We start from the raw sequence: 144179 nt of genomic DNA on the forward strand, positions 1-144179 counted from the left end.
CAACTGCAGCGATAGGACGCTGTCAACACGCGGAGTGATATGCCAGGAAATAACAGTTAGAAATAAAAAGGTCGAGCTGAGGCAGATAAAGAAGACAAGTCCAAATAAAACTAAATAAAGAAAAAAAGAGTCCTTTATCAGCGCTTCTTATCTCGGAGCACTTACGCGAGCTAGTCCCGATGTAAACTACGCTGCGACAATGCCCAATAAGGAAACGGAGGGCTAGCCGACTCGAAACACCGTGGATCCCTCCACCTCTGAGAGAACCTTCCGTTATCTCTGCAGGGCCGTTACGTTAGCCTTGACGCCCACACGAGATAAAGCGAACTACAAATGTCGCGCACACGAAATCACATCGAAGTAGGTGGTCTAAATTTCCGGAGCCCTTTACTACGGCGTCTCTCATAATCAAATGGTGGTTTTGGGACGTTAAACCCCACAAATCAATCAATCAATCACATCGAAGTGACGCCGAACGCACCACTCATGCATGCGCGGGACACGGCTTCGATAGGGGTTGGGAGAACTTTTTGTCACGTAGGAATATCGCGACCTTCGTTGCGCACACTTGTTTCAAATCTGTGCTACGCCGTGTGATAGGTCGCCGACGCAACGCGAACGTATGACGTCAGCACCAACGGCGCAGCATCAAGGACAAAAGATATCGACATGAAAAAAAAAAAAAAAAAACTGCACGCGCGTAAGCAGCGAATCCTCCTGGCTTGCTGATAAGATCCACACTGCGTGTTGGCACACGAACAATGGGTAGACATGGCGATGCTGTGTCGCCTGCTCGCCGTGTGCGGTATCGTCTGTTTAGCGGCAGCTGAAGCTAGAATGGACTTCCAAACCCGTAAGTTCTGGCTGACCCTGCCCGCTGAATCTATATTCGTGCATGGGACCTCATTTTAGCCGTATTCCGATAGGTTTCTGGCGCATAAGGCGACGCAGTACGTCAGTGGTGCTAATTCGACGCGTATCGATTCAAAAAGGCGTTGATACCGTGTGTGGCTGACAATATGGACAGGCTTTGTTATCGAATGCACTAAACAAGTCTAATTAGTGTGACATACATTCAAGAAGGCAATCGAGCTTTTGAACGTATATAATTCACGCGACGCGATGTATCCACTTAGAATAACATTTGATTGATTGATTGATTGATTGATTGATTGATTGATTGATATGTGGGGTTTAACGTCCCAAAACCACCACATGATTATGAGAGACGCCGTAGTGAAGGGCTCCGAAAATTTCGACCTCCTGGGGTTCTTTAACGTCCACCCTAATCTGAGCACACGGGCCTACAGCATTTTCGCCTCCACTTAGAATAACAGAGTAGCTCCACAAAATAACAGGTAGCAGCCGAAACATTGCAAATACTGGTGGCGTACGTGTCTTTGTGCGATATAGAGCCTCTCGCGGCAGACAAATGGTCCAAGTATGAAAGGGTTAACGAACCGCTGTTTACAACCCATATATGTTTGATCATTGAAATAGCTAATCTAGCTTTCTCCTGCTATATAGCCCCGTCGACTTTCGACGCCGTCCGTAATCAAGAGGGAAAAAAACAATTAAAAACGATTGTCGATTCGTCGGGAAATGACTCCGCTACACGTCAACTTTCGATGACTTTACGCTGAAAACGTTCGGGAAAGTTAGTGAAGGTAGATGTGCGCTGCCTAGGTGACAGCTCATCCAGACCTATTGATGTAAGGCAATGTCGCCCAGGGCCTCCTAAACACTACTATAATGAATGAGGCCATGACGTCACCCATATTTTCGCGTCTAATTACACTGCACTCGTGTAGATGCAAGCTTAATTAGCTGGACGCACTGCAAACCTAGTAGTCACGTTGAGGCGAATACTATAGGGGTGTGCGAATGATGAATGTTAGAACCAAATCTAATTCGAGTCGAATAATGACGACGTCCGAATGCAATGCGAATACAAATCATATCTTTCGAATACTAAGGAAACCTTTTAAAAGCAGCCCTATAGGGCTGCTTTTACCAGTCTGTATACAGACTGGTAAGCTGACAATTTTTGAAACAGCAAAACATGTTTATAACATGTTCACACAAATATTCACAAGCTTTAACGAAGGACCATTATGGTCACCTCCAAATGACACAAAAAAGAACACACAACTATTTAAACTGACGCAACCTATATAATGCACAGCGGCAACTAGAGCCTCGTTTGAAGTTTGTTATAACAGTATGCCGGCTGAAATACAAAAGATATTACAGCATTCAAAGCGGTACTTTGTCAACACCTTTAATATATATACATATATGTATGTACATATGTATGTATGTATGTATGTATGTATGTATGTATGTATGTATGTATGTATGTATGTATGTATGTATGTATGTATGTATGTATGTATGTATGTATGTATGTGTGTGTGTGTGTGTGTATGTATGTGTGTATGTATGTATGTATGTATGTATGTATGTGTGTGTGTGTGTGTGTGTGTATGTATGTATGTATGTATGTATGTATGTATGTATGTATGTATGACTTGGGGGAGACAGTGCACGTCGCGGTATTGAATGCCGGCTGCGGCTGCTGCGTTTCCGGTGGAGGCGAAAATGTTGTAGGCCCGTGGGCTTACATTTAGGTGCACGTTAAGGAATCCCAAGTGGTCTCGAAATTCCTTCCTGGAGCCCTCCACCACGGCGTCTCTCATAATCATACGACGATTTCAGGATGTTAAACCCCGCATATAAATCAATGGCGAAGACAGCAGATTGATCCCACTGTCGCTTCGGCGACACTAGAGTTGTAAGCAAAAACGCATTCATCGTTGCGAAACCAAAAGAAATCACTGATGGCCGAGTCTGGGAAATACGCTAGATGGGGCCCCACTTCGTAGCCCAGTTCGACCAACTTGGCAGCGGCGACGGCGCAAAGTGAGCTGGCGCGTTGTCATGGCGAAAGTGCACCGTTTTCTCGGTGACCGTGTGTCTCGCGATTCGGCGTCGAATCGGTCCAGTAATTCAGCGTGGTAGGATCCTGTCATCGTTTAGCCCTTCTCAAGATAGTCGACGAAAATAAAATCCCTGAGAAGCCCAGAAAATGGTGGCCATCGGCTTTCCCGTCCGATGCGACAGTCTCCGCCTTCTTCGGAGCAGGTTCTCCTGGTGCAGTCTACTGTTTCGACTATTTTTTTTTTGGTCTCTGGACTGTACCAGTGGATTCATGTGTTTCGTTGACGGTCAAAAAAAAAATTCCGCCATATCCACGAAGTGAATGATGATGAGTGGGCGAAGCTCCGGAGGTAAACCTGGTAAACCATGAATCCTATGTACATTTTGCCCACTCGATTTTATTACATCGCTCCCCCTAGCGTACGTCGCCGCACTAAATCGAACGATTGCCTTCAACCAATGACACGCGCCATATGTGACATCATTCCTATTTTATAAGATCTCGCGTCTTTCATCAACTACAAGTACCGCTTTCTAGTTTATAACATCTTGCATCTTTTCATCATCAGCTACAAGTACCACCATCTACTAAACACTACAAGAACTAAACGAGAGGTGGCTACATACAGAAGACGGTACCGCCATCTAGTGAACACTACAAGAACTAAACTAGAGGTGGCTACATACAGGCTACAGGGGACGCACAGCCCACGCCCTAAGGAGCTTCGCCCCTAAAAAAGAACGACACAGGAACTCCATCATATTACGCTTAAACAGTCTCCGACACTGTTCTGATGTGGTCTCATGGATGCACTCGTTGTCTGCAGTGAGCAAACACGGCATACATCGCGCAGACAGCCCGCTCGTGCCAAATATTTCATGCAGGATATGACTCCACATGGTCTCTTGAGATGCCTATGTGCTGTCGCAGCTATCTCGTGCACCTACAGTCGGCAGCCTGCAAGTACGAGGTCGTACAGTTTCGCCACGCTATCTGCCGTGGTAGCTGTTTGCGGGGGGCGAGGCTCATCAAAAACCTACTTCCAGCCGCGTTTTTAATCTCGTTGAATCAATTTCAGAAGGTTGACATCGAATGAGAGGACTCACCGTGGACGGCATCCAGTCGCTCTTAAGATTGCACTGCGCGGTTTCCCTTCCAAAAAAACAAGAATCGAATAATCGACCAATGATTGCTCTCTTTTAATTGTTTAACGGACACAAGAAAATCGTCTGCTTCCTCGGGCAGCCAAAACAGAACCACGAGGCCGATTCGTCCGTATCTTTGTAAGCGTCCCTTCAAGAGAGCGTACTCAACATCAGTATATGTCTCATGCGATAACGTAGCGCTCTCACAGGGAGGCCAAGTACTTATCGGACCACCCCCGTAACCACCTCGCTCTATCTTAACGTTTCCTTCGTGGTGTTAAGATTGACGTCGCCTCTAACATCATGAACGAATACCACTGAAGACATCCTATTTTACAAAGAGAACTGGCTGTTGAAGTCGGTGTAGTATATTTGCTCCCTTTCTAACATCAAAGATAAAACAACGAAATTGACGTTGAAATGTATGGTGGTTCATTCGCACCTCACATACTGCAACTTAGCTTGAGGCACATGTGACAAGACTGATCCATGCACAAAAAAATATCGCAATGCAACAGAAAGCATTAAAACTTTTAGCAAGAAGACCAGATAGCCATAGCAATTTATTTTCTGCTTTACATGTATTATGCTTCAGTGAATGCTGCAAACTTAAATTGATGGGTCTTATTTATAACCACATAAAACAAGATTTTGCTTCATTCAGCAATATGTACCTAACTCGGGACATCAGATCTATATTATGGCACGCAATCCCTTGACCTTCAAATAGTAGACATATGTAACAGTTTTTCTTCTGTTGTTGAGTTATCACAGATAAGCAGATCTTTATATTATTTTAAAAAGAAAGTAAGATTGCTCTTTGATCTGCAGGATGAAGCGCTTTTTTTCTCGATGTGTATGTACGTGCATTTGTATTTTACCACTTCCAATATCTACTTTTGTTCTCTAATTGTTCTATACTGCGTTTCAAGTGTATAGTTGCATATATTGTCTGCTCTATATAGATTTGGATATTGAATTCTTTATGGTGATGTTTTTGAATTGTGCTGCACTGATATTTTCGCTTACCTCACCGCTGTCCTTGTTTTGTTTTGTTCACGTGCCGGCATATAGGCCTAGTCAGGACAACTTACGTCTGTTCCCTTTTGCCTGATCTCGGTGGCATGCAACTGTAGCAGGCCAGAATGAAGATTATTATTACTATTATTATTATTACTTGTTTCAACTGCGCAGTATACATGAGCGACACCTGTCGCACAAACGGTCGGGAGCCGATGCGGTTTAAACTTTCAAACACGGGCAACCAGTCCGTGCTCACGGTCCGGTCCCAGCGCGACGACTCCACCCCGTGGTGGGACATTTGGGGAAGCTGCACGTCCACTCTGCTAGTGACCAGTCCACGAAAATCGCGGATCACAATGACCATCGAGGAACTGGACATGTACTCCGACCCAAAGGAGAACTACTGCATCGATTTCCTTGATGTACGTGGCTTTGCCGCCATTTTCTCTTCTTCGAGAAGGTTGGTCACCACACGACACGATACTGTGTTCTTTACAGAGTAGGCTTAGCAAGACGAATACGAAGTTTTCTTTCTGGCGTATAATATGGTTTATGAGTCATGAAGACGCAAGAACTCGTTTAACAGAAGCCGTCGCTTAACAACTGGAGTTATGTTTCTCACAGTGATTATTTAGAATGGTCTTCTGGCGCCAGCCCCTATAGCAAGAACAACAATTGAATTTTCTATTGGTCCACTATAATATTGCTGAACGCTCTAAAATGAATGCAGTTGGTTATATAAGCTGTATAGTAATTATATTGAAACCTTTGGGTACTTATAGCCGCCACTTATTAGCATTTTATTGAACCAATAGAAGTGGTGTTGGTCAACATGGTCGAAAATTTCTATATGAGCCTCTGATATGTACCTACCGATTTGATTATTTTGTACAAGCGAATAGTTTAGAAAAAAACTGGTCTTGACATGGGTGTAAATGTCTTTACCAGTCCTCTAATTACCTCCAAGGTTCGGTATCTGGACTCCCTTGTGAGTCGGTTCTGCGGGTCCCTGGACGACACCTACCCAAGGACGTTCGCTTCAGTAGGCAACAAGCTGTACCTCAGGTGGAACTTTTACACAGCCTCAACTAGCACGAGGGGATTTACCATTCTACTCACGGCCTTCACAGAACCAGGTATGCAATGCACACATGCGGTTGGCAGCGTTGCCCTGGTGTGTTCTTGCAGTACGCGCGTGGCTGTTTAAGAGAACGCTTACATAAATGCGAGGGCTCATATTCCGGGGGGGTTTACATCATTGTACAACTTGTGGCTTTGAAAATGCACTTCATGACCATCAAATTTCTATTCTCAATGCACACCTCAGGATCCCCCTTACCCTGGACACTGCCAAGCCACCCACGGCTAGGCATGGAAGGGGGTGTATAAAACACCAATACGAAAGATATAGATGTAGACAGCACAAGCGCTTGTGCTCTTCACGTCTCTTTCTTTAGTATCCATGTCTTATGCACTACCCATTCGAAGTGCACGTTTATCAGCCTGGCGAACTTGCGGCACATATCAGCTATATTCGGTTATGCAAAGAGTCAGGCAAATGTCGCCATATTCAGATTTGTGCTATGTATGGCACATATCCGTATATAGCATTGCAGATATGTGCCGTATATGGCCCGGTAGGCCCAATTCCTGATATGGCTCAAAAGACTATAGTTAGTTGGCCTAGCTGGAACTTGCCTAAATAGATATTTCAGCCCCGAATACACATATACAAAGAACAAAGAAATTGCCCGTCCTGTCACTGTTTTTTTTTTCGCTCTGTGTATGTGCTATTTCGCGGTATAAATATATGATTAACACGATATGACTAGGTCATTGTATGAATGCACGCCACACATGGCTTTATAACCCAAATTTTACATAAAGCTGTGCAGTTGGAACTCGATTTAACGTAGCGATGGGAGATCTCTAATTATTTCGTTAAAATTTGAATTTCGTAAAGTAGAAAAAGGGATGTTTTTGTCCTTTAAAATATGAAATTATTACGTAGCGGCACCCTAAAGCTCCCACATCAATGTTGCTGTTGTAAACCTATGCGTGTGAGCCTGAGCTCTCGCGACCCTTATATTATATATATATTGGGCCACTGCACACCAAAACTATCATTCTAATTCCATTTCAGTGAGCGGTAAAAACTGCACCCCTGCCGATTCTGCAAGCGACGCTCAGTTCCTCTGTGCTAACGGTCGCTGCATCGATGCCAGGTGGCGCTGCGACAAGCACAACAATTGCGGCGACGCATCGGACGAAAAAGGTTGCAGAGGTGAGCCTGCGGCATCGTGAACGTTCACTATCCCCAAGAATGCGGAATCGCGATGCTACGTGCGCGACTGGAGAGCTGCATTCCACGTTGACCCTGAAATTTCCTCAGATAACGCGCTTAATCTCGTGACCGCGCACTCGTTTCCACACGGTTTCGTTCAGAAATTTTGGTGTCAACGTGCGCCGAATGAGGAACATAACGACGACGGCGAAAATCGGCCGGTATAATCTATACACACAAAATGAAGGTCTATACATAAACGAGTTCAAAATGGCGAAATTGTTGATATCACTCGGAATTTCACTTTACACAACTTCATGAGAACGTGTACCATCATGAACTTTCGATCTCAATATTCAAAAGCGTTACTCGTGATTTCAACATAACCAAGTTTCAGTGCTGCCCCACAGGAAGATTAATTGAGATGATAAATCATGAATGATGTTTGACATGATGTGCTCCAATCTAATCTTCTCTTTTGTTTCAGACGAAGACAGTTTCCTGGTGATCCTGAGCATCTGCGTATGCACCTTAGTAGTCATCGTTTCAGGCATCACGGCCACAGTGATTTGGATGAGGTTTAACAAGCCTCGCAGTCAAGGCGCTGCCCTCACAAGCGTGCAGACAGCCTACAGCATCCCCATTAACTCGGACAGCTCACACACAATTCGGCCATACAGTCATCAACGGTGTAACACGGGCACGGCAGTATTGAGGTCATCCGGCAATTGCCACTAGGTCATGTAATGGGCAACGTACGACATCGTGCAGGGGTGGATCCGGCCAATCATTTCAAGGGGGGCGGTCGCCTAAAGTAACACCGAAGAGGGAGGTCGAGGTCATGACTGTTTTTACTAGCAGAGAAACCCCTTGGCAGCATACTGTCAACGTGTGCTCACAGTGATTGCACTTACTTGTCATAACAGGTGATTGGAAATGGACTGCGATACCGTCTTGCGTCGCAGAATTATGCGAGCCACACGCAGAGTTTGTCGCAAGCACGAGACCCAAGCCTAGTTTTTTTAGCAAACGGTAGGGCTTGTACGTGTATTTTTGTGTGCCACTAGTCGACTTGGAGGAGCTACTTGAATACTCGAAGCAAGCGCTCAATATAAACTGTTCTACCAGCGCATAGGGAAGACTTGCAAGATGCGAACGTAGACAATTTCGTTGTGCTATTTATGGTCTAGGACACCAGAAATTACGTAGTGCAACTTTTCTTTGCTTTGGTTGTGCCAGATGGCTGCCAAAAAGATGTCGGTGCGAACAGCCATGTGGTCATGGCTTCTAACTTTTCAATACAGTTCTAGGGTTTAATGTGCCAAAATCACGTGTACGAGGCACAGAATCTACAAATTCTTGGCCACAAGGCTTCGATGTGGACATAAACCAAAGGCATATAAGTGTTTTTGCAGAAAGGTATCTTGAAGGGCCAGTTTATCCATCCAGTTCTTGTGCTGTTCCCCTCGGCAAGCGTTTTTGCATTTGTCAAAGGGATCGATTTATATGTGGAGTTTGAAGTCCCAAAATCGCCATATGATTACAAGAGATGTCGTAGTGGAGGGCTCTGGAAATTTTGAGCACCTGGGGTTCTTTAGGGTGCACCCATATCTGAGCATACGGGCCTAGAGCATTTTGGCCTCCATCGAAAGCTGGCTGTCGAGTGTGTTGTACCGTGTACTGGCGCGACGTGCCGTCTCGACGATATAAAGCAGGGGCCCTACGACACCTAGGAGTCTTAATGTGATAGTACGAGAGCTCACGCTCGACGAAAAACCTGTCTCGGTTAAAACTGAAGTCCCGGCTTTTCACATCTATTCCAGAAAAAAACTGCGCCGAGTCGGGTTTGGTGGCCCAATTAGTTTGAACAGCCACCACAGTCGGGATTCGATCCCGCGACTTGCAAGTCAGCAGCCAAGTACCTTAGCCACTAGACAACAGCGGTGGGGCTATTTGTCAATGGGAGATGAGGCCCTGCCCAGGAGGCAACAGGCGTGAACGACAGTAAACAAGAAAAACACGGACGACTTCGAAAAAAGAACTCAGTAATATATTTTTATTCCGGCGCGACGCGACGTGCCACTTTCAATATCAATAAATAATAAAACCATCGTCAATCTCTCAACGCATGAACTGCAGCCACTATACAGATATTTCGTGCGTGGTGTGTACCCATGCACAAGATAGCAAAAAATGCATGTACACAACTACAGTCTCGTGTACAATATTCTGGGTGCCGAGGTTTTGTGAACGCAATGAAAACAAACCTCTGAAACCGGCGCCACACAATCTTTACACAGGGAAAAAGTCTCTCTTCCCCTTTGCCAAATGGTAAAACTGTATATATGCACCTGTAAGACCCAAAAACCCTGGGCCCAGTTTTTTACGCAGAAACACGACTACAGAATCTTCATCCGGCTCCGTTCTGTTGAATGAAGGCAACATACACTAAACCAGTGGTAAACACAAAAGAACTCTGAGTAGTGTCAATACAAATAAAGAACATCTTACAATCAAACTGCCTTCAGATCTAGTGGTAACTATTATGGGTGCAACGTTGCCTTCATGTTGCTTCAATTTCAAGGTTGTGCCGAAGCGCAGGCTGCTAGGGAAAACATCTTACAACAAAACTGGCTTCAGCTCTAGGCACTATGTTGTACGACAATGTTCAGGGTGGAAATAAAGATTATCACAGGGCTCTTCTTATAGCACAGCCTAATGTTAATTATCTCGGCATGCTTTCATGAAAAAAAAGCACTTTTTTTCTTCGCACCAAAGGTGCCACCTACACATAGGTTGCACAGAATGGCTAAAAAGTTCTTGTGACAATTGATCCACTGCTTTATGAAAGAACAAAAAAAAAAGCGACAGTTTAAACATCCAAATGTACTAACAAAAAAGGCTACTGCATGATGGCTACCCTCTTACATCTGCTCAAGACTTTCCTCCTCCATGACAAACACCTCATTACTCCCTCGCAAAATTGATAGAGACTGCTGTATTGCAGCAACCCGCTAAAGCCCCTATGATGTCTTTGCTAGGCGCTAACCTGCTGCCATACCAGTTACTTGGACAACGAATCAGGGCTCTACAATCACACCATTTGAAATATTACACTAAACCATCAACAATATCAGGGCTGAACCACACCTGTGACCTGCTGCCTCAATCATCAACACACTATCCAAGCAGCGGGCAATGGGACTTGCAATAAGACTTGAATATAGTGTTGACAGGGTTCAAACGAATTCCCCGCGTTAGACAGGGAATCGTTTCAACTCTCGTTCTTCGTAAGCGGTGCTCAAATGCACATTTTGTGTACTACTGTTCACACATTTTGTTCACTGCCATGCATCGTTTGCGATAAGAGCAAGTAGAACACCAACCATATCGACTGGAAAAGATGGTGTCTTTTGCCTATCAAGGCAAGAAGCCTGTATCAAGGAACGCACGGTGGCTTTCCTTTTCTGTAGAAAAATGGTGGTAATGTCTCTTCAGATGAGAAAAAAATCAATACTTTTTGTTGGGCACTGAACTGTACTCATGCTTCATTTTGAACTAAGCATGTAAGTAACCAGAGCCCACCCAGATTCGACAAAGTTGATTACGAAATGACAACATTTTTTTTTTGCAGCTTTAGTACACAAACAGTTCGTCTGTTTATTCTTTAGAACCACTGACACATGAACCTTATCAAAGCAAGGATTTACCATAGTTTAAAGTCCCTAATCTGCTCAAAGAGGACAGTGTGGAGCCAGCCTGGAGTAATGCAATTAGCTCTATAGGAGTACCTATACATCACTAGTATGCACTGTGAGGCATGAGAAGTTTGCCGCAAGGCACATCAAATCAGGCATTAGCAAGAACGAGCACACCCCGATCATTTCTCACGCACACTATAGCTACTCCACAAATGCTTCTAATCAAGGCAATGTGGGAATATCTATCAGAGCGAAAGCTAACGTCGGTTGTGTTTTCGGAAAGCTAGTCACATTACCACAAAAATGGCTCTTTGAAAAGACTCCCCATTTCGACTACCTGCTGTATCACATTCATGAAAGTCTATTTCACAACCACTTCTCATTAACAAAAATCTAGACTAGTTAATGCGTTAGCATGACACCTAAGCAAGACTTGTGCCTTGACTGTTTCACCAAATGGTGAAATTGGCAGTGGTGAACACACAATGCGAATCCGCTAGTGATCACGGCAATGCTGCCAATCTCACAAGCCCCCTCGGAAGTTTTACTGCCCTTGAATATTAGGTGACCCCAAGAGCAAAGCTATTCGGAGCTAAGGCTGTGGCTGCGTTCGTGTAGAGTCAAGTCAACATATGGCTGGACAGACTGAAAATGATCATTGGCAACTAGGTACTGTGTCTAAATCCAATTATTGAAACAAAAACAAAGTCAGGCAAAGAAACTACTGGGCAGCAAGCAAAGCACGATTCCCATACATCAACAACAAAAGGGTAGTCCACAAGACTGACACCACTTTTGCTGTGCAGGCATCTAAAATTAAGTTGTAGACTAGACAGCCCAGTGGGATGGTAGTCTACAGAGCCTGCACTGAGATGACCGGATATTACGTCTTCCGCCGCAACAGATTATTCAGCGAAAAGGTAGGCTACTATCTTGCTGCAAAAACACCGGGCACAATACCATGAACGAAAACGGCAGCAGCCAGTATTATTCAAAACCCGCCTGTATCGGTCAGTATTGAAACAAGTCTGGGATGAACTACCCTGCTCATTAATAAAAACATGCAGTTTAAATGACCAAAGAAAAAAGCTGGAGTCTGATTTGGTATGTAAAATCGTTCATAGAACGTTTGCCGAAATTTATTGCATGACTTTTGCCGAGAGCTGCACATCACAGAAATGGCTCATTTTGTGAAGCTATACTTTCAATGCAAGGCTTTCGCATCAGGGCCATTCATGCCAGGACAATGACGTGAAGACCGCCGCGCATCAAAACCGTCACGTCAAGGCCATGCACTGAAACAGAGACTAATAAACAAGCAACACGAAAGTTTTATAACTACACTATCGTTACATTGCAGCTGCAAAAAATAACACACCTGGAACTAGAAACAAAAAAAGCAAATTACAGTAAAATGTTACATTTATGTCACAAAAGCAAGACATGTTCTTATTTTTGCAATTGTGAGCCCGACTAGACATTTCATAAGCCATCGCAAAGAAGTGATAAATGCAAAATAAAAACCAAACTGAAATAAGAGACTTAATTGTGATGACAAGCGTAGTGTGTTCATAAAAATATTGTGCCATATACATATAGCTTAGGGCTTTACACGAGCAGAAGTCACACGCACTAAAGAACATTGCTGTAATGTGCAGCCAATTAAGGCCACTGAAATTCCGAAATCCCACTGGTTCACACCATTAAAAAATCTAAGAGGCGAGCCATGAAAGCTTGAGTATTTGCATGGCATTTTGTTGCAACTGATGCGGATACTTGTCGGCACCTAAGCACACCGGGGCTTGTTTGAAAGTGGTCGTGCAGTGCAATAATGCTACAGAGACTCAATATCACATTGAAAGTTCACTGATCGAGAGACCCCAGCCTTTTGGGATACCCCAAGATAATCTTTATAGCATATTCATATTTTAGGTAGGAAATAATACCTGCAAGTAAAAGACATGAAAAAGCAATTAAAATTGACTTTTCAGCGAGTAACTGCATTTCAACATTCAACTCAAATATTACGCACACATAGGAGGGCTGTGCTATGGAACTAAAATGAAATGTCATTTTTGAGTAAGTTCAAAATGATCAGTGTCACTATGTCATGCACCAGATTAAATGTTTTACCGGTGCTTCAGGACTTTAGCATGATTATTCAACAGCTGACAAAAACAAAACGCAAGAAATTTTAAAACAATACTAACGAAAAACAAAACAAAACAATCCCCAGTGTTACAGGTTAAGTGGAATACTGCGCTCGTAGGGGCCAAATTAGTCCAGACTACACAGCACATCACTCTGCAATACAATAATGCCAACAAATTTTGATGTGGCCTTTTAAAGTCAGTTAAATATTCTCAGACAACTGCCGTGAAACTAATTACTCTCTTGAGCAAAAAATGAATAACGTTTGAGAAAGACAACTGCGCAAAAGGGGAGGCGAAATTTCACTTGACTTGGAAATACCAAAATTTGATTGACATTCAATATGCTGAGCATGCTGCAGTGTATAGAGTTTCTGTATTTGTGTGGACTGTTGCGGCGCAATTCAGTGAACTTTATTTACTTTTGGTGTACAAATGTTTTCGAAAACACTTAAAAAAAATTTGAACTTAATTGGTTTCCTAGGCATCTTGATAAGCTTTCTACAAGTAAACTGTACTCCACACTGTAATTTATTCACAGCCATTCATTGACATCCATGATAAACCTTGAATTTGGGCAATTTTTATAAGAAAAAGTGTTGAGTCACTGTTGAGATCTAAAATCTGAAGCCAGTTTTCTGTACCTGAGATGTGGTAAAGGTGGGAGTGGGTATGGGTTGGCACAGGTGTTGGTGCTGCCACTTTTCTTTAAAGAAAAAAAAAAGCCGGCGCCAACGATGAGTCCAGTGGAGCAGCTAGAGCGACGTATAAAAAAAAAAACTTTAAAAATAGTAAAGTGGTTCAGAGCTGCTGAAGAAGTGGCTGAAGATAGTCTCCCTCTTTCTAAACTGCAGTTTTAAAAAAAAGTTTGGGAGGCAAAAAGGTAGGAGGCACGTAAAATTCAAACTTGTTTTTGGTGCGTTCTGGGTCATTTTCCCCTAGGCGCTTCCTTTGACACAAAAGAGATGTAGACACAGTTTGTGCACCGGGACACAGCACGTCTCTATTGTTGATGGAGAGAGAAAATGTTGGGGTTCGATCTGGAGCCGGCAGGACGAATTCCCGTCACTGTCTTCACCACCGCGGAGCAAATGCACTCCTCCCGCTACCGGTATATAGTCAAGTCACTCTGTTTATCACTAGTGTCCTTTTTGAAGAAGAAGAAAAAAACACTAGACAGTAGTGTCGCGATCCTGGGTGGCCTGAAAATGAAAGAATGAGAGGAATGGTTACAGCAGAAAACGACTGCAACGAAAAGCATAGCAGCAAACAGCATAACAGCTGCTGGGAGAAAAGCACAACAGCTATTTGAAACTACAGTGGGCTCCCATTAAACAAAACTCTGTTAACTGGAAAAGCCGCAAAAACCAAACTATCTAGGCATATTTGGTTGGTCTCCTATATATTAAGCGATAAAAAGTTTTGGGTAATCAGAACATTTTTCGTAGCTTACATCGGCTAAATGAAACTAAAACGCGCAAAATCCATGAACGGCAAAAGTGGCAACGGCAGTCTAGCAACCTTAAAACAAATGCCAAAGCTAGCCTAGCCAAGCCAATCCAGCGATCAGCCTCGAGGAACTTATAGCTGAAGTTTAAGGTGAGGACCTGTGCTCAAGTGGTAATGAGATGCGTGAAGCAGAGCACATTTCAGTGGCTGACAGTGCAGCGAAAGATGCTGTCATCCTGTTGCAGCACTACTTTGAACATAATGGTGGCACAGAGTTCCTGTCCAGACTTTGAACAATGCACTCCTACCGTGCGAGAAAGTGCTTGAACAAGGCCAAGCGAATTGTTATCACCTCCTTTTTTCCGAATTGGCAATATCAGAAACATTTGTTTTTTCTAATCGACTATAGTAGTATTGTGTAGTTCTAAATGTTTCTGTTCAGCCAGCCACAGCTGGTGCTTTTGAAATAAAGTCATATTTCATTCATTTTGTGGGCTTTACTTAAATGAAACTTCTCAAAAATAAATTTTCTTTCCCCTTCAAGTTCTGTTTTATAGGAGTCCCCTGTAGTACAGCATACAGCATTGCGGAAATGCGCCATGTGTCTCAATGCGCAAGCTTGCTTGCACATGCTTGACATTCTTAAAGGGCCAGTTAACAGACTTTTCTTTTAAACTTCCCAAACAAGCTCCGGCATCTTTTCTACGCCAGACCAACCTCCTTCCTCGCGCAGTGACGTCAACTCGGCGATCGGCGATGTTGACTTCATTACTGTTTTGTTGAGACCTGGTTTAGACAAATCGTCGAGTTGTCTGCTGCGTCACGTCGCCGATCCTAGAGTTGATGTCACTGCGCATGGAAGGAGGTTGGTCACACGTAGAAAAGATGCGTGAGCTTGTTTGGGGGAGTGTAAGAAAACGTCAGAGCCTGTTGACTAGCCCTTTGAAGGTGTTCTGTTGCATGCGCTTGAGGCCACACAGTGTTGACAGCCTCTGATCTTAGAGGCTCAGAGCGATTTGCACATAGCATTTCATAATTATGGAAGTGCCGTAGTGCTTTACAGAGTTTCAATGAAACATCTGTGAGTCGCAGTGAAACATTTTAACATGCACGCACAGAGGGACGGAGAGAACTGCATACCTGCCAAGTTCCAGGATTCTGAATCCGGGAGACTCGCAAATAGGGGTGGAGAGGGGGGTCAGTCCGCACGCTGAATTATTTCCCCCCCATTTTTCGGCACCAAAAAAAAAAAAAAAACATTGCGCAAAAACAAAGGGGGGGGGGGGGGGGGGTGTTCCCAATCGCAAGCGCCAACATTTGCGTTGCGGTCTTATGACGGTTTGAAGTGGCCGAACACACGAAGTAGGTTTCCCACTAAGGTGAAAGCCTCAAAGGGAGAGCGAAAATATTCCCGAAATTTCGCATCATAAAAACTAGCAAATTCTATTTCCGTCAAAACAACTTGCATGTGTCTTCCTGTGACACATGTAAACGGACAGGACGGCGGAGCTGGCAGCCGCGAAGCGCGGGTCAAAGCTTTGGCTTTGCTTGCTACTACATTCTTTGGACAGGAAGGCCAAAACGCTTGTAGCCTTTTTTTTTAGCTCTTTACTGCTTTTAATTTACCGCTGCATTATCCACGTGCCGTCGGAGCTCGTAGATCGCTATCGCGTCGCCGCGACTGAGTTTGTGCGCGGAGGTCACAGCATGACAGCAGTTCAGTTCTCAATTTACTTGCGTTGGCTGCGCATGTGCTTTCAAAACTAAGTCGTTTCATGCTATCTATGATCGCATTTTCCGCGGTCTTGCCCACAGAGTTTGCGGAAAGCAGCGTTGCTTTGACTAGTCGAGCGTTGGACACGTGCAAACTTTTGGAGTTCTGTCGGTAACATCATCGTCATACATGATCGTGTCAAGACCGACCGTGGTTTCGTCCACAGTGGTGTGGCAACAACCACATGCACTGTAGAAGACAGTGAGCGAGATGGTCGCACACATACTTCTGAAGCTTTGAGCACACTGCTCTCAATTTACCATCGTTCAATGGTTTTGGTACTACTGTTCATATCACACGCCGTGATTACGAAGTGTTCAGAGCATTAGAATTTTGGCCTAATGAACACAGTAATTTTTGGCAGTTGCACATCACTGAGACTACGTTTAGATGAGTGCCTCCTAAATTAGTTTTTTTTTTAATAATATGTGGTGAGTTCGCACAAAGTCTGGAGTGAACTGACCTAAATTTTTGTCAATGCGGCCAGATCACGCGCAGAAATTTCAATTTCCGAGAGACTTTTCATGACAACCATATAAATGGAAGAAACTGTAAACATCCGGGAGTCTCACAGACAATCCGGGAGACTTGGCAGGTATGGGAAGTGGTAATGTAAAACTCTAAATTTAGACCACCTAGGAGGGTTCTTTAACATGCACCTAAATTTACGTAGTCACAGACTCAACATTTCGGAACTGTGAGAGCAAATAAAAAGCTGAGTATTCCAGTTGTTCCAATATAGAGCTTTGAATTTACAATTGCCAAGCTGTTTTAAAAAGCGCTAGCAACACACAGTGTGCAGCTACACGAAATACGGCAATAAATCGCTGAGGCATGGAGTTTTCCCAGACCTACTGGCCTTAACACTTTCGATGCCGAATGTACACGGGCCTCAAGCATATTCGTGCAGCGCCACAGCCGGGATCAAACCCGCATCTTTCGGGTAAGTAGCCGAGCACCGCAACTACCCAGTCGCTATGGCAACAAGACTGAATTGGCAGTCCCACTCACTGTACGCTCAGTCCAGGTCGATAGGCACAGAGTTAAGGCTGGGCTTGGTGTCCGAGGACAGCGCTCCACTGTCGTTGGGTGGGCTGCCCATGTAGATCTTGAGGGCACGCTCTTTCCTCGGGGACGGAACGGCCTTGGCATTCTTGGCAGCCCTGCAGAAGAATGTGCAACGCTCGCGGAGCTGCTTCAAGAGTTGCACGGCCTCAGGGAGACAGAACTTATGTTCTTGTGTCTCCTAAACACCCTCCGATGTTTTTGCAACAAAGTAAACGTGAGCATTGAGTTTAGAATGCTATCATGACCAACAGTGCCAAATAAGAAAGCACTACATGCAAGAAACACACACACACACAATAACAAAAACTCAGCCGTAAACTTTTCTCCGGGCCTTTCAGTATCCCCACTGTTGATCGTGACATCAGTTAGCAGTGTTACTAGATGCTGCCGAGCAAACAAGCAAATACTCATCACAAATACAACATAATGAGCTTTCCCACGCTTGAAGACATTTTAATGATGATTAAGAAATGTCACTCAAATACAAAGGAGAGTTTAAAAAACAACTAATTGTTTTGTACAGAAAAATTAAGAGACTATGAACGAAAGCACATACTTTTTAATGTCTACAGATTAGTCTCCATTCGGTTGAAGAAACACTTGCCTGCACGTGGTCAATGTTAGCTGCCAATTTCCCCAACATACGTTTGACTTCAACACTCAACCGTGGGTGTGTTTCTACTGGGGAAGGGGGGGTAGGGGCAATATCTACGCCATACACTAAGTCAGATGATGGTGGAGGGGGGGAGGGAGTGGGGGGTTCTGCGAGGAACCTTCGCTCTACTTGGTGGAGAGCACTGCACATGCATGCACACTTAAACCTGGGTTCAACGAAATTGACAAGCTCTCGGAAAAATTTGTTAGAAGATTTCCTTATAGCTAGGTTCAGTACGAAAATTCGGAAAATAAACTCTGAATTTAAACAAAAGTGGAACTCGAGGCAGAGCTGCCCCAAAACACTTACTTAACATTAAAAAAAAAACTGCGTCCTTACTGCAATAGTAATTATAGGTACACTTTTGGCGGGTCTTCGCAGTCGCCGCCATACCTGCGCATCGCAACTTTTACGAGTGGGTAAAAGCGCAACAGCGCTGCTGAAGCAGAGATCAAACGAGCCGGCCCATCTCTATTGCCTGGAGGGCGCATAAGATAACACCTCCCTGCATGTTCGAACTGCCGTTGAATGCTCGAACAGAAGGGAAACCATCAGTTTTAAAAAAACAGAGTGGGGGGGGGAGGGGGAGGGGGGGGTCACTCAAGTATTAACGATGAACTTCGATTTTAAGGGCACCGACACGCTATTTCGCAAAGTATCAGTGTGTTTTCAACATGAAGAGGCTGTATAACAAGACTGGTTTGGAAGGAAGACTGTGTCAAAGAATGGTTCTAAGGGGGGAGGGGAGGGCACATTCGTGCATGTGCCTGTGGTGGCAAGAACGGCGGCAACGCTGGCTCATGGGCGCAGGCCCGCCTGTCCACCACCTGCACACCTGCCTCCAATGACGAATGCTCGCTCACGCCTGGGAGTAGCCGAAGCCACAAGCGTTGTGCGCGACGCCGCCGAGCGGGACTCCGCTTGAGATTCATGCTTCTGCCAAAATGACAAGATCTGGGGCAAAATTCCTAGATTGTCCACGAGAGAAATTCATTATATTAAGGATGTCTCCCACAGTCACATTGCTACATAGAGGTCGTAAGTACATGTGCTTCTATGGAGCCACGGCGGAAAATGTAAAAACTTCGTTATATCAAGAAAATAACTATATGGAGGTTCGTAATAAACAGCTGTACACTCAACTGCTCAAATCTATCGCTCAAATCTAACACGCTATTAGTGAGCTGCAAATGCACACTGGAGAATGTAGTCACTAAAATAACTATGTTCACTGCAAAAATGCAAATAAACGCAAATCTACTTATCGTAAGCGGAAATGGCAATTCTGATGATAGGATCTGGTCACGTCAGTAGCAGAAAGAACCCATTTGTGTGAATATACAGCGTTGCTACGAGACCACTTGAAGATGAGCAAAAAAAAACACGCACCTGACGTTCTCTCGACTGGAGATTTCTTGCTTCTCCTCTTCAGTCAGCTCCTTCAGTTCTTCTGTCCGGTCACTGCACAGAGTGTGAATGTGTCACTGGTAGAATCAAACAGTGCACGGACAATGAAAAACACGATAATTTTATTCCAAGGTTCGGTGTCTCAAAATCACGATACATTGAGGAACACTCATGCGGGGCCCCAGATTGCCTTCGCCACCAAGAGTTCTCTAACCCTTCGTGGTCCAAAACCTTTACCCACCTTAGATCCTTTTTGGCCTGAAGCTACAGAAATGAAAGACCGAGTAAAAGAAGTTTGCTTACGATTAGTCGAGTTCGCAAAACGGAATAACTTACGGATCTTGAATATCTTCTTCAGAAAACAGGCTAATCGTAAGGGGACGTGGCAAAGTCCTAATGGCAAAGTTAAAAATAAAATAGACTTCATTCTGTGTGCACACCCAGGAATTGTACACGATGCAAGATCTGATGCAGTGACCATAGAATGGCAAGAGCTCGTATTCACCTAGATATTAAAAAAGCAAAGACAAACTGATACGCAAGAAGCCAATTAATGAACTAGCGGTGAGAGCGAAAGTACAGGAATTCGAAATTTCACTTCAGAATAGATTCGCGGCTCTATACGAGGTAACTGATGGTGTTGACACAAGGAAAGATAATCTCGATGATATGAATTCGAAGGAAGCATGCAAAATATTCGTATCATCCCGAATTTGTGCGGACCGACGACGATAAGTGTGTTTTAATGTCCGAAAACTACCATATGAGAGACGCCGTAGTGGAGGGCTCCGGAAATTTCTACCACCTGGGGTTGTTTATCGTGCATCCAAATCTGAGCACACGGGCCTACAGAATTTTCGCCTCCATTGGAAATGCAGCCGCCGCAGCCAAGATTTGATCCCACGACGTGCGAATTTGTGTGAACCAAAAAAAAAAAAAAAAGATTATGAAGATGAACAAGAACTTTATTTGGGCAACAACTTCTTGTTAAAAAAAAAAAAAGTCCATGATGATCTTTTGAGCATTCCTGCTTTCCTGGTCTCTTAAGTGCCACGGCTTCCTTACTCGTGCTGCTGGTGCTTAGCTCTTTCGTTACCGTGCGAGAATGGTTGTTATTCGTATGTCTTGGGAAGATCATTTTTGCCAGTTTGAAAAGTACTCCAGCACGCATTGCAGCATTCGTAATTCTGCAGAATGAAATACTCTTTCTAAAAAATATAGGCAACAAAAATATTTTAGAATGAATAAAAATGTGAAAAGGGTGAAATTTTTAGTCACCAGCTGGCAAACAGTAGAATAAAAAACACTATATATGCAAAAATATACAAAACAAAGAAAATTTAGAATATAAATTTTGTAGATAAAAGACCCAGGAACAATATAAATAATGTTGTACAAAATGTTTCTCTTCACATAGACGAAACCAGAACCGTGGTGCTGCTTTATTGCTCATGCCATGCAGTGAAGCATTGCATGGTTTTTTTTTGTGAGACAAGTGTACTCGTACACTTTTCTCAGTAAATTCTCATTGCCTTGCGATAAGAGTCTCTAGGTATCCCAATATATATGGAAACCCATGATGTGAATAATCCCTCCATAAATGAGATGTCCAATGAACTTCGCTATTTCATTTAGCGTCGCCTCTTTCTCCATGACCCCACCTCCCTCCGCATAGATTGGCGCTCCAATATATGCATCCAAGCATATTCCTTTGCATCTTTGTGCATATCATAATGAAAAAAGGAGAATATCGCCGCACTTCCAAAATGTTTCGCACTGCTTTAAAGTCAAGGCCAAGATGTGCTCCGGGGGCCTTCTTGCCGTTAGGAGAAGCTCTGAAGTCAGCGCCACCACACCACACCCTAGCGAAGTGAGGACCACGCACGTAACCTGAGTAACTATAAGATTATGCACAAAGGTCAGAAGCTAAATGCACTTGCGGCGGAGGAGATAACTTGATGTAAACAAAACAAACCCATGAACGGCTACGGATGTCTCACGCTGACGCAAAACATCGTCCCCATAAAACTTTAAGCCGAGGTGCTGCTGTCCACGAAATCTCAGCTCGTTCTCACTTAATTCAGGTGGGGTGGCAAGACAGTTTCAAGCAGTGCATGTGAATTGCAGTGCTAGTGCCCACCCATGCGCTCATTACGACCGCATAATAGGAGCGACTCGTGACACTAGATGTGACCCTGTGTTTGATATAACGATACAAGCAGAACCAAAGTAGCTGGAAACTGGCTGTGAGAGCCACCTGCACATTTTATACATGCGGCGGACCTTGAGAAATTTTTTTGTAGAATTAATTTTCCCTGACTTCTAGAAACAGCTCTCTATTCATTAGCTGGCATAAATTTCCGACAATTATTACTCAGTTCAATCAAATTGCGAAGCTAACACATCAATTCGATATTTGGCTTGCAGAGTTTTTTTCTCATGGCAAAAACTTTGATGTTACTGTGGCATAACCACGAGAGGCACGCACTTCCGTCAAGTTCGCCAACCTAGTGAATTTTTCCAACTACACACGCCCATTGGTTCGCGCAAAAGTCTAAAAATATTGCCATGTTGCCCAAGTCGGTAAATTAAAAGAAATTTTTGAAAGTTGAGTGGCTGAACAAACTACTAAAAAGCGCTAGGTGCACGAGAAATAAATTTAACATGCCAAATCGATCCACGAAAAGAGTCGATCACCGGTGATCAATTTGAATAGGCGTGGTAACGAAAGAGTTGAGGAGCATTCACACTTGGCATCAAACAGAGCAAAAGTGGCAGAACTTACTGAAAGTTCACTCGCTTTTCCACTTAAGTGGTAAAGAAAACGCGTCGCGAAGTCTGCACACACACACACACAAAAAAAAAATCAGCCCTGAAAAATTCACACAAAAGAATTCAAGCGAAAATGCCAGAGCCGCTGAAAACCACGTCCGCGCTCGTCCAAAATATTCACCTTCGTTCTGCCCCTCATATACCACCGCCGCCACCTTTGCGGCTTGAGAATTCATTCCATCTTGCCAGTTTCCTGAGCATTGAAATATTTTACCTGTAAAAACGTTGTTTCGGGACATACAACAAAAGAAACGACACAAGTGGACGCGTTGGTAACAGATTCAGCAGGCAACGCAAAAGCAAAACACGTTAGGGGATGCCGACTAGCTGCTGCAGCACCCTTCTACTTGTGTTTGGCTCTCAATGAAGGCGTCCTTGTCAAGCCTGTGAGGTTTGTCGTTCTGCACAGGTAGTTCGTGATTGCGCCGACACTAGCCACCGCTGATACCTTTGCCGCCATGTTGACGTTGTGGTTGGTTGTTTACATAACGCGGTTCGAGAGCTAGTGCAGCGGTGTAGCCAAAGCCGTGAAGCAAAAAAGCTATCTGTATCGCGTGACAGAAAAATTGGTCCACTGAAAAATGGCAAAAAAATTGTGTTAGAAACACTGATCACCTTAAATACGAAGCGTCTCTTGATGGGAAGGGTACCAGAATTTCAGAAGAACGCCAACATCGTCTTAATCCATAAAAAAGGAGAAGTCAAGTTTCCTTTTTTCCATAATCACTTCGAACTCAAGAGTGACTATTTGCACAAGCCTACAATAACAAGACGAGGCACTCAAAGGAAGTGACAGGACCGAGCCTAAAAGGTGCACCAGCGTGTGTGTGTGCCCCCATACTTACCGGTAGAGCACCACCAGGCCGTCCTCGCTTATGAACAGTGGCCAAGCGGTGAGGGAGGGTGCATTGTGCTGCCAATCCATTTCCGTGTGCACAGTCAACGACGACACCAGACATGGGAACTGACCGGGGCACTGCATTCCACCAACGCAGAAAGAATCTGTGTAAGCAAAGCTCTCACATTGCAGTGCATTACGCCGGTTTGGATGCACACCTTAGTGTATCCTACCACGCCGGTGCAAGTGCACGTCTCAGTGCATCACACCGGTGCAAAGTGAACATTTCGGTGTATCAGACTGTTGCGAGTGCAGTCAATTACGTGCCTGCATAGCTTTTAGCGTTCTCGCCAGCACGAAAGGAGAGAAAAGGCCCTTTAAACGTGCAACCGCACTTGATGAATTCTAAAAGTTTTTGGGACAGTCGATTCAAGAACCTATGAGCTCCTTCAATAAAGCCATTCCACACGATTACTTAGGAGAGAGTTGGAGAGCCCCTTTAAAGCCTCCAGCACTACCCTCAGCACGACCCCCTCAGCTACTATGATAATGACACAATATCTACAATTACAGCAGTGAAGGTTTCAATGGCTTAGTTTTCTGAAGAACCGCTCGCCAAGGCAAGAGAACACTGCGACAAGCACAATCACAACAGCTCTCACGGATGCCATAAAATGTGCATCAATTTCGCTTCCTTGTTTCGTGGCATCCGATACTCAGGCACTCACCTTAGCGACTTCAATGACTGATGGGTCCAGGCCACTCAGCTTAGACAGCTGCAAGCAAGTTTCAAGCACAGACGAATAAGAACCAAAAGAAAGAAAAAAATTATATGACAAACACAAAGAGATTAACAAGAAATCAAGAAAAGAGATCAAATTAAAGCGGCAAAGCTTATTTTCAATAGGTGTGAAATTGGTGGCAAAAGCTAATCAAAAGCACACCTTTGATAAGTAAGCCTTATCACATAAAGAAATTGATTTTCTTCAGCATGTCTGCACGCGTGATGTTGATGGCACACTGTCATGACAATGTTTGGCCAGGTTTTTTTTTAAAATTTTTCTTGTTTTTACTTTTTCTGTTGTGCACTGTGCAAGTATATACTACACGCTCATGTCAAATGAAGCTTGTTCTAAGTCAGCGTTGCTGTCTTGTGTCCTTCCACTGGTCCTCTGTCTTTCTGCACCAATTTTATAATTGAAGTACACTGAAACCTTGATATAACGCACCTAGATACAGCATAGACCGCTTATAACGTAAGTCGCAGGAGTCGCAAATATCCGCACTACAGTGCAGTCCACTTATAACGATACCACATATAACGATATATTGGTTATAACGATGGGTCGACTTAACAGTCTCATTTTATGCATTGGGGCTATGGGGAAAAAAACCATATATAACGATATGTTATCCACCGCATATCGGATACAACGATGAAAAGTTTGCCGTGGACGGCATGTTTCATTCAGAATAATCGTAACATTTAGATTGATAAGTTCTTCTGAAACGAACTATGCCGAGACAAGACGAAAAGTTAGCGTAGGCGAGTACGTATCTGCCGCCACTGCAGGACAGCGCCGGCAGCGCGTCCCGGCCGTTCAAAAAGCCGAGGAGAGCATCGCGAGTTGGCGCGACGCGCTACAGATGGCGCCAGCTGTGTCACGTTTTGCGCCTCGCCGCGCGTCGACCGCGGAGAGGCTGAGAGAATTAAAAAAAAAAAAAAAAAAAAAAAGGCGAAAAGCAAAGTGCCGCGCTCCGCGGCTCCCCGCCTTCTACAACGGCAAGCTACTCGTAGATTGCCGAACGAACGCGGGAAAGAGAGAGAAAATAAAAAAAGCGAAAAGCAAAGCGGCGCGGCGACATCGGGGCGGGGCCTCGTTGGCATTCCGGCTGTGTACCTCTGGCTGTGCTTTCTTCCTCCCACTGCTCCCACCCCGCCGTCTGTCAGTCTCTCTTCCTCAGGGAACCCGTGATGCGTTCTTCGGAGTAAGAAATAAAGTCTTGTTTTTGACATCCTACTATCTACAATATTTATTAATTGGTGAAAATAGCGAAATGAAGCCTGGAGCTACAAAAGGTACGTCCGGCGACGATTTTTTGGCAGCAGTCCAGATATAACGATCACCGGTTATAACGATCATATTTTTAGGTTTTCTCGATATCGTTATAAGTGGACTGCACTGTATAACCAAAGCAACCTTTTCGAAGGGCAGAAGTTGCGGGAAAATGTGTTGAGCATGCAGCTTCGTGTGTACAAAAATTGAGCATGCGATACAAGTGTTGCTCACAGCCATTCAAATTTCTGAATGTTAAAGAAATAATATTACCGCTTAACGAACCACGCCACCAATGAAATGAACGCAGAAGGGGGAGGAGATCATGTCTAACAAAAGAAAGCAACATCGCGGAAATTAGCCGACAATTTCTCAGACAACCTCGACTATGCGCATACTCAGATTTGAAATTTGACGCCTTGAAGTATGTACGCGCGATGCGGGCGCACACCTTATTTCAAGACATCACAATCGAATCGTGAACCACCACTAAAAAGCTACATGTGCCACCTTCGTTTTCATTAACAATATGGATATGTAACCTTTCCATTTAAGTGCAGCCACCGCAACGAGTTTCTTCGATTCCGCCGTACCAAACCGCAACTTAACGCGACCGTTTCCGAAGGAAACCAACGCTGATTAAGCCTAACTTGCCGTTCGGTATGCAGTCCCGGAAACTGTCTAAGACATGAGATCGGGCGTCGAAAAGATTGCACTCGAGTACTGAACCATGAGCAACGTGCGTGATTCGAAGTTTGCGTTTACGACTGGGAGATCGACGACGAAAGCCGACCAAGCTTATGTGAGACCGCGCACTGGCAGCAAAGGCGAAAGCTCGCATGATAAAGTTGTAAAAGCTTTGAAATTCATGGAACGGGTAGCCAACGCGATATCTTTAGCAGGTTCGATAACGATGCCGCTTTTCCAGACAGGAAACTTAAGCGCAGTTAATAAGAAAGGGATCCCACGTGCAGTGTTGAGCCACGCAGCCAGCAGCGCGCGGGCAGAGCCACGCTAGTACGCCGCATTGGTGCTGGTGCAACGGCTTCCTGGGCAACCACCCTCCTACATTACTCTGAGCGCACGCAACGTGCAGTCCTTTTTTTTTTTGTTCCTCCCCCCCCCCTCGCTTCTCTCTTCATTCGCTCACTCCGTGTCCCCACCTCTTCCTTAACGACCTCGTTGCTCGCTCCCCAGCGGCGCACCCAGCGCCCTCCTTTCAAATGTACATTCGCTACTGCGTTTGTCACAACGATTTTCCGGCAACCACATTATAACCATTCTTTCACTTCGAGGGACTGCACAATAATCGGTATGCATATACATGGGGTTCTGTGGGAGGTTAAACGGGATTCGAAAAAGACTCATTGTAACCAGTCCTCCACCGTATAACAAAATATCGGTTGGTCATAATGAAGTAAATAAAGAATAATATTGAAATAGGCAGTGTTAAAAATCTACCTTTATAACAAATTTTCAAATATAACGAGCTTCTTTCTGTGTAAGATGAAAATATGTTGTAACGAGTTTTGAGTGCATGTTGTACAACTCGCCGAAGCAACTACTTAGTTGCACGTACCTCATCTTTGAGGGCTCCAAAGGTGCGCTCATTGAGTATCACTTCCTCGAGGGGGTCGAAGGTGAAGGTCGATGGCCGCCAGCGGCGCACAAACAGCACCAGGCTGTTTGCAGACACAACCTTCTCGGGCTCTGCAGTGCGGGGGCACAACAAGGGAAGACGTCAGTTTCGCCAATTTGGCCAAACAAATTTTTTTTCCCTTGGATGATGGCGAAGTTCAAATAGTTGTTCACAGAGTTACTGAATGTCCTTTTGCTGCAACTTGTATACTGTATTTACTCGATTCTAACACTACCACAATTGTAACGCGATGGGTGACATTTCTCTGCGTCCAGGAAGAAATAAAACGGGAATAAAAGAGCTGTGTGCATCACTGCACTTAAATTTCGGTACTACGTAGATAGTAACGTAAGGATTAAATAAAAATATGCACATTACATTATGCATATGCATATTATTAAACACAGTAGCTCTATACAGCAGACTCGTTAAATGGAAACTGAAGGAACCAGGACAACATGTCCCACTTAATGGAGTTCTGTTTACAGAGATTAACAGGGGTGCAGAATACGGGTGCGAAATGAATCATCAGTGCCGGCAGTTCCGTTTAAGCAGCAGTTCCATTTAGTGAGACACCTACATAGCTAACCATGATTAAACCAACTATAGTTCACTGTAGTTATAGTTTCTAAACATAGTTAAACCCTGTAACATAAAACACGATACTAGCTGCATTACCCCCCAGCAAAATGCGAAACCCACGTATGAGGAATTGTCTGCACATGTCTCAAACCGATAAAACGTTATTTCAACGCACTCAATAGTCTATTGCAACAAAATTCATATAATTATTTCGTGTGTGTTATAGTAACTAATCCTAATTAAGTTGTAATTAAGTATAGACATCCTGATGCCATTGAAGCTCTATTTTGGCATAAGATCAAATCTCGGGCTAAAAATATAGTGCAAATTCATTTTCGGTTACGTCCATTTTGAGGTAATAAAAATTGTATTTTTCACATAGTTTGAAGAAAGTGGGCACATCGAACAACTTGCCAAACAAGGTAGCAACTTCAGCAAAGTGATCCTATGCCGCATAACACCCTAAAATGCAGTTAAATGAAGACAAATTTATGATTTAGGAGATTTAACTCATCTAAAGCTCGCTATACTTAACTTTTTCGTAGCGCCTAGCTGATACAAATGGCAAAAAAAACTGGTGTACACAGTTGTGTAGAAAGAGTCTGAAAGGGTGAAAACCCTGTTGTGCATGACTTTAGTCACAACCAAACAGAACAGCCTTTTTAGACTTATTAAAGATGAAGATTTACACTAAAGATCTTTTGAAGATTAACAAAATAAAGGGGAAAACAACAACAAAAGAGCAGTGAGCTCACCTGAGAGGAGCTCTAGAAATACTTTGTGCGAGAGGAACATCGAGGCATCGCTGTCCAATCGGTCCGAATCGAGGAACACTGCACCAGGGTTGCCCGAGATCTTTTTCCTGAGTCGACACCTGTACAGAAGCAGGCAGGCGTGATGCTTCTCACGACGTCAGTCCAGCACGTTTCAACATTTCCTCAAAGCAGATTTAGGGCTAACTAACATACAGCAGACATTAGATTCAAACTGACAATTGAAACTCTCAGTTAATTTAAAAATTTTTTGGGTTGGTATGCTATGTTTTTAATCTATATTAATGTATTTTAATTCAATCTGCCCCCAATGCACTTTTCAGATGTGGCTCTTTAATCGTGGCCACAGAACCTCAGTCTCAATCGGCTAAGAAGTCCAACAGTGAAGCAATCCCCCACCTATTCAAGGGAATGTCTTGGCCACAGCGCTCGCGGACCTTGTGAAGAATTTCTTGCTTGATCTGCAGTACCGTCGTGCCTTGCGTGAAGATCCAATCCAGTAGAAACTTGCTTGGCTACGTGTGCAAAAGGAGGGAGAATCAAGAAAAATAAATAGATGAGCAACATATCAAAGTGAAAAAAAAAAGGAAGTCTCAGCTTTGCCACAAAGTTGAAACAATGAATGCGACAGCAACAAATTGAAATTTCATGCGAAGAATGGCAAGCAGATCGAAACGTGCCCCCGTTGCTCATGTACATGACACATGAAACGTACTCGCAAGTACAAATGAACGTGAGTAAGTGTCTGGGTTGTCACTTCGCTGTGTATGAAAAGCACACCATTACGGCAAACTGAGACAGTGCAGTGAGTGCAGTGACCTTTGTGCGCCCGGTAACTACAACAGAATCGTTAAAGTGAAAGCTCAAGGCGTACGATTTTCCCCACCACAAGATAAGCGTGCACACCCGTGAGCGTTTACCCCCCCCTCCCCTTCCTCTGCGGGGCAAAGAAAGCGGGGAAGATGAATGCATAAGCACATGTCGCAGCGTTGTGACGACCTGGCGACACGCGCTCACTGTGCCATCTTGTCGGTAATGCTGAAAGCACGATAGCTCCCCCAAGATCGCCATCGCCAATAGTAAGTAATAGATATAAATAGCTTGCCATTTCAACATTGAAAGAGGTGCTCCTTCGTGGCTCAGTGGCTGACGCCACGCACTCACAAACAAGAGGTCGGGCGTTCAATTTCGCGTAGTTTTTTCTAGTTGATTTTTTTCTTGTGTTTTCATATGTTTAGATATATAATACGATGAATGACTACGTGACCAAAGTCAATGCTGACACCAGCGGCGAAATCCAGCCAAGAGTGTCCATATAATTGCTATCGCAATAAAAGATAATTGTTATCACAATAAAATAAATGCCTTAGCCAAATACAATTCGTCGATTCCACACCATGGGAACCACAGGACAATGAAGCTGTAAGTACTGGAGCATAATGTGATTAGTTAGTGAGCCTCACTATGATTTCGAGCCTCATAATAATCTGTCTTTATTCACTGCCTTTTCAGGTCACATGACCTGCATGATAACTACTACGATAACATCTGGTAAAACGTAAAACTAGGATAGCTTTGCTGTAAAAGGCTTCTTGATCATTTACAAATGCCTGAAAGATGGCCAGAAAAGTTAGGTTTCTTGATGTGGAAGAAAACCCACCCCTCACTAACCTCTGGATCGTTTGGCGACAGGAGGTAGATGTCCATGCGGTGCTCACCAGGCTTCAGTGCCCGTCCCAGCTTGATGACAAACTGTGCACAGACGGAAAGCCATAAGGGGACACATTGAAAGCAACTTGAATACCATTCCACGACAGCGAGAATTGCGGGGACTATTTGGTAAGAGTTCTGCCACAGAACGAAACATCACGAAAGGACAAGAGGGCGCCCTATGAGATCGGACAAAGCTTGTCTGTCGGCCAGACGCGAGAACAGAAACCGGACACGGCAGTGCTGTCAATAACTTTGGCGCAGAACAATAACGAAACGAACAAAGGTCCCGATCTCTCCAATGGAACGGATACAAAGGAGTATATTGAAGACTTGGATTGGATAGAAACACAAGTGCTGGGCTTTGTGTCTGCATGCTTTGTGTCTGGCTTACTGCAATCCTATGCCCATAGTTTGCAAAGAATCCACCCCTTGTCCATCCACTGAATGTCATCTAATTGCAACACCACTTAGAATCCACTCAAGATATTACCACAAATAAGTTCTTAAGGGGGGACGTGGCAAGTAAAACTAATTTTTTTATTAATGTACTGTTTGTGATGAAATTTGGTGTGTGTATGTGGATGATTGTGAGGATTCCAAATATGAAAACCGTTTTCAAATACCTCTTGTACTTTTTGAGTTACAAGCATAATTATACTAATTAATGCTCTTCACACTTAAAGAGATAATTATTGCTAAATGAAATTATTTTTTCATATTATTATGTTCCCAAAGCATCAACTTGTGCAAAGAAGCTATTAGTTGATTTTTCTAGTTCTTGTAACCATAAATAAAATTTCCAAAACATGGATGTTGTTTTGCGCACACATCGCAGTAATTATAAAATGTGTTCTAAAAATTTTAAATGATGAGTAAGAAGAGAGATAAAGCTTTATTGCACTGCTAAAGGCCTCCTGAGCCTAGTGCAAAAAACGGAACGACTCTATCAGTCTTTGTTAAAAAATGACAGATGTTCTAGCGAAGGCACATAGGCGAAAATCAAGAGTTGAGAAAACTGACTTTGAAAGTTCACTCTTGTTTGGAAGTTCACAACATGCCTAAAACACTCAGAATCCTCCTGGGCAGTAATCCTGAGATGCTGTGGCCTTGGCCTCTGTAGAGCCAACCCAGTTTTGCGCTTCTTTGTCGTGGAACAATGCGCCTTTTGAGCCCTCTTCACCCTTTTGGCATCCTTTTCGGCTGCTCGCCGCAAAGAGCAGTCTCCTGGATTGAAGCCCAGTTGAGCAGTGATCTCTTGCAGCGCACTCTTGCAGCCACCATTGAAACGGCAGACTGCATCTGCAACTGCACTTTCCACACTTCGAAGGGAGGCGAACTGGCTCTTGGACTGGAGTGACCAAATGAGGCTGTTCATACTCTCCACAGCGTTCTGGGTTTTTCCCTGCGCACACCTTTCAAGGAGCTCTTTGTTCGAGAGGCGCTTGTAGATTGGCAGCAGTGCCACTCGCACGTGAGGGGGCAGTTTATGTTTGTGAGGCGGCAGCGGCTCTCCCTTGGCCAATGCCTGATTGTGCGGGCACCAGGAGTCAGTCCCACTTGGGCACAGGTCGTGGTGTGGATCCTGGTCTGTGGATGTTACATGGTAATAAGTGGCCATGATGGCCCTCTCCATGCCAGGAACATCGTTGGGGTGGCTCTTAATGGCCCAGCCATAATAATTCGTCAACTTCTTTATAAGGCCCTGCGTCAGCCGGCCTTTGCCACCCATGCTCAGTCCTCGGCCTTTGGATTTGTGCTCATCAAGAAGGTTGCGCAAGGAAGTGCCCATTCTTTTTTTCACATGGTTCACACACTCCTGTTTCTTAATCAACATGTAGCCATACACCTTGTCTTGCGTGAGGGCAAGGTACGTACGGCTGTCACCGTCGCAGAGCACATTGATGTATCGAAGCTTGTACTTGGTAAACGATCTTTCAAACATGATCCTCGCTGCTTCTACTTCCATTTGGCCTGCATTAGCATCGGTGTTCTTTTGGCACTGTGGCTTGTGTTTCTCAAGCCACTCCTCATAGTTGTCGTCACCAGGCTTGGGGCCAACAGCACAGCCTTGGCAGTAGTTGGACAGGACACAGTGGTCCAAGACCAAGCCTGTGTACAGCTCGATTACACAGCCCACGCCAATATGACTTCTGTGCCCCCTCGTCATCCACGTGCCGTCGTAAATGACGTCAATGTTGCCTGGCACTCCTCCTAGGTCCTTGTAAATGTCATGCACCTTCTGTGCACTTTCTGCTTCAATGCGGGTGGCAGCTGATGTGGTGGCAGGGTGGCTGTACTTCCTTTGCAGTCTCTGGTAGGACTTGTGGTGCAGTGCTCGATGCGAAATGTCCATCGCAGAAAAAATGTCATTTATGGCAGATTGTTTTCTGCCAACTGACTGCACAGCCCTCAAAGCACGCACGTTTACCTCAAAGGGGTTCGTTTTTTGTTGCCCGGAGCACCTCGGGGACGACCACGCACTGTTCACTATGCCACAATTGTCACAAAAAAGTTCCATCCTCGCCGCGAGTCCAAGGCAGTGCGTAGTCTCGAGGCGTATCGACCCTTCGTCGCACTTGTTGCACTTTACTGACGAAAGCAGACCGTTCAGCATCTTCTTATTTACAATGAAGAATGTGGAGTCCTTACCGCCGTCATTTTCGTCGCAGCCTTCGTTCAGAAGCTCGAGCTTCCGCTTTGAAGCGGACTTCGATGCTACGGCATCCAAAACATCCCGCCTTGTCTGCGCCCGCTGCGCGATTTCTTCACTGCTCGGAATCTGGGCCGAAACTCGCGATAGAATGTTCGACGCGCGCACGCCCGGAGTTGCAACGGCTGCCGACGCGGTGCCACCGCAATCGGGTTCGCGAGAGCGTCCATCACGGTCGACGGCATCCGGCGGTCTGACATACGACGATGTGGCACATTCCACACTCTCGGCCTCACAACAATCAGCGAAGGGTCTGAGTAGAGGCTCCGTGACGCTTGAAGAGCATGCTCCGTCCGGAACTGCGACTGGGACGGCAGCCGCAGTCGTCTGCCCTTTGTTCCAAGCTTTCCGACGCTTGCCGTACTTGTGGACGCTCCGGAACTTTTTTTGCGACAACATAGCACCGCAGTATGAGCAAGCACTCAGAAGAGACCACTGATGTAAACAAAGCTTGGTAAAAAAAGCACGCGAACTATCACAAAAACAGCCAACTGGCAAAAAACGAAGCGCACGCCAGATGATTCTCGACTCGGCGGCCGCAGATGCGCTCGCGCTTCCAAGGTTGCCAAGGTGCGCGGCGCAGCTTTGACCAGTAAGAGGTCGCGCCTGCTACCACGTGACCCGCGCAGCCAATTGCCGTTCTTCGTTTTCGTTTTTTTACTTGCTCCTCGCGCTTTTATTTTCACTCGGCGAAATACGAGACCGCGACCATCGGGAAGCCGGCTTTCTCCTCTTTCCAAAGCTACCAAAATGGCGGCCCACGGTCAACAACTTGGCGCGTTTGTGCGGCGTGAACAACACCGTTTCAGGGGCTTTTTTTTCGCACTTTTCGGCGACTAGCCTCGGCAAAAACACTATTTGCGGGATTTGTAGCGCACGTTTCGCTGTAATATTTTAGAACAAGGAAGTTGAAGGTCTGAAGATTACGAAAAAAAATAAATCAGAAAATCGCATATTTTGACCAAAATCGGCACTTTACTTGCCGCGCACCCCCTTAACGTCCCCACATTCTTCAATTTCAAGCCTGAAAAACAACGCCTGCCTACATTGATGTTCAGCTATAATTGTATTTCTTTCTGTGCTGAAAACATTTTGCAATCGGCTCTTTGCTCCCTCTAATCTCACGACATTTTAAGCCACTATGTCACAGAACGCTTACAAAACACCACCCCATGTCATCTGTTTATGTCACAGAACGCTTAAAAAATATCACCCCACGTGACCCGTTTATTCACGGTCGTGGCATTCTCACCACCTCTGTCGGTGAATGTAAACGTTATATGTCTGGTAGGGTAGGTAAACTGAGGAAAACTATCTTAACTCCAACCAAAGTACATGAAAATGCACTAGAGCCAGAGGTTTTGGAATTGGCTTGGTTTCTTCTGCAGGAGGGACTGTGGCAATGTTGCAGCGACGTTTTGAAGGCTCTCGCACGACAGTTAATAACCCCACACTTTGCCATGTAGCGTAGCCCATGTGCATACATTGGGGGATCAACCATTCCCTCGAAACCTTTCCCCAGTGTTTGCACACGAACTACGCTCCACACCAAACATGGGGTCATTAACTGCCACGCGAGTGCCTTGAAGACGCCGCTGCAACGTTGCCACAGTCCCCCCTGACGAAGAAACCAAGGAGGTTCCGAAGCGCCTGGTTCCATCGCATTTTCACGTACTTTATTTTGGTTGGAGTTGAAATAGCCTTCCTCACTTCTGTCAGTAAATTCTTGCAAGTTAACCACGGTAAGTAAAGAAATTCCAACCTCAGTTGGCTTAACAAAGCGGCAGCGTTTTGAACATTAAGCAACGTAGCGGTAACATTACACAAACAATTGACATCACTAGAAAGTTTGAATTAATGGCTAAAATTTGTCCGTTATGCTACCATACACGTGGAAACAGCAATGGTGGAGTAAAAAAAGGGGGGAGAACTCACTGACAGGCATGGGACAGCATGGCTACAGACAGGCACTCAATTCAGTATTGCACAAGGGCTGATCCCTTTTCAGGCAGACGACCTGGGAAGACAGGCTGCCAAGACCTTGTTTTCTAGGTGATATCACCAAGTTCCCATCCCCGTGGTGCAGCAGAGTGTGGTGTTATTTGCCAAGGCGGGTATATCGTACTGGCAATGAAGGCAACTAGATAAGTGGCACAAGTGCATGGTGATTCCTGTGACATGCATCCTCTCAATTTGGCAGATAAGAGAGTCGAACCTACAATCTTGTTGCACTGCCAGCCTGCAGAACGCAACCAGCACAGCCATCATGCTTCCATTCTTTACACCACTGTATTTGAACAAATGCAAGTTTTCTTTACATCTGTTTTAAGCTCAGTGCTGCGCTAGGAGCAATGCTAGATACCCCACTGCAGCTGTACAATCTAACTTTTGCACACGTTCATGGTTCAATGTGGCGGAATGTCACAAAAACCTTAAAGAGTCTAAATTTGTTAATATTATGAAATGGTCAAAAGAACCAGCAAGGACAGTACCAAACTAGAAGATTTGACCAACTCCCATTTCGAGACACAATGCAACATGTGTGTTTGCTTCAATTTTCCTCACCTTGGTGTCTTCGGCGTACGAGGCGAGGTTGTCCGTCAACTTGGTGCACTCGAACTCCTGGTTGTTGGAGTACACCCGGAACACCTGCCGTGTCGGAGGAGCAAAAGCCGGCACTGTACCAATTCTGACGGACGCATCAGCGCTACGGCTTGTCTGCAGTGGCTTCATGACAAAGTGGCAAATGACTTCGCAAGCTAATACACAAAAAATCAGCCTGCATCAAGTGAGACGCACCAAAAGACAACCTGTGCCAGTCTCTGATGTGTGTGCCTGTGACAGAATGAAACTACATACGGGGCGGCGTCCGTACGCCGTCACCCTGATGCTGTTGTGGAAGACTCCGGAAAGTTCACCCATCTGGTGTTCTTTCTCATGCACTGACAGGGCGACAATCCCACGTGTAGGTGGTTTCTCAGTGAAGCAGCTGCATGCTGCAGTTAAACCCTCCTTTCGGTGGGGTTACATGTGGCAAATTTAATGTTCACGTGTTCATTTTAAATATGTAACATTTCGGTTATCTTAATTTCATTTGGAAGCACATTTGAATATTATAAGATTCACTTGAATATTTGAAGTGCTCAAATATTCAGCCATGCTTTGAAAAAAAAAAAAAAAACTATCTTTAAGGTGAGATGTCAGTTAAGCCATAGAAACTAGCGTGATGACTAACCTTGAAGTGGCTGGAGTCTATGCCGATGTACGGCTCCAGCTCTTTCTTGAGTGCCCCGAATGTGATACGCTTGTCAATGTAGACCCGAAGCTCTGTGCAGAAATATCCGTACCAGTTAATCTTCCAACATGGTATAACTTTATGTTAAACCTAATTTCAGCCAACAAAAATGAAAGCCTCTCTGTAGCTAAACAGAAGCATGACGACATCACTGTAAAAAAACTTTTATGAAACCAAACAATGACCCACATAACAATCTCTACTGTCATGGCAATCGTAGCTCAGCTGCACGACGCACTGACCATGCTCAAGTTCTGCCTCCCAACAACCATAAACGCTTTTCAGTTTGTCAACCAGCCAATGATGCTTCTAGCAGCTGCAGATAATGAGTAAATGCGAAACCACAAAGCGCACAGGCTGCCCATAGACCTGAATGGTGATGTGGATGTTCAAAAAAGGAAAAAAAAATGACCCTTAGAATGCCACAACATTTACTCTTTCAGAATCTGCATGAAACACAAACAATGCCAAGGGCTACCCCAGACTCTTGCTCTTACCTTTTTCTACTCCTCAAAAATGTGCCCTTCTGCTTCCATAAGGGTTAAAAGGATGCATTTAATGCTTCACCCTGTTTTGACTCCACACGAAATGCAGGTGTTGCAAAGGCTTACCCCTGACCCGAGTTATTACACCTTTTTTGACTCCACACGAAATGATCACTAAAATCACGCAGCATTTGTTGGAAGTCTGCACCGCTATGATAATAATCGCGTCTGCATGCATTGCGTTTCTCAAAAATTACATTCCGGCTACCCCCCTGTCAAGAATTCTTGTCACACACTCTCACAGTGCACATGCAGTTCTTGACCTGGAAGTGCTGGGTGTGCAGTGATAGATTATTGTGTCACAAAATACCCAAAATGCACCCTTTCTTTTTAGAATGCACATCCCAACTTTCAATTACTCCCCCGTGACTAAAACATCGGCAATGAAGGCTGCCCCAACTTCAGTGGTCATCCTTTGCAACCCTTCTCATCTAGCATTCAAGGTGGCCGTCTCTACTCATGCCTCCTCCTGCTCGTGCGACACGCGAAGCAACTCTGAAGACTTCATATCTGCAACTAGCACTGGTTGTGTAACCACTTGGCACTTGGGACCACAAGGTGACTCAGGGCGACCGGAGTTAGCACAATATGGTGCAACATCCATGAGTTGCCACACTGAATTGGCATCTGCAAGCAAAGCCATTGGCACGCAAAATAAAGGGGTGGCCCTATTTCTGACCATCTGCATGGTTCAAAGGTTCAAGGCTCGAAAATTTAGCAGCGAGAAAGCGGAAAAGTTGCTTTTCAACCAAAGTGACTAGCTTTGTCACATGACTAAAGTGGGTGCACAAATACTCATCTTCAAAAATCGAAATAGAAAACAAGGAACCGAATAGCGATAACACTGAATCAAACAGTTCAAATAGTTTGAGTGGCAAGGAAACAGTTTGCAAAACGGGTAACATTCCCCACTTGATTTGAAACAAATATTCACAAGCACTAATGTAGAAACATTACTATTTGTTTTAACCAACAAGAATGCCAGAATTATGTAAACTCAAGTTAGCTTGCATACAGCAGAGAGTCGAGCCTGTGAGATAATTTTTAATTGCTGGCTGAAATAAAGCAGTAACTTCAGTATTAAATGCGGTATTTCAACACCTTTGCTCAAGCGACACCAGAGTTTCACACAAAAACAGTTTCATATGGCAATTGATACAGCATTGATGGTCCCATAAATGTTATGGACGCATGCATCTCCGTAATTCAATACCTGAAGTGAGAAATGATACACCCTATTTAGAAGTTTTGTGCCTTTGAATTTTCACATTCATGTACACTATTAAAAGGTATTTTTAACATGCACTGTTCAAGTACTGAACCACCCAATTCCTTATTTAGAATTTTCAGATATTCGCACAGCCTTTGTGACCTGTGCTGGCAACAGGTGTGAACGTGCCTGAAGACACCTAAGATTGGAGCACCATCGGCATCGACAACTTACTGCGGCTGCCGTCCTCTTTGTCCGTGTACGGCCATGCACGAAAGTAGCGCCGCGGCTCTTCTTTAGTGGGTGCCACCTCCACTTGCGACGGCTGCAATAAGAAATGAATTAAGCACGCAGCGTCTCCACAGTGCCCAAGACTTCTCGCACATACACAATTTCAGATGAAAATAGCTCCTTGGTGCTGACATAGACCAATGAATCCTTCGAAAGCAGTCGTTTCAGTTGTTAAGAAAGTGCCAAAGGTAAAAGCTGATGAAAAAACGAACAAATGATGAAACCAAGGCACGCATTTATAGGAGTCATCATTGGTCTCCAATGTAGCTAGTAATTGTGATATAAATGCAAATAAATTAAAATGGATGAAAAAAACATTCCTGCCTGCAGCAAACTTGTTTGTACACCTAGTTTTACTACATTCACATTGCATTTACTACACCATAGTTAAAAAGACTGCATATAATGTTCCCCACATATTCCCTTACTTCAATGTTTGCTGGTTTCATAAGTTTGTGTAACAAAGGAAATGAGCCCTTCTTTTGTTTAAAGGTAAGGGCTGAAAATTCTGGATATGCTATAACGTATAAACTCAGCACCTGCTGCAAGACTGCACCACCCCCTCGCCTTTCTAACGTTCCCTTTGACCTCTTGCGATCCGGAATTACGACAGAGTCTTTCGCCAGCAAATGTCAGCATGGCATGTCCACACGGCAAGTCGCGAAATGAGAAGCGAGGTCTGGGGCGAGGCCGTAGCCATATCTCGCCCGTGCAGTCCCTAGTTGACCGGTGGCAGCTTGGTATAATCTGTATGTTAGAGCGCAAACTGAGGAATTGAACACTAGAAACAAACAAGGATGATGTCATTCTCCTTTGTCTTTGTGTCTAAGACCTGCATTCACAATGCTTCTCGACTTGAAACTCGACCTAAAGAAATTTTTGACACTTTTTGCATTGCCTAAAAGATTCCTCCGAGTCGAGTTTCAAGATGAGGAGCGTTTTTGAATACGGGCCTTGGACACAGACAAACGAGGACGAGTCTCTGATGTCAAAAGTCTGCACTATAGCAATCGTCCTATAGCAACCACTCACCGCCGCGTCGCCGCAGGCGAAGCCAGTGGCCTCTTCAGACACACCGTCGGCAGCAGATGTGGCAGGAGCGGGTGTGGCGACAGACGTGCTGCCGCTAGGTTCAAGCATGCTCCGCTTGATCTGGTCCGTCATCTCTGCAGTGTTGCAGAAGACCAGCCAGTTACACACTCAGAAGTCATTACAGTCAAACACAGTCCTATTGAATCCGCGTATATTGAATTTCCAGGTATATCGAACTCGCAAGTTATCCCCTTGAAATTCCTTTGCAAAAGTATAGCAATTCGCATGTATATATCGAACAGTATTTTTACCCACCTTTCGATATATCGAAGGTCGCGCAAGTTGGAAAGCGCACTTTGGCACTCGCAGTGCCCGGTGACTTCCGCGCGGCACCACGCCTCCGTCAAAACCCGAAACGCTCGAAAAAAAGGTGAGGGGCGAGAAGGCTCTGACTGCACAATCTAACTTGTGAAACGTTCCCCCCCCCCCCCCCCCCCCCCCTGTTTCTCTTTCTCTCTCATGTTTTCTCTGTGTACCCGTCCGCTCGAAGAGAAGGCACGAAGGAGCCCCCGTCCTCCTCCTTTCGCCAACCACAGATCGCGCCCTTGCTGTTGCCCTCACAGGTGGCCATCACCTCGGGACAACTTTGCAGCTTCCACTGTTGCGTTGCCTTCGTACCGCCACACGTGCAGCAATTTCTCTGTGTGCGTGGTGTGCATAGCCACCGCGGACTCCTTGAACTATCGCCTTCTCGTGTAGCTATGGCCAGCGTCAAGAAGCACAAGACCCTTGACTGCAACGAAGTTGAAGGCTATTCAGTGTGTTGAGGCAGGCGAGGCACATTCGACCGTCGCGGACGACTTTGGGATACCACGGAGCACTCTGAGTACCTTGTTGAAGAACAAGGCAGATATCAAGGCAAAGACGATGGAGCAGCGAACGTCGGGAGCCTGTCATGTGAGCGCCTCTTTCCACGAGAGTGTAGAAAAAACCCTATGCCTGGTTTTAAGAAGTGCGCGCTAACAAAATTCTGGTGGATGGCCCGATGCTGATCGCCAAGGCCAAATGGTTTGCCGCTGTATTCGGTGAAACAACTTCGCCCGGAACAGAAGGTGGCTTCACCGATTTAAGCAGTGCTACAGAATCGTTGGCAAAACCAATTCTGGTTAAAGCGAAGTTGTGAGCAGCCAGGACACCCAGCAGTGGATGACAAAAGTGGCTGTAAATCTCCACAAGGTTTTCTCCCACGGAGATCTTCACTGCCTAGCAAGACGTGAAGACGGACACAGTGGTCAACTGCTTCCACAAGGCAAGCTTCAGGACAGCAGAACTTGTGGAAACCTGTGAAGACGACAAGGACAAGCGCATAGACTATGCGTTTCACGAGTTGTCCTGCTTCCCGGCAGCAGTTCCACACGAAGTGTCTGCGGACAACTTCGTTGAAGCGAACTACAATGTCCAGGCCGACAGCTCATGTGACGAGGAGGATCGTCCGGACAAGACGCTGGTTACACGCGTGTACTTCGCCACTGAAGTGGCAGCAGCGTTCGGCATAATTCGCTGTTGTATCAGCCAGATCGAGGGAACAAGACTGTCCCATCTGGACAGCCTTAATAAGATCGAGACTAGCATCTTGAACATTTCCAAAACAAAGAAGCAGGCCAAGATTATAGATGATGCGTGTACGGAATTAGTTGTCATTCTTGAATGCCCCTATTGTAAGTGATGATCGCTACAAGCAAGCTCTCGGGGCCTCTATTTTTTTTATATCAAATTTTTCGTATATCAAACTAATTCGTGATCCCTTTCGAGTTCAATATACCCATGTTCAACTGTATAACAAAGTTGCATATCACACGAAAATAAGTTGTATCCGAAAATTTGCTATGAAATCATATTGTTAACACTGAATCTATTGTAAGATAACAATCGTAGCTCATTATAACAAAGTTACATCTCACACAAAAATAAGCTCACTATATCCGAAAATTCGTTCTAAAGATTTATTACTAACACTATATGCATCACAAGACTAGTTTTCTTTTACTTCGCTATAACCAACATTTCGTTATATCAGGGTTTGAGTTTACTTTTCATCAACTTCATTATAACCACTAAGTCGTTATAACCACATTCGTTGATTGATTGATTTGTCGGGTTTAACGTCCCAAAACCACCATATGATTATGAGAGACGCCGTAGTGGAGGGCTCCGGAAATTTAGACCACCTTGGGTTCTTTAACGTGCACCCAAATCTGAGCACACGGGCCTACAACATTTCCGCCTCCATCAGAAATGCAGCCGCCGCAGCCGGGATTTGAACCCGCGACCTGCGGGTCAGCAGCCGAGTACTTTAGCCACTAGACCACCGCGGCGGGGCAACCACATTCGTTATATCGAAGTTTGATTGTATATGTGGAAACAAAGCTACACTACATGCAGATGATAGAACACTCCCATCGCCAACCCAAACCCTTCCTCTTTGAAGTCTGCACTGCTCAGCTTATGGCAGCAGAAACAGCAACAGCTGGTCCAGCGGGCTCGCAGGTTCGTGCCAGGCGATGGAGCCCCAGACTGGGGGCCCCATCCAATGAAGGCTCTCTGTATATACATTCGCCAATAAAAGCTTATTCTCTCTCTCCGGCTAACACACTGGGCTGTCTGAGAGCGAACTACAATGAAACTTCCCTCCATTTGTTACGAGCAGAAGGCTCAGGTTTCAGTAGAGGCTGTGCGTTACTACATCGGTTCTGGAGATGTTTCTTGCAAGTTATGGCCAAGTGTGACGAAACTATAAGGATGGCGGTTCGGGCTAGTTGGTATGACATGACTATTGTAGCCAGAGATCAGAACGACGACAAACGAACGACGTCGTCGTCTGAAACTATAAGGACTTGCTTAGTTTTCAAAGGTAATTTTATAACCCAAGTTATGGTATGTGAAACTAACAAGCAAGTCAATGTCATGCTGCGATTCTGCTTATAAACATAAAATGCAGGATTCTTGTTCAGGTAGGCTTAGATAATTTTTTTTTTAAATTTTGTTTCACCTATAAATAATTTCAGAATACAGTGATGTACAAATCTACTTCACTTTTGTCACTTGAAGAAAATTTTTTGCCCAGAAAGTCTGCATGAAATCTGTAAAAATTATAAAAAGTGCAAATTTTATTGGAAGAAAACTGTCCATTTGAAAACAGCACACACATATACCAAAACTCGGCAAGTTTTAACGATATTGACAAAGAATGAAAAGTTGTGTATCCTCACTTATCCCAAGTTGCTCGAAAGTTGACAGCATGGACTCTTTGTTTTGTTACAAGACACCATTTTAAAATGCCTTTTCTATGACAAACACTCACCCCAAACAGTCTTTATGCCACTTATTGTTTCAACTATGTCCTCTTCTAACTGCCCACCTGCCAGGACCTAAGGGCCTGCAGTATGTAACAGATAAATAAAAAAAATTCCTCCACTGAGAAGCAAATAAAATATGGTGATGACAGCTAACGTCCTTGCTGTAAGGGAGTAACTTCAGACTAGCTTCAAACAACAGTGGTGCGCAATGAAGCCAGATATTTTTCTAGTAAGCATCTATCTTCCAGAGAAGGTATACGTGGAATCACCCAGAACCCTTTGCCCAGACAAATATTTAAACACTTTTGAAAGTTTGTTAAGTGTTTTACCACCAGATACTCATTAAGCCTAGCCCCTCGGCCTCGATGTGGGGATAATGCAGAGGACATTGGGAGTGGCCTTTTGCCCGGAACTTCCCAAAAATTCAAGATGGTGGCCAAAATGTGGGCGAATTGAGGGGCATAGTTAAAGGGACCGTGGAACGTTTTTTTTCAGCTGGTCAGAAATGTTGCCAATTAGTAGTCGAGAACACGCAAGCCAAACGTAGTACGGCACACAGCCTGATGATGCCGTATGTCTAAATCACTGTACCACTGGCTGATTTGTGCATCCCAAGCTGCACAGTTAGCGAGGCTGCCATGTGCCTACGTGCGAACTTGTGGTCACTCTGAAAGTAAGTGGCGCACCCTGAGAAGAAAAGAAAAAGTGCTCCAAAGGTTATGGCATGTGCGTGGCGCGATTTTTTGCCCCCATGGCACCTTTACCTGCTTAGCTTCGAGCACACTCATCAGGATGAGAGAAGAGCGGAAGCAATTACAGTTAAATCTGAATATAACAAAATTGATAAATTCCCCCAAAAAGTCATTATAGAGGTTTTTGTTATATGCAGTTTCGTACGAAAATTCGGAAAATAAGCTCGCAAATTAAACAAAAGGGGGACTGAAAGCAGAGCCAATCCCAAACACTCATTTTACAGTAAAAAAACTGCGTTATTACTGCAATAGCAATTATATAGACACTTTTGGCGGGTTCTTGCTGTCACCGCCACGTTCCGCAACAAGTCCAAATTTACAACATGCCTCCGTGCATTGTAACTTTCACAAGCAGGTAAAAGCGCGTGAGCGCTGCTGAAGTAGAGATCACATGAGTCGGCCCATCCCTATCGCCTGAGAAGTGCGTAACATTTTTTGTGCGTCAGAACTGCCATCGAATGCTCAAACGGAAAGTAAACCACCTGTCTTAAACAAGCATGAAACAACGTGGGGAGGGGGGGGGGGGGGGAAATCGCTCGAGTAGCAATAATGAACTTGGATTTTAAGGGCAGTCGCGTTCGATCGCTGGCGCGCTTGCTATCTCGACAAGTATCAGTGCGGCGTCAATACGAAGGGACTGTGTGAAAAGAGCAAACGCAATCGTTCCGGTCAAAGCCGAAGGTGCGCAATTCTCCCCACTGAAGAATAAGCGCGCACGCACAAACATCTAACCCCCCTCTCCCTCCTCCGCATCCGCAGGGCAAAGTACGCGTGGGAGACGAGCGCCTGTCGGCACATCTTGACAAGCTGAGCACCGAGCGCGGGCGGTTTTTTTTCCGAGTTCTCATATATATATATATATATATATATATATATATATATATATATATATATATATATATATATATACACTCTATGCATATACGGTGAATGAAGGCAGCGGCGGCAAAAACCCAGCCGAAACTGCCCTTATACATAATTACCGTCGTCGTCAAGGGACACACCATGCGCGCGCAGTGAAACTATGCACGCACGCACGGCGTCGAAAACAAAGAGCGAACGACATGGACACAGACACAGTTACCGTGGAAACTATTCAGTAAAGTGCCCTCCATATGCAGTGAGGCCCCACATATGTGACGCTAACTAAAAGCGTGGCACTGCCAGAACGGAAAAGAATTTTTAATAATTATTTTGGTTTGGAGGGGGAGGAGCACACCCGCGCATGCGACCGTGGCGAGAGAAAGGGGGCAACGCCAGTTGGGCAAGGCCCGCCTCATGCGGACGCAGCCCGCGTGCCGCTTCGCGCTTCGGCGGGGCAGCAGCGGAATATGCATGCTTATACCAAAATGCTGGAATTCCTTATATCAAGGCTGTCTCCTGCAGTTACTTGGTTACATAGAGGTCGTAAAATGCATGTGCCCCTATGAAGCAACGGCGGGAAATAGAAAAACTTCGTTATATGGAGGTTCGCTATAAGCAGGTTCAACTGTATAGCAAACGGGAAATCCCCGTAAATCCACTTGTACTTGACGAATTAAAAATTCCTGCGACAGTCAAATGAAGCAATTTGATGATTAATTTTAGTGTTTGCAAAGCCCCTTTAATTTTTTTTGCGACTGTATATTATCACAAAACTAATACAATCGCAGAGAGAGTGGGAATGTTTGATCAGTAGTTTACAGTATCCTCCCTTGTTTCGCTAAATCTAAATGCAATGTTTAGTTGACAGATGCAAGACTTCAACAGACTCACCCACAGAAGGCACTAATTTGGGCTGCTGCTCCTCGCCACCGTCATATGCGTCGGCAATGTCAGGCGAGTTGTTGCGCGGCGACATGTCGTCACCTACCAAAGTCCGTTCGCTGTCCGTGAGACTAGAGTCCTCAGAGTGGTCACCACCGCGGCACCCTGAAGAGGACGAATCACAGAGGTCGCTGTCATAGCCGTCAGACAGCGCTGTGTTGGCCGTCTGCATCGGTTGCGTAGGCTTCGCCATGGCTGCACGCAGAACAAGAAGCTAGAACTGAGCACTTCAAAAGTAAAAGGCAATGCAACATGAAACGCACAAGCACAAATGCCATTTTTACCACAAAGCTGTCTTAGTCCACACTGCTCCATTTCTGCTCAAACCTCTAGAGAATTAAGATTGAGTGGTGGAAATAAAGAGGCTCGGGTGTGGTTGTTCGAATCTGTGTGCACGTGATTTAGGCTTAGTTCATGACAAGTGGGTGCTCGTCCAGGGTGGCTTCAGGTTCGAGATCAGCAGCGGAAGACATGCCTGGGCTCTAAGGTGTCGTTGAGGAGCTGTTGCTGGGCACCGACGGCTCTGCGATGGAGCCCGAACTAATCGCGGCGGTCGTGCGCGATTGAGTGATAGCGACGTTGTTGCCTACAGCTCCATATATGGGAGCACGGGCTATGACGGCGAACACTGGCGCAGTTTCTCAGGCCACATACGACTGTCTTGGCTCACCGCTACAGACCTCCCCCAAAAAGAAAAGTGAACGGAAAGATAACTCGCCGCCATCATGTAGAGCGCTGGATGCATTTATTCGAAGGTCGCAGGTTCGGTCTCCCCGGCAGTGCCAAGTTACTTTTTTGCCCACTTTACATACCTCACATTTAAATCACACACGCCCCTACAAGAGTCATTCCCTATACTTTCCTTGATTTTCTCGTCTATTAGTTCTAATTATTATTGTGTATTAAAAAAAAAAAAAAAAACTAGCCCTGAAAACTCTTCATCTTGGGTGACATATAGCATGAATCTGGCAAACTTTAGTACAATTAGTAAAACTCGTACAGCATGGGTTACATACAGCCTCTCATTCATAAGATATAGCGGCAGAAATGCACGGCTAATGCAATGTTCAGCAATGAATGCCTGTTACGCTCACCTGTGCCACCCTCATCTTCCACGCTGCCACACCTTTCATCATTCTCGGCGCTGGCAGACATGCGCTGCTTCTCCAGTGACACTGCACGAAGACACAACAGAGCCAACACTGTTCATGCTTATGCAGAGCGTTTTAAGGCCCACTTACTAATTCTAGCAGCAGTTAACATTTTACTTTATTTTCAAAAAAGGTGAAGGATAGTACCGCTACACAAGACATGAAATTGGCCGTTCGCAAATGTTTTCTGAATGTTCGAAACTGTACAAGTAGGTGAAATGCTAAACTACACACACTTCACAACCCATCATACAGGAACACTCCTACAACCACAATATATCCTACACGCAGTATACCCAATGAGAAATATGCCGGGACTAGCGCAAAATGCCGTTAACAGCCAGGAAAATGCCGCATTGAGGAATTTAACAGAGGGGTTATACTGCATAACTTTAAAGCGTCTATTGGGCAATGAAAACAAGTGAAAATTCGTAAACTTTACAGAAAATTCAGGAGGGTAGAAAGGTACGTCTACGGCAGCAGTCCGTCAAGTTTCATTGCGGGATTCAACAACCGCAGCTCGTGACCCACAGAGGGAAATAGGCCACAAATTCGGTTGTTGTAAGAGGAGAACAGAGGGATTAAAATACACTTAAACCTCATTATAACATAGTCACATCTGTCACGAAAATAAGTTCATTATATCTGGCAATTCGTTATGAACAATTATTCATAACACTATTAATGGCAAACCTATTGGTCACTTCATTATAACCAATAATTCATTATACGTAAGTTCGAGTGTATATTTAATGCAAGAGTACACTTAATGTACTTCATTAAAACAGATATTTCGTTCTATCCAGGTTTGTTATATTGAGGTTTGAATGTAGTGAGGTTCGAACGTAATCTGCCCTGAAAGTTCCAGATGAAATCGACCTGCGCAGTATGGGGTAATTGAGCTGCACGAACCTTCCTCTTCTAGTGGCAGCTGGACATAGATGACGATCGTGTTGATGTGCCGATCGAGAATCCCAAAAAACCGAGACTCTCGGAAGGGCAGCTTGGCGTCTTCCTCGCTGAGAAATTCTATGAACACCTGCGTTTCGTGCAAAGTTGGCAATAAATATGTGCGAACAAGCAGCATTTTTGCATAGTTAGCATTCCACAATAAGCTTAGTCTGATGTGTATTCTATTTCAAGCACTTATTCCATATTCTGCTAGCTATTTCATGCCCAAAACATCTAAGAAGTGCATTGTCTCCTGTGCGAATACTTGAAAAATCTTGCAGATTTTTTTCCCCACTTTTGTGAGATTTTGCACCCATGCATTTTGAGATCATAACTGTAGCACTAAAGTAATATGATTGATATAGAGGTTAAATGTCCCAAAACCACCATATGATTATGAGATACGCTGTAGTGGTGGGCTTTGGAAATTTTGACCACCTGGGGTTCTTTGTCGTGCATCCAAATCTGAGCACACGGGCCTACAGCATTTCCGCCTCCATCAGAAATGCAGCCGAGTACCTTAGCCACTAGACCACCGCGAAGCACTAAAGTGATACCAAAAAACAATAATGACAAAGCTGGTATATCAATTAAACCAGTAAATTCTCCAATTAGCAAATGTGCCAAACACTGAAGGTCTGAACAATCGCCCAAAGGTCTGAACAACCGAACGTTAATAGGTATTTCAATTAACTCTTTCAGATGCCACTAATGAAGAACTGTCTGTAAATGTGTCAAATTCCTATGTTACTCAATTGCAACAAGAATAATGAGATAATTGCCGCATTCATGCATGCTATAGTAACTCGTTCTAATTTAGTTGTAGTTACATATATCTTTATCCTGAAGTCTTTGATGCTTACATTTGGCCTAAATAGAACAAAATCTCAGGCTGGGAATATAGTGCAAGTCAAACATGGAAGTGCCTTCAGAAAAGTGGTCATATGTATCAGCACACTACAAAAATGAATTAAATAAAGACAAATTTATTACGCAGAAGGTTCAATTCATTCCAAGTACGATATATCTCCTTTTTTTTCTCGGTCTATACTTGATGCAAATAGCAAGAACGAGTGGTGCACGCAATTGGTACGCAGTGTTTCGAAGAGTCAAGCTGACTCACCGTATTGCTCTTGCCAAAGCCCTCGGACTTCAGCATGCGCCCAGGTGCATTGAGGAGTTCGAGAGCGTTGTGGTAGTTTTCTAGAACCATGCGCATGTTGCTCGAAGGCAGACCCAATTTCTGCACAAAAGCAGATGAACCGGTTGAATGAAGCCAAATGCCGTTGACCCTTTGGTGGGCAGTATTCATGGATTGAGATGTGACACCTATATAGAGTACAGTCGACTCCCGAAAATTCGAGCTTAATTGAAATTTTGATTAATTAGAAGTCAGCAAGTGGTCCCATCAATTTCGCATGCACGCTTGTAGGAAGAAATGCTCAATAATTTGAAGCTAAACGCCCGTAATGTTGGTTAATTAGAAGTTATTTTTTAGTCGAGAGCCTCGAGGCGACTGCAATTTTTCAATAAAATGGGGAATCTGATGTGCCAAGACCGCCAATGCTTTTTTTGAGGGGGGGGGGGGGGTAAAAGAAAGTGGAAACAACTTTGAATTGTAGCAGAATTTCACTTTCAGCAGAATGCAAGTGACAACCTGTAAAATATGTAACGTTTAAAATTTACTATACTTAGAGCATAACCAAAATAACCAGCTTTTAAACTTTAAAAAATTATGAATCAATTTTAGTGTAATGTGTTCATTTAACCTTAAAATGGGGCTTCGCAGAAGTGGATAAGCGTTTGCACGCCTGAGCACCTCTGTATTGCAGTGAAACCACCTGTACAGGGGGATTACATGCAGACTTGTATGCACCGATTCGTTCATTGCGAATACTTCGAAATTTTCAACTATTTAAATTGGAACCAAACCAAATTCAAATGCTACACTATTCGTTCGTGGGTCTTTTGAACAAACAGGGAAAGTTGGCAGGTATGAACGACTGGCATGAGACGACATGTCTCCACATACTATCTGGCTGATAAACGTAATTTTGCTTGTCACGTAAGTGTTCGAGTTAAAATTGAGCAAATCAGACAAAGAAGTTTAAAATTAAGGTGTTACTTTGCCCTAAATTGAGTTTCTATCTATGAGCCATGTACAGCCGCGGCCACGCTTGTGTAGAGCGCTCTAGCAGCCGGTTTTTGCTCTGCGGGCCGAAACCTTGAGGCAGTTTCAAGCTCTGAAGTGGTGTATCAGGAGCGTACATGGTCTAGTTGTCAGGCTGGCCACGTCGGAGCCTGATACTGCCCCAAGGTTTTGCTTCGCATCGGCTGTTCGCGTGCTCTACACGAAGTGGCCACGGCTGTACAGGTATGGTTGAAACATGCAGGCATACACACTGCTAATATAACATTATTAGAGTTACATTAGTGATGTTGCGGTAGTTACGCTGTGCATTACCACCACAAGATCCTATACCTCACGGCAACTCTCTGTGACAATTATTGCACAGTACATAGAGGGGAAAAAAAAAACGTGTTATCTTTTGCATTGTAAGTAAGAAAGCTTATCCCACAAAGGATTTTCATTTTTTGCCAATTCTAGTTTTCCAGCTTTCTGGTGTTTATTTCACATTCTCTTGCACCTCTAAACAATCGCCTGCAAAAAGACTAGTACCTGGTGTTGTAACACATGTGCAGAAGCTCTGCCCACGTAGCTTTCACTGTGCTCCCACAGAAAGTTGCTGGGAGTGTTACGTTAGTTACAGCACTACTTACCGCAAAGGAACAACAAGTGCCTCCCAATCAGCTGTTCACTACAAAATACCGCAGCAGCCATTCCTACGAACACTTGTTCTGAGAGTCCTTGGGTATGTGCACCATTTCTTTCTACTTATACAGTGTGGTGGCTCTGGCTTGCATTCACAAGTGTCATGAATTGTTGGAACACTTGAAGGACGTCTTTCCTCGCCTGTCATAATTTCACAAGTGGACTCTGCCTCCAGTTCGTAAAAATTCCAAATGCAGGCGTATTCAACAAAACAATTTGAAGCACAGGTGTGCATTCTTAAAAAACACTTTTGCTGCCATCTTGAATTTTGCTTTGCAATTGAGCAAGGGTCCCCCCGAACAAATCTTAAGCAGTTATCTTTTACCAAGTTGGGGGGGGGGGCTTTGGGATCTTACGATAAACCTCAATTCTGGTCCAATTGAACAAAAGGTGGTGGTAATCGTTGTGACAAGAGTAGTACAGTATTGAAGATCACGAAAGTGATAACAAAGAGACAGGCCTGAATAAACAAAGATGTCCACAATCAACTACCAAGATCTACTCTGCTTAGTTCAATAAAGAGAAGAAAGAACACCAGCATCCATTTCAAACAATCGAGAGTAGTTCAATACCTATGACATAGCAAAACTGATCAACGAAAACACAAACACGAAGTGACGCTGGTACGAAAAGCAACAGCACAGAGAAACTCACCTGAGCCACCTGAGCCTTGAACTCCTCGACTGTCTGCGTCTTGAGGCCACGGACGATTACCGCCCGCGAGATCTCGTCTGCCTCAATATTTACGACGTGTACTTTGACGGTTGTACCTGAAAAGCCGTGTGGCACCACCAGTCAAAAATAGTGCCACCCACAATCAAAATCGCAAAGTTTCTTTTCAAGTCAAAAGGCTAGATCTGTTGCATTTGTCATGCCAGTTAATATCAATACTGCCCGGGAATAAAAGCTTCAAGGTGTAGGTGACATCCATGCATGCAATTAGGTGTTTAAATATACACACAAACGTCAATACATTTGTTGACGGATTGATCCATTTTCTGGACTCCGAGAATTCGGACTCGTTGGATATTTCGGACTTCACAAATGCACCATAAAGGTTCCCCCATTGCACCAATGCATTTTCACAACCGATTTTCCAAACGAATTCATGTTCCAAAGTTCAATTTTCCGGACTGAATCGCTCGTTTAAAGCTATGCGACTCGATTGTGAAAGCTTCCATGTTGGATTTTTTTTGTTGTCTTCGTCAGGTTTGCCTTGCAGTGGCTAGTTGTGTGCCCTCTCAAGATAGAAAGCGGGCACAATCTCCTGATTTCAGAGGCCATGTATGGTCATCCTTGGCTAGCGAGACTTCTTTTTCAGACAGCCTTATCATCATCATCAATAGGCCAATAGGTTTTCTTTTTCTGGGCGCCTGTTTTTCTAGTTGTCATTACGCACGTGGTCGTGTTGGTGGTGTGCGAAGTGCATGTGAGCTGCCGCGCCCGTCGCATGTTAGCTGTTGTTCGTGGTCGCGCAGTAGAACTTCATGGTCACGCGACTCTGCTAGTGACCCGGAACACGTGGGTTCGGTCACGGCTGCGACGGTAGTGTTTTAATGGTGGCGAAATGCTGTACGCTCACATACTGTCCGGTTTCTGTGCAGGTAAAAGAATCCCAGATAGTATTAAATCCTACGAAACAGGCAAATCATTGCATGCATTTTTTTTGCCATTGACATCAGGTTTTGTTTACTTGGTTCCGTGGAGTCGCCAACTTTGCCGCCCGCAATGGTCGGCGGCAGCAGCGATTGCCAACGCTCTTGCCAACGATGTTACCGCAGCCCAAAGCGAAACAAATTTGCTCGTCCCCAAGAAGAGCATGAAGCATGGCATCATTCGAGATATTTTTTTTAGACTTCTCTAATTCAAATAAACTTCATTTTTACCGCTTGACCACTTTTTCAGACTGTTAAATTTTTTGGGCTACAGTTAAACCTGAATATAATGAAATTAATGAATTCCCGGAAACATTCATTATAAAGGAGATTTTATATGCAGGTTGGGTTCAAAAATCTGGAAATTAAACGTGCAAATTGAACAAAAGGACTGAAGGCAGAGCTAACTCAAAACTTGCAGTAAGACCACTTTGCTTCTCTGAGGACACGGTCCATGAGTCTCAGAAAAATCGCAGGAGCATTGCAAAGACCAAAGGGCATACGAGTGAACTCAAATAACCCTGTGTGAGCGTGACCGGTGCAAGACCGCGTTCACGTCCCACAGAGGGTTATTTGAGTTCACTCGTATGCCCTTTGGTCTTTGCAATGCTCCTGCGACTTTTCAGAGAATCATGGACCGCGTCCTCGGGGAAGCAAAGTGGTCTTACTGCAGACGCCAGGCGCTGGACGAACCGCGAAAAATGACAGCTGAGAGCATCTCATCTAGTAAGCCATCAATTACCTGCCTCTTGGCCTGGCTGACGGTCCTGGGGTTACACTTCAAAGGAAGCGCGTCGCCAGTTTCGACCGAATGGCTCACCAGATCGGTACAGTCGGGTTTATCGGTGAAGAGCTCATCGTAATTGCGTAACAATGCCGACAGACGAGCCTTCTGTGTATCATCTAATTGAGTCGCACAGGCGATCAAAGGATGCGGAGCCTCTTCGTGTCGTGCCGCTCGATCCCAATGGGGATTTTGAGCCGACGAGTGCATAGCGCAGGGGCCTGCCCCCGAAGTTTGCACGTGACACGGTTTCCATGCTTCTACTGCACAGGCAACAGAAAGCGCCGGTGGGCTGATGAACGGCTTTAGCTCGGAAAAAGGTCCGTCGCGATAGCCTCCATTCGCAATGTCCACTACAATACCGGTTTTTAGGAGAAAGTTCCTACCGAGAATCACAGGAACACTGAGCCCTGGAAGATGAACGAAACGTGCGCGTCTCATTCGGCCTCCCCATCTGACAGTCAACCTCGCGGCACCTGCCGACTGGGTCACGCCTTTCGCAAGGTGAATGTCGTTCGGCTGTCCCGCAAGCGCACCGAGCGCTTCTGCAAGTGGGACAACACCTGTTTGCCAAACAACGAAGCGCTTGCGCCCGTGTCCAGCAACGCCGAGAATTTGCGACCGACAATGGTGACCGGAATAAACGGCGCGTGCGCACCAGCAAGACTGCTTGCCCGGTACGCAGAGGGGAGAAGCAAGGGTTCGGCCGCTCGTGCCTTCACGAACGGCCCGCGCTCCCCTTTCCCTGCCTAGCAGGAGGCACAAACGCGGAGCATTCTCTCGCTATGTGCCCTCGTTGACGGCAGCGAAAGCAGCGCACTATATCGCAGTCCCTTTCCCGAGACGGACCAGCTTCGAGCTGCAGGGGTCGGTTCGCTGCGTGATCAAAGAAACCGCTCTGACGACCGTCACCACCGGTGGTGCGCTGAATCGGATTTCATTCCTGCTCGCGCGCGTCAAGTTGCGATGCAGCACCGGCTGCGCGCCTCCCGTACATGTAGGGATCTAAAGTTCGATCGCTTATCTCCCACATGCACCCACCTGTAGCGTTATCCGCAAAGGCAGCTCCGGTGGGCTGTTGCCGCTGAGGAAAGGTCATGGCCCCTCCCCACGCGCAGCGCAGTTCAAGGGCCTCGCTGGCTGGCGGTGGCGGGCGATAGGAACGCGCGGCGAGAATGTCGCATTGGATGCGCTTTGCCTCGACGGCCAATTCCTCCAAATCACGGAAGCGACTGCCGTGCAGGTACGCCGAAAAAGTCTGGTGTGCCTGCCTAATCACCCGTTCGACGCGCTCCTCGTTCGAGGCTCTGGGCTCAGCGATAGAAAAAAAGGTCTTCCATGGCGCGTACGTACTCCTGAAACGACTCATCAGGAGCTTGTGTGCGGAGCTCGCGCCGCATCCTACTCTCGTAGTCAGCGGGTAAGAATTCGTGCAGGAAGGCTGCGCCGAACTCATCGAGGGTTGCTGCTCGGTGGCCGAAAAGCCGATGCAACCTGGCCGCCGTGTCAGTCAGTGCAGCCGGGACGACGACTCCGAGCACTTCCTGGTCGTCTAGACCCATGGCTCTGATAACGTGTGAGGGAGTCCAGGTAATCTCTTGCACTTTGCAGATCGCCATATCCGCTGTAGGTCGTAACGGCCAACATGACAGCGGGATGAGGGCGTTTCGGAACGGCCGAAAGCGTTTGGACTGCCCCCGTGAGTGCCTGAATCATTTGGGCAGCATTTTGCAGTAGCGTCTGTGCGCCCGCTTCAAAGGAAGCTGTCGGTGCATTAGCGGCGCTGTGAGCGATGAAGAACTGTCTCCGAGCTCGATAAGCGGCGCGGTTTCAAAATGGATACCGGCCGTTGCGACATTGGGGAGCGCCTGTTGTTCACAGCCGACTCTTGGGGCAGCTTCACCTGAAATTGCTAGGCCCCTTGCGGCTAGCGGTACAGGCGCATGCTCGAAATGAGCTTAGCTGCTAGGTTGCGTAGCAGCCAGCGAGCAAAATTCGGCAATGGCTGAGGCCGCGGTGCCGATCTGCGCCCCGGAAGCTCCACTGAGAGCAGTTTCGGAGCGCTGTGACATGGAACTGCCATGCATAGCAAAGGGAGCAGTAACGATCCAATTCGCCCACGTGCACTGTTCGGATTGGGCTATGGCCCCGGACCCAAAACAGGCTACCTCTCCAGTGGGAGCTGTTACGTAGCGCCTCGTGTCATCCCGACTGGGGCTTGTGACAAGTGAGGGTGCGCGATTGTGATGCTCAAGGGGGGCACTAGCCCTGTTCTCGAGCAATGCGGTATCTGCTAAAAGCGTCAGCGGACAGAACTCACGCGGAGCAGACAACGCGCGTAAACGCGGCGAGCCTGATTCGAAAAGCAGGCCGACTCAGCTAAGACTAATCAAAGGCTTAATGAGCCTTTGATAACGCGTTGGGCGCCAGTATGGTGACCCCACTACTCACCAAAGCGGATGATAACCGCGGGTTCACATTTAGCGAGCCACAGGGCCGCGACTTAGTCACTCGCGTGTAGCGCACCGCTTTGTGCGCGCTCAACTAATAAGGCGTTTAGCGCAGCGCGGCAAACAGACAGTGTTCCAATACAAAACACACAACACTTGTTGCCTTTGGCGGCATCCTGAACGGCAGTACAACGTCCGCTCCCGGGACGCGGGGAGCAAAGAAAGGCACTCGCACGCGGACGTTCACAATAAGGGCAAACCGCGAGCACGTCGCAGCTGGCAATGGCGAGCTTTGACATGCTGGTCTGGAAATGGTCCCTCGCGGCTATGCTGCGCATTCTCACGATGGCCACTGGGCCTGGTCGAGAATGTTGGGGCAAACCTCGTACGCGTAGGCCTACGGCAAGTGCGGCTCGGTGTGGTATGACCACTTCAAGAACTAGGCACCGCTGTGGGCTTGGCGTACGCTACCGAAGCTAGCACTCAAGTAAACACGCCTGCCAAGGTGCCACAGGCCACCCCAGGCAGGCTACAGTCCGGCGATTCCCAAAAAGGACGCGGACGAAGGAAAACACGTTCTTACCCGGCGCCGACCACAGAAAAGAGAGCGTTCCCTCGGCGCGCACGTAACACGTGCAGCGCACGCACGTGGCGCCATCTATCGCCACGTGCCGTTATCAGAGCAGAAAAAGCAAAAGGGTGTGGTCGTGCGGCGAAATGCCCGCGAAATGGCCGCGGGCGCGCCTCAGATCCCCACAAATTCTTATTTTACAAGAAAAAGCTGCATTATTATTGTGACATCAATTATATGGGCACTCGCGGCGGGTTCTTGCCGTCGCGGCCACGTTCCGTAACAAGTCCAAATTGATAATACATGCCCCCTCGCATCGCAACTTTCAAGGGTGGGTGAGAGAGCGCGAGCGCTGCTGAAGCAAAAATAAAATGAGTCGGCCAATCCCTATCGCCTGAAAAGTGCGTAACATCTCCCGCGTGTTGTTCAAACTGCCGTCGAATGCTCAAACAGAAAGTAAACCACCCGTCTTGAATGAGCATGAAACAACGCGGGGATCGATTGAGTAGCAATAGCGAACTTGGATTTTACGGGTGGTCGTGATCGGTGGCGTGCTTGCTATATCGGCGAGTATTAGTGCGGTTTCAACGTGAAGGGACTGTGTAAAAAGAGCACTTCTCCCTGGAGTGTGTGTATGCTCACAACAGCTGTTTTTTTTTTTGTAGGAGTTATGTGATATTGGATCCAAAAGAGTTGGCTGCCAGCCTTACTCCTTATAACATTATAATTTCTTGCTATCGTGATCATTCTATTGCATTCAACGGCCGCCAGAAGTAATCGGCTAATCGCGAAAGCTACTAACCTGCCTCAATAAATGGCAAGTCTGGGGATGGTTTGAGATTGAATGTGCCTTCCTGAGCAGCCATGGCCCATTTTTTTTCCTGCTTTTTTGCAAACTTATTGGTGGTTGTCCCAGTGCTTACAGAGTGGCCACTGCGCCACCATTTTTGACGCCCTACTTCACTGTCAGTTGTGCTAACCCCAACCCCCTCCCAAAAGCTTCCCCCCAAAAAACTACCGTATTTACTCGCATAATCCTCATACTTTTTTTGCCGGAAAACCGATGAAAAGCTGGGGGGTGCGAGAATTACGCGGGGAAAACGTTCTACGAAAACGTACAGAGCGAAAAAGAAAACGAAGTGGCAGCGAATCGGGATTCTCACACCAGCAACTAACAGCAAGCTTTAAGAAGTACTAATTAAAACTTACCTCAACAATAAAAGCAGAGGTTCAACACAAGACAAGATTTAATTGAGACACAAAAAGTGGAAGCAATTAGTCGAGAATTAGAATACCATATGCAAAGCTTGCGGACGTTGCGGGCGTAGCGGTAGCGTTCGTCGCTCAACAGGAGCCCTCAAAAGGTAAGCGTGGGACGTCAGTATTGGTCTGATGGCTATTTAACAGAATTGTCTGCAGTTTCCTTTTTAAGAAATAAAGTTTACCATCAATCCCAGTTTTAGGCACACGGCAGGCCCAACGCATCTTGGTGGCTTTCAGCAGCCATCAAGTAGCGAACACAAAACTCGTAGACTCCGAAGGGCCTACCAGCAGCCCTGTTGTGGTTCTTTAGTGCATTATCTATCACTTGCAACTTGAAAGCAGCAGTACAGCTTCAGTATCGCCTCATAACTTGACAAGGTTACCGACGCAACATACAAAACACGCTGCAACGCACACTGGCCACTTCGGCTTGGCTTGAGTTGGATTGAATCTCTGTGCAATAGTACACTTGATGCTTAAGAGATGGCACCAGATGACGTACACTATCATCATCAATGGCTGGAAAGAGCAGACGACATTATTACAGCAGTTTTTGGGGGTGCGATAATTACTCGAGGAAAAAAGAAATCGTACTTTTGTTGGGCGATGTGGGGGGTGCGAGAATTGTGCGAGTGTGAGGATTACGCGAGTAAATACGGCAAGACCACGTTCCAATCTCTTAGCAAGAAGTTTTTCACCCATGGTTGGCAAACGAGACAGGCACTTCTTGAAAAACCAAAGCCTGCGTCTGAAATGCTATGCCTATTCCTTGAGGAATGCTTCGTGTTGCTAAGGACAAACAAAGGACAAGATGAGGCAGCTCCTTGCCTAGGTCTTTGCTATTCTGTTTCATTACAGTTTAGCCGCCAAGCCTGCACTGCCCTTGTCACACAAGTTTGTACCAATGTCACCAACAACGATTCCTACTCATCTGGCATATCACTGCTATCAATTGCTCTTGCTTGCAATTCTCAACCCTAGATGACGGTAGCTGTCCGTGCAAAACTACATTTCAGGCCGCTTGCGCATATTAATATTTTCTGAACCAAAATTTCATGGAAAAGGCTATGACTAAAAAAATTCGTTATTTTTCAAGAGTTTAAAGCCAGTTAAAGTGTTAAAGGCTGAGACAGACTGCATGATTTTCTATACGATGCGGCGGTATAGCCGCTGGAATGGTGACATTTAACCACACCCAACTACTGCATCGCATGCCTAGTGTACAGGCAAATATTTGTCAGTGCAGCCAACGACAGTTTGATAGAAGTTTTCGAATAATTCGATATTTCCTACAATATATATTTGAATCAAACGTAATTCAAATACATCATTATTCAATTGAATATTGGAAGTATTTGAATATTTGCACAAGCCTATATTCAACGCACTCCAAAGCACCAAATGCTTTTTTCAGGATACTTGACATCAGTGTTTTTATTTAGCACGACAATTCGATAATGTCCAAAATTCATGTCAGTACTCTAAGTTCAAACTCTCTCCCCTTTCCTCACCTCCTATTTTGTAGGGCTGGAAGGTCTCGTGGGGCTTTCGAATCTCAAGCAGGAGGTCGAACGGGTAGGTGGACTTGACGCCGCCCAGGATCTGGCCCATGGTCTGGTGGGCCACCTCTTCGAGCGAGCACTCTAGTGAGTCCGAGCAGTCGTCGTACATCACCAGGCGACAGCAATCCAGTGGAACCACGTCGGCCAGGTTCATGATCTGAGACAATTTTCAGTAAAAGCTCACCAATTTGACACTTGTTGATAATGAAAATCAGACAGTTAAAGCTGGATATCACAAAATTGACAAATTCCCAGAAAAATTTGTTATAGAGAGGATTTCGCGATATACTGGTTCGATACGAAAATGCGAGAAATAAACGCTCACATTAAACAGACAGAGCTTAAACCAGAGCTAACTCAGAACATCCTTTTAGCAATAAAAAAATGCGTTACCATTGCGACAGCAACTATACACACACTCCCGGCAAGTTTTTGCCGTCGGCGCCATGTTCCTTAATACGTCCAAATTGATAACATCCCCACGCATTGTACCTTTTACCAGCAGGTAAAACCGAGATTAATAAACCAGCAGTCGGAGAACACCAGCAAATACGTGAGCAGGACTATGTCTTTAGTCACGAAGGCAATTGGCTACCGCACTTCCACGTTGCAGCAGACTATGGTCTAAAGCAATTTCCATCGCACATGAAAGAGAATTCTCACCTGGTGCGCTGTCTGCGTCGCCTCAGCAAGCGACGCATCCTTGTGGACCTTTAGCCGCATGTCTTGCATCGTGTGCTTGCGAGGGTGCAGGCAGAACAACTTGATCTGTCGGACAAGCGAAATGTTGGATTGACGATGTGCGTTGTATTAAAGTATTACAAGCTTTGAGAGACTCTTTGAGGACCTTTGATACCCTAATGAGAGCGTAAAGCATGGTTTACAAACACATCTGCATTTGAAAGCCAGCAGGATACAGCAGAAGCTACTCAGACAAACCCTGAACTTTTTTGGTCAGTAGCGCACTTGTTAAACAAAAATTTCCCTGGCCCTTTCAGGGTCTCTTTAAAGGGTCTGCCACACATCGTGAGCTGCTGTTCTCATGTGACTTACGCCCATGTAATGCTGTGACGACACGTCACCGTGACTCGATCCAAGGCACCCAACTTTTGGAATTTTAGCCACTGGTGTTTTTCTTCAGACAAACGACACGAGAACTAAAATTCATGTCGGTAATCCCTCCTTCGCAGTCCACTGTCGGGCCCCTGTTGAGACCGCAGCATACAATCATATCAGGGGTTTTACGTCCCAAAATCATGATATGGTCACGAGAGACGCCGTAGTGTAGGACGCCAGGAATTGACCCTCTGGTGGTCTACAACGTGCACAGAGATCGCACAGTACACTACCAATTCACCTTCATCAAAATGTGACCACCGCAGCCAGGATCAAACTAGTGACCTACGGGTCGGCAGATGAGCACCCTAACCACTGCTCAACATCGGCGGACAATACCACCGCGGTGAAGCGATCTGTATTGGTTACTGCTTGTTAACTTCTGTCGCCAATTCATGCGCATTTTCTTACTGTAGAATGCACCATCTCCAAGTCAGCAAGCCATTTCACTTCAGCTTCGATATTCTTCGTTTCACGCTGGAATGAACAGAACATACCTATGGGTTTCAAACTGCAAAGAGTTTAATTGGGCTTCTAAACATTGCAGCCGGCGTAACGTTCACAGCCAGGAACGCACTCGTACCAGTCAGAATTCCATAGCGCACGGCAACAAGGAGCAAACCAACCTTGCACATGGAACGGTCGAGCTCCTTCTGCTGTCGTTCCCGCTCCTCAGCCTCCTGCATGTTCTCAAGGAGCACCTTCAGATGCTCGGGGAACTGGTCGGGCATCATGGGCACGGCGTTCTGCTCCTTGTCCACCCGACGGTACATGAGCATGTAGGCATTCGTCGAGCTGCATTGCCATGGAGCGCCAACACATCTCTATGAGCCTCGCAAGTTCTGCCCAAATCCACTCTTTTTTTACAGTTAAAGGAAATGACAACCACAAATTTTCTCACATTACACTCGAACCTCGATATAATGATCCCGGATATAACAAAATACCAGTTCCAACGAAGTAAATGAAGAATAACCTTGCAATAGCTGTAGTGTTACGAATATACTTTTATAAAAAAAATGTCGAATGGAACTTATTTGCGTGCACGGTGCTACTACGTTTTGATGAGGTTTGAGCATTCACTAGAGAGAACACTGGCGCTGCGATTGCTCAGCCACCGGAAAATATGCGCAGCACATGAATTTGATTTGCGAGCTGACCGCTTCAAACACACTTATAGTTTTGGTTACTGTCGCGCTTCGGCTGTTGTTTCTCACAAAAGAATAGATTGCTTAAAAAAAGTCAAGATGGTGAAGTGTCGCTGCTGAATGTTCGCTGACCTTCGTCTGGCGACAAAGTGGCTTGCAGGCCACGCGGAGCCACATGAAGTCGAAAGAACGAAGCTTAGAAAATTCCGTGTACACTCACACCTCATTATAAAAAAGTTAAATATTACACGAAAACAAGTTTGCTATAATTAAAAATTCACTACAAAGGTTAATTCCTAACACTACACTCGAAGCCCGTTATAACAATGTTGCATCTTACAAGAAATTAAGTTTGTTATATGCCAAAAATCAGCGTAACTCACTTTTAACACTATTACAAGACTATTTTTCATTTGCTTTGTTATAACTAACATTTCGTTTTGTCCAGGTTCATTATATCAAAGTGCAGGAGTACTACTACCTATCAATCCTATGACGGCTAAAGCTCCCGCTAAAAAAATGACGTGAGAGCACTCCTTGAGCAGCAATATTTCGCATCTCTTGAATTGACTTCCCCCGAGTCAGTAGCGCGCACGATTAAGCCGAGCGCTCCCCAAGAGCGGTGCCTACCTCGCGTAGGAGCTGATGTAGTAGCCGCCGCGACTGGGTCCCCCGCCGTAAGTCTTGCGAATCTCGTCGTACGTCACTCGCGTCACCTGGGCGTCGTTGAAGCAGTACCACTGGTTCTCTGTAAAGGACCTTGCAGACACACGCAGAGGAAACTGAGATGAGCCTTCAGAACCTGACAAAAATTTAACCACACAGATTGGTTAGTTGACAATATTGGCGAAACTGCCTCTTCAAATAACCATGACATGAAGTCGCGATCACTGACGGGGTTGAGAAAAAACAAATTGGGAGGCCCCTTGAATGAACTGAACACAGCTTCGTGCAAAGCAGAGCTTTATGCTGACAGCAGAAAAACTGCAAAATCATGTAAAAAAATGGTGTAATAAAACGTCTTCTATCAAATTATGGCTATGAAGAGTTCAAGCCATGCACAGGACCGCCTTTCATATGTCACTGTACGATGACTTTCCCATGTACTTCCCCTTACGCAATATGTCGAGCAACAAGCACTAGATGCAAGACTTGAATCTAACGCGAATTACTTGAATCTAACGCGCACCTTTTTTCCGGTTAGGCGAGTTCATAAATCGCATGCACGTTAGAATCGAGTACGAAAAAAAAAATGAATACGGTCATTCTATTGCCATCGGCATTTCCAAAATGGCCGCCCCCTACGTGCGTCGGCCATTTCTGCCTGTGTGTTTCCCATGTGCGGCACTTCGTACGTGTGCTGAGGAGTTCGTCATCTGGTAGTGCATTAGCATTGACGGCATGGAAGGGCCGACTCCAAAAACTCGACGAGTGCACCACGATGCCGCTTTTAAAAGAAAAGTCATCGCGTGTGCCGAAACGGACGGAAATCGGGCCGCATCGCGGTCGTTCGGAGTTCCCGAAATGTGCGTGTGGGACTGGCGGAAACAAAAGCAGAATATTGTCGACAGCAAAGATTCACGTAAAGGCTTCAGTGGACCACAGCAGGGTTGGTTTCCGCAAATTGAAGAGCTGCTCGGCGAGTATGAGATTGAGCAGTGAGCGGCACAGCGGCCCGTGAGGACAGAACTGCTCCAAGTGCAGGCTATGCAGTTAGCCTTAGAAAGAGGGCTAATGCCGAGCCAGTTTAAAGCGAGCAGGTGCTGGCTAACTAACTTTATGAAGAGGAAAGGCTTTTCCCTCGGAAGGCGAACGGGCATATGCCAAAAGTTGCCGGAGGAGTACGAAGAAAAGCTTCACAGTTTTCAGAGGTTCGTCCTAAATTTGCGGCTCAACAACGGCTACCTGCTTGGGCTGATTGAGAATGCCGAACAAACGCCTCTTTACTTGGACATGCCTGGCACCACAACTGGCGAGAAGGGGGCGAAGCAAGTTCGCGTGCTGACATCGGGCCACGGTAAAACTAGAGTGACGGCAATGCTCTGTTGCACGCCAGATAGGCACAAGCTTCCCCCATACCTCATATTTAAACGGAAGACGCTCCCGAAAGGAGTCATTTTCCCGAGCGGTGTGATCGTGCGGGCCAATGAGAAAAATGGGTGCGCGTTGCAATCGATGTCTTACTTTTTTTTTTCGTCGTGGAAACCGGGTGCGCATCACAATCGAGGGCGCGGTAGAATCGAGTAAATACGGTATACGACAAATTATTTTTACCATTCAGTCAATATAGTCGCATAGCTTTTAAGACTCCAATATTTTCCACTTCCAAAATTGTTCCTTGACAGCGTGCCCCACTATGTCATAAGCAACTCAAAATCTTTCTTGGTTAACTCAAAGCACTCACTTGATGTAAGCGTAATAGTGGCCGCCACTGGCACTCCCAGAGTGTACCATGATGGAGAAAAGCTCGTACATGTACGGGCCCTGCAAAAAAGACAGTGGCGCACGTGTGGAAAGAACATTACACCATTGGCAACAACAGCACAATGCATTCTTGATAATGTACAAGGTGGATCGAAAGATACGCGAACAGTACGGCGCACTCTTTTCGTCACACTCTCACTGGCGTGGCAATAAAAAGTTACTGATGATCCTTGATAGTATAATGAATGACTAGTGACTTTTTATCACCACTTGAAACTACAGTGGAACTTCGTTTATACCTCCCCCAGTTTCGGGACAACCCGCATTTTACGACGAACCAGTTCGGTCCCAGCAAAATCCCCGTACAAGTAACGAGTAAAAAACCTTGGTTATACAAGGCAGTTTTACGCCGACCCCGCTTCTCCTGACTTTCAGATTCCGTGCGAAAGAAAAAAAAAACCTTTACTCGAACCAAAGGTCCAAATATTTATGAACTTTCGTTCCCCTAGGTTGACAATTAGAAGAGCAGAGACAGGATGTATTCTTAGAATGAAAAATTTATTAGAATGAAAAATTTATTCTGCTGGAAGTTCACGAGCTTCTACATAAGCCTCGATCGCATGCTTATGTTTCCGGGGTCGTTACCTAGTCGAGCTCTATCTCCACAGAGTAACTTCAGCCAGCTGAAAAGCTGATATTTCCACGCTTTTAGTCTGTATAAATTTTTTCTGGTTGAAATACAGCTGATTGCCTGCCTTTGTCACACTCGCAGTCACAGGCTTGCGCACACACAAGGGCGCAGCGCAGCTGTTTTCACCGTGCAAAATTACTTTCACTGGACGTCAACATTGATTATAACAGTGGTGCATCACTAGTTGCCCTGCACGAGCCAACAAATTACGTGCACAGCTCAGATGCGCATAAAGGCATTCTATGCAAACTTGTGGTCTGTCGCTATTGTGTGATAGCAATGACGCTGCGTCTGAGCCATTCAATGGGAGGGTGCTGGCAACACAGTTTCAGTTTCATTCTCACGCACAGGCAATTTTCCAACTGTTTTTCGGTAGAAAGAGGCGCATTGAATTAGATTTTTTTTTAATGTTGAGAACAAAAGTTCGTTTGCACCTACTCAAACTAAGCGTATTGCAGCCATTAACTACCACTGGCAAGAATAATCTACCTTTCTTGCAGAGGCACAAGGTCGTGCCGTGCGGTTATTCAGGTGGTCTGTCCCCGTTTTTTGGGCAAGGCTGGATGTCAATGCCTGTTATCTTAGTTTTTTTCGATTATACAACGCCCGGGTAATACGACCGTTTTGCGTGGTTCCCTGGGGTTTCACTGTAAGAGTGAAACTGCAGAGAATGCAGACGGGGCACGTTCAAGTTTCTTTCCCTCCACATTGTTCAAGTTTCTTTCCCTCCACATTGTACAATCAATAGAACACTGCTTATACATTTCTCACTTATTCCTGATGTCCAGTCCCACAGACATTGCAATGTCTACACATCATTCTCGCAACGTTCTCTCGATACATTGGGAACCGATATGGCATGGGACATGCTGACAGGTCCGGCGATGTGGACTGCCCCAAGACCACTCCGATGCTTGAAAAACAATCGGCTTGAAGATCGACTTAATGAAGTTTTGTGACAAGAAAACTTCACTATCCTTTAAGAGAGTGGATGGCAGGCGGACACATTGCGATGCTTTCTTACATTTACAAAAAACACTTCTATGATTTGTCTGCACAACCTTTCAGGGTGCTTTAAGACGTGTTTTATCAAAAAGCTGGTGAAACTCACAATTGTAACAACCAAAGACAAGTGTGAACGCAACGCCTTCTAAGGAACTGCGGTGTTCCCTCAACTGCGTGCTTCACGTGGGACAGGTGCCAGCTCACCATGTTGACATTCCGCTTCAGGTTGCGAGCGTTGGCCACGGCATCCGCATTGCTGCCGCTCCCGCTGCCCACGTCAATGCCTTCGTCGTCGCTACCCATGTCCTCGCACGGCCCGTTAGCCTGCCGGCTGCTGCTGGGACCAGAGGAGGTCGAGGTCACCGCAGCCTCGTCGTCGAGCGCCGACCCACTGTCCGTCGTGTCGGCGTCGTCACTGGGACTCTCATTCTCGCTCTCCGACCGCACAAACTGGTTGAGGTCCAGAATCTCGGGGAAGGTCACCCTGTCGAATCGTTGGAACACAGGAGGTGCGAGCTCTCAGCCAAACGGCATCCCTTTCACGGCAATCAGTGGAACGCGCGGCACATTAAGCCAACACCCTGCTTCAGAAATTTGTTTTTTTTTTACAGTGAAAGCTGTTACGAGACCCCAGCCACAGCGGATTTTTGTGGCAGTTGTCTGCTGCTCCCCACAGTGTCAACCACAATACCACATAGAACCTATATAAAGGGTCAAGTGGGATTTGAACCCCGGCTCTCGTTGTGGCAGTTGAGCGTCTTACTACAGAGTCAAGCCAGTGCTTGCAACTACTTTGAAAAAAAAAAGAACAAACATGCAAGAAATCTGTCAACAAATGCAATATGATGTGGCAGAAGGAAACAATCACAACCAGGCATCATACTTAGCGTAACGAGTGACTGGTTTAAAGCTTCCAGCCATTACAAAGAGCTAAGTCGTAATTCACTGTCAGCATCAGCCCCAGCATTAACAGAATGCACGTAATACGCCTTATAAAAAAAGGGAAAATGTAAGGGCTCATTCTTCCGAGGTAGACACAATATTATTCATTAGAACTGACACACAGGAAAGCTGAGGGATGCTTGGGGAATATTATTTGTAGCAAATCGTTATGTTTATGTAAACGAAGTAAGTGGACGAAAAGTTATCTTGTCGCTGCCAGGGTAGAGCATCTGACGCATCATTCGAAAGTCGCTGGTTCGGACACTGCCATCATAATTTGCAAGACCTAACATCCTTCATATTTTCCTTGACTTTGTCTGTTAGCTTCAATTACCAATGCCTTACAAATGCATATGTAGTGGGCTGATCACACGTAGTGGGCTGAGTGGGTTGATCAAATTCTAATGTTTTCTTGACTCTGTTAGCAATTACCTTTGTAAATAGCTTGTATACTACAGAGAGCAAGCTGATCAGCCTGAAATTCTTTCGTTCTTGTCATCTCCTTAAGTCCTTGTCATCTTTTTTATGTACTAAGATGATGTTAGCATTCTTTCAAGACTATGGTACGCTTCCTGTCAGGAGACACTTCGTAAAAAGGGTGGCTATTTTTTCTAACACAATCTGTCCTCCATGGTGGCTAGTTTTTCTAACACAATCTGTCCTCCATCTTTCAGCAGATCTGATGTTACTTGATCCACACCAGCAGCTTTGCCTCTTTGCATGCTCTCCAAGGCTTTTCTGACTTATATCATTACTGGTGAGGTGTCACCTGGGTTACTGCTAGTTCTTACAGTATTAAGGTCGTGGTTGTCCCGGCTACTGCACAGATCCCTGTAAAACTCCTACGCTATTTTAACTATCCTATCCATATTGGTAGTTATTTTGCCTTCTTTGTCCCTTAGTGAATGTATCCGATTTCTCCCTATCCAAAGTTTCTTCTTCACTGCTTTGACGCTTCCTCCATTCTTTAGAGCGCGTTCGATTCACTCCATGTCATACCTTCTTACATCGGATACCTTACGCTTATTATTCAACTTCGAAATCTCTGACAGTTCTATTTTGTCTGTTGTACTTGAAACTTTCATGCTTTGACGCTTCTTAATGACATTCTTCGTTTCCAGGGAAAGCTTGCCAGTGTCCTGTCTAACTACCCTGCCTACAACTTTCCCTGTACACTCCGTAATGATACTCGTCAGATTATCATTCATTGTATATACGCTAAGGTTGGTTTCCTCAATAAGAGCAGAGTACCTGTTCTGAAGCGAGACTGAATTCCTTTACTTTCACTCTCAGTGCTAGCTGACTGAATGACTTCTTGCGTATCAGTTTCTGTCGTTCCTTCTTCAAGTCTATGCAAATTCCAGACCGTACCAATCTATGGTCACTGCATCGTACCCTGCCAACCACTTCCACATCCTGCACGATGACTTGGTGTGCACTCATTATAAGGATTATTTTTGTTTTTATTTTCGCCATTAGGGCTCCTCCATGTCCACTTACGGTTTCCTCGTTTTCTGTAGAAGGTATTCAAGATCTGTAAATTATTGCGTTCTGCGAATTCTACTAGTAGCTCTCCTCTGGCATTTCTAGTACCGATGCTATAATCTCCTACAGCCTAGTCTCTGGCCTGCTTTTTTCCTACCTTTGCATTAATGTCTCCCATCAGTATAGTATACTGTGTTTTTACCTTACTCATTGCAGATTCCAAGTTTTCCTAGAAGCTTTCAACTGAAGTGCCATCATGGCAGGATGTAGGCACCTAAGCCTGTACCACCTTCATCTTGTATCTCTTATTCAGTTTAATTACGATACCTACCACCCTTTCATTAATTCTATAGTATTCCTCTATGTTGCCAGCTATGTTTCTGTGAATTAGGAACCCAACTCCCAGTTCTCTCCTGTCAGCCAAGCCTTGATAGCAAAGGACGTGCCCATTCTGTAGCACCGTATAGCCCTCATCTGTCCTCCTAACCTCACTGAGCCCCCTATTATATCCCATTTAACACTCTCTAGCGCCTCGAATAGTACAGCTAGACTTGCCTCACTAGATAAGCTTCTAGCATTTAATGTTGCCAAACTTTTTATAATTATTATTCAAAAACTATATATTGTGTTAGTGTGTTGCACTAAAGGAGCCCACCTTGTCATCTATCTATGGATCTCATGTGGCATGGTCACGCCCTTAAAATGAGCTCAATACAAACCTAAAACACTGCTAGCAATGGTCAAAACCGAGTTAAAGTAAACTAACAAGACCTAAAATAATATAACAGCCATTACAAAGCAATAATTGCCATAATTAGACTAGAATCGCTAAAAATGCTTCGAACACATGCGATTTGATACCTGCATTGCCCAAAAGAGAGCGCTACCATTCCGCAGATTGCACGACTGCTTCTCCCACCTGCATTTCTCCAGATGCTGGCTCACTACATCTGAAGGAGGAAACAACCTGACGAAATTTGCTGCAGACTACACGTATTCCAACTGCAGTAGCAAGCAGTTGATAAAACGCATCAAAACCTAGCACACATGTAGCACACCGAGCTTGTGGTGAATCTCGCCAGATTCTAGTCTTCCTAGGGACACCCTACAAGCTTACGTCAGGAATGAAACATCCAGGACGGCGGGGTAAACAGACCGGTGGTGACATTACGAACAAGAATTGCTGCATGACTGTGCCACGCACTTCGAGTTTCACAGAAGCGGAGGCGCATTTAATTATTTTTCGAGCAGACCCATGTGCAGATTTCAAGTATGCAATGACTAATAAGAATACTACAATATATAGCTCTTGAAATTTCAAACAGTTCAGGTGCCTTGTTAGGCATGGAATTTTTCCATAACTAATAAACACTTAAACCTCAATATAACAAACATGGATATAACGAAATCTGCTATAACCAAGTAAATGAAACAGTCTTGCAGTAGATACAGCGTTGGGAATCACATAATGAATCTGTAAGATGCAACTTTGTTGTAATGAGGTTTGAGTGTACTGACAAAGCAAACATCGTAATATGGTATGAGAAATGCTTGCAGTGAAACAAGCATGGATATTCTAAGGCCACTTGAACAAAAGTACCCGTATGTTGAACCTTTGCGGGCGAGTTGATGTCAAAAGAAGCGACTTTGCTCGCTCATGTTTAACATGCCACAACATTTCTCAAACTAGTTTAAAGCATCCATTTTTGTTTTACACCTGAACGTTTCCTTCCAGGTTATTGTGACCAATTCACTTTATTTCAAATTTAATCTACCTTTCATTTTCTAAGTTCCATTTTTTTTTTTCACCTATACACTAATTATGAAACTTCATCACTTTGCCTACTATTAATACATTAAGTCGCTGCAAAGTCAGGCTTTTACCTGACTAGATGAGTCAATCCACGAATTAGTTGACTTTTTTTTCAGCAACAGTCAACTTCTAGGATTGCACAAAACAAAAAGACTGCGGCGAACTCACTTGTCGTTAAGCTTGATGCGGTGCATGGTGGCGGGGTCGAAGTCAAACCGCTTGAGTTGCAGCGTCAGCAAGTACGGAAAGCGCACAAACTTGAGCCCCTTGTGGGCGTCGCACTTGCGACCGCACCGCTCGCACGAGTACTGGTTGCAGCCGTCCAGGGTCTCGGGGGTGACGAAAGCGCGCAGCGCCTCCTCCACGCTTCCGTACGCCTGGTTCGACCCGAACGGCCGCACCACCAGCGGGATGTCCATGAAGGTGTCCTCGCGGGCGCTCTCAGAACCACACTGGCGAGAATAGACGACCGAAACAGCAAATTAACCTTTCACAGCCTGAAACCTTTGCCCACCTTATATCCATTCCAGTCCATAATTGAATCACAGCTCAAACAAAAGAAGGTTGTATACTCATCTAACGATGGTGCGTAATGCACGAACAAAACATGCGTGAATCAACCACAAAGGAACTCTAGCAGTACCAGACCACAAACTGCTGTGGCTGTGTTGTGTTGTCGGGAGAGGCCCCAACAATGGACAGCAAAGGGTTAAAGGAGCACAGATGCAAAATTTAGATTGAGTTTTACCTGTTGAAGAAGGCAGCTACTGACCTACCCATGATGGCTGGAAACCTCGTTTGCTCGAGTGTGGGACGGGTAATTATTTGGAGATGATTTTATACCGCCCAGTTTCTGTTTGGGTTTCAAAAAGTGTCATGGGAGGTGGGACACCGAGTCGTTTTGCATGTACATAGCTGGCTACAAGAGCACAAGAAACTAGACAACTCTCTTCAATGAAATCTCCCTCGAAGACATTTATGTGTGACCCCTAAATATGCACTGTCGAGGCAAGGGCATCTGAATGTACTTCCGTGCAAGTATGCCCATTTTTTCAGTTGAAAAGGTCTGCTAGAAGAAAGTGCTCGCAAGAATCATGACAGCCAACCTAGGCCTGTGACACAGGTGGCATTTAGTTGCTTACGCGAATGCCAAAGGTCGGCTTCACGTGCAACTTCTCTCGGGCACACGGGTCAGTGCAAGTCTCAGCGTGAGGCCCGAGTAAGCTGAATGATGAATCGCGAATTTAAGATCGTGACTGTTGACACGAAAATTTGCGAACGTCAGGCTGCAGATATAGTTTGTGGCTGATCGGCTACATGCTAATGTCGCAAGGCTGCCTGAACAAACAAGCACACGCAAGCAATCTGCCTTTCACAGAGTTTGGTTTAGGTTACTTGACAAGCTCCATAAAAAAAAAAAAGCCACGTTACGATCCCTGCAATGATTGCTACGACATTCTTTTTCAGACAGTGAGAGATTAGTGGCTCACCTCTAGGCACTTGACATAATCCTTGAGCTTGCCCTCGTAAAGTTGACAGATGAGCTTGGCCTGGTCCGTGTGCTTGAACTTGTGCTCCAACGCGTCAAACATGACCCGGCAGAGCTCTTGCACATCGTGCTGTTGCCAAGCTGTTTGCCCCAGAGATGATGGCAGAAACACGGCAAAGGGAGAAAAATTTTTTTTCCAGCGCCCAAAAGCATAGCAGATGCAAATACTACAAGCTTGGGTGAGTGCCACAATAGTGGCTAAATTTCAGTGGCCGAGTAAAGTGACAAGGTAGCAAGAAACTGCAGTTGTCAATCCCACGTTGTAACACTGATTGAAGGTATCTCTACAGAACAACTTTTTTTTTAGCTTGATTCTTGCCTCGAAAACCGAGATGTAAGCACAAATAGAGGCTTTTACATTTTGTTGTTAGGAAAAACCTAAGGAGGCAGCCCCATTTCCCTGACAAAGGTGAACGAATGTAAGCCTAGACCAGTTTGCAAGTGCTCTTGACTGACATCGTACGTTGGACAGCCTATGACCCTGCCATCGGAGAATGTCACCACGTACACTCAAACCTTTGTAACCAAGTTGCATCCTAATGAAAAGAAGTCCTTATATCCAAGAATCCATTATAAATGTATAATCCTAACACTATGTCTATTACAATTCTTCATTTACTTTGCTATAACAGATATTTCATTATATCCAGGTGTGTTACACAGTGAAATCTCGATACAACGAATTTTAAGCAAGCGCTAAAATAATTCGTTATTCTGAAAAGTCGTCGCGAAAAACAAATACCAGGCGATGATGACATCAATAGGGCTATCTCACACCTAAACAAGGCGGGCAGATAGAGAAATGTGCGAGCCTTCTGATGATTATGATAGTGGCAGGTACAGAGCTGGGCAAATATCTTTACAGGCGAAAGTAACTTTAAAATCACCATTTATTATTTTGAAGTGTTGTGCGAGTATAAGGGGCATGAAATCCGATACGTTATTCTGAAACATTCGGTATTCAGAAATTTTGTAGTAGTTAAACATTCACTTTAAACCAATGGACATCTGGAGGGAGATTTTATGAAGAAATCCTTAACCTGAAATAAATCTTCAATCCGAGGTTTGTTATACCGAGATTTTGACTATATCAAGGCTCGAATGTACGCAAGTGGGACTATTTCTAATCACACAGGCAATCTGCAGCAGAACTTCGATCATCTGGGCGAGTCCTCTCTTGCGTTTTCAGCTGTGTCAAGATTTCTTGCATTCAGTGGTCTGACAAAAGCCAATGAATAAGGCACAGTATCATGAATGGCTCGTGCAAACTACGTGTGGATACAACTTTTGGAAGTCTGCTACATTTCCTCCTGAAAGGCACATGCCCGCAAGTTTACACCAATGCGCACGCACTACAGACATCAGCATGTGTACGGCCAGTGAACCTGCCTTCAGAGAATACTGCCGATAGCAGGAGTGATATTTTCTTCAGCCATGAAAGTGATCAGCTGCTGCACCCCCGTTGTCCCTTAAGGTTGTGTCAGACTGTAGCTGAATTTGTAACCTAATTTGCCATTCTTTCAGTTTTGAAAAACCTCATCGACAACTTTCATTCAAAGGAGCTAAAGCTTACCTTCACTGCTGTCCCATCCAAAACTGGTAGTCAGATCCGTGGTTCCGATCGCAGATTTTGATGATGTCTACAACAGGGAGAGAAAAAAAATCATGCAGACCCTAAACATTGTGCGAACTCGAGCGAGTGGAGCGTTGACGATTCGGCAAGAACGGCTAATTACGATAAGAAACATTGCTGACTTCACTGAAAAATCTGTCACGTAACGGTCATCATCAACCACGATGGCACAATATGCAGAGAAAAGGTAACATTCATTCAGGTCCAACAAAACTTGGCACTTGTGACAATGCGTCCCAAATTGGAGACAACTTAATTTTGTCGTTTCTGCACATTACAGTCTTACCCCTTCATAAGAAACAGTGGCGCAACAAAGGGCGTAAATAAGAGAAACCAGTGTGCCTACATTAAAGTAGCGGGTTGATTAGAAAATGCATGCATGGTACCCTACTTGTAAGAGACACCTGATATGAAAGACGAGAATCTCTCACCCTTGTATGCCTATTATAGAGGGGTTCTACTGCATTGGCAAGAAAGACCACATGCACCGAGCTATAGGTAAATTAAGCATTCTTGTTGCTCAAAGTTTGTATCATTTCTGGTTGAAATTAGGGGTGTGCAAATATCAAATTTTTGGAATACGAATCAAAGACGAATACACAACCTTTGACTACGAATAATCAAGAAATGCGGTTTTTTAAACTGCAATATTTTATTTTACGATATATTTTATTGAATACAGTACATTTGTTAGCTATGCTAGTCCGTTAATGCAAAAAAAAAAGCCACCATCTGTACTTGCTAGAAAGCATACGACTGTGCTAAATAGTGGAGCTGGTGACTGACGTTTTAGATTCAATTCATGTGTTGAACAAATTTTATCCATCTTTTTTTTTATATGATTGCACTTCTTTACAAAAAGAAAAGCTTTTGTACCTGCCATGATTACTAGTGGGTACGAGGCCGATTGTCCGATTCCTGCCATGGTAGCCACATTCCGCTAAGGTGAAATGTAACAGTTAATGCCCGTGTACTTGAATCTAAGCAATTACTAAAGCACCTTAGGTGGTCAATTTATCCGGGTTCCCACACTCACTTATGGCACGTAGGACACCAAATCCTTTCGTTTTCTTTATTGTCACCCCTGTTCTGCCTGGTTGACACACTAAGGCAAATCTGAGTACTTGGGGCATCTCAACTACACAGCTATACTCCTTATATGGCATGCTTTCCTTCCCTTTCTAGGAAACAACACACTCGCCAATTTTCCATCAGGAGTGCTATGTCACGCTGACAGCCGCACAGTCATGACGTGCAGTGATAACGCAAGGAAGGCACGCGAGAGATTATTTTGCGACAGAATAACACCTCGAATATGCCCTTTTAAAGGAGCCACAACTCCCGGTGGAGAAGACACTATTTTGCAGCATAGCGACCGCCTTCGGCGCAGGCTACTGACGGCAGTAAACTAACGTGGCAAAACAGCGAGGTCGCAGCAACCGAGTTAAGGAGGGTCCATTGCAAATGACGTCAAGACCTCTTAATAAAGATCTTGACTGACTGACTGTTACTAGCAAATGGGGAGTTAAAACTGAGATTTTGCGTCGTGCCAGAAATGATGCATGGTGCTGTAATACAGCTACTGCAGCAAAGTCCCTCTTTCAGCACAAATGAACCCAAAGCAGAGTGGCTTTGCTACAATAAAACTTTGCTACCGTAGCTGCATCTCTCACTGCGAGAGACATTTGAAAATACCACATCACAAAGCGTAGGCAAGGAAATCTTTGCTAGGGCAGAATTCTGAATCACACATGTACAGCTTCCGACCCCCTACTCACCTGCAGTAGGAGAAAAAGCTTCTGCAGTTGAAATGGTATGCTCTTGGCTGCATCCTGCTCTGTGCCGTCAAATTCCCACCTGCAAACAGAGCCCAAATGTTGACTGAACACCCCAAACCAAAGCACAATTTGGGAAAGAAAACCAGCATTCTCACTAAAATTCTGGGTTAAAAGAAAAAAAAAACTAGCTTTATCCAAGTTTTTAGGCTTAACACTAAAACTAAGCCTAACAGTTCTGAATTTTAGGCTTAACACTCCTGTTATCTGTGGAAAACTGCTCTTGAAAGCACAATCAACAAAAGGAACCTACAGTGTCTTGACACAAGAGATTACTTTTCTTCGTTCAGCGAACTGGGAGCGCAGAGAAAAACACAAAGGACGAAGCGAGGAACCACACAACACGAGCGCTCGTGTTGTGTGGTTCCTCGCTTCGTCCTTTGTGTTTTTCTCTGCGCTCCCAGTTCGCTGAACGAAGAAAATGAATTACCAACTGGCCCACATTTTGATCCTTTTACAAGAGATTACCAATTTTGAAACAGAAAACATTGTTACTGTTTAACACTGTTACCACCAAAAAACTCAATTTGGGGAAATAAATGCCGAGCATGTTTTGATTTGCAAGTAACAAGAGTGCACGATACCAAGCTAGCGGGAATGCAGCCGTGGCAGTACTAATGCAATGCATTCAGTCAGAGATGATACGCTCAAACATCATTCTAATAAAGTTTCCTTATGCACAAATTAAGTTTGTTATATCTGAAAATTTGCTTTTTGTACATTTTGTACCATAATATCTATTGCAAAGGTTTTTCAATTTTTTTCATTATAACCGATACTTTGTTATATCGATGTTTGAGACATTCGAACTTCGATATCACAAACCCAGATATAACAGAGTCAATTAAAAATTCTCAACAAATATAATGCTAGGAATAAACGCTTAAAGAATTTTCAGATACAACGAACTTATTTTCATGTAAGGTACAACTGTTATAATGAAGTTTTAGTATAATTGCAAAATCTTGCAGATTGCTCAGAGCAACGCCTTCCTTAATTTCATTCAATGCCAGTGCAAATGTGTACTTCTCAGATGGAGCCATCGGTCCACCTTAGTCCATGGAATGGTCGTGATGCGATGCTGCATGAAGGATAGCGCTGCTTGCGTCACACGTGCTTCAAAGTGCTTTCCCCCGAGATACGATAGACGTGTGTCCCTCTCCAATATCATAGGTCTGTCAGATTTTTTTTTTTCCTTCGTGCTCTTCCTTTCTTTGGTGGTTGAAAGCCATGCCGCCGCCATCTCACAGCACTAGTTATGCAGCGGCATAATCGCGACGCATCCCCATTGGCTGCCCGTACGGTGCCATGAACGGCGACACGCCATCTCAAAACGCCGTATCGCTTACGAAGCCAACGTGACCGCTAACATTGCGATAACGAGGAACGCAAGACACCGCCCGAAGGATCTGTACACGACTGAACAAAAAATTACTTTACATTATTCCAGTCGTGTGGCACTGCATAAGGAGCTCTCTTTCCCATGACCACAAAGCCCATGCAAAGGCTAGGCGATGGGCGAATGCAAGAAAGGGCTAGAGAAGAGGGTGGTGAACGGCTGGATCGGGCACATTTGGCTGACATTGATAAAATAGAGGAGGCGCTGCTCAGAGAAATGAGAACAGCACTAATGCTTTTGATACTGGACGCACAGCTGTGTACTAATTTAGAAAGCTTCTCTTCCAGCCCACTGCCATGAGCATTAACGAATTTATTTCATTGAATAGTTACAATGTTTAACTGTTCTTACTTTTTACTAACTCTGTCAAATGACCACTGTTCTACATCAACTCATTTATTATGTTTCTCTAATATGTTGTTATTGATATTAGTCATGCACTTATTTACATTATTTTATTGTACGCTGTGTATATATAGTGCTGTTATGAAGGGCTTTCAGGCCCTCTCAAGCTGTTTGCAACAACTTTTCCCTTGAAGGACCCCGAACAAATTGTAAGAACTATTGGCAATAAAGATTTGATTGATCGATGTACACTCCACCCACATTAAAACAGCATTGCATCTTGTACGAACATAAGTTCTTTTTATCCAAATGTTTGTTATAAAGGTTAGTTTTAACACTATAGCTATTGGATGACTTTTTCATTCACTTCGTTATAACTGATATTTTGCTATACTTGGGTTCTCTATTATGGGGCTTAAGTGTATTAGGTTTCAGCCATAAAGCATTGCGGTCTGCAAAAAGATAGTGCAGACCGCAGTGCTTGGGGAGCTTCGCAATGGTTCGATTGTTCTGTTAAAATTGCGCCTAGGACACAAATAGTGAAGTTTATTCGTGAGCTTACGTGAGCGCCAGCTATAAGATTTGAACGTTCAGTGCCACATGCACAATGCCGCCCCAACTTACCACAAATGAGATTATCGACGACAGACACTCTGTTTGCTATCAGTTTACAGCGTGCATTGCTTGCTTGGAGTCCAACATTCGATTTCCTGGCCACAAGTTTAGCCAGATAATGTTTCATCTTGAACACACTGACTGCTGTCTTAGTCAACGTCACGACCTCCGGGACCGTATTTTTACACCTTATGCAAAGGTCGCACATTGCAATCGCTTGTTTAACTTGACGTCAACTTTAGATTCGAAAACAGTAGATTTTTTAACTAACCTGTACAATGCATTTCTAAATTCGGGCGTCATGTAAAGGGTCTGTAACAGGCTGTTCAGGTAGCAGGTCATGGCTTGGTTGACCAGGCCCACGTAACCTGGAGAAAAAGCAAACGCGAATGATTCATCGAGCCTTCTATGCATTGAATCTACCGCACTACCAACACAAAATGAATGCTGCTCTGTTGCGACTACTCAACAGCGGCAAAGAGACTCATTATACAACATAAGGCATTTTACTGTGGTCACAATACGCAGGTACTTTTGCACTCTGCCCTGACGACTGAAATGTGGCTGCCAAGCAGTGCCTTAGCGAGTAAGCAGACATTTAAACGCTGCTTAACACAGAAGCTTCAATGGTCAACAAGTCGTGCATTTCCGAAAATACAGACAAGGTGGAACATTGATCACAGCAGAAAGAAATCGAACCATCTAAGTTGAAAAAAGAATTCGGAAGTTCAGTGTCCGAGCTATAAGATTTTGTGTGATGAGTGCTGCTGCTTTGTAGATTATACCTTATTTACTCGCGTAACAAACTCGCCTTTTCTTCAGAAAAGTTGATGCGAATCTGTTAAATAAACAAGTACACGCTTTTTGTGCTCCAATTTATTTTACTTTTTTTAATGTATATACTGCTGGTGTCAGGAGTATGTACTATTGCACATTTTTCTGGACGTGTTTGCGAAATATCCAAATAATTGGTGCACACACTTTTCAGAGCTCTAAAATCGTGAAAAAACAAAAGTGCATAAATTACACGAGTAAACGTGGAACAAGCAAATAAAAAAATAAAGCAAGCGTACCGATGGCATCCTTGGTTTCTGCCGGGTAGCACTTGCTCTCGCCGGCAGCGCCTCGGGTGTTGCGGACCCAGTCGGCTGCCATGGAGGTCGAGGAACTGCCCTCTTCCGGTTCAGGCCCCTGCAATCAATGTGTAGTTTCACACAGAATTGTATTCATCCAGAACTACCTTTTCGATTCTGTCACCATCCTCAGAGTTCTTAACGGGGTGCGTTGACAGCGTTAAAGCGGAGAAAACAAGCTAGTCTCGCGAAAGTGCAACTCTGTCGAATGAAAACAAAGTCGATAAAATCGGCTATTCACTTTGTTATTTTGACACTTCAACACAGTAACTTTTCTACAATTCAAACTTTAGGTCAATTTTAGCAAACTAAATATTTTTAGTTACCCTGCCATATATTCAAACTATTTTAAAGCCACATTCAAACTTTTCCATTGTACAAACTTTTAATTCCATCTTTTTGTTTATCTATGTCAAGAAATAACTTCTGATGACCTTGTTGCTTCTAGCTGAACATTTGCGCTTTCTGTGTTATTAACAGCTGGAGATAAAGCTGATTGCTTGCACAGAAATGGCCAAACTAGTCAAAACGCACACACCGACAACTGCACGCTGATAGAGGAAGAAAAAAAATCAAGCACTGTCTGGCTTTTGTCAATCCTTTTGCAACAGTACACAGATATGTAGAAAAGCATCTTAAAAATGGGAAGGTGCTAGCAGCTTTCACAAGACCCAACACATTTAGTTTTAATTACACACGTGCGGATGCTACATGATGATAAGTACACCAGTATTAACACTGGCACAATATATTTAATGACAACCACTGAGAGCTGTCTATCACATTACTACAGCCCCGAGGAACATCAGAGCGCTAGTTGATATGTTGCTCTAATACCCGTGCCACACAGGCAGAGAAAATGGCATTTACCTCTTAATGCCTTCAGACTGAATGTCATTTGCGCGGTGCCACACGAATGAACAAAACTGCATTCACCCAAACGCCATTCGTCACCTACATAATGCCATTGACAGAACTCATTGGACTGAGAAATGCTTACTCTCGACTGCACAGGTGATGAAGTAATTGTATAAAACGACATTTGATTCGACTGGAAGGAAACTTTTCACATATTTTATTTACACTAATCACTTAAAACTCATCTTCAGCTGGTTGACACTGTAAAATAATTGCGACAGGCACCATTTCCTTTTTACGCTGCAGATCTGACTAGCTTTGGCTTAATTTGCTACACGGTCGGTTGCAACGTCGTGAAACAAAGTAACGAACGAAATCTAACGGCAGCGTAATTTGCTTATTTACACATTTATTTATTATCCGATGTGTATGAAGCTTGCAAACGCTTGTTTATTTTTGCATTGCTACTCACCCAATGCCCACGAAGAAGGTGCTGCGATTGACATCATCAAGTCAAATGTCGTTCACTTTATACGTGTAGCAGCGCCATCGCAAAAAAATGTCATTCAGGAACTGAATGCCTTCGCTACCAAATGTCATTTTCTATGCCCATGTGGCACAGGTATAAGTCATATGAGACAGCTTCTGATAATTAAAACAAAATGATATATTCTCAAATTTAAATCATTAAGAGTTCCTGCAAATTGAAATTCAACATTTTATGTGAACTATAGTTATCAAAGGTCACAAAGTGAAGACTGCATGTCACGTGCTACTATATGATTTCTAATGCTTGCCACTGTTGGGGTTTCATTTGACGCGGGTAGTAGATGGTGTCCTGTGGGCAGGAAGCTGTTTAAAGTGAAATACTTTGGTATGTCGATAACTTCATATGGAAGTAGGTTTAAATAGTCTGCTAATAGCATGGCATTTCTTCCGCTGCTAAAGAACAACAGCTCCAATTCATAAAGACGTTCCTGCACGAGCGGTTCGTTAGTGACGGCAACGCCAAGTACTAGCCAGAATTTGACAGAATACGACAGCGAAATGGAATAACAGTAAGCAAGGCACTCCGGGCAACTTCCCACTCAATAGATACATTGATATGTGGGTTTAACGTCCCAAATCCACCATATGATTATGAGAGACGCACGCCGTAGTGAAGGGCTCCAGAAATTTCGACCATCTGGGGTCCTGTAATGTGCATCCAAATCAGAGCAAATGGGCCTACAGCATTTATGCCTCCATCGGAAATAAATACAGCCGCCGCAGCCAGGATTCGATCCCGGGATCTGCGGGACAGCAGCCGAGTACCTTAGCCACTAGACCACAGTGGCGGGGCTGCCACTCACTAGATACGACTTTCAGATTCCGCCTTGCTATAGTGACACATGTTACAGTCATCGATTGCGAGGCCTTACTCTACGCCAGAGTCCGTGCACAGACTCTGCCAGCTGAACCGACTCAACCAACAATCCGGGAGTGATAAGGTTCAGGAAAAAAGTAAGCTGTAAGGTACTCACCATCAACCGTTTTGGGGGTTCCCGGTCCCGGTCGTATATGACTAGTACGTTGCGAGTTGTTCCATCTGTGTGAAACCCAATCTCCTGGATGGTTTTGTCGCCGCAAGTGTGCACCGAGACCTGTGGTTCGAATGTGCAGCGTCACGAGACTGACCATGCATTCTGCATTAAAATCTGCGCCCTAATTACGGAAACAAAGATACTTGATTGAGAGGCCCCATCAGTGTTGCACAAGCATATACTGCATTTTCTCACATATAACCTGCACGATTTTTTCTTCAATTTGGAGCTAGGGTAGAAATTGACAATGCCAATTCCTATCGGAAAATGCGGGTTTACAGCTGTGCTTTCCAGCTACGTAACGTAGCGGCACAACCCAAGTTTCATTTTAGAAAGTTTTTCTTAAACCGTTGTCAGGGGAGGGGAGGTTATATACGCAAAAAAATATGGTGCAATGCCAAAAAATGGCGAAGAAAAAAAATTAGGGGGGGCCTTACTTGCATTTAGCAGTGTGTAGCAATAATGAGATAAAAAGACGTACAGATGAACAAAAATCGACTTAAAATCAGTAGGGACCAAACATACAACCTGTGGGTTCGGTCTACAGCCCATTTAACACATTTTAATTATATATACAGTTAAACCCCTTTATAAGAGGCATCCTCCGGGCAGCGATTCTTGTATTTTATATAAGATGTCTCTTATAAGCAGGGGACCTTACATGCATTTTTTCATCCTACGTATTTTACTGTAGGCAAACTGGTGTCTCTTATACCCATTTGTCTCTTATACCCATTTGTCTCTTATACCCATTTGTCTCTTATATCCATTTGTCTCTTATATTAGTGTCTCTTAAAAAGAAGTTCGACTGTGTGTGTGTGTGTGTGTGTGCGCGTGCGTGCATGCACGCACATGCGCGTGCACACACACACACACACACACACACACACACACACATATATATATATATATCAGAACAACATGCGCTTTCACAAATGGTGCCTATTGCATTCGAACCATCAATTTAACAGAGTACTTGATTTGACATAGGCGACATTTAAATTAGTTGCAACGCCAGCGCAAGAGCAGCGGCAAGAAGCCCAACTCACACAGTCGCCGTCGGTAACCCTCTGCAGAAGCAGTTCAAACGAGTCTGGTGCGTACTGAAAGTGGCGACCGACAGCGTCCATCAACTCCGCAGCCGTCGTCATCACCGGAAGCATCATGGTCACCTTCGCCATACCCTCCCCGGTGGAACTGTGGGCCTGAATTGGGAGAGAGTGCGAGAGAGGAGGTTCAAAGTCATTTGCATCTAATAAAAAACCGACCGATAATGAAGTCAGGGAAAATACAGCGGACGTTCTTTGCCGTACTTACAATGTACACGTGAGGAAATTAAAGTGGATGAAAAGTTTTCTTGCTGCCGGCAGGGAATGATCTTGTAACTTTTGAACAATGCATCCAATGCTTTGCCAATTGACTATGGTGGTGGTCATCTCTCCGTCCACCTTATCAGGTTATATCAGTGCATTTAAACCTCCTGGGAGTGTTCATCAGAGCCACTCATGGCCACAATGGTGACTGTAGAACACTTTTGCTAACTGGGATAAAATGTCTGTAAATAATGAATTTGACATGTGAAATCACATAAGGCACTGTGTGCAGCTACATGGCAGGATGTTATGTAACTTGCAGATGATGGCAATTATGATGCACCAGAAGACTGGAAAGAACAAGAGAAAAAAAAGATGTTACATGTACCAAATTTAATTGAAAAATGTTGATGCCAGACGTCTATCAGACTGCACTGATGTCACTGGGCATTCAAAAGAGTTCAACAAGCTCAATTAATTTTGCACAAGTCAAGTTCATTTAATAATGGATGTCCACTAAGCGGAATCCAGCTAACCCCATTTAATGTGAATGTCCTTTAGTACAAATGACATTAAGGTTTCGCGTGTCACAGGGTTATTAATGAATGCACAGGCATGTATGTGCCAATACAACAGGACAGCTTTCAGCCTATCCATCTCACACATTAAACGCTGCAGGCACAGGAAATAAATGCTCAATTTAACGGTAGTTTCGTCTACCGCAGATGAACAGGTGTGCAGAAGTTATGCAACAAAAGCATTCGTATTAGAGACAACTGTTCCGCTTAGAGGATTTTAATTTACCGAGAGTCTGCTGTACCTTGTAGTTCGAAATAAATTCGAAAGGAAAAATGGTGGTGGTGAGTTTTACACACGACCCATTAGCAGTGATACAAGCAACATTTTGCTTTTTGGAGTAGATTTTGGAGAAGAAAAAAATGCTACAGCTTAGGGTTCATGTTGGTGTTTTCGGAGCAGAAGCATGCTCCTAATGACTCCTGAAGTCTAAAACATCACTTAAGTATCTAATAGATATTTATATTCATAATTAAATATGCCGTATGCAGCTAGTATACAAGTCGTATAGTAGCATCATTGGCGTAAATAATATGGGGGGAGGAGGTCGAGGGAGTTCGGGCTTTTCTTGTGTTCAGGCTGGGGAGGACAGCCCTTGCAAGTGTCCCCGTTGAGATTTAGATTTAGCACGTGATATAATCGAGTTAACAATCAAGTATAGCCCAATCAACTTTTTAAAAGGCTTTTTATCTTTCACTGCGTACTTGCGTTAAATGCCCCTCAGCTGTGTAAACTAATAGAAATCGAAAAAAAAAAGACTGAATAGAACGATGAAATTGCTAGAGCTCGGACCCCATGCTCGTTTTTCAAATTTTATTTGAAAACATGACTTAATTTTTATATAAATAAAAATACATTCCATATTTTAAAATACAAATTGGACACCATGGCATTATATGTGTCACCCCTTAAGATTCTTCTGGATTTACGCCACTGAGTAGCATACTAGAATGATAGTGTATACAGCTTGCTTTTGGTTTCGCTTAGGCACACGGGATGGTCCCATGGTTCAACTTCATTCTTTTTAGTTTGCCAACCCCATTTTGGAGCAGTTACCAGCACACATTGCACTTTAGAGCAGCATTTCTCTTTTGGAGCAGTTTGGAGCAGCACTTCCATCACTGCATTAGCTCAAAACAGATACTTGGAAAAGCCCCATGGGTCCACGAACAGGCATGGGGTGACAATGCCCATATAGTACGATTCAGCACGAAGCATAACCGATACATACAAGGATTGAAAGACTCGCACAAAATGAAGAAATTCGCATATCACAGAACAAAAGGGATGTTGGAAAAAAATGAACTGAGAAAGAAATAAGCATACAATAAAAACATCAAAACACTACATAGCAAACAGCAATTACATTGCACAAAAACTGAACGTTACATTCCACAGTTTTTACACTAAACAACGAGGCCAGGGTCAATAGATTTGGATGTCTATAAATTACTTGACAGTACTTGACAACCGCATTCATTTCTTAAAATTTCTTCTTATTGAATTTTCTTTGCAGTTGGACTTATCCTAATTTGATCTGCCAAGTTGGTGGTACCGCCTTTGTGCATCTATATTGATAATTTGCCCAGTAAAAGATTAATATTGTTTTTATGATGCCAGGTCAGCTATAAGGGCCCAGCAACACCTTTTGAACATGATCATACAAATACCGCTGATCGGTAGTTGAGGCTTCTGGAAACATGAGAGTCAAACCTGATAGCGCAGCAAACGGCTTGGAATGGACATTGTCAATTTGAAATTCAGCTAGAAATATATATATGTATAGGCAAAGTCAACCGAGCCGTAAGCACATGAATATGGCCATTAGTTGATCTGAATAGTTGATTGAAGATTAGTTGATTTGAACAGTGCATAATTACTGTGGGCATTCAGGGTGTGGCGACATGCTTGTATTACACTATAGCGTTACGCCAGCATGTTTGTGACCCCAATAAGAGCATAACGAAAAAGAAGTGCTCAAGGTCATGATGCACGCTCCCATATTGTCACAGCTTCTGACCCCCTCGCATTGCAGCTTTCTGCACACTCGCCAAAATGAAAGGACAGAGAAAGCGCTCAGAATGTGCAATAAATCCTTCCAACTCCACTTGTAGTGGACTGCTCCAAACATTTTTGCAGGGGTTGGTTCGCAAAACAATGTACATCGACAATAAGGTCATTTAACAGTTACCTGAACGAGTGTTGCAGGGCCTCCTTAATACTTGTGTGTGCAGCAAAGTGATTGGATATATCGGGTTTAACATCCCAAAACCACCATACGATTATGAGAGATGCCGTAGCGGAGGGCTCCAGAAATTTTGACCATTTGGGGTTCTTTAACGTGCACCCAAGTTCGAGCACACGGGCCTACAGCATTTCCGCCTCGATCGAAGATGTGTTCAGGAAAGTGAGGGAGCTTATTTAGCAGCGAACTTTAAATAATGCGTGCTCGATCGCTCCCATCATCTGGTTAACGCGTGCATAAACTTGGTGGACTTGAAAGCATGGTTGACATTGCGTAACCTACAGATACTGACAAAATGTCGTTCTCACCTGTCCAGTTGTCATGTTCCGAATAATGCACAGCGCCCCATTTTCCGATGCCACGGGAACCTGAAAAAGAATAAAATGGAAGTTTAAAATGGAGAACCTTATCTCAGGGGATCGCCATCAGCAGGTTTAGGACATGGCAAACAAACAGGTGCGGCAGACAGACCATCTTTGGAAAGCACGAAATGGTCCCACAGTGTGAGTGTAGTTAGCGTTTTAAACAAAAAGATCACGTGCATTTTTCCCGAAGGAGCTGCAATTAGACAGCGTGGAAGTCGCACATATTCATGCTCTGCATAACAGGGATAACAATATCTGGGTTTTCGCGTTCAGTGTTGCAGCAGGAGGTAAACTGAATGCTCGCATGTTTTTTCAGTCCAGCCATGGTATGGGAAAGTCTATATGAAACAAGCAGAATGTGATTGATGTCATAAAAATGAGTACGCGCTGTTGAATGGAGCTAATTTCTGCAAATTTTCTGAGACAGGGGCAGCCATGGCTATGGGCAAAGCTGATGCTTTTTCTTCTTAGCTTGTAACCCTTCTTAGTTTGTCGCAGCACGAATGAGACAGTACAATTTCTTCCAACTCCGAGTAAGTTTATAAAGTTGAATCATGATATTTTTCAACATAAAAGCAGAAAAAGGCCCATTATACAATACAAGGCACTTTTCGAATTAGGCACTGCTAGTGTATGGAACGAAAACAAAAGCCACTGCCGGCCAGAAGGCAACTGGCACTCTGTTTTACTGCATTGAACGCTCAAATGCTGGTCGCACAGTTTTTACAGCCGTGCTTGGCAACATGCCAGTGTTAGCGTTCGTTCGCAGCAGAGCGAAACGCCTGACCCATTCAGAAATAGTCGGTGAGCGGCTACGGCCAATAAAGCAGGCTTTCAAACGAGACTGAGGAATCCTCGCAAAAAAAAAAAAAAAAAATGTCGGGGACACAAAACTTGGCACTGCCTGCCAGACGATGCCACCTGACTCGCCTACATGCCGGGAATGTCAACGAACTTCTAAATTGCGACAGACACCATGCATCGGTGACATCGTGCAGCAATGCACGATGCTGGAGGACTGTTGCAAAAGGTGCGCTGCCACGATTTTGAGGTATCGCAAAAGGACATGTTTGGGTCTCCTAGTCATGCAGTACTAAAGGGACACCAATGCAATGCAGTTGATCAGTTTAGACTGATAAATTAGCAATGAAAAACCATAGTGTTATTAATGAACTGAAAAAAAAAAAATGTCGGAGGTTTCTTAATTGCATACCCCCCCCCCCCCTTCTGCCGAAATCTATGGTGACATACCATATTCTCGAAATGTCTTTTGCATTTTGGCCACAATGGCTAATTGAAAGTTCCTGACAATTGGTATGCCGAGCCTTTGGTTCCCTGAGAAGGCAATGTGGTTCACTTTTAAAATCTAGGAACTAGTTGGGCCGTAGCAGACGTCAAAATATACGACATCACAGGTGGTGCAGGTGTTTGCCGCATTTTATTTTTGTGCATTTTCTCGCTTTCCAGAAGCCTTCTTACAACAAGCATGCTTATTTTAGTATTGCATAAGACTAACTATGAATTTGAAGAAAACAGTTTCGTTTAGTGTCCTATAATTCTCTGCAAACACCAGAGTCAGAAAACTACAGCAAAATATTTCCATTGTTCCTTTGACGCTTTCATTACCAATCATCTGCTAGCCAGCCTCTCTGCAACGAATAGCACGACAAGTCAACACAGTTCCCCAGATTTGTGAACCTAGCAACGCCTCGCACGATGTCAAAATCGCTGGATTACAATTCATCGTTCTTTACTTGCTCGCGCAAACGACAGCAAATGAGAGCGCCTGTTAGTAAGTCAACACTTGCCATCCCCACAATGGAGGCACACATGTCAGACTGTGTCCATATGCAACCGCCCCCTTAACATCGAAAGAGAAAACTTTTTTTTTTTTTGAGCAGTATAAAATGTATTTAATGCACACCGTTTCACCCCAGTTCTCTAAAGTTGCCAGCAACAGTATTTTTTTGCAGCCATAACACAAACATTTTTAAATTTTACATCACTACCATTTAGAGTGCCGGCCAAATGGTAGTAACACATGCACATGGACATCAACCAGACTTAGTTAATGATCATGAGTAGTTTTTAGTGGCGCAAGGGCCAATTGATGGCCAAAGAGCGCCATTTCAATTGACTACAGATATGAACAATGATATGGTGCGTGGCTGTAAAGGGGCCTTAAAATTCCTCGCTCTAACGCGGGTTAAAACATGAAAGTAATAAAATCATGACAGTGGCGTGACATGTGTAGTGATAGCGGATGGCAAAATGTCGTGATAATAAAACCATGATGAAGATGTAGTCACCGCAGCCACGACCACTCTATAGAGGTCGTGCTACGGATGACCTCGAAATATCGTGTGAAAGCTTTGCACATCTTTTAAAAACGTGAAAAGTGTTTTCAGTTTAAAAAGCGGATCCCTACCTATGAGCATCCCAGGGTGTAGAAGGAGCTGCTGTCGGTAGGGCAGTAAAAAGTGCTTTTTTTCTTAGAGCATCTAGCTCATTGCACTGGACGAGAATGTGGAGAACCGTAAGGGGCTCTCCACATCTCTCACAATATGGTGGATCATTGGTAGACAGAAGAAATGAATGTGTAGAATGTGTATGTCCTGTTCTAAGCCTTGTTAGTATTACTTCTGTGTGTCGAGATTTTGATAGTGGCGGCGAATAACCTAGTTGCGGCTTAATAGCATGGAGTTTATTATTTGTGTGTCCCACATGCTCTGCCAATACCCCCCAAGGTTTCGTTTTATAAAAGGTTTTAAGTCAAGTGCAGGGACTGGTGTTGATGCATTGGCAGTAGTGACATTGGCGCAAGCAGCCAGATTGTCGGCCAAAACGTTCCCTTGTATTTCACGGTGCCCTGGAACCCAGCAGACAATGACATACTGTTTTGATGTGTAGAGTGTGCACAGAAGTGAGTAAAGTGACACCAAAACGAGGTTCTTGTGTTTTTTAGGAGTTTTCAGGGCTTTGACCACGCTTCGAGAATCTGTGTATATTACCGCCTTTTGTAATTTTATCTGTTTAATGTGTTTTACGACCGCCAGTATTGCGTAAGCTTCTCCTGTGAAAATGCTTGCAGTAGGATGAAGAACGCCGGCCTCGGAAAAGGATTGGCCTACCGCTGCATATGACACAAGTGTTCGACTTTGACGCATCGGTAAAGAACTCAGGGCATGTGTATTTATGTTGTAGTTCAAGGAAGTATGTATGTATGTGTGCAAGTGGTGCGTGCTTTGTGACATCAACAAAAGAGACATCACAGTCTATAAGCTGCCACTGCCACGGTGGCAGATATGTTGCCAGAGCCATCAAACTGTGTTCAAGAGGCACACCTGTTTCTTCGGCCAGGCTCCTTACACGCAGCGCGGAGGGCTGCCTAAACGAAGGACGGTTCTCGAACAAGACAGAACAAGACAAATCATTAATTGTGAAATGGGAAGGGTGTTTCTTGTCTGCCTGCACCTTCAAAAAGTACAAAAAGGACAGGGAACATCTTTGTAGGTGGAGCGACCATTCATTCGAATCCGCGTACAGGCTCTCCACAGGGCTGGTGCGGAAAGCACCCGTAGAGAGGTGAATGCCTAGATGGTGGACAGGGTCGAGAATTTTCAAGGCTTATGGTGTTGCCGACTGATAGATTATAGCACCGTAATCTAGGTGTGTGCGTACGAGGCTTTTATATAAGTTAATTAAACATTTCCTGTCACTACCCATGTAGTGCGTGACAACAGTTTCAAAATGTTCATTGTTTTTAAGCACCTGTCCCTTATACAGTGCGGATGTGTGGGATGAAGGTTAGCTTAGTGTCTAATATGAGACCAAGAAACTTGTGCTCGATCTTCACTGACAGAGGTTGACCATGCAGGTCAATGTCGGGGCCAGGATGGAGGCCCCTCTTTCGGCTGAACAAGACACAAGTGCTCTTTTGTGCATTGAGTATAAAACCATTCTCGTTTGCCCATTGAGATACCTTGTTTAAACCTAGTTGAACTTGACGTTGGCACATTGAGATGTTGCACGATTTGTAACCAATCTGCACATCATCGACATATATGCAGTAAAAAATATTTCGTGGGAGAGACAGGTGCAAGGAATTCATTTTAACTATGAAAAGTGTGCAGCTCAATACACCTCCTTGTGGCACTCCTGTTTCTTGGACAAATACTCGAGATAAGACAGTGCCAACTTGGACACGGAATGTACGGTTGGACAGGTAGCTTTCGATAACTGTCAGCATTCTACCCCGCACACCTAAATGTGACAGGTCTCGCAATATGCCGAAGCGCCATGTAGTGTCATATGCCTTTTTCATATCGAGGAACACAAAGAAAAAATTGCTTATGAACAAAAGCGTCGCGAATTTGTGCTTCGATACGGACAAGGTGGTCAGTGGTGGACTAAGCCTCTCTAAACCCACACTGGTATGGGCCAAGTAGGCCACTAATTTCAAGGAAGTGCATCAGGCGCCTGTTAATCATTTTTTCAAAGACTTTGCAAATACAGCTGGTTAATGCTATTGGCCTGTAGCTGGAAACTGAGGCCGGGTCCTTGCCTTGTTTTAGAATTGGGATAATGATAGCTTCCTTCCAGGCTGAGGGTAGCTTGCCAGAAGACCCAATCGCAATATACAGAGAGAGGAGAGCTTTCTGGGTTTCAGTGGGCAGGTGTTTTAACATTTCATATGCCACACGGTCCGGGCCTGGGGCAGATTTATTGCAGCAGACAAGTGAGGCCTGCAGTTCATCCAAACAAAGGTTCGTTGTATGCCTCATGTGTTGTGGGCTTGCGCTCGAATCTGTTTTTCTATTGCGGTTTTGTATCGTCGGAACGCTTCACTAGTGTGTTGAGCTGCAGACCTGTTCAAAGTGCGCTCTGAGAGTGTTTGCCTGGTCTTCCAAACTGTCCCCTTGTGTGTTCACTAGAGGAAGCGAATGTGCTCCTCGTCCTGCCACCTTACCAACCATACTCCAGACTCTCGACTCATCTGTGTATGAGTTAATGCCTGATACAAATTTGTGCTAACTTTCTCTTCTCGCCTCTCGGCGCGTCCTCCTTGCTTGCGACTTGACGTTCTTAAAGTTTACAAGATTCTCGGCTGTGGGCGAGTCTCTAAGCAACCTCCATGCCTTATTTTGTTTTTTCCGAGCATCACGGCACTCATTATTCCACCATGGGACTCGTCGTTTGCTTGACGGTCCACATGTTTGGGGAATACATTTTGTTGCTGCATCAACCAAGAAAGCTGTAAAGTAGCATACAGCATCTTCTATGCTCCATGCCGCCATGTCAGTCCAAGATAATAAAGTCATTTTTTGAAACTTTCCCCAATCGGCTTTGTCGGTGAGCCATTTGGGAACTTGTGCAGGACATGTATTTGTTATTGATGTGCTGATAACGATAGGAAAATGGTCACTACCATATGGATCATTAATGACTTCCCATTTAAGTAGAGGCAGGAGTGATGGGGATATTATGCTGAGGTCTATTGCTGAGTACGTATTGTGAGCTATGTTGTAATATTTTGGCTCTTTCCGATTCAGCAGGCACGCACCGGAAGAAAAAAGGAGCTGTTCAATCAGGCGACCTCGAGCATCGCAGCGAGAGCCACCCCACAGATTGCTATGTGCATTGAAATCTCCCAGGAGAATATAAGGTTCTGGAAGTTCCTCTATGAGGGACTCGAATTCATGCTTTCCAAGACAGTGTTGTGGAGGTATGTAGAGAGAGCAGATGGTGACGAGCTTATTCAAAAGAACTGCTCGAACAGCCACCGCCTCAAGGAATGTTTGTAGTGGTAGGTGTGTGCATGCAATCCCTTGATTGACAATAATGGCAACACCACCGGATGGCACAATGGCATCATCCCGGTCTTTCCAAAAGATAACGTAGTGACGTAAAAAGTTCGTGTGTTTAGGTTTCAGGTGTGTCTCTTGTACGCATAGCACCTTAGGTGTATGTTTGTGTAAAAGTTCCTGGATGTCGTCGAGGTTTCTCAACAGTCCTCCGACGTTCCACTGTAGTATTTGTGTCATTTTAATGTAGTGTGGTGCTGTGTGTACAGAGGTGTTGCGTTAGTTTACAGGGCCTTTTGAGAGCCCTGTGATTCGAGGTTTTTCTTTTTTGGCGCACTCCAAGGAGTTGCGCCTATACTTCGGCGTCTGAGGCGCCGGAGGAGTGGGACTTGTATCCATCACCTCTTGTAAGGTAGTGGATGGTGCCTGCTGGGCAGGCAAATTCACTGAACTTTCGGACCTAACTGCGCCTGCAGTGGTCCGAGGTTCAGCAGACACAGGGGTCTGCCGGCCCTGTTTGTCAGGTGGCGGAGCAGTACAGGCTGCTCCAGCCGGGGGCGCTGGTGGCACGACCGCGGCCACACACTGTGTGACATTCGCGGGTGCCGAGGCATGTGGCGCGGCGCCCCGGCGCGTCACATCTGCAAAGGAGGGATAACATGGGTTGTGTATTGCGAAACGTTGGCGTGCTTCTTGGAATGCGAGATTGAATTTAACCTTAAGTTCTACTATTTGTTTCTCTTTTTTCCATGCGGGCCATGATCGTGAGTAGGCAGCGTGATCTCCTTCACAGTTTGAACAATGAGTTGTTTCTGAGGCGCAGTTGTTCGATATGTGTTGAATGGATGCGCACTTTGCGCAAGTGGCACGCCCTCTGCAACTCTGCGATCCATAATCGAAACGTTGGCACTTGAAACATCGACGAGGGTTGGGAATGTACGGTCTTACACGAAGCTTACAATAGCCTGTTTCAACTGATTCTGGTAGGTCACTTGTTCCGAAGGTAATTATTACGCGTTTTGTAGGGGTCGGTTTGTTGTTGCGCCTTATTGTTATTCGTTGGACTTTGACCACATTCTGGTCCTGCCAACCTTCGAGCAGCTCACTTTCAGAAAGCTCAGTAAGATCATCATCAGAAATTACGCCACGGACAGTGTTCATGGACTTGTGTGGGCCCACCGAAACAGGGGTTTCCCCAAAGGCTACAAGCATAAACAGCTTTTCATACTGAGCTTTGTCACGAACCTCCAGAAGAAGATCGCCACTTCCCATCTTTGTCACTTTATAACCTGGGCCTATTGCTTCTGTGAGAGTTTTGGAAACGAGGAAAGGTGAAATGGCTCGGACTGTCTTCTTTTCGTTTTGACTGTGGATTACATGGTACTTTGGGAATGTCGGCTTTGGTGTGTTAGGCGGAAAAGTATCTTCGGTGCGCCACCTTTTTAGGGAGTGATCAGGAAGGGGGGGAAAAGCTTTTGCCATAAAAATACAATAAAGTTCGGCGGCAATGGTGGCCACTCACCACAGAGCCCAACAACGGGATGCTACAAGGTTGACTAGTGAACACTTGGAGACGCCAGCCATGCATTGCCGCTATAACCGAATATAACTACCCAAGGTTGGGTAACTACACAGGGTTAACCCTCGCCGCCAGGAAATTCGGAAGTAAACGGAAAGGAGAAGATGACAGGACAGATAAAAAGTGAGAGATAAAGACGAAGATGTAGGAAGAGAGAGATAGGAAAAGGCGACTGCCGATTTCCCCTGGGTGGGTCAGCCCAGGGGTGCCGTCTACGTGAAGCCGGGGCCAAAGGGGTGTGTTGCCTCTGCCGGGGGGGGGGGGGGGGGGGCGCCCTTAAAGGTTCAATCACCCAGCATTGGCTCAACCCCCAGGATCCCCTTTTCCCCGGACACGGCAAAGCCACGCACGGCTAGGCATGGGAAAGAGTCAGAACTCCCCCGTTAGCTCAGGTCCGTGGTGTCGCTACACACCAAACGCCTACTTGCGCAGGCGCCCCTGCGGGAAACCAGACTTAGTTACTACAAGTTCATTGAGCTCATCTTAAAAATGGCACAAGCGACACGACAAAGGAAGACCAAACAGGATGGATGCAGCTTGGTCTTCCTTCGTCATTGCCCTGTTTTTAAAGAGGTACCGCCACGGAACTTTTTATTTATTTTTCTTAAACAAAATGATTTGATTGATATGTGGGGTTTAACGTCCCAAAACCACCATATGATTATGAGAGACGCCGTAGTGGAGGGCTCCGGAAATTTTGACCACTTGGGGTTCTTTAACGTGCTCCCAAATCTGAGCACACGGGCCTACAACATTTCCACCTCCATCGGAAATGCAGCCGCCGCAGCCGGGATTCAAACCCGCGACCTGCGGGTCAGCAGCTGAGTATTTTAGCCACTAGACCACCGCGGCAGGGTGGGGGTAAACATTTGGTGCACTGAACCTAAGTGAGGGACATCTATGCAGTGCTGGTGAAGTCATGCCTGACTGACAAATAAAATTTGTTAGATGGGCTCAGAATGGTAAAAACATGCGCATAGTTAACAACAAAGAGTTTTTTTTTCCTCTTATCTCAGGTTTAATGTCACAAAACCACGATACGCCACAGTGGAAGGCTCCGGATGTTTCGACCACGTAGGGTTCTTTAACAAGCACCTAAATTCAAGTACGCGGCCCTCAGAGCAACACCGAAGAGTTTGAAGGCGCTCAATGTTGGCAGTGTATGTGACCGTACGCTTGGGTGTGGTGAGTGTACCTATTACGGAGGCATTTCAAAGGTACAATCAACCACATGCTAAACTGGCTGTCTGTGCCGCTTACCATTGACTGCAGTGCTGGGTAGAAAACAGGTTACTCACTGGCATTTAAACTTCCCACTGCCAAAGGACATCGTTAGATGGCCGTTTTTATGCAGTGCGTTTATCTGTAACATAATTGTCACATGTCTAATTTGATAGCAGTACCACCGATGCATGGTGTGCTGCTGCAGAGGCATCTCTTAGTGTGAATAATTGTGACTAAAAACAATTATGCTGATAGGATGTTCTCGAGATAGAATCTTCCAAAGATAATAGCCAGGCCACCGATTAAACGAAGAAAGACTTGGACGTTGTGCAAGTGTCAAATCTTCCCAAGATAATAGCCAGGCCACAGATTAAACGAGGAATGAGACTTGGACGTTGTGCTGCTGACGTTGTGCAAGTGTCGCACACAGGCTCTTCACAACACGCTCGCGTGGTTCGTAAACTGTTGCAGTTGACCACATCTATTTGCCAAACACACTGCGTCAGAAAGGAAGTTGCACTTCGCTTCGACAGTCCTATAAGCCAGTATTCCGAAGTGATCCCGGACTACACTGAACCTGAACGAAGAGACATGTTGACAAGAGAGTTAACGCTGCCGATAACGATTGCCCCACTGATCTTACAACTGTTCGAACAAGCAGTGTAGATGCTTTTATTGAAGCATGTATGTATTTGAAGAGATGCACTGGCGGTCTAGGCAAGACAATGTACTCGCAGTGCCTATCACCCTTACAAACAAAATACAACATGTTGACTGTCAGCTGCCAGCTGTAATAAGGCCTAAAGAACGTAAGCCAAAAAGTGCAAGCATGTCCTCATTACCCGGCACAAACAACACATGCTAACTTATTGAGTGTTACAATTTGTATGTAGATATCTACATTGGATTGCAGCCAAACACGCGGGCAGACCAAAGATTGCGCGCTCTGGGAGCGACGTACCGAAACCACAGGGGGGGGGGGGGGGGGAGGCAATCACTAGGTCGTATCTATGGCGCTTATCTAAAAAGCAATCTACGAGTTTCGTAACGTTTCCTTCAAAGCCACGGGAAATGTGATGGCATCCTCGCAATGCGAACATTAACTTGAACAGCCATAAACTGTTTACGCTAGGTAAAATGGCACACCGGGGTGATTACAGCTTCGTTGCGGCTACAGTGCAACGGCCACGAAGCGGCGCTGTGTTTAGGTTAGCTACCAACCAAAAATGTTCGGCGCCGTCTCTGGTTTCGAAACTGCGCCGGCCTTCTCAATGCAAGCGAAATAAACCCGCGTCTTTAGCGAGGCGGCAGGACTAGTCCGAGACACCTCTTCGCATTTTTAAAACTGCGACCGCGCGCCTGCAAACGTTGCCTGAAAGCGGCTAAAAATACCCGCCGGCGCTGCCCCATTTTTGGCGACTGCCGGCTAAGATCCCCTTGCCTAGGTTACCGCACGGCAAGGGTTCAGTGTTGTAACTTCTTTTTCCCCCTCCGCCGAGCGCATGCGAAGTCGCTCCCTAACAAAAAACTTCCACGCCTTTCGTTTTCCGAATTTTCTTTTTTCCCCCTCCTTTCCGCTTCAGTTTCGCCGCGTGTGCTGCCACCGACTGACGGGAACACCGAGGCACGCTACGGGGAAATAAAAACGTGTTACCCACGTTTCTCAACCTCCCACGCCAGTTCCGTCGGTGACCAGCGTACATTAGCAGCTGCGAAAAGCATGAGAACAGCTTCACTCCATTCATTAAGAGCCCCGCACCCCATCCCGTACTACTACAAACAGGGCACAACAAGAGCGTCGCGTAGAGGCTACAGGTTCTTGATTGGCACTCGCCCCGCAAGCGGCTTACGCAGTGTCGTCTACCAAGAGACAATGGACAAAAGAGTGAGCGAGGAAAAAGAAAACTGTCGTCGACAACACGCGTGACGGAGGCAAGTAAGCGGCACCGACGTGCGCCGGAGAACCGAAACGAGCTGCCGTCAACAGTGCGGAGGAGCACTTTTACGCAGCACCTGCGCCTTGTGTAACAGCTGACTTGTGTAACGTCGCGGAGAAACCGAGCGGCAAATGCCGCTGTCAGCGGTTCAGTAACAACGATCCGGGTGCGGGCCGTTAAAAGGGTCTATTCCTTTTAGAGGCTATTGAAAGGAATGATAGAACCGCTCCGAAAGGTCTTGAGAAAATGAGGGCACTTGCCTCGGCCGAATCGACGGACTCTCCTGGAGTCATTTTCGCAGTTAGTCCGGCCTGGTTTCGTCCTTGCAAGCCTCTTCTTCGGCGGTACGTCCTAAACGGATTTTAAAAAAAATTGACCAAAAAAATGGGGGGGAGTTATCCGCACGACCACCGCTGTTTTCTTCAAGCCATGATGTTCAGCCGCCGCAGCACTCGCAGAGCATTCGCAGCCATGACGGGCCCAGCCTGCGCTTTCGGAAAGAGAGAAATAAGGTGTCGCCTGATTGGAGTAAACGCTTGCACGACGTCACTGATTGGAGGTGGTGAACCAATCACAATCAGCGTACTTTCTTTAAGCTCAGCCGTCGAGGCGCTGACGTTCTACTGCTTATTCCCGTAAAAATATACCAACAACAATAAAATGCTATTTTTCCTCGATTGTAAAACAAATTTAAAGCAAATAAACTAGTGCACTTTGTGTAAAATTTAGTTACCTGCAAAACAAAAAAATACGTTTTTAGTTTTACTCACTAGGGCGCTGCATGTGACGCATCACTCAAAGTACCAATACAGTCTTTAAAAAATACCTATTCTAGACACTGTAGTACCAGTCTTCAACGTCACTATTTAAAGGAAAAAAAAAGTCTAGTTTTTGGTTCCCTAAGCATTATGGCTAGGTGGCGTTAGCCGCCGCCCAACGTAAAGGGTACAGCCATATCAATCCATTTGCCCATCCAGGATGTGACATATGTGGTCACGTGAAAAACACGAAAAGTTCGGCAAGCGCTTCTGTTTGTTCTTTTGGTCGTACGCCGGGTACGTGGTCGCTTCGGCTGCCTAGCCATGAGGTATGTCATCAATTGAAATCCTCTGTTCTCTGGTTATTTAACTCAGTAATGTGTGTAATAATCCATAGTAAGATTCGTTACAATTCAGCATGTAGCCCGATTTCAGTATTAAACGTCAAATTTTTTTAGTATATCTTGCCGATGCCTTCGCTTCGTGGTGCCCTAGCGCACACTTTGCAGATACCGTAGTACTGATCATACTCTGTTTCTCGTTTTCATTCCTGCAGCTCGAAAGTGAGCAGGGACACGCTATACGACTGCGTCAATGCGGTCCTGCAGGAGTCTGCGCGCAAGCACCGCAAGTTCCTCGAGACGGTGGAGTTGCAGATCGCGCTCAAGAACTACGATCCCCAGAAGGACAAGCGTTTCTCGGGCACAGTCAAGTAGGCTTCGGCGCACGCCATCTTCACTGCTTCGGCTGGAGCATCGCACGCACAAAAACTTGACCTGAAACGCGCAGCCTTTGGCGTCTTCGTAGCCTTTCGGCCCCACTTAGGCCTAAATCTCGTTCAAACGTGATCGATAAGTACTAACCAATTTTCCAAAGCAAAGCTATCGCGCTTTCGAAACCCCAGTTTTGATAACCCTAATTTTCATTCAAACTTGATCGGTAAAAGCACGCGTTATCTCGATCGTAGCGTGATCATCCCGCGAGTCGCGGTTGTGCAGTGAAATGCAAGATGGGGGGCTTCCTACACAGCGCATGCGCATCAACTGCCATGCTGATTTGAGCGGCGCAGCAATAAGAGACTTATGATGTATGGCATTCTGCTTTAAATTATCCGTTCCGCGCGATACTAGCTTCACGGTCGATGCTAACCCGGTAACGATCGGCTTGGGTTATCGTGATACCTCAAGAGAACAAGGTGGCGCAGGCACTGTCGATAAATTTCAGTGGCAGCACAGTGAAAATGAACTTTGTTGTCACTGCAATGGTGTCTGAGCTGCTAGATAGCGCCACTGATTTGGAAGCTCGATTGACAAGTGCCAATTTTCTGAAATGAGAGCGATTCTTCAGTGGTGCTGACAGTTGTGTGTAGTGACAGTCGCTTTTTTTGCGAATTTCCCATGAGACGCCAAGGGTCTGCAGTGCAACAGGTAGCTCGGCTTTTCTGTCACATGAAATGCCGGGCGGACTCGTACCCAGAGTCTTAAAACTGTGGGGAGGTGTTTTCGCTTCGGCGACACCAAATAACTGTTCGCCTCTGCGGTGTCGCCTGGACGCTCACTGTCGTATGTATGAGCGGTGTGCATGAAATTTTACACCGGGTTGCTTCGGAGGCAGCACCAAGTTGCACCATACCGATTCGTTCCTTTGTTGGCCATTGAAGACTGACAAACATGGACAAAATTGTCTAAACTGTCATCACCGTAGCTTGTAGATTGACGTAATAGGTAGGGTGAGTTTTGCGACTGTTGCTGCTTTTGAAGTGCTGTGGCTGTTGCTTCTTTGCACTGAGGGCAGCCTTTATTTGAAGTGCTTTGCTTTAACTTCGAAACAGGCTAAGGTCTTGTAATAGTGATAGGGCTGTGAAGAGCAATTGCATCATTGCTGTGATGATGCTAGCACTGGGCAATGAACCGAGTTGATTACACGTGCATTTCTGAGCAAGATGCAACTCTTTGTTGTACTGGGGCCGCAGTGGTATCTGTTGTGCACTTGGCTCTACGGAGTTCAACCCATTCGTAGCATGTTCACTGTGTGCAGGGTAAAGGTGTGTGGTATCTATACGAGTTGTGCATGCTGGTATTGATTTGAAGCCCGTGTTACTTGGGTGTTGACGATGCTGACCCTTCCGCTTTGCAGGCTGAAGCACATCCCCAGGCCCAAGTTCCAGGTGTGCGTGTTGGGTGATCAGCAGCACTGTGATGAAGCCAAGGCCAACAACCTTGCCTGCATGGACACTGAGGCGCTGAAGAAGCTGAACAAAAGCAAGAAGCTTGTCAAGAAACTTGGTGCGTGCCTTTTTTTATTATTATTGTGAGCATGCTATCGTATGCTGCCCATTTTCTTTAAAAGTCTAGCTTTGTGTGCAGTGCTCTTCATCTAATCTCTTGCGATCCTACACCACCATATCTGTAACATATCTGTTCTCAAGAAAACACAAACGTCCCGCACTCTGTCTGTGAAATACAACTGTGAAGGTACACTCCTACTTACGCACATGTTGAAGAACTCCAGATGGCCGAATTGCTCTCGAGTGCTCTCCATTGTGGCATATTGCTACGAATGAGATGGTGTATGCTACCAGAATGATGACTTTACAAAACTGCATGTATTACCTGAACTTCTTGTGATAGACCCAACAAAGTCTGAACTGGTAGCTTGCTCTTGACACAACTTGCAGACTTGCAAAGCCTGCTTTTGCCTTGCCACCAGTTTGGGTTGTGCTGAGTGCTTGCTTCTGCTTATCACTTCCGCAGCCAAGAAGTACGATGCGTTCATGGCGTCCGAGTCGCTGATCAAGCAGATTCCCCGTTTGCTGGGCCCTGGCCTGAACAAGGCGGGCAAGTTCCCCACCCTTCTCACTCATAACGAGTCCATGATGGCGAAGCTGGACGAGGTGAAGGCCACCATTAAGTTCCAGATGAAGAAGGTATGCTCTGGTCAGATACTTTGCTCAGCCCGTATAGTTAATCTAGTCGAGTGCATTATCATGCAACACTCGCGGCAGCGGAGACGAGGAAAGGAGTTTACTGAACTGCACTCAAAGCTCATAAATTTGCATAATGGTACATTTTTTATCACGTCTATGCCTTTTATATTTCAAGCAGCTCTGAATACTTGTGAACGAATGCTTTGTACTCATTTTATGTTACATTTCTCAACTGTATTTGTGCAACAAATTTCTCTTCAGCACTTGGCATATATTTTGTACCACTCTGCTTGTTGATGTATGCATTTGATGAGTCTAGCACTGGGCAATGAACTTTTATTGATTACTCGTGCACCTCTGACAACTGACATGGTTTTGTGTAGAGTCTGCAGCATTTTGACTAGGTTCTCACTGCAATCTTTTCGTTTTTCTGTGCTAGGTGCTGTGCCTTGCTGTTGCCGTGGGGAACGTCAAAATGACCCCGGACGAGCTGGCACAGAACATCAATTTGGCCATCAACTACCTGGTGTCCCTGTTGAAGAAGAACTGGCAGAACATTCGGTCACTGCACATCAAGTCCACCATGGGTCCACCCCAGCGACTCTACTGAGCATCGTCCACCATTGTTAAGATGGCTGTCATTAAATGTGCAGTGTCTTTATTTTACGTGTTGTCCTCGTTTTATTTTACTTAGTAAGATCTGCAAAGTAGGTGTGGGGGCTGCACTGTAGATTTTAAGTTTAGTTTCATACAACATACCTTGAGAGGTTAGTTTACTACTGAAGCTTAAGATAGAATGTGTTGCTCGGCAAGGTGGGGCATAGCCTGAAAATAAAGGCAGAGTGCAAAAAAGCTGGATGGTGTTCCGTCTTGTCCCTTTGCGCTCCGTTTTCATTTTCAATTCGGTACTGAAGTTTGTTGCATTAATACAGCTAAAGTCTAACTTGTGAAGAGTGTTCAGACGCTTGTGCCTTCCATTGACTCGTTATCCAATGGGCTAGCATTTGGAGTAATGGCATTTGATACTTTCATGCGATGAAGACCTAGGTCTGTGCAGTTTCGCAGAAAATTGCACCAGTTTGGCTGCTGTTGATAAACTAATTGGACTATCTACCCCAATATGCTTTGCTGGATTCGTTTGGGTGTTGATATATTACACTGGAAATTAGATGCATGGTGGTTTAAGAACAGCCTGGAAATTATGGCACACACCCATGTCGGGGGATCGGCCAAGAACCGGTTAGTGTTTATTAGCTCACGGCTTAAGGACAACGAGCAATCAATGCACACACACACGCTAAAAAAATGTTCGGACTTCACAGAATCGTGGTTTAGGTTTCAAATTTCATAATCATGCGAACCCTTTTTAAAAACGTGCTCGTGGAAACAAAATATTTACTGAAGCAATAACTTAAGAAATTAGCAGATCCCATGTACTGCGGGAATTGATATGCGAATGAGGAATGTTGATATGTCAGTTTAAAATCGGCACAACCTTACGAGGAGGACGGTAGTTATGTCGTACATCACTTCCATGTCACGATTATCATGTTAGCGCCCGATATTCGTGTTCGTCATCCATTCACATCACGTAATACCAAATTTCGTATATGTGAAGCTACAGCGAAACAGCCGCGAGCACGCTATGAGCGTAGCATGTAGTCATAGTTTACATGACACGCATGTCAAGATTATCAAGTTTGGACGTGTCATTTACCTTTGTAGTCTACTGACGGCACGTGATACGAAATTCGCTATATCTGAAGCTAGCGAAACGGCTACGAGCGTGCACCATGGGCGTGGCGTGTAGTCATGACTTACATGACATATGCTCGCCATACAGTCATGTCATACCATACCAGTTTCGCAATATGTCATGCGAACGAAACCACCGAAAGAGCAGCAAGACCATGCAATGTAAATCATGACATTCGGGACATACATGTCATGATTTCCATGTTATGACTTGTCAGTTATTGTTATATATAGATACCATTCTTGAAACGGCCGGCCAGGAGAGGTACAAGTTGTAGGCGGCTATTGTAGGTTCATTCTAGCAGTAAGTTAAAGGGGCACTGACACTCAGCTTAGATTGCCTGCGAGGTCGATTTTCGTGAACATTGCAATAGTACTTTATCTGCAAAAAAAAAAAAAAAAGCCACAGTGAATGTTACTTGTAACGTATTTTAAATTCATTTTGAAGTTTGCGTGAGCACTCGACTCCATCGTGCCATTGATACCCTCGAAGGGGACTCCCCACTTCCCATAGAGTTTCCTAGTTACCCTGCTCCCTGCCATAGAGTTAATATACTGTTTGTTTATTAACTCTATGCTCGCGGCAGTCAATAAACAAGCTACAATGACTTCATAGCAGCTTTTTTTTTTTGCCGTGTTTGTTCTTAACCTCCTTGATTCCCGCAGTATTATGGTCAGTACCCTACCGCAGTCTAAGCTGGTTGCGAGGCCGTGGCGCACGCTCTGAAAGTTTTGTTTTGGCGACAATGCGGTCTTGTTTCCCATTCGAAAGTAATTCTTGATGCGGTCCATGCGAAAGTGTGGCACAGTTCTGTGTGCTGACGTGGTCGAGGGCCGCACACACTTATAGGTGACGATATTTGCACCAGGCGGCGCCTAGTGGCACGCCGCTGGCTGTAACTAAGTGAGTGCCAGTCCTTGAATTCACTATTTAAAGATAAGAAAAAAAAGATAAATTTATTTATTGTTCACTAAGTATTGCGGTTAGGTGGCGCTTCCAGCACTCAAATTTAATGCAAATATCTGGGCGTATCGGTAAGCAACGGGACCGAGTACCTAAGGGAGCACGAAATAAACGTGACGGCTAAAGGTAACAGGAATGCAGCGGTAATGATAAACAGAGCACAGTGGAATTGCAATAGGTATGATGTTGTGAGATGAATATGGAAAGGGGTCATGTTTCCAGGTCTGACGTTTGGCAATGCGGTCTTGTGCATGAGATCAGAAGTTCAAGCAAGATTAGAAATTAAGCAACGTGGAATAGGTAGGCTTGCGTTAGGAGCTCACGGGAATACACCAAATCAGGGAGTACAAGGTGATATGGGATGGACATCATTTGAGGGCAGGAAAGCTAGCAGCAAGATAAAATTTGAGAAGCGATTGAGAGAAATGGGGGAGGAGTGTTGGTCTAAGAAGGTATTCAGCTACTTGTACATGAAGAATGTCAATACGAAATGGCGGAAGCGAAGCAGAAAATTGACTGGTAAACACTTAGAAAACAGCAGTGGGCCAAACCAAAAAGAATTATTGTTTAAGAAGAAGGTGAAGGAAGCTGAGACTGACATCTGGAGAAATGGCATGGTTAAGAAGCCCGCACTAGATATATATCGAACTTGTAAGCAGGAAATTGCCAAGGAAAGGATCTATGATAATACTCGGGGTAGTTCTCTACTGTTTGGGGCCAGGACGGGAGTGTTGCGAACCAAGACATATCGGGCCAAATACGAAGGGGTAGACACAGTATGCAGAGCATGTGGTGAGGAGGAGGAAACTGCCGAACACTTGATAATGTTCTGTAAAGGGCTTCACCCTATAGTTCAGGATGACGGCGCAGAGCTTTTCAACGCACTGGGGTTTAGAGACAGGGAGGGCAAAATATACTTTAAGCAGGTAGAATTAGCTAGAATAAGGTTATCTGCGTGCTGGCTAAAGTCAAGGCACGAGTGAAAATTGAGCCCTTCACTGCAGAGTGCCAGTCCTCAACTTCACTATTTAAAGGGAAAAAAAGAAAGTTAACTCTCATGGTATAGTTCACTAAGCGCATTACGGCTAGGTGGCGTTAGCCGCTGCCCAATCTAAAAGGTACAGCCACATTCATTCATCTATTTATGTATATAAGAGTACAGCTATATTAATCTATTTATCCAAACACCCTGTTATAAAGGGACAACTCCCAGCATTTATCCATCCAGGTTTTCGTTTTTGGAGCTCTCTGAAACCGAAACTGGTGGATAATGAGAGGCTTTTAAATAATTGTCTGTCGCGAGCTGCAGAAAACAATGTGTCGTGTTTAAAAAAAAAAAAAACGCTGCCCCTGTGTATGTGGTACTGTTTTTTGAAAAGTGTTTGACGACGTACGCGACGAGATTGTGCTATTATTCATGTCGTGACCAGCGAGTGACACTCGCCAAACCATCGTACCCTCCCGTGTTATATTACCCAGACGTAAGCGGCTACATAGAGAGATAGATACGCAGATAAACGCCAAAAGTGCTTGCAGTACGTGAAGAACTGCTTCGCATTTAATATGGCGACATCTTTCGAAAATGGCAAGAGATGCCACCCAGAGCTGTTTGAGCAACCGGTGCTCTTCATGTAATGACGCTTATCCACTACGACCAAGAAGTTGTGCTGTAGGCAGTGGCGGCGCCAGCGTTTGGCATGTAGAGTGAGGGAGGCTGGAGTTTTTCTAAAATTTTTGCCTAGTACAAGATGCTGGCGCTCAACGGCCGCATGTATTAGGAATCTTGCAAACTCGTGTTTTAATGCGAGTTAATTTTCAGTCGTGCTTCTTGACGGGTTCACGGACGCAGGGAAGATGAAAAGTGACACGAACAAAGTAGCGCGCTGTTTTCACCGGGCGCTGCCGGGCCGTGCTACCGGTTCGAAATATGCGTTTTGTTTTCGTTTTCAAGCTATTGAAACCTCATTATTTGCGTGCTTCAGTATAAAATACTGCCGTGTACCATTCTACATATCGACACAAAAAAAAAAGCTTGTTTTTTTTTCCAATTCTCATCAGTTAAACTCGCCGGTCCTCTTATGGATTAACCCGAGACGACTTGTTTGTTTGTAGCCTAGAATCCATGGCCCATAACACTGGGGGATTGGCCAAGAAAACATACAGTATTTTATAGACGGTAACTGTAATAACGGGCGGGGCAATTGCCTGCAAATTATGCAAGGCTAAATCCGCCGGCTACCTACAACATCCTTAACCTTAGGTAACTGTAATATCGTTTACAAAAAAAGAAAAGATGTAAAAGGAAGATTTTTTCAAAAAGAGAACAAGAACAAATATCCAGAGAGTGAGAAAAAAATAAAATAATCACTAATATAATAACTATACCTTCATTCTAGGAGCCGACCATACAGGTGAGTGTGTTTTAAACACAAGTAATTTGGGTTTTACGCTTCATATTTATTGATATTTCGAAAATCGCTTCCCGACTCTTCTTTTTTTGAGTATTTGTTTGTGTGGTCCTTATGTTGAAGTACGTTTAATGTCTGGATTGAAATTGCCCACCGCATCAAATAAATTTCTTTGGCCACTTCCCAAAACGGAGGCAGTAAAATTTAGAACTGTCTCTGTGGTTAAACTTCAACCTAGATTCGCAGACGGAATATCTAGAGGTCTTTTCCTGATTACTGCGTAGTTACAACATGAGACAAACTAATGTTCAGCAGTTTCCGACTCTTAGCAGAAGGAAGGAAGAGGGGAAAGACACGCCAGCTCTGTGTAAATAAAAATTTAATAGGGGAACACGGCACAGGAATTTGGATATAATAACTTCAAGTTTTTTTTTGACGGACTCCACTAAGATTGACGGAAATTCGAGACGACTGAAAGGCAGAAACTATCTTCGTTTTCTTCCGGTTCAACGCGCTAAATGTTTCTTGCTTCCCTGCGGGATATTTTTTCGCCTAACATGGTTTTCCTACAGCCTCGAGGATTGGGAACAAAGCTAGCTTTCTGTCCCTCAGCTGATAATGCAATGCCCTCACGATCGGCTCATTTCAATTAAGCGAAGATGTTATATGCCGTCAAGTTACGTGACCTTCCGATACGTCACAAACATTTATGATATGTGACGTCATATGATGACGTTTTCGCGTAATGAAGATTTCTTGAATCACTCGGTTTCACCCGCTGACGCGAGAAGACGTCGGACACCGTCGGCGATCAATTTTTTGCTTTTGATGAGACGTATAAAGCTACCGCCTTAATGCACTGTGCGGCTGTATCTCCGTGAAGTTACAGCTTCCGCTGGTGTCCAGGGCAGCGTACTTGCAGCAATCAGGTAGAACAATTGGTCTTTTAAAAATTCTTCGTACTACACTCTAATATGTAGCCGTCATTTACAACCCCCGTATTTTATAGATTATGAGTAGTGGCGGCTGAAGACTACCCGTCACGTCTGGCAACATGGCGATCGGAATCGCTAAACGGGAGCTTGCAGCATCGCAATCGCTGCCGTGTGCAACGCTAACATTACGCCCCCCAAGCTGACTGGTAGCCCATGGGCACCACACATCCATTTGGCCTCTACTCTGCTCGCTATAGAATTAAGATGCCAGAGAGAAGCAGAAAGAAACAGAGCTGAGCATCCGGATATTAAGCCTACAACAATCCGTCCACGAATACACAAACAAGCTCAAGCAGACTACAGGCCACATTTTTCATGCCTGTCAGCTTGGCTCAAGTTGAGAGTCGGCATTAGACTTGAGACTTTAACAGCGCCTGTTCAAAACATAGGCAACGGTCGCAGTAATCGCGCCGCATATGGAGCTGTTCTAGTCTATATTCCACGATGGTTTCATTGTTTAAGCTCTCAAACGGTGAAATCACCTGCCGCAGTTCCTCATTTTCTGACACTTGCTTTTTCTCGGTGGCCACACATGTCAGGCTTCGCGAAGGGAATGGATGAAGAACTGTATCCCTTAAAGCAGTCTAGTGACATTTTGTGCTACTTAGTGCATGAACTCCAGGCTTGCACATAAAGTGAGATACCACTAGAGAGTAGCAAGAATCGGAGAACATTAGGTACCCAAGCTTTTAATATTAGCTCCTAGCAAAGGCTTCCCTTGAAAATTGACTTTCAGTTAGTCAAAAAAGCAACTCTCAGTCTAGCGTACGCCACGGTGACAAAACCATCTTCCGCAGATTACTTGCACGAGCTATCAGGTATCCGCCTAGCTAGCAGGTGACGCACGAGTGCCTTGATCTAGTAGTCGCGAACGACTGAAGCCTTTGAAATGAGCTCAGTGGCCAGACCAAGAAGTGCTTCACGATTATCGTTTCAGATTTTCTATTATACCTTAAACAATGCGATTACAGCCGAAAACCGAGCCGCATAGCAGCTTCGAATGCAGCCGCAGCATTCGTTTGCGCAAGAGACGACGCGGCGGCATCTCTACTCCAGTTGCAGCGCCTGGCGGGAAAATGCTGCACTAGCACCGACGACCGCTTCTCATTGAAATCTGCTCCTTCGCCCGGCCACTGAAAAAATAGAGGAGGCGCTGCTCCGGCTGACTGGCTAAGATGGCATTCCAATTATGCTGATAAAGACATTAGGTCCGAAGTCTAAGCAGGTTTTGAGAGAGGCAGTGAGCAAAATAATAATCGATGGAAAAGTTCCCGATGGATGGAAACTTAGCAGGATGAGCATAATCTATAAAGGAAAGGGAGGCAAAGCTGACATAAACAACTACCGTCCTATAACAGTGACATCAGTGGTGTACAGGCTGGCGATGCAGATTATAAAGGAAAGACTGCATGCATGAATAGAGGATGAGAGGGTGCTGGGGGAACTGCTGAATGGGTTTCGGAAACACAGGAGGTTGGAAGACAATCTGTTCTCACTGACACAGTGCATCGAAATAGCAGAAAAGGAACACAGGCCTCTGTGGCTAGCATTTTTGGATATCAAGGGAGCGTACGATAGGGTGGTTCAAGAAGAATTGGGGGAATACTGGACGCACTTGGCGTGGAAGATGTAGTCACTAATCTTTTAAAGGATATCTATACAGGTAACAAGGTAATTATAAAGAGGGAAAAACAGGTATCCGAGCCTGCAGAGGTAAAACGGGGGCTTAGGCAGGGGTGTCCTCTGTCACCCTTATTATTCATGATGTAACTACAAGGATTAGAGGGCCAAATTAGAGAAAAGTGGACTGGGCTTCAACCTCTCTTTCGTCAAACAAGGAAAAGTCATTGAACAGGCACTACCAGCATTGATGTACGCAGATGATATAGTGCTAATGGCCGACAACAAGGAAGATTTGCAGAGATTGGTGGACATCTGCGGTAATGAGGGAGATAGGTTAGATTTCGGATTCAGTAAGGAAAAATCAGCAGTCACGATTTTTATTGACAATGAAGGTAGCGAGCTTAGAATACAGGAGGTCACGCTAGAGATAACAGATAAATACAAATATCTGGGCGTATGGATAAGCAATGGGGCCGAGTACCTGAGGGAGCACGGAATATACGCGTCGACTAAAGGTAACAGGAATGCAGCGGTAATGATAAACAGGACACTGTGGAATTACAATAGGTATGATGTTGTGATAAGAATATGGAAAGGGGTCATGGTTCCTGGTCTGGCGTTTGGCAATGCGGTCTTGTGCATGAGATCAGAAGTTCAAGCAAGATTAGAAATTAAGCAACGTGGAATAGGTAGGTTTGGCTTAGGAGCTCACGGGAATACGCCAAATCAGGGAGTACAAGGTGATATGGGATGGACATCATTTGAGGGCAGGGAAGCTAGCAGCAAGATAAAATTTGAGAAGCGATTGAGAGAAATGCGGGAGGAGCGCTGGGCTAGGAATGTTTTCAGCTACTTGTACATGAAGAATGTCGATACAAATGGCGGAAGCGAACCAGAAAGTTGACTGGTAAATACTTGGAAAACAGCAGGGGGCCCAACCAAAAAGAATTATCGGTTAAGAAGAAGGTGAAGGAAGCTGAGACCGATATGGGGAGAATTGGCATGATTAAGAAGTCCGCACTTGAGATCTATCGAACGTTTAAGCAGGAAATTGCCAAGGAAAAGATCTATGATAATACTAGGGGTAGTTCTCTACTGTTTGAGGCCAGGACGGGAGTATTGCGAACCAAGACATATCGGGCCAAATACGAAGGGGTAGACACGGTATGCAGTGCGTGTGGAGAGGAAGAAGAAACTGCCGAACACTTGATAATGTTCTGCAAAGGGCTCCACCCTATAGTTAAGGATGATGGCGCAGAGCTTCTCAAAGCACTGGCGTTTAGGGACAGTGAGGGCAAAATAGACTTTAAGCGGGTAGAATTAACTAGAAGGAGGTTGTCTGATTGGTGGCTAAAGTCAAGGCACGAGTGAAAATTAAACCCTTCACTGCAGAGTGCGAATCCTCAACCTCACTATTTAAGGGGAAAAATAAATCTAGTTTTTAATTCAGTCAGTATTACGGCTTGGTGGCGCTAGCCGCCGCCCGATCTAAAGGGTACAGCCATATCCATCTATCCATCGCCCTACGCCATCTTCTGCTGCCGACAAGAGCTCTCGCTGAGTGGTGCCTCGTCCTCGGACTCCTGCGACCGTGTCCATCTTTCCTATCTTCTGCTTGCTTCTGGGTGTCGCTGTTCCTGCGCCACGCTCTCTTTTTCCCCCTCTCTATCTCTATAGTTTTAATCCTATCCTTTTAATCCCTCCTTACCCCCATCCCTCGTGAGGTGTCGCGCACTGATGCAGACAGTTACTAGGCTCACTTCTCTCTTTTTTTTTTATCTTTCAGAATCACATAAGCATCACATAAGGCCTACCACGACAAAGCGCTCGGGTATAATTGATCAGTGCCAGCAGCATCAACATGGGCAGACTCGAATATGCGCGTGTTACGTTACGGACGCGCAGTGGCTATTCTGCAATCGGCAAAAGGAATAATTATGGCACACTTTTATTTGAAGAATTATGACAATTTCCAACTCTGCTTGCAGTAGCCACTCTAGCTTGACACGGGTGCAGACGTTCTTTCTTGCTTTTTTTTTGCTGCACCGTTGGGCTCCAGCGACGTTCGCTGTTAGAATGACAATTTTTAAAAAAATTGAAGTGCATTGGTACGAATACAAAAATAATACACGTGTTTTGTACACATGAGGAGGTCCGGACCTAATGTCTAAAGCTTTCGGGACTTTTTCCTAAAGGCAATTATGATACATTACACAATGTTTAAATAAACAGTGATACAGCAGACAGATGTAAGCAAAAAAGAAAAAAAGAAAAGAAAACGTGGCACAACGCACCGTAGAGCAGAAAGCGCCTTACAATTGCTACGCTGGTTTTGCAATAGAAATTCGGGGATACGTTACTTATGACATACAAACTTTACGTACGCCCCATTGTGGAGTTTGGTTGCGTTCTGTTTTCCGGAAGTGCTGAGCACAAGTTAAGACCTCTTATATTTCTAGAAAGGCAAGCTCTGCGGCTGTGTCTCGAACTACCTAGGTGCGTCGCGAATAGGGTGTTTTATTTGGAAGCCTGAATCATTTCACTTCATGTAAGATTCCGACAGCTTACCGTGCAAACGTTTATAAAGCTCTACGATGCGCCCATCTCCTGTTAATAGACAGTTTTCACCAGATATCCTGTTACTTTTTTTTTAAGCGCACGTGGTGTCGTTATCAAAGACACCAAGTCCTTTTTGTCGAGTCTCTGTTATCAAATATTCACGTTTCCCTCCAGCTTTTTAACTCCCCGAACCCTATGATCGATGCCAGTCGACTTAATTTTAGATTTTTTTTTCCAAAAAACGCCAAGTTACTTCCAAAGCATGTTCTGGAGGGCCTCCTTCAAGACCATCTCGGTCATTTTCCTAATTACGTAGTAATTTCGAAGGATGCAACGCAAAATCTTCAGAAGGCTGGAGTATTTTTTCTCATCAGTTTAATTGGTCCTTTGCGCTCCGATCGCCTTACTTCACACCAATTTATCTCGCAGAATTCCTGGCTATTACATTGGCTCTTCGAAAACTAAGTTATCAGCAATCAAAAGCTATTATTATTTCGGATGCTTTGCCTGTTTGTACACATTTCCGTCCACAAAGCGGTCTCCTCTTCTCAGGATACTTTGGTCTCTCGTACTGCCGTACCCTATCAGAAGTTCTGTTTCTTTGGGCCCCGGGCAGGCTAGAATCGCACTAAATGAAACTGCTGACTCACTTAAAGTTTCCCGGTGGTACTAGTAGCTCCACAGTTTTCTTTTATTACTGCCGAACGATTCAGACACCTGGTAATTTAGAAAATAAACGAAACATCGCTCCTACAATCTGAAGAAATTCGGCACTTCTGATTCACATGGAACACCGAAATATGCCTTTCCCGTCAATGTGAGGTGACCCTCACAAGCTTTCGCTGCAGAGTTCCTCGGTTAAATTTTTATCTCCACAAATCAGTATTTTCATTAACTAATTTATCTGCAGTTTGCAATGAACCGGAAACAATGCGTCACTTTCTTCTCACATGCCGCTTCTTCGCCTCGCTGCGCCGAATAATCCACCCTTTTATCGTTTGGAGCCAGTCAGTTGGGTGCGGGCCACAGTGCTATTCTGTCAGTGCTACATAAATTCATTCAGGCAACCGGAAGAATGCGCTGCTAGTGGCACCGCCAGATATATCAAATTCTTTGTCCCCTTCTTCATTTTTGATAATTTGTTTTATATATTCGGCTTTATTGATTTCTCTTTCACTTTTTCACCTTTTTTAAAGGAACATTATTATTGTTCTTATCTGATTTCTCTCTTTTTTTAGCGATCGTTATATAAAAAATTTCCCTAATAATGTACAGTGTGGCCGATCCCCCTTGTGGGTATGAGCCAAGATCTTCTAGGTGACAAGACAAGACAAGAGTGATCCCGAAGCCACCATAAGGGGCAAAGAGAGCAGAGTGGGTCAGAGGAACATCCTAGTCAAAATCAAGAAGAAGAAATGGACAGGGCGCAATTGCAAGATAACCGCCGGTCATTAAGGATCACAGACTGGATCCCAAGAGAAGGCAAGCGGATGAACGGGAGACAGAATGTTAGACGGGCAGATGAGATTAGGAAGTTTGCGGGTATAAAGTGGCAGCAGCAAACGCAGGACCGAGTAGACTGGCGGAACATCGGAGATGCCAAATTCGTTCTGCAGTGGGCGTAGTCGGATTGATGATGATGAATCCCAAAGCCAGCTTTGGACATAAAAGTACCAACAGTTCGTAAGCGCGACGGTTCGTCATAACTTCATAAAAAACGCATTAGCGATGTTCAAGTCACGTGTTCAAAGGAAGAGTAAACTGATATATAGTTTCAAACTGTAACTTGAAACTCTCCGATTGGGTTTCTTCTTTGTTCACGTGACATGCTAGCATAGCGCGCGACCGGGCTTGGCGACAGATCGTGTGGGCCCCGTTGTGCAGCGCGCCCCGTGCGTGTTTTTTCGGCGGCGGCCGGGGCCTTCTGAACGGGCACGGGTGGGTTGGGGTACGTGCAACATGAGGTACGAAACGCTCGTTTTTTTCCCTAGATTATTTCTCTGTGTGTCGCTTTCCTAACGGTTTAGCGTACGCCCAAGTTTTGGGCAAAGCTCTCGCGATAGAAGGAAGCCCTACGCGATTCCCCACGCTTTATATAGATCTGCGCAGTGTCTATTCTCCCGGTAACCGGTATAATTGTAAAAAAAAAATGTGGATCTATATTCCATTTGTGTAAACAGCGGCAGGCGCCATTGGCCCACTGAGGCGCTTGTGGGGACATGTAGGCCCCGCCGACCCTAGCCCAGCCCAAAGCTCGCCATGAGTACGATCGCGGGATGACATACACAACAGCCACACAACAACGGCTACCTCTGAGCATAGCGGGTCGGGTTGGTTCCCCGACGCGCTGTGCTCGGAGGCTGCCTTGCAGCTGCTAAGTCTGTTGCCAAGCGATTATGAAGAGTGGTGGCCAGCTCTGGGCGGGACGCTGCATGTTGGGCTGCGCACGGGAGTTCAAAGGCTGATGTATAGTCCCTGATGCTGTTATACGCGCCAGTTCTCAAAATCAAAATTAGAGTATATATATAATCCATCCCAGTTCAATTCGGCGCTGCTTACGTACATAGTTCATGTACATTTGTGCGTTCGTATGTGTACATGCCCTTATATACGCAAACAAAATTGAAATATTTTATAACAAAATTTGACACCACCCCCTCTACCCGCCTTCTGTATGCCCCTGGCCTGAAGATTCTAAAAGGGTTATGCTTCGTTTTCACGCAGTACCAAGGTTAGCCGTGAGCTGTTGCGCGAGAGCATCAACGCCCTCTTGGACGAGTCGGCCCGCCGCCACCGCAAGTTCACAGAGACGGTCGAGATGCAGATTGCCCTCAAGAACATCAACCCTCACAAGGACAAGCCCGCCTCTGGCACATTCAGGTGCGCGTAGAGCCTTAGATAACCAGTTATTATAACAAGTTATTATAACGCCTTGTGGTGGAGGGCCAATTGTTTCTGGAAATTTCGGCCATCTGCAGGGCTTTCAACGCGCACCTTAATCTAAGCACACATCTCTCAAGCATTTCCACATGCGTAGATATTGCGGTCGCTACTGCTGGTATTCCTTTCCGAGTCCTTCAGGTCAGCAGTCGCGCAATGAAACTACTAAACTACCGTGGCACTTACCGTAATGACGCTTTGCCGGTAATCAGTTACTTTTCCCGGTAGACCTGACCTGAAGACCCAAAGAGGTCTCCTGGATCAAGCCTGGCGAGCTGCAGCGGCCACTGGTGTCCTGGAATGGGGAAACCACCCTTGACTTTCACCCCTCCCCGTTTTCTTTTTTTTTCATAAATAAAATAATGCATCATCATCATCATCATCATCAGCATCATCATCATCATCATCCGGGTAGCGTCGAACTTTAACTTTTAGATGCGAAACAGTTCAGCGTCTAGTTGAATCCAGAGTGTGGCGTGACCATCCTCACTGCGCATGCGTGTCCACTTCCCCTTATCTCCTCTTGTGCGTTCACCCTTTTCTTGCCATGCAACGCCGACGCAGGGAGCATTGGCTAACGTCATGCTATATATATTCTCTCACTCGTCGAGGCATTCCTCCCCCCCCCCCCCCCCAGTGTATACATTGCCATTGAGCATGCGCAATCCCTTCCTCTACTACGCCCCCCCCCCCCTTCTCTCGCCTCACAATGTCGATGCAGGCAGCATCTGCTACCGCGTTTCTTGATTAAAAAAAAACGACTGCACTCACTACACGGCCATTCGCTTGGGACCTACAAGTTTGTGCCGGTAGAAGATTTATTCTGTGCGTTGTTGAACAATCAAAAATTCGCAGCGTGTGCTTTTAACTAAAAGCGGACGGACTGCAGGTCCACTAAAATTAGAGTATGTATACTTATTAACCAACCCGGTCAATTCTGCGCTGCTAACGATGTAGAATGAGTTGCACGGCGAGAGGCGGCGAGGCTGTCTCGGCCACCATGAACCAAGTCGAGCCATGGCGCATGCGTGCGGAGCGCACGCATGCGCAGTAAATCATCGCGCTCGAACACGAAGCACTCGCGCGCCCCCTGTTTGCGGCGTGTGAGCAAACGACTTCATATTCGCTGCAGCGAGAAAAAAAAAACTGATTACAAATCTTTCGTGGTGTTTTCGCTTCGCCATTCCGACACTGGGCTCATCGAACGGTAACTTTTCCGTTCCGCTAAAAACAAATGCCATCATTAAAATAGGTTGTTAGGCCCTTTAAGCCATGGACGTAGTAAACTGTCGCCTGTGTGCGCACACACACGCACTCGTAAGCGTCCGAAGGGATCCCCTTGAGGGTTGGGATGGAAGGCTAACTGCAGTGCCTCCTCCCCTGTTAAGTCAATGTATGGGGCATACATTGCGCCCCCCTCCCTTCCTTCCTAGGTGACTATAGCCTCTTACCCCACGTGCACCCACGCATGTGCGCCCACTCACGCATGCACACGAGTATGCAGTAAACTCGCGTGTATTTGCGGAGAATCGGAATAGTAATACCAGGAAATCTGCGGGAGACATACTATGGCTTCGTTGACGATATGTCTTTTTTTTTTATTCTCGCGGATGATGCATGATAGTCGTGTGTATACTGCGCTCGTCGCTTACGCAGAGTGAGGCACTGCATGAAGCCAAACTTCAGGGTTTGTGTGATCGGCGACCCGCAACACTGCGACGAAGCCAAAGCGAAGAAAGTCGACTGCATCGACATGGAGACCGTACGTCTGATGAGGAAGAAGTCCAGCATCGCCAAGAAGATAAGTACGTGCTGCTATACTTCGCGTCACACTCGTATTTGTATGACAGAAAGAAGCGAAATTCAAAGGCTCGTTTCCTTTGTTAGCCACATCAATCGGTGCATTTAATTCTGAGAAAGCTAGCCTCATCCTAATTCACACTCCCAGGTTTAAATACAAGATATACTCAGTTAGGTACACGAAGACGACCGTGTTCGTGAATTGGTAGAACATCGGAACCGTTATTCCGTCCCTGCAGGTGGAAAGTTGCACATTCGGGAATTTCAATTTTCTTGAAGTCGTATTAAAATTACGGCAAATGACGTCGCTTTTGCTTTTCTTGGCTTGATTAGAGAGCATGAGACACAGGGTCCCCAAGCTGCGTTGCGTAGGTTGCTCTTGCGTTCGGAAGATCAGCAGAGTTTGGGAACTGGGTCAAACGCAGGCGGTGTTGGATCAACCGCACGGCCACAAACGGCCAAAACTCAAATTATGCGATGGGCGGGCTATACTGCGTCGGAGACAATGTTGCGTCTGCATAGTTTTGCTGGCGGCCCAATACACCTTGGGGGGGGGGGGGGGCCCACGCTAGTTTTCGGTTTTTGGACCTTCGTACAGCGCAAGAGCCCATGAGTGCCTTTGGTTCTGCGCATGCGCCCTGGTCGCTCGCAGATTTCTAGGATCCCCAAGTAACGCGGCCGCCTCCATGGATGGCGTCTCATACATGCCATGACCACATAAAGTGCTGGTGTAAACCAGATTATTTCATTTCGCAGCCACGTTTACAGCAAGTATATTTTAGATTCACATCGGCGACTGACACAAGTACGCAACAGGTGACAGATAGTCATATCAGCGACCATGGTGTGCCATCCGTCACACCCATTTCTGCTCCTGATAACGTCTGTCTCGTTGCCATGATGACGTGAAATATGAAATAGTCTCTAAGATATTCCGACGTCATGCTCTTGGGCCGCTGTATGGTTTGGTGGCTTTGAGACTTGATCATAGGAACACGGGACACGCTGCAAGCGATGTTATCTACTTAAACTTTACATGGAACCTTGCGGGTTCGGTCTTCCAGAGGCAAGCTTCATTCTTCCTCCTTTTAACATTTATAATTCTTTGAAATAACATATTCCATACTTTCCTTCGCAATATTGTCGACATGTTCTTATTAATGATGAAGGTCGCATGGTTGGTCCCCACCAGTGGCCTTATGGTCCACTTTTTTTTCGCATTTGCATTTCAAGAGCCACTAGTAACATCATCCATATACCTTCTTTGACATTGCTGTCCATCAGTTCTCACCAATATTGCATTTGACAAAGAGCAACGAGCCCTTGAAATTCACCCTGCTTTCCTTCTCGATCAGTCAAGAAGTTCGATGGCTTCCTGGCGTCGACCAGCGTCATCAAGGACGTAACCAACCTGGTGGGTCCCATGATGAAGAGGATGGGCAAGCTGCCGCTGCCACTCGCGCACGACGACGACATGTACGAGAAGATCCACGAGGCCAAGACCACCATGACCTTCAATATGAGGAGGGTAAGACCGCAGAGATTAACTTTCCACGCCTATGGTGTTGCGGCTTCCGTATGTAGTCCATCACAAAGTGTTGGCTGGTTTAAAATACTTTGAATGGCTGAACTAGGTGCAGACAGCCTCTTGACGTTTCTCGCATAGCTTTTCTCGTTCGGAAGACTACGTTACGGAGCAGCACTTTTGAGTACAGCGCGAAAACGACGATGACGGAAGAGTACAGAAGGGACACAGACACGCGCTGATTCAGTTTCAGCTTCAAATTATTCATTCATTAAAAATACAAAATTCGTAGAACGTAGTACTCCGACGAGGGTCCCAAAGTCAAGCGACTGCAGTGGGACCCTCGGTTAACAGTAACAATAAAATTATTAATTATAACAGCACGTAAAATACGCAACACAGGTGAAAAGTAAACAGTGAACTCACATAAAATAACATCAAGTAAACAAAAAAAAACAGTCAGAATGCGACACAAGAACAATAGTAATAAGTTATACAAGTAAAACATAATCACGCCATAAAGCAATAACCTAAATTTGCAAAAACTTTCCAATTTCATGCCCGGATACACAAGAATCGTTAAGTAATCATCGTTGTCAACCTAGTTATGCAAGATGAAGTTTTTAAGTTCACGTTTGAATGCACGAAAAGATGATGATGATGATTTTAGTGTATAGGGCAGGTTATTCCACAATTTAATGACCGCGAAGGCGGACGTCATTTTGCCATAATTGGTGTTACATTTAGGTGAAAGGAAGTTGTGACTGTGGACGAATCTAGTGCTATTGGTGTTAGTGAGTAAACTAGCATCGATTAAATCAAACACAAGCTGTTTATTAAGTTGTTTATATAACAATGTGATTAAGTGAAAATTAAATAAGCCAGACACAGTAAGTATACAGTTAGCCTGAAGGAGTGGGGTAGCATTAGAATAAAATGAACTGTTGGTAATAATGCGAATGGCCTGATTCTGAATGTGCTGTACAGACTAAATATGAGCGTTATATGTATTTCCCCATGATGTAATGCCATAGGTGATGTGACTATGTATGAAGGCAAAGTATAAAGACAATTCGCTACTGAAAAGTTTTATTTAAAAACACATGAACGTCAAAGCAATAAAAAAATAAAAAAATATGCATAGGACTAAAGCGAAACGTGTCTTCACAGAGCTTGTTGAGCGGTTATTGTGCATTGCTTCAGCAACGGCTAAAAATGCAAAGTCACGTTTACAACGGCATGCAGCTTGAAGCTTGCAGCGCACACCTGAAGCAGAAAGCACGCACGACATTAACATACACAGGAAGAGCGCGGACTAACTACTGCCAAAGCTCGACACTGATAACGCGTTGTTCGATACGCACGAAACAGAGGACAAGCGCGAACAACCGTCACAATTCTTCCTGCGTCGTATTTCGGCATCGTGGTCTTTTCGTAAACGTGGCAGTTTGCGAAGTGACCTTCATCCTTTCCCGAATTACGAGTCTGATAAGCGCGCGCGCGCAAAAGAGAGTATACGCTCCGTGGAGGCGACGACCTTTTCAGCACGCCCAATGCGAGCCCATCGCGTCATCTCTCCATTGACAACAAAAAACGCGCTAAAGTTTCGAAGCTCTGAGGACTGCCAAACGGTGCGTGGTGTATATAATTGGCTTCACGTTAGCACTCAGGACAACGCACGCTCCGAGACGTAGTGGCTCCGCGTGACGAATGCTTGCCTTCTGGTTTTGGGGGGTGAAGCTTATACGATGTGGCTCAGTACCTCCTCCGTTGTCGTAGCTACCCTTTGCTTCTAGATGGCGCTGCGCTGTTGCAGTACGTGAAGTGATCGGTAGATCGCGGGGAGACAGACGAATGCGTTGGAGACGCGTGACCGAAAGGCGGTAGTAAAGCGTGGAGATGGACGGCTGGACCCAGAGCTGAGAGACTACAAAGCTTCGCCCCAATGATCCTTCACTCCGTGAATATGCTATGATTTTTTTTCGTTGCAGTCTTTTAGTATTTATTTTCAACGTCACTTACGTGACGGAAGTATGTCAGCGGAGCCATGGTGGTTTCCGGCATAAAACAATTTCGTGTTAAAAAACATATGAACATGATTTCTGTACCCTTCCGTCTTCATTGTTATCGTGCTCTAACCCCCCCCCCCCCCCCCAAATGCTGCCTTACCAACTAGCTTAACTCTCAATGCTATTATACGTCTCGAGACTTGTGACTCGTCGGCTACATGTTCTAGGGTCCCCTATAGTCATTGCTGACCCCGTTAACAGACGCTAAAGAAAGAGTGTGCCTAAAAAGGGTGTTTTTTCATTCAACAGAACATATAGTCCTGTTGCTTTCTTGTGTTTTCTTTCTTGAAAAATGGGTGCTCGCCACTTAAATAAAAAGGCTATACCACACTTACCTAGTAATTTGGAAAACACTACGCACGTGTTAATAATGAAAGGAACACGCAATGTAGATGACGACTATAGAGCCTTTTTTGTTTGACCATAACACGCCCATTGTATACTCTTTTTTTATGGCGTGTGTTAGTAAAGCTGAATGCTCGTGCTAAGAAAAGATTGAGAAGAAAAGGGATTTTCACCCACCTACCAGTTCTGTACCGTAATGAATGTAAAAATTAATATGCAGCGATGACGCGGTTATTGGGAAGGCCTGCCATTGGTCCCCGTTTGGCCCCGAGTTTACGGTAACCAATAGCGTTAAGTAAACAGTTCTTTGAATTACACAGCAGGTGTTTTTGGCCAGTGCCATTATCATATAAAAAGCAGGTGGTCCAACTCAGTAGTGGTATACGGAAGAAGTGGCCCAGCCCTTCATATAACCAGGCGAAAGCTAACTCCACCTCCCTGCGCGCACGCTTTTGAGTATCATAGAACAATGTCATGCGACCATATAGCAAAACAACTAAACTATGTAACATAATAATAAAAATACTTAAACCAAAACAATAGAGTCGCTACGCCCAAATTTATGACAGTGACGACTACTGACGATAGAAAATACAATGTAAAAGTTTTTAAACGTCCACATGTTCAATAAGAACTTTAAAAATTGTGTGGAATTGAGTTTAAATAATGAAGTGACTGTGAATGACAACGATTTTATGCCGTAAAATTATACTGCGTTTCATATATCGGCTGCATCGCTATGGAAGCTAACGAGACCTCTTGCAGTGCATGCACTTGCAGCACGAAAAAAAAAAGCTCAGTGATTTCACTACGCGTTATACATTTTTTCTTTTAGTTCTTCAGCGAGTAATAAATTTATATCCGTTGTGCCTGACAAATATGGAAACGTCATTATTTATACCGTTGTCGATACGCTGTTCAGAATGGCTGGGTGTTTTTGTTTGTATTGTGGCCTCCGCGATCAGTTCCGTCAGCGCTCGTTACAGAGGGCACATTTGTCCAAGCACAATACGCGCGGAGTTGGACATTTTGCTGACAGAACTTCTTGCATAGCTTCCACAGCGTTGCACTTGGTGTATGCAACGAAGTATGGTCAGTTCTTCGAATGCGAAATGAGTGCGTTTAGCGAGTGTGGACGACATTCGCATTCACCGCGACGTACACCTCGTCGCAGGTGCTGTGGCTCGCCGTGTGCGTCGGCCACGTCAAAATGACGACCGAGATGCTCTCCGACAACGTCAACGAAGCCATCAGGTCGCTCCTGACGCTGCTCAAGAAGAACTGGCAGAACATCAGGTCCATCCACCTCAAGTCTACCATGGGACGGCCTCAGAGAATCTACTAAAGCCACGCCCACCCCTGCATGGTCGTACAGCTCAAGATAAAAATAAAAAAAGGTGGCAGACAATTAAAAAAAAGCTGCGACCCAAAGGCTTCGCCAACGCTGCAAAGGCTTGTTCAGGATTCATTTACATCAGGGACGCAATCCAAAAAGCACCCCTTGGCTACGCCCCCTGGCTAGGCACCCTGGCTCTTATGCCAGTGATCGGGGTTGTCTTCTGCACGGTGCGTCGTTCTCTATAGTATGTCTGTAATATGTTACGAGGGTTGCCAGGTGAAAAAGACAAAAACATAGCCAAGAAATTTGAAACTTGCCAAAAGCTAACTTGAGCAAGAGACAGTAAAAATACCCAAAAGTAGCCACGCTTTTAAAGTGAACGATGTTAAGCTCAGTGGATGCAATAAACACTTGGCGGGAAGTAGCGACAAGGCTGAAAGAACACCTAAATTTTTTAATTGCTGAAATCAAGTGAATAAATTGTTTACCTAAAGAATTGATTGATATGTGGGGTTTAACGTCCCAAAACCACCATATGATTATGAGAGACGCCGTAGTGGAGGGCTCCGGAAATTTTGACCACCTGAGGTTCTTTAACGTGCACCCAAATCTGAGCACACGGGCCTACAACATTTCCGCCTCCATCAGAAATGCAGCCGCCGCAGCCGGGATTTGAACCCGTGACCTGCGGGTCAGCAGCCGAGTACCTTAGCCACTAGACCACCGTGGCGGGGCAACCTAAAGAAACATTTCGTGCAAGACAACGAAGTTTTTTGGACCGGCGCAGAAATGGTACTCCATTCAAGCGCCTTTATTAATATTTCGCAAAAGGACCAGGACTATACTAGCTTTGAGGCGACGATAAAATGGCTTCGTACTCCATGAACGCTGAAAATCGAAGTTGCTGGGATTCAAACAAATCGTAGTGACTTCGCAATCACTTCTCAACTGATGCCGAAATCTAAGCAGTTAACACCTTTAAGCCTGTTTTTACGCAGGGCTTAAATATTGCCACAGGGATGTCTTTGATAGGGCTTGTATAAGATTTTAAGATCTACTTTTAAAAATTTACAGACGAAGTGGCGAATAAAAATGTATTGATACCTATTATATCTATTCTAAATTGTACTAATACGGTTCATTCCGTTTTTATCAGGTATGCTTGAGCACGAACATCGTAGACATGATATTCGATTTCTGATGTAGATGAGTGCGGAGCGTTCTCGACTCGAAACGTATTAGATAATTCACATAACTTCAAACTGCAATCTTCAGTAATATTCTTGTAAAATGAGGCCCCATGCAACAGTTTCTCTTCCTTCAATCGCCTTGCATGGCTCTTCAAAATTCCTTTATTTTAAGCAATGAAAGAACCTAATTCAATTTTGGGGACCGAAGCCTCCCCAGGCCACCATGTTTTGAAATTGCATATGCCAGTTCAGCGGCTACGACGTCCCAAGCTTTCAATAATTTCTTTCAAACCAAAGTAACAAGAAAGTAGCCAGAAAATAACCATGTATAGTTAAGGTAATTTTTTACGCCATGTGTCAACAAATTGGTAAACGCTAAAGCTTTGATTTCTAAGAGTATACATCACAATAGCCTAACTGAGCTCCATGCGTATAATCTTTTGAATTGTAAGCCTGCGCTTCGCGGTTCGGGGTGCATGCCTCAACCATGTCGTAAGAAACGCCAGTGCGGGCAACATCAGCTGCCTCAACGTATACACTGAATGCTATACTAAAAGCTCAGTTGTTTTCCCACTACACTTCCCCTTTATTCCTTTCACGAATCTGCAAATATATCACTACGCGCCCTTAAGGCAATACACGGGCCTACGCAGCCGTTCAGTTTGTTTATGGTTCCGCTGCCGAGCATGGTAAAATATGCCTGAGCGATCAATGGGTGCACTTTTAGAGGCCCCGATCTTGTTATTCCAAACAGTGCATACACGGGATGCAGAAGGGACGAGAGCACACAGGCGCTGAACGCAGAGAAGCGATTGCGTTGCTCGCCTTGCCACCTTTTTGAACTCCCCCGTTGCTCAATTCGGATCTCTTGGTGCCTGGCGCGATTCTACGCTTCTGCCGCACGAAATATGATGCGTTAAGGAGACGCCTTCCAATGCATGACACTCGTGTAGTGTTATTTTCCGAAGCAGTTTCAACAAATACTATCTCTAGTAGAACAGCCTCTTGAGACGCAGACGACCTGGGGGTGACCCTCACTCGAACCCGAATTTTTTTATTATTTGATTAGTACCTTTCTCCGTTTTTGGCCACGAACAAGATGATTTTTTATTTTCAACCAACGACGCTGACAACCACGCCAACGCGAGAATTTCTGCGAACGAGCTCTTTAACGCTATCGCGTTAATAGCAGCCGAATTGCCGCAAAGCAGTCATACATGGCAACCCTGCATGCTATAGAAACGTTGTTTCGAGTCAAAAATGCCGCTGTTACATTAATATAGGGGCACGCTGATTGGCTGGTTGAGGAAAAGTGGGTAAATCAATCCTCCCTAAATTGGGCACGTGAGACGCTGATTCGCTTGGAGGATTTCAAACTGGACGGTCGTGCCCTTGCTTTCTCCGACGACAGCGTAGTTCCCGCCGACCGGTTCGCCCTCCGCGGTCTCCTGACGCCGTGAAGCTCTTGCATTGTGGTGCCCCGGCCTTGGACTGCTTCGACCGGATCCCCACTTTCCTATCTCCTATTTTCCGTCGCTTGCCTTCTCTATCTCTTCATCTATTTCCTTCTATTCTTTTAACCCTCCTTCCCCCCACACCTATAAGGTACTGCGCCGTGTCGCTCTTGAGGCAGACAGAAATTGGTGCCTTTTTTCTCTTCCTTACAACCACAACCCCCCCCCCCCCGCGCGCAAAGTGGTCTTCTCGTATGACAGGGTCTGTACGGTAAAAAGTACGGTACCAGCGGCTGCTGCTTCATGAAGGACATATGCGCGTGCGCTCTCTGAATGTACAGATTGTCTAAGATGCCATAGAACATGCTATGGCAGGTGACCGTATGGTTTTTATGTGGACCATCTCATAACCCACACGTTCATCATCATCATCATCATCATCACCATCATCATCATCAGCATGACTACGTCCACTGCAGGACAAAGGCCTCTCCCATGTTCCGCCAGTTAACCCGGTCCTGTGCTTGCTGCTGCCAATTTATACCCGCAAACTTCTTAATCTCATCTACCCACCTAACCTTCTGTCTCCCCCTAACCCGCTTTCCTTCTCTGGGAATCCAGTTAACCCACACGTTAATGACCGGGTAAATCAAAGAAACATCCCATATAATGATTATTAACGGGGCGACATAAAATCGGTTCCCACCTGGTTACAGGACTATCGCAGCCGCGGCTTCAGAAAGTACAGTGAACGGTCTGAACATACATATATCTACAGTGATAATAAGAATATTTGGGGTTTTACGTTTCAATATCATGGTATGATTTTGAGAGACGCTATAGTAAAGGGCTCCTGAAACTTTGAGCATCCGGTGTTCTAAAACGTGCACTGAAATTGCACAGTGCACGGGCCTCTGCCATTTCGACTCCATCGAAATGCCACTGCTGCGGCCGAGATCAATCCTTCTACCTTCGGGTACGCAGCCGAGCTGTAAATGCAGTCCACCTCTGACTCACCGAGGTGGACTGCCTTTACTGCGAGTTATAGTGTTTTCAACGTTGAAAAACTGCAAGATTATACTCGTGACAGAAGGACCCGACGGGCGGTAGCTCCTTGCGACCAATAATATTGCTGCGCAGTCATCAGCAGCAATCAATTATGCACGAGGGACACTGTAGTGGAGTTGGTTAGCACGCCTTACCATGTAGCAAAGTGCGAAATCGGGATGTTTCAGATGAGGGGTCCGCTTATCAGAAGCTTGGTATCTGAATATGAATATGGGAAAATATGAAACAAAAAGACGTTAAGGGTGGGGCCGTAGTCCAGGACTCTAGTGGCCATTGCGGTACGCCCAGCCTTATCCAAGAGACCTTTCTGGGTCTAAAAGTCGGGTCGATTGAGAACGGCCTTCCAAGGCTCCCTTAGCAAGGTATATGCAAGGTATATATGAACCATCAACACACATATTCGACTTACACATTTGAAACTTCTTCATCCCTGCTTAAGCACATCGTTTTGTCGGTACAAACACCGAGCCAATGTCGCACGCTTGCAAAATGATACGCACAGATAGCCAGCCATCTTCTCGAGCCTTCGTGACAGGGGGCATTCCAGACGCACAATACAGCACACTACCAAAGCCAACTTCATTACGTGTTCGAATACACTGGATACCCGGTCACTTGGGAATCAAAAAATTAAGTGGTACAAGCCATGTCCGGCGCAACTCTTCTGATTCACTGAAGCGCACCGAATTGCTTGCTATGACACGTTTAGACAGGCGCGAACGATTAGACGAGACGCGCAACAACCGCAGAATTTGTCCCAATCTACCTCACTCCATGACGAGACGCGAGGCTATACTGGTGAGGGGAGCCCAAATTGGCTTTTTGATGGCACGCCACATTTAACACAACATACAGGTCAAGGACGGGTCTCCTGCCTGCGTGGCCTGCGGGTGGCTTCCCGGATAACGCTCACGTTTTGTGGGATTGTCCGTGCTTTGGTGCAGCCACGAACGAGAGCCTCAAGCAGCACATACCTACAAACCTAAGACAGGCGACCCTGGAGGAGTGGCTGGAGGACTCCTCCTCAGACGTCATGAATGCAGTACTCGAACATTTCAAACTTCGAGGCCTGTCTAATCGCTAGGCCTTGCTTTTTGCTACTGAATGCAAAGCAGCTCTTTCACCAGCCTGTGTAATACTGTCCCTCCGTCCCCACCGTTCCCCCTTGCTGCAGGTGTTGGAGCGGTGCCAAGTAGCTCACACCCTCCTGGCAGTGCGTGGTGATGTCTCTCCCCTCACCTGCCGCGCGCTTGCCACGTGTCAGCTCTCTCTCACTTCCCCCCTCCACCGCTTGCAACGCTCGAGCTTGCACTTCTGAGCACCACCTAACCCGCGCCACCTCTCTCCATCTGTCGGCGAGAATCTCGTGGCGCCGAAGTTGTGGACACGCGCCACTGCTTGCCGCTGGATCGCGTCTACGGGCGGGCGCCGTCGCGGCATGCTCCCCGTTAGTGTACGCGTACTTTTCCCGACTGTCACCAGCGTCACGAGAGTTAGCAAAGCCGATCTGGTTCGCGAATGGTGACGTCAACACCGACGAGATGCGAGCCAGGGAAGCCAAACGCAAGCGTCAGCAGTGGAAGAACAGCGACTCCGACGACGTGCGAGTCAAAAACACCGATTGCGTTCGAGAATACAGATGACGCGTGGGTAACACCGACGAGATGTGAGCCAAGGAAGCCAAGGGCAAGCGTCTTCAACGCGTCCCGCCTACCATGTCTTTGCGTTTGAAACAAACGTCACAATCCTGTCGCGTACTGTCCCGTCGCGTAATCTCATCGCGTACGTCATCAACCAATTTTCGCCAGACAATGACACACACTCGCGACGGGTATATGTCACTGGTATGCGGGTATGCGCCGCAGCTGAGTGACACGTATTTAACTAGGAACGGTGAGAACAAATTGATAATTTTAACGCAAGAGCGTTAAAATAACTGACATCATCAGCGTTGACCCGACGAACGCAAGGAATAAATGTCAGGGTTGCAGCAGAAATTGAAAGACAGCATTCCGCTTGGCAATCAAGTATTCTACCACAGAACCATGCGACGCCCTGGAATTACTTTTGAAATAGATTCTACTTTTCGGGAAGCGTCAATTGTGGTTGCAGTGCTGGCTATCAAACTGTATAAAAATTAGATATGCACTCCTATGATACAGCCGTCCCGTCGGGTTAATTGTAGTCAGGTGCCACCCGCTGAAGTTACGCCTATTACCCTCGTGAGCACCAGGGGTTATATAAACTTATCACTTGTGGTGTTGCTAATATTCATGTCTCTGTTGGTATCGTTGCGCAAGTGCGACCAACTGGTTTTATGTAAACACATGTGACTCTACAACATCTCTGTGCATGCGGAATTGCTACATATATTTAGCGTCATTTTGTAACGTGTCACTCAATAAAAAAATTAACATGGTCCCCTTCCCTGCGCATCATTCGCATAACGTAGATTCCCAAGGTAAGTGGGATCTGCCGAATTTTCGTTTCTCTTCTTATTTGGAAGACCAAAAAGAAATACCTCTGATGAGTGGTGCTTTTTTGCAAGTTACTGCGTGCACGCAATGCACGTTGTCAGCCTACCGCAACAGCTCATTCACTTAGAAGCATACCTGGGGAGAGAATAATTTTCTTACAAATCGAGACGCCTTGCGGGTGCTGCGTGTGACACGCAGGGACACCAAGCTCAACGGCCGCTTCTTAATTCCATTCTTCGCGTCGCATTCCTCCATCCAACAACTCCAAAACAAGAACAACTTTAATATTCGCACTAGCAAGCGAAACCGCTACGAAACAGTGCCTAAATAGGTAAACGCCGGCGCCTGCGTCAACGCGACGAACTGCGTTTACGGAACGTCACTGAAGAGGGTGCGCCTGCACAATTCGTCGGGTTTCACCAAGCCCATTGCAGTGGCGGGTGAGCGAGTATTGTTGCGATAAACACCATTGGTCGGTAACGTTTCATAGAAAGTTATAGTAAAACGTGTTCACACGAACGGCACTGAACTAAAACACCACCTTCATGCATAAAGGTGCTGTTGGATTAAACGAGGCAAAATATTTCTCCAGGGGCATCACCAGCAGAATACTTCCATGGGGCACTCCTGTGGTAGGTACCCCGTGACGAACACCCTGTCCCAGCTCCCGCCCGAGCCCGTTCTCGAGGCGACTACGCGGTAATGTTGTAGTCCCGGGGTGGCTGCATCGGCATCTCGTCGATGCCCGCGCAGTTGGGACCGGCCACCATCTGAACCATTTTGCTTTCGTTCTTGCAGCCGAAGGCCTCGGCGAACACCCTAGCCCTGTCCATAACGGCCACAGGGACGTTGCACCTCATTCTGGGCGTTATGTAGCCCAGTGACGTCTTCGATAGGGAGTCGGGCGTCGCCGCGCACCACTTGAGGCAGGACGCGACAAAGAAAAGGTGCTCGGTCGTGAAGCCAGTGATGTCGGTCACGTTCCCGACATCACCCCCCTTCGACGGCGAGGAACCGTTACCCTCGCGGTAGAGGGCGTACGCGACTTCAAGGCCCACGAGGTCAGCCACGCTCTCGGACGAACCCTTAGCGGCATCCTGCTTCGGAGCCCCGGCCTTGGTGTAGAACTCAGCGATGCACTGGTGTCTCTTGAGATGCTCGTCTCCCAGGGTCAGGTCCGACTGGGACGCGGCTCCAAGGGGCATCTCTCCCAACGCCGCGTGCCATAGTTCATGGGCCACCAGGTGACCGAAGGCGCCCATGCTCAGAGGGTCACTGCCGTTGAAGAACAGCGGTTCAAGCACGGCGCTGGGCGAGACCAGAATGCTGCCGTACCACGCACTGTAACGGACCATGGGACGCATCCCGGGGAAAGGGCCGTCCTCCTCACGGGCGATCTTGTCCTCCGAGCCGGGCGTCCGATCCAGGAGCTGTGCCATCTCGCGGTTACGTATGGCTGAAATGGCGTCCAGGTAGATCTCGATGTAGTAGCCCCGGAAGTCGGGCAAGTGCGCCAGGAACTGGTCCACGGCCGAGCCGGTCGAGTCGTTGAAACGGGAAGGCCAGGCGACCATGCTCTTGAGGGAGCGGAGCCTTTGGAGGGCTGAGCGTTGGTCAGGCTTCGCAAGCCAGGAGCTGGCCATGGCACCGGTCCTGTTCTTCAGCGCTTCGAGATGGTCATACGCGGCCTGGATTCTTTCTTGCGGTACCAGGTCCTAAACAAATATGGCACGAGAAAACGTTCAAGCTTTCCAAGCAGTTTGTTTCTCAATACGAGAAACTCATACGTGCGGGTCGCGGTGGTGGGCCGCCCCTTACAGAGTCATTAATTCGTGGGTGTCCAAGCATTGAAAAATTTAGCATATACAAACGTGAACAATGCCATATGTGCGAACAGGTAGCGCATAGCACATGATGTAACATTACATTACGAAGAACACTCTCGTGCGCCCCGTCAGGGTGACTTCACTTCGGAAAATAAAGAGCTTGAGCTTAATGCTTGAATGTGTCTAATCACCTATTGAAATACGCGTGTAACAACCGTCACAAATATCTTTGATGGAGTACTGACAGAAATTTAAAAAAAATTCGTATGTGTGCTCGAAATAAAAGTACGGGCGTCGTGAAACCTAAAAAGAGCATTATGGTGCTCGGTAACACATCGAATATATCTTTGTTACCACTACCTTAAAAAGAAACAGTTCTGATATTAAGGGGTGGTTTCCATGTGACGTATCAGATCAGTGTGACTTCACGGAAGACAGCAACTGCCGATGTACTAGCTGCAGATCTGTCGTTTGCTCGTGGTGCGCGTAAACAACGAAGAGTGCATTGCCGTCCAGTAACCCTGACGGCGATTTCTGCAATTGGGCTACGTGCAGGACCCAGATCTCGTAATTAATGAACTGTCTTCCCTCGTCGGGATAACGTTAATTGCGGTTGGGCTGACTTGCGAGTGCTCAGAGACCAATACTTCAAAAGAAAAATAAAATATTTTATATGCCTTTCCCGACACCGGTGTGTGAAGAGTGCGGACGCTGCATACCAAGGAAACGAAAAAATGCCCCTTTCACGGTGTCTTCGAATCGTGCCAACACCTCTTTATCTGTGTTTAAGCCAATTATATATTGCCACGACGAGCCTTCTTCCGGCTACTTGGGATTCACACTTATTCTTGCCCGGACTCGTACTCACTACTACTGGCCAAACCTCACCCAGTACGTAAAAAATTACGTTCAAACGTGTAACCATTGCCAGCACCTTAAAGCCCCACCTGTGAGCCCCGCCCCGCTGGTTCATTTAAGCCTGTTGCCCCACCATCACAACCGTTTGAACAAATCGGCATGGACTTGCTTGGGCCCTTTCTGAAGTCACACGATGGTAACCGCTGAATTGTAGTCGCTACCGACTATTTGACGAGGTACTGCAAAACGAAAGCCTTACAACGAGGCACCGCCAATGAGATTGCGTATTTTTTCGTGAACAACATTATCAGGGGTTCTGGAAGTATATCTGAAGTGTGGCGGCGGAGTTTGTGGGCAGGGATATATACATAGGGGCGTTAATGCATATGTCTGTTTTTGCTATGGCTAGAAAAAGAGGGGGAGAGGTCGTAGCAGCTGTCAGAGGGGGGGGGGGGCGTGTCCTCTCTGGTTTCTAACCTGTGGGGGCGACGCCTCCCCCCCCCCCTCGGTTCCGGAGGCCCTGAACATCATCCTCCGCCACAGAGCACCAACAGTTGTCATCAAGGACCGTGGGACAGCCTTTTACAGCCCAATTGCTGCAAGATGTCATGAGGCTTAGTGGAACCGCTTATCGCAAAACGACTGCATACCATTTACAAATCAATGGTCTGACGGAGAGATGTAATCAAGATGCTCGCTGGCATGTTATCTATGTACGCTGACCGCGATCAATAAAACTGAGATGACGTTCTGCAATACATAAGCTCCCTTACGACACTATGGTTTAAGAGACTACAGGGTTCACTCATTTCCAGTTGCTTCACGGCCGAGAAGCAATTACGATACTGGATGACATGCTCTTACCAGACATGACCAACATTACTAATGATGAGAACGACTATCCGGCTCATCGACGAGGCCCGCAAGCTCGCACTCGAGTGAATCTGAAAACAAGAACGTGTCGACTATCAGAGCCACAATTTTCGTCATCGCCATGCTATTTACCAACTCAGTGATGTAGTGTGGCTGTGGAATTCCCGTTCGCTAAAGAGGCCGCTCGGAAAAGATACTTCACCGTTACTGCTGTCTTTATAGAGTACCATGGCGCCTGAATAATGTCAACTACAAGGTCCTGCTTGAAGACACAGTTCGGCGATCCCGACGTTCCCCGCAGGCGGACATTGCTCATGTATCGAGGATGAAGCCACACTACCTCCGAACCACCTGACACAGCTTCATCATGCGTGTTTGTGCATGTCCGCGATTACTCTCTGTTCTAACCAGCATTGAGCATCGGGAGGGTACTTTTTGGAATGGGGTTAATGACACGGACATGGAACGAGATAGAACCATTTAATATCATTACAGCTCACCACTGTCACATGATACTACGTGGCAGATCCATTGGGTCGTAACCGATAATTGAGTAAGGCAACCAAGGTGTTTTCTCAAAAACAGAGAAGCAGCCAAGATGGAGGTCATCATGGCAGCGGCGAGAACCACGCAGACTCACTGGAAATGACGAACGAAGGGCGCACTAACAGGCCGCATGCTGATGCACTGGCATTGATGTGCGTTATAAGCGCGTGGTTGCAAATATTCTATATAAGATTAACTCCGGACTGTCACATGGCAAAGTCTATCGTGGAACAGTTAATGCGCATACTACTATTCGCTTCAAGTAATTTTGAAGTTTCATGCCATTTTTCGATGCAAGTAATTCTGTAGGCTACATTTATCGTCGTTTCAAAGCTACTCGTTTCCTCACATCCAAGCAATTCTGAAGGCCGAAGTCATAGTTAAAATCAGGTAGTTTTAAAACCTACAATGAGGTGTCGCTGGAAGCAACATTAGAAGTGGTGTTGTGTTCAAGGCACCAGAAAAGGACGTGGCCCTTTCTCGAAGAGTTTGCTCCAGTAACTCACCGTGTTGAAGAATTTTTCAAAACTTGAAGCTTACATTTTTCATTGAACTTACGCCTAATTTTATTCATCACCAGTAAAACAGCTATGGCAAAGAACTCCTTGCGGATCCCGTAAGATGGCCTACCGATGGAAGCTCTGGCCTCAATGCACCACCATGGGACATTCAACTGATTTTCGAGTGCTCTGGCAGCACGTGCCACGTTCGGCAGGCCGAGTACTCTAGCTACTTTAGACTATTTTTCACAGCGCTGCGTTCCGATTCTGAGCACTCTGAGGCGCTTTTTGTTGACGTCGGAGAGTGACTGAGGCCCAAGAAAATCCCGCACCTCGCCTGTTCGCTGAAGATAATGTGGGGACTGGTTTTCTCTAACGGCTTCCCATTGCTGTGGTGAGCGGCTGCACGCTCTACTCGGACAAGCGTTCCTGAAGACGCTGCCAAGATTAGAGACCTGGCCGCCGCATGAACAAGAGAGGTTACAAAAAGTAGGCCCGTCTTTCACCCCCCCCCCCCCCCATTGACCCAAACATGGGCTCTTAGTGTTTCTCTATCTCGCTTTGGCTTGGATCAAGAGAGCTAGGGCACCGCATTGTTCTAATCTGAATTAGAGCTTGCTGGCACCCAGTGGAATGTACCATAGGTACACACCAAAAGGCATAAATGCCTTGAAGGCACATGAACGCTGGACGCCGCCTGATGATGCCTACCTGAAACACATAGCTAGACAGCGCGAAGGAAGTGAGCCGGCTAGCCGCTGCCGCGCATGCGTCCGCGTAGTACACCATGGCGGCACTCTGGTTGTCGGGCGAGAACAGGGCGTCCACTAGTCGATACGAGGTGAATGGCGCCAGCTGGCGCACCGCATGGAACGCGGTGTAGTAGCGCAAGTGCTTCGTCGGGTAATGGTCGAGCACCTCGCGCACCAGCGCGAATATCTGCGGGTCGGCCACGAACAGCTGCTCGTCTTCCGTGACGTTGCCCCTGTCGCCAAGTGCGCCGTTGAAGGCTTCCAGCCACGGGTTGGCGTGTCCCGTTTGAGAGCTTTTCTTATCATCCGCGGTACCAGTGTTGCCGCTGCTGCGCATGTGCAGAGCAAACGTTCTGGCTTCAGCGTGTGAAGTACCGTAACACCTATAAAATTAGCGACGACGTAACTAACGTTACCGGTACGTAAAATGCGTGAAAAAGGATTTTGTGTTCGGTATCGCTTACGTTGACAAAGTACTACAAAGGGCAAACAGAAAAGCACCCGAATGGTAGGCGATAGATAAGCAATTCCATAAGGTGAAGAACACCTAAACATAGGTTGCTCAAAGGTATTTTGGTCAGTCTGAACTTCAGGTTCGATTTTGATTGGCTCACTGAACGTCTGTTTTAAAAATTGCAAACCTACAGCTGCGCCTTCAGAAAAGCCCTTCTGTAAGGCCTATGGTAACATGGGCACTTGATGTACTCTTACCTCAAGGCAGCCTATAGTGGCAAGAATGTTTTGAGGTTGACCAACGTTCCCAACATTGCGACCACGTAGCGGCAATTGTTCTTTCCAGCACTACTAGCAAGCACTTTTGCGTTTCTTTGCCTGGTATCAAAGTTGGTTACAAGTTCTTTAGTCTTACTGTTAACGGCAAAAAACTATGACGTACGCAGAGATATCTGCGGACTTGGCGTCGCCAGCTTCGCGATTCGCACGGCCTTTGGCGACGGGCTGCGCCACCTTGGCCTTTTCCAAGGCGGGAAGACGCGCGAACGTGACGAAGGTTCCTGCGCCGAGAGACATGGCCGCCGCGGCCGCCATCTTGACGGTGATCTCAACGTCCATCTTGACCAGCGCGGCGGCCACTTCGACGCGCAGCGAGTGCTCCGCCGACAGGATGTTGACGAACTCGCGTATGCAGGTGGCAGTGGCGGCGGGCGTCGTGAGCTGCTCGCGGTGTCTCTTCCACTTGAGCAGCGAATCGCTGTGCGCCACGCTCACGACTCGTCGGCTGTCGGTGCGCGGGTCCGGCGCCATCAGTATCTATCAAAGCAGGCCGTCTGTGAATGACTTCACGCAGAGTACGGCGGCTACCGCCACAATGCTCGTTTTTGCGAACCAGTCTCAGTTTTGACAACATCTCGCGCTCGGTATCACTGAAAAACACATTCGTTAGAGGCTCTATGGCCAACACTGATCTCAAGAGAAACCAACTAGCTCAACTCAATTCTGATGCACGGGATGTCTATACGCTATAATGCCTTTGTTAGTCACTATACCAAGACTTAAATAAGCACCAAACGATTAACCTCACCAAGGGTTATCCCGCGAGGAGTGACTGCGCTAAGTTATTCTACATGTAAGAGTATTTACTTTTAAAGTTAGCCTCCTTTGTGTCTATCCGCTGAGAATGGCCCTGTCAGTCAGAAATGATGATGCGCTGGCAGAAACACGTCAAATTCACATGGCATATTTCCAAGGCACGCAGTATTACATTCCAAGTAAGAAAATGAAGAAAAGCGTTGTTCCCTGTGAGTTTTGGTATTTAAAGTTAATCAGTGTGTAATTAATTATCCAATTATTCTGATAGCAATCAACTTCAGTACGTGCATAAATAGAATCCGCAATAAGGCCCGAAACGCATGTATAGTTTGTTTTTTGGTTGTATTTGTTTCGAGCGTAGACAAAAAATAGTTTTCACATCGGTTTATGACTGTGTCACGTCGAAAAGTCGTTGTAAATGGTAGTGCACCCAGCAAAATGATTCTCTGCTGCAATATGGAGCATACTAAAGTTAATGATGACCAGTTGTCCACTCCAGTGGCCTGCACGAATGTACACGAATGTAAAGTTTCAAGCCATTTGATGAAACACGTGGTGCGTGACGTGCAATTAAAGTTGGCGTCTCTATTTATACACACTGTGACTGAAAGTAATAGACAAAGAGAAGGGTACTCCTTGGTGAAAGGAAAAACCTATATATAGTATATAATGATGCCCAGAAGCAAATGCATGTGGGAACCGCACGCATCCGCCTGTCTGATGTCACCACTTGCTGAGCGGCAGCAATGTACGTGGGTCAGTTGAGCGAAGTGTAAGAAACGTGCTTTACGCATACGGCTCTTGGTTTCCCCTCGACGCCAGTCCTTCCTGCAAATCTTCCGCACGGATTATTTCTTGCCCTCATTGTCGATTGAATTTAGTAGGCAACGAAAGATAGTATCCAGGGCTCCGTGTCTCAAAACCACTATATCATTGACGCCATAGTGAAAGGCTCCGGAAAATTGTCATCACAAGCTGACATCACAGGCCACTATCGTGTCGCCTCTATCGCAACGCGACCACTGTGGCCAGGATCAAATGCGTGACCGTCGGGTCAGCAGCGGAGCACCGTGACTGCTAAACCAGCACGGTGGACAGGCTGCCAAAAAAAAAATGGTCAATTCGTTCAACAAGGCCTTTGCATGCCTTGCGTGGAATAGGGACGGGACGGAGCAACCTGTAATACCCGCAGGCAACACCCGCGTCGCATCGGTCGCATACTCACCTTGAATAGTACGTCGATGTCCAAGTCGAGTGCCAGCGACACCAGGAGGCGAAGGGCGGCGTCCTTGGTGGTCAGCTTGGCCGTAGTCGGATGGAGCAGGGACTCGCTCCCGCCTCCGTCCTTAGTGCGCCGGAAGAGGAGCTGGCTGATCATCCAGGGCACGTCGATGTGTCGCGTCTGCACCTCGACGCATGCCAGGTAGCTGAGGGCCGCCTTGTCCGTGCCGGAGAGCGGTTTGTCTGGCGGAGGGAGCTTCTCCATGCGCTCGCGAAGCTTGTCGTTCGCCGTCCGGTACACGCGAGCCTGCGGCCATAGGCGTAAGCAGGGTGCTCTTTCAATGGGTGGAGGGGTTAGCGCTTTTTCTATACTAAGTGCACGGGGCAGACTATACGCCCCCTCCCCTTTTAGAGGACTGAAGAGAGCGACCCCCTCCCCCTACCTTCTTGTGTGCTCAGGTATGCCTGCGGCACGTAACGCGGCCAACCTATAGATTGGTTACGCACATAGTATACCAACAGAAAGGGGGGGGGGCAGGAACGCGATTGCCCTTCTCCGCCTTCCCACCCCCAATCATCTAATGGGTGTGCCATGTCAACCTGAAATGCTTACTCAGTTGGACCTGCTCTGTCATTGTTTAAAGTGAAGGATGTTTCGGGTTACCATATTTACTCGATTGTGGCGCGAGTTTTTTCCAGATTATTGCAATCAAAAGTCAACGCAAGCACTACTATTGAATACCGAAATTTTATTTTTTCTTCTTGCGTGCAATATAAAATCACGCCTTACGGTACAATCGTGGTCATGCTAGTCCAGAAAGTACAAGTCTATTCAGGTTTTGGACAGTAGTGGCAGTCGAAGATCCATGATGAGGAGTTTAAAGAATAGTTTAGCTCTCTGGGCAGCACGTCAATGTTTCCATTTCAGTTTTGCAATCATTGCTCGTTTTCTGTCGGATTTGCTCAATTGAAAGGTGGGGGGGGGGGACTCAAGACTACTTGGCCGACCGAATATTCGAGCATTACCTTGGGGCCTAGACAAAATAGGGTCTAGGGAACCTGACCTCATTTTCCCTTAGATTGTAGAAATGTCCTTCGTAAGCGAGGAGGAGTGTCGGAATACTTGTAAGAGGAACGCGGTCACTACATGTTTGATTAATCTGTTAGCTTGTAGAATTAGTGAGAACACAAATGAGCAGTAGCCTTTTCAATTGTGCCATGCTTTACCCCTTGAGTGGCTTACGGTTGACACAAGGGTGGACATTTCCGACCCTGCATCCTCGATTGGGTTGTCAGGAAAATGTTGGACCGACCGACCGACTAATGAATTCAGTAACAAGCTAGCTAAAGAATGAGCTTACTAATGTACTCCTAAACCGACTATGAACCAGTGAACTGACCATCTAGTCAATGGCCTAACTTATGCCTTAGTAAATGACAGTGGAAATTGATGTTTATACCTCCAGGTACCGGAACTGGTCCTCGTAGTCAGGGTGGTTCTCGGCCCAGCGACCGCACGTGTACTGGTAGAAGTCGTCGCATGGGTTCGAACGCAGATCCATCGCCGTGTACAGCTCCGCGCCCAGGTTGAAGCAGCTCAGGTTCAGGCACGTGATGTTGCGTGGCATCCGCTCCGGAGGTGGCGTGAAGAACACGTAGGCGGCCACGCCGACGATGGTGAAGAGCTCGATGCAGGCGAACGCCTCCACGCGAACGGACATCATCATGTTGCGCGTCGGCGGGGGCAGACCGCCGTCAATCTACATCATCACCATCATGATCATCATGATCATCATCATCATCGTCCCGACTACGCCTCATGCAGGAAAAGGGCGTCCACCGTGGTTCCTTTTACTGTTAACAATGTTCAACAAAAGTTGTTGCTGAGTGAGTTGGTTCGTACTGCCCAGGTAACCGGTGTGTGCAAATAAAGGCAGGGACACCGAAAGAACGAACGGAGATTGCCCCATCTCCCTGTTCTTCGTGTCCGTCTTTTTTCGCAAACACCAGCCTGCCTGACGCTAATGTGCTGTGGGGTTTTACTACGGGGTTTTACGTCCAAAAACCACAATACGTTTAATACGCCCTTGAACAACCATTCAATTTACGAAGAACTAGGACAACACTTTCTCTCGATGGTCCCCGTCATTGCGACATAATTCGTAACGCCGGCTATGCGTTCTCGTGACGTGAGGATCAAATTCGCTCTTGATTGGTAGATTTCCGAGAGAACTGTTGCGAATCGTCATCTACCCTGCTTTGCCGTGTAGTCGCATGGCAGGTCTGCCTTGTTTTTCATGGCTGTCGTCGGTTGGTTGGTCGGTTCACACTTTTAACCTGGCGCAACCCACCTTGGGAGATTGGCCACGCGACGTGCTGTGCCTTGTGATATGAAAGAACTTTTTATAATCTCAAAATGTTCAACAAAATACATCGTTTTGAAATAACTCATAAGTACATTTCACGAGAAAAAAAACAAAAAAAACAAAATGATGCGCGATAGACTGTTTTCACTTCGTTTCCGGCGTTTGCGACAACGTAAACGGAAATTGCAGCGTGTAGCGGAAAAGTGCTACATCCTGGCTGGCTGAACAGTTAGTGCGGACATTGCACGTGGTTATGAAGAAATAAGTGGCAAGGAAGAGACAGCACTTGCAGGAGTGGTAGTGATTGCGAAAACGAAGCTACGGTCTCGACTTTGAACTGCGTGTGGTTTTACGGGGCCCTGTCAGTTCATTATTAATCCTATTTGGAGCCACCGTAATGAAGATAGGAGGGGAAGAGGTTCTTTAGTAGTTCTAGCCCTCGGTGGTTCTAGAACGAGCACTTAAACTGAAGCACAAGAACATCTAGCCTGTGACCTCCATCTAAATGCGATCGCTATGGCCGGGGTTGAAGCCCTGTTAGTCGGGGCTCAATACAACGCGTGGCCTCCGCGATTAGCTCCGGAAACCAAGCGCTGCCAGAGCTAATGCCATGATCAACGTAACCGTGCCGGGTTTTAATAGGCTCACCCGTTCAGTCTCTCCCATTTTGCAGCTCCTCTGTCTCGTGAAGGAGCGACGACCAATGAACGAGGCAGGAGTGGCGTCTTGAACGCAGCAAGCGGCGAGGACCAAGCACACAGCGCTTAGAAAACGAGGCTTCTTCTGTGGAGTCAGCGTTGCACGTGAAGAACGCTCGAGCTCTTGTGAAGACGACGACGAAGATCGAAAGAATGATGATGGTGATAATGCCACGTGGCCGTGACGTTCAAAAAGGCAGCAGGTGACGTGTCCAAGGAGAATGGAATGAAAAAAAAAACTTTATTTCAGTCCTGCAGGACGCGCTTAGTGCGTAGCGGGCAGAAAAATTTTATTTGGCCGCACTTGCCACCGGGAAAACAATTCCAAGTACAGCAAGCGATGCATGATGTACTCTGATATTGGCGTACAGAGCGTCGGTTATCGATAAAACGGCTCATCGTTGGAACGAGCCGTCTTGTATACGTCACACATCAAATTTTCCTGCCTGATCACTGGTTGCCGCGCAAGCTCTGAAATAAACTTGACTGTTCGCGTCTTGTGTGCAATGTTAACAAAGCTATCTACTACGATCACCAAATGGGAGACTGTCAGATAATGTTTTACCATTTTTTTTTGTAACATTATCACTTGAGCGACGTTTATGATAACAGCAGCAAGCATCAGCCCTTATTTGGCCAACACAAATCTGTGGGTCATGGGTACTTACGGCTGCTCTGGTGGCCTAATTTCTGTGCCTACTGCATATTATGATTACTTACAACGCGGAATTGATAATAAGCACCCGTGGAGCTAACTAACGCATCGCGACTTGCTGCGAAAACGGAACTCTCCTGTCGTTTTCTGCACCAGGGGTTCTTTAACGTGCATCTACATCTAAGTACACGTGCTTCAATACCTTTTCGCCACCCCGCCGGGACGGTCTAGTGGCTAAGGTACTCGGCTGCTGACCCGCAGGTCGCGGGCTCGAATCCCTGCTGCGGTGGCTGCATTTGCGATGGAGGCGGAAATGTTGTAGGCCCGTGTGCTCAGATTTGGGTGCACGTTAAAGAACCCCAGGTGGTCGAAATTTCCGGAGCCCTTCATTACGAAGTCTCTCATAATTATATGGTGGTTTTGGGACGTTAAACCACACATATCAATCAATCAATCAATCAATCAATCAATCAATCAATCAATCAATCAATCAATCAATCAATCAATCAATCAATCAATCAATCAATCAATTCCTTTTCGCCCCTGTTGATAATGCAACTGCCGTGGCTGGGATTGGATCTGGCGACCTTCTGGTGAGCAGTCGACCACCATAACCACTAGAATACCGTGGCCAATCAGAAAAAAATAGTGGAATAGGATGGGCGTCAGCATGGAGAACACAGTCAAGCGAGACAGTGATTGATGTTAGCATGTATTTACAAAGCTATGCCGTGCATTAACAGCAGATTTTAGGTGGAAAAACGTTATGGTATAACTATTGAGAGAATAAACAAGCGTTAATGGTGGTTAGTGATGTGTGTCGAGTTGAAACTTTTGACAATTAAGCGGGTATGAGTATTCACGGCAAAGTTGTTCAAACTGTTGCGGCAATGAAATAGATTACTCATTATGATTATCTCTGAAAGCCTAGTAATGTTTCGCGCTCACAGGGGGCGCAGGTGAAAGGAGCAGTAGACCGAATCGAGGAATACAGCTAGGAGGGTCCCTTCAATAATGAGTCTGCAGCGTATATAAAAAAAGTCACTGCGAATGTTACGCTCGAAATTTTGCCCTAGCAGAATGCAGAACTTCAGATTTTTTTAGATAATCAAAGTGAAAGAATGTTTCACTGGACTTTAAAGTGGTAATTGCTATAACAACATTAATAAACGTTTATTTCAATCCGCAATTAAGCGAAACCACTAAATTATTCAAACATCAAGTTCTTGCTTCGTTGTTCACGATGTTGCCGAGCCACATGTTTCACGACAAAACCAGATGACCATGGGGAAAAGCGTGGCGTTCATAGCGGCGAACTTGTCTTTGAACGCACAAAGCGTCCTTGTCCCAGCATTATTGTTCCAAACAACTTAAGTCACGTGGCTCTTGATAACTTTGCCCACGATTACGTTACGTCGCGTGACTTTAGGAGTAGTCGAAATCACAGCCGGCGACTTGTCGGACGAACGGCTCCACCTTCTGAACCACGCGGCCATCGTCCTTAGGTGAACAGTGGCCTCGGACGCAGATCGACTCTTGTCCTTGTTCGTCGTCTGACTGAAGCTTGCAGTTCCAGGACATGAACGTGAATTGGCTTGTGTGGGCCACCTGGTCGTGTGATAGGTGGCGCTGGATGACGGCGGCGACCATTTGACGTCACTTCCGGTTCCCGTTGGGTGACTTCCTGTCATCGTTGCCGCGTCGGATGGAGGGGGGACGAGTAGTCGGTGCCGACGATCCGCCTTCTTACGTTCTTCAGGAGTGTCTTCTAGCAAGCTATACGGTTAGTGAATGAAAAAAAAAAACACCAACCCATCAGAAAGTGAGCGTCTCAGTACCATCTCAGGAATGCACGCGTTCTCATTTCCTCCCTGAGATCAGGTCTCCTGTACGTCCTTATCTTGACCTTTTTGAATGGACTCTTATGAATACAGAAGTTTGTCATGGCATGCTAGGCTGCTACGCTCGCTTGGAGTAGGTGGTTCTGTTGAACTTTCTTAGGACTGTAGAAAAGCGCCTTACCACCTATCAGCTCTCAACTTCACATGACTCGTAGCTGGCCTGGCCTTTGACTGTTTTAAAGCCCATGCTTTCTTAAAAAAAAGCTTACCCTGTGTGGCTTTGAACTTCTGAACTTGCAGTTTTAGGCTGGCTCAGTGCTTTTGATGATATCCCCCTTCTCTCGCGTTTATTCTCTCCTAACTTCCTGTATCGCTCAATTTTGACATAATTTACTTGAAAATGTCTTCAATGTCGCAGCTTTGCTAATTTAGAGTTGTAGCGCTCCTACTCTGACGTTTCCTGTCAACTAACAAGTTGCGGACTCATGTTTTGAGAAATAATTGGCTACTTCTATGTGATTGTTACGTTGAGCGTATACCTTGCGGGCGGTTGGTGTGCGTGAAAAGTAAAAGAGAAAAGAACGTTTCTAACTGCTGAAGAATGGACTGACGATGCCTTTAGAGCTGTACACTGTTTTGTTGGTGTTTTGGAGTAATAATTAAAACTCTGGTAAATAAATATATTAGTAAATAGTGATACTCAGTCGGGAATCGGATATACGTACTAGTAATGACATCTACGGCTAGCCTAATAACGTAAAATAGTGGACGAAAAGGTGCAGAGTTAATTATTTCCAGTTCTAGAGAGCGGCGAAAACCAAGAAGCTTCGTACGAAAGTAATGACGTGTTTGCATCATTCACCGCATACGTCAGCTTGAACACATAAACTTTATTAGCGTGAAACAGCTTCTTCTGTAGCACTGTGGTACATGTTTCAAATAAGCTCCACCCGTAAATCATAAGAATTTCTCGCCAGCGTGAACCGATCCAAGAGGAAGGGGAGGGGGCCCGGCCTCCACCCCCATGGAACCCTCTCTCGTCACGTATTTGTCACCTTCACCAACACTTTTTATTAGTACTAACAGTATACCGCTGGCCATAAGGCCTTTGCAGGGTGATTCGTAAGGCATCACAACAAAATAGGGGACATTACAATAAGGAGTCAAATAATAACGCATTGGGTGTCACAACAGGAATTATACTTCTACGAAATTTCAAACTAGGCAGTACAGGCATGCTAATAATAAAAAAAGTGGTTGTCACAATGCGAAGCGAACGTTATGAAGGCAAATTACACAAATCAAACGCCAGTCGTTGAAATATTGGGCCAGTGTTTGGAACAAATCAATACTTCTACGTTAAGGTATCTGCCAAAATGGTCTCGTGGTTTTAGCGCTCGAGAGCTGATCCGAAAATGGCGGCCGCATCTACATGGAGGCAGAATGCTTGAGACATGCCTGCTGATATTTATGTGCAGGTGAAAGAACACCAGATGGCATCCGCCATATTCATATCACGGTTTTAAGGTGTAAACGCCGAACAATCACTATAGCAATTATGAACAATGAAGTACAGTCAGAAGTAACGTGTACCCACCGATACTGATCGGGAACGATATCGTTTCGTACACCGTCCCGGTCACCGGTGCGATCGTCATTCGGCTGCCGCCAGTCAAATGGTGCTGGCGTCGAGGAGCCAGTGACGTCAGTCTTCCTGGCAGAGCTGCTGGCAGAGCTGCTGCTGTTACCGCCATCTTCCGTGGTGAGGTTGTACAGGTGGCGCCTCATCGCGATAGCCGAGTACACCATGAGAACCACGAAGGCGCACATGAACGACACCGCGCAGATGTAGAACAGCAGGTTTTGGCTGCCACCGGAAGTTGGTCACATCCAGGAAGGAAACGAAGCCAGCGTGGCAACAACAATTTTACTTTTTGAACTGAACGACGCGGTTCACATTCAGTTTCGTGTCTCGCTTTCTCAAACACTAAACTTTTTATGAGGAGTTATAACAAGACCTCACTGACGTCATTTCGGTCACAAAAACTACGTCAATGAAATGCACGCAAACAATTGCCAAACGTTCAAAGTGCATGACGCTGGCTGCCGTAACTTCTTCATCATCATGATCAGCCTTACTGAGGCACTTGCCAGCGCAAAAGCCTCTCCCATGCTTCTCCAGCCAAACCCGTCCTGTGTTTTCTGCTGCCACGCTCTTAATCTCATCTGCCCACCTAATTTGGAGTCTCTGCCCAACGCGTTTGCCTTCTCTCGGAGTCGAGTCCGTTATCCTTAATGACCAGTGGTTATCCCGCCTGAACGCTACGTGCAAGGCTCATGTCCATTTCTTCTTGATAACAACTGTGCTATCCTTAACTCCCGTTTAGTCCCTGAGCCAATCTGCTTTCATCCTGTTTTACTGGCAAGATTGTCTTGTAAAGACCGTTTCGCATTACACAAAAAGTAGCAATTTTCAGGCTGCGAGCGAAAAAAAAGAGCAGTTCGTTCCCGCCGCAGCGGTCCGCGGCGAGCTTCCAACATGTTGGAAATTTTCGCTCTGATCGCAGCGGCGGGAGCGATTTTCGGTCGAGACCCGTCGAAATAGGGCTGGTCCGGCCAAGCCGTTGAAATAGAGTCGACGTGTTTGTTTTGGTAATGGCCGATGCTGTGCATTTTAAAATGAGTTTAGACTGGAAAGTGTTCTTAAATGACGAAACAAGCGGGCCCTTCGTTACCGTTCAGGGAAACTTCATGATATCATCATGCACATATTATTATAATTACATTCGTGTCTGTCACTTAAAGCGGTGGCAAGAACTCGCTGCTCCAGTCACAGAGCGAAAATCGCGGACCATTCGCGGTCCATGTGGAACAAAACCGCCAATATGCGACGGTTGCGAACAGAGCGATTGGAGTGAACGGAACGATCTTTTTTCGTTGCAATCGCGGCATGTGAAATAGTTTTAAAATTACATTTATCATTTTCGTAACTTGCTTCTCCGCGCTATATATGCCCGTGTAACTTCCAGCGTGATTGCCGAGCGAGAAAAGAACTGAAGTGCTTGAAGCCTGCGACTAATCCCTGTAGTTCCATTCGCTCTTAGCACATTCGGGACATTTTGGCGGCGTAAAATTGCGAAACAATAAACTACGATACTGAAGACCTTCGATGATTCTACGGAAAAGTGTACAGGTCGAAATAAAAGGTACAAAACACCCACAAGTACTCATGATTCGTTCTTGCACGACGTCATTTGAAATATAAGCATTTGACATAAATATGAGTGGATAAATAAAAAGTTCTGGACGCTGAAACTGGCCCAACCAGAGCCACAATGCACCCGAGAGTTTCCATGATTACATAAATGCTGCAGGGGTGTAGTCAGAAATTTTTTTGGGGGTGGGAGAGTTTGAAGCATTCTTCATGCAAGTTCTTGTGTGCGTTTATATAAGCAGAATTGAAAAAGAAATTGGGCAAGAACACCCCCCGCCACAAAGAGGTTAAGGAACGCCGATGCTGGAAAGGGGTGAAATAACGCAGATGGTGCTCGTTAAGGAACAGCAGATGGTGAAACTTTCAGAGGCCTCTTGGCTACGCCACTAAAATGTTGCAGAAAAGGCTTTAGGTGAAATTATGTAGAACACACTATGCACAAATTTTAGGTAAAGTTGGGGATGTAACATGTTTTATAACTAGTACATACACTCGAGGGGAAGATTTTGGTTAAAGAGCTATGTAGAGGAATGCCAAAGACAACGCGCTATTGCAACTGGAACTTGCACAGCACATGCAGGTGCTCCTGCATGAGTTGTGGAGTCATCGTTGTTTATGCTTGACTGACGTGAAAAGCAACTCACGTGCGGCTGTCGTAGCCCTGTTGCCGAGAGCGACTGTAAGGTGCCATGGGGCCGTACGGTAACATAGGGCCATACGGTCCCATGAAGCCATATGGCCCCATTGTGTCATACGCTCCAGTACTGTACGATCTCGCAGAGCGGTACGGTGGTTGGACCACAACAGGGTACTGGGTGCTGTACGGGTTGGTCCCGATGTAACTCATCGTGGCGAAAGCTGCGGGACGCTTTTGATAGCCACTTTTCTTGCGCCTTAGGGCAGGCCAGTGCAGGGGCAGACTGGCTTCGTCTTCTTCTTGGCTCGATGTTGAATGTTCGTGTATAGTGATTTTTGTGGAATGGCACTGACCCACTACAAGGTGAAGTCGGAAAGTACGTGGAAGGTAGGTGAAACTGTAGTACGGCCATATCCGTTCTACATTATTCACATGCCGCATTAGCGTATTATCGGAAGGGAAACAAATATGTGCAATAACGTCCATTGTCGTAAACTATGAACCTTATATGAGTATATACATGACCACTTATGACGATGTGTTGGATTCACCACACTTAGTCTAATACATTTTCTGTGGAAAAAGTGAATAAACTTTCTTCCACATTTAAACCTAGGAACAAATTTGGGTCCCGCGTGTGTTTGTTTTCAAGGTATCACTTATTTTCAAAACCTATTGTCCTTGCTTCTATCAGTTCACTCTATTTCTTGTTAGACGTGAGTGCTGAATTATGTTTCTTTTGCACTTGTTTTTCTGTTAATAAAACTGTCCTGTCATGTACCACGCTGTTGACTTCAACACAATTTTGTATTCTTTTTATTTCTGCGTGCTACATGTACCATTTTATGAAGTTTCAAGTCATCCTTCAATTCTTAGCAAATCCACCTTTGTGTGCACGGGCCACAGTTTGAGTAGCAGAATCATCGTGGACATCATCGTGTTCGGGAGATCTCGTTCAGCATGGGGTATGTGGACTCCCTTTTTCGCCTTTGCATTGAAGCGTTTGCGGAATTTTCTTGTCTTTTACGCTCAGAAGATCATGCTTTCCCAACAGAAAGTCCTCTTGCTTGGTTGTGCGTTCATCATTGCTAGGATATTTCCCCTCTGTGATCCTTACGTCTTTGTTTTTAGCGCCGCGTCAATCACGCAAGCATTCCAATCAGCCCAATTTACCGTTCTACCGCTGTAATTTCTCTATTTTCCTGCATCAAAGTAGCCCTGGCGTTGACCTTTCTACAACCAGCTTGAGTCACGAGTTTTGTAAATGCTATGTTGGGTAAGCGTTGGCGGCTGTACTCGGGGAACCTGGTCAAAACCAACCGTCAATAATAGTAGAGTTTACAGCTTACGTAACAATAGGCATGTGATGCTCTATCGAAACGCACACTTGATACAGCTGTACCGTGATAGCGATAGTTTCCTTCGTTGTGGGGTAACATAAACGACAGATGAGCCCAGTGGAGATGGCATTCAGCAAGACAAGACTCATGGGCAGAGAAGAGATTGATTGATTGATATGTGGGGTTTAACGTCCCGAAACCGCCATATGATTATGAGAGACGCCGTAGTGGAGGGCTCCGGAAA

At 45.6% G+C, this 144179-nt stretch overlaps 5 protein-coding genes across 6 annotated transcripts in view; 4 read left to right on the forward strand and 1 right to left on the reverse strand.

Annotated features, from left to right (window-relative positions):
* Positions 1 to 700: 700 nt before the first annotated feature.
* Positions 701 to 9504, forward strand: LOC119164216 (low-density lipoprotein receptor-related protein 12). Of its 2 annotated transcripts, none has more exons than XM_037416355.2 (5): positions 701 to 853; positions 5281 to 5531; positions 6077 to 6245; positions 7253 to 7393; positions 9217 to 9504. In XM_037416355.2, the coding sequence occupies exons 1-5, from the start codon at positions 772 to 774 to the stop codon at positions 9258 to 9260; spliced, it is 687 nt and encodes a 228-aa protein (XP_037272252.2). In that variant the 5' UTR covers positions 701 to 771; the 3' UTR covers positions 9261 to 9504. The 2 variants fall into 2 exon arrangements, with proteins under 2 accessions (XP_037272252.2, XP_037272251.2); XM_037416354.2 differs by lacking the exon at positions 9217 to 9504 and adding an exon at positions 7881 to 8334 and having other exon boundaries at positions 703 to 853.
* Positions 9505 to 14139: 4635 nt separating this feature from the next.
* On the reverse strand, positions 14140 to 95305 carry LOC119164215 (ubiquitin carboxyl-terminal hydrolase 47). The gene is made up of 34 exons (XM_037416353.2): positions 95126 to 95305; positions 84265 to 84324; positions 80872 to 81027; positions 79763 to 79882; positions 77322 to 77439; positions 76520 to 76616; positions 73833 to 73911; positions 71995 to 72061; positions 70363 to 70502; positions 69041 to 69324; positions 64837 to 65116; positions 62917 to 62996; positions 61143 to 61271; positions 59991 to 60159; positions 58912 to 59016; positions 58198 to 58405; positions 50618 to 50733; positions 48254 to 48373; positions 47092 to 47218; positions 46123 to 46203; positions 44978 to 45223; positions 39115 to 39248; positions 38026 to 38116; positions 35977 to 36068; positions 35307 to 35390; positions 29990 to 30070; positions 28718 to 28833; positions 28301 to 28419; positions 26904 to 27034; positions 23996 to 24043; positions 23275 to 23405; positions 19580 to 19651; positions 17479 to 17630; positions 14140 to 14446 (listed from the first exon to the last, which is right to left on the reverse strand). Exons 1-33 carry the CDS (start codon positions 95156 to 95158, stop codon positions 17486 to 17488), a joined length of 4059 nt encoding a protein of 1352 aa, XP_037272250.2. The 5' UTR covers positions 95159 to 95305; the 3' UTR covers positions 14140 to 14446; positions 17479 to 17485.
* Positions 95306 to 95816: 511 nt separating this feature from the next.
* Positions 95817 to 99215, forward strand: LOC119164217 (large ribosomal subunit protein uL1). The gene is made up of 5 exons (XM_037416356.2): positions 95817 to 95952; positions 96180 to 96335; positions 97760 to 97908; positions 98377 to 98549; positions 98989 to 99215. The coding sequence occupies exons 1-5, from the start codon at positions 95948 to 95950 to the stop codon at positions 99157 to 99159; spliced, it is 654 nt and encodes a 217-aa protein (XP_037272253.1). The 5' UTR covers positions 95817 to 95947; the 3' UTR covers positions 99160 to 99215.
* Positions 99216 to 110715: 11500 nt separating this feature from the next.
* Positions 110716 to 118974, forward strand: LOC119165228 (large ribosomal subunit protein uL1). Its single transcript, XM_075870367.1, has 5 exons — positions 110716 to 110817; positions 111578 to 111733; positions 113450 to 113598; positions 114949 to 115121; positions 118707 to 118974. The coding sequence occupies exons 1-5, from the start codon at positions 110813 to 110815 to the stop codon at positions 118875 to 118877; spliced, it is 654 nt and encodes a 217-aa protein (XP_075726482.1). The 5' UTR covers positions 110716 to 110812; the 3' UTR covers positions 118878 to 118974.
* A 24581-nt stretch (positions 118975 to 143555) lies between these two features.
* LOC119184516 (large ribosomal subunit protein uL1-like) overlaps positions 143556 to 144179 on the forward strand; it is a 6535-nt gene continuing 5911 nt past the window's right edge. Inside the window, exon 1 of the mRNA XM_075872578.1 lies at positions 143556 to 143560. Coding sequence (XP_075728693.1) covers positions 143556 to 143560 — 5 coding nt within the window. The remainder of the gene's footprint in view (positions 143561 to 144179) is intronic.

This window comes from Rhipicephalus microplus, chromosome 8 (genome assembly GCF_043290135.1).
Source record: "Rhipicephalus microplus isolate Deutch F79 chromosome 8, USDA_Rmic, whole genome shotgun sequence".
Classification (NCBI taxonomy): domain Eukaryota; kingdom Metazoa; phylum Arthropoda; class Arachnida; order Ixodida; family Ixodidae; genus Rhipicephalus; species Rhipicephalus microplus.

Coding starts and splice junctions, on each gene's coding strand:
- LOC119164216 (XM_037416354.2), top strand. CDS start 772: ATGGCGATGCTGTGTCGCCTGCTCGCCGTGTGCGGTATCGTCTGTTTA. Junction 854..5,280: donor TAGAATGGACTTCCAAACCC/GTAAGTTCTGGC, acceptor TCAACTGCGCAG/TATACATGAGCGACACCTGT. Junction 5,532..6,076: donor ACTGCATCGATTTCCTTGAT/GTACGTGGCTTT, acceptor ATTACCTCCAAG/GTTCGGTATCTGGACTCCCT.
- LOC119164215 (XM_037416353.2), bottom strand. CDS start 95,158: ATGACTCCAGGAGAGTCCGTCGATTCGGCCGAG. Junction 61,272..62,916: donor CACTATTACGCTTACATCAA/GTGAGTGCTTTG, acceptor TGTGTCTGCAAG/GTCCTTTACAGAGAACCAGT. Junction 24,044..26,903: donor TTGGAGCCCTCAAAGATGAG/GTACGTGCAACT, acceptor ACTTGCTTGCAG/CTGTCTAAGCTGAGTGGCCT.
- LOC119164217 (XM_037416356.2), top strand. Junction 96,336..97,759: donor CGTTTCTCGGGCACAGTCAA/GTAGGCTTCGGC, acceptor TCCGCTTTGCAG/GCTGAAGCACATCCCCAGGC. Junction 98,550..98,988: donor TTAAGTTCCAGATGAAGAAG/GTATGCTCTGGT, acceptor TTTCTGTGCTAG/GTGCTGTGCCTTGCTGTTGC.
- LOC119165228 (XM_075870367.1), top strand. Junction 111,734..113,449: donor CCCGCCTCTGGCACATTCAG/GTGCGCGTAGAG, acceptor TCGCTTACGCAG/AGTGAGGCACTGCATGAAGC. Junction 113,599..114,948: donor CAGCATCGCCAAGAAGATAA/GTACGTGCTGCT, acceptor CTTCTCGATCAG/TCAAGAAGTTCGATGGCTTC.